We start from the raw sequence: 143,136 nt of genomic DNA on the forward strand, positions 1-143,136 counted from the left end.
GCGTGGCTTTTGTGGGGGAAGGGGCAGAGGGCGGGGTGGGGGCTGTGTTAAGATGGGAAGAAGGGCCATACTGGGTCAGAGCAGAGGTCCCTCTAGCCCAGTATCCTGTCTTCCGACAGTGGCCGGTACCAGATGCCCCAGAGGGAGCCAAGAGACGGGAATCAAGTGAGCCCTCTCCTGTCGTCGGTTTCCGGGCTGCGACCGACTGAGTGACAGAGCGGAGGCTAGGGACGCTGCTGATGGACCTGACCTCAGTGAATGTATCTCGTTCTCTTTTTGAGCCCTATTAGAGTCCTGGTCTTCTCGGCCTCCTGTGGCAAGGAGTTCCGCGGGCTGACTGCGCTCTGTGTGAAGGAAAAACTTCCTCTTGGAGTTAAACCTGCTACCTGTTAATTTCATTTGGTGACCCTTAATTTTGAGGGGAACAAGTAAATCACTTTTTTCCTTATTCACCTTTTCCACCCCAGTCACGATTTTGTAGGCTTCTCTCGTGTCGCCCCGGAGTCTCCTCTTTTTTTCCTAAGCGGAAAAGTCCCAGTCGTCTTAATCTCTCTTCAGGGGGGACCCGCTCCAAACCCCTCATCGTTTCTGCTGCCCTTTTCTGAAGCTCTTTCAATGCCTTTGTAGAGAGGCCATGCGAGACTCTCTGTCGTCGTCTTCTCTAATCCATTTTGAAAGGATTCCTGACGTCGTGTGCGCTTTTTTAGCTGCTGCTGCTGCTGCTCCTCCACATTGAGGGGATGTTCTCAGAGAACTCTCCCAGATTTCTCTGCTGAGTGGTTAGAGCTAAATTAGTCCCCATCACTTGGTATGTAGAGTCGGGGATGATTTTTTCCCCCCCGTGCACGTTACTTCCCGTTCCTCGACGACATTAACTTCCGTTTGCCATTTTGTTGCCAACTGACTTAGTTTTGTGAGATCTTTGAAGCTCTTCATGGTCTGCTTTGTTCTTAACTATCTCGAGCAGTTGAGCATCACCTGCAAATTTTGCCACCTGGCTGTTTACCCCTTTCTGTAGATGATTTATCAGTAGGCTGAATAGGATGGGACCCGTGGGGGTGAGGATGGGGAGGGGCACCCCTCTCCAGTTTGAAAACTGACCATTTATTCCTACCCTTTGTTTCGTGTCGGTCTCTTTTTTTTTTTTTTTTTTTTTTTCAACCAGTTATCCGTCCACGGGAGGACCTTCTCTCTTATCCCATGACAACGTACTTGACGTGAGAGCCTTTGGTGAGGGATCTGGTCAAAGGCTTTCTGGAAATCTAAGTCCACTATAGCCACGGGCTTCCCCCCCTTGGCCACATGTCTGTTGACCCACTTCCCCCACCCTCCCTCAAAGAACTCGCTAGTAGTAAGACATGACTTCCCTTTACAGAAGCCATCCTGGCTTCGCCCGCACCCTTTGCGGGCGCCCCCCTCCCCTCTCCGAAATTAGGTTCCTCTCTGTGTCTGACTCTTTTATGCTTGACCGTAGTTCCAAGTAACTTGCCCGGTACCGACGTTAGACTTCCCGGTACGTAATTGCCAGGATGGCCTTTTAAAAATATTGGCGTGCCTTTAGCTGTCTTTCTGCTCATTAGCAACGGAAGCTTGATTTAAAGGCTAGGTTACAAAGCCCAGTTAATAGTTGGGCAGTTTCACGTTTGACTTCTTTCAGAACTCTTGGACGGTGAATGGCGTCGGGTGCCACTGACTTGTTACTGTGAAGTTTGATCACTTTGCTCTGAAAGCTCCTCTAGTGACACCTCAGTCTTGGACAATTCCTCAGATTTGTCAGCTGCAAAGAATTGCTCGGGTTTGGGGATCTCCCTGACGACATCGTCAGCTGTGAAGAAGAAAGCAAGGAATTGATTTGGTTTCTGCAAGGACCGAATCGTCTTGGAGTGCTCCTTTAGCATTTCGAAGATCAAGTGGCCCTGCTGGTTGGTTGGCAGGCTTCCCGCTTCTGATGTATTTGGCCAAATGGCTTTTTATTACTTTTTTGACAGGCTAGCTGTTCTCCAGACTCCTTTTGGCTTTTTTTTTCTGCTTCTGCTGCTTCTCTTTTTACACTGAATTGGGCCATTTATGCTCCTTTCTGTTTTCCTCACTAGGATTTTTACCTTCCATTTCTCTTTCACTCGCTGCTTCTGGTGCTTGGTAGTTCTCTTACTGTGTGTGTTAATTTGGGGTATACATTTAAGTTGGGCCTGCCTTAGGGTGTCTTGGAAAAGTGTCCATGCAACTTGCGGGGATTTTCCTTTTTGTCACTGTACCTTTTTCATTTCCGCTTAACCAGCCTCCTCATTTTTGTGTCGTTCCCCTTTCTGAAATTCAGTGCCACAGTGTTGGGCTGCTGAGGTGGGTGGCTTTTTTTCCCCCTCCCCGCCCCCACAGGGATGTTCAATTTTCTGACCCTATGATCACCATTTCCCAGCTTTCCAGTTGTACTTCCCTCTCCGCCCACCAGATCCTGTGCTCCGCTTAGGAGTAAGTGAAGAATTGCCTCTCCCCTTGCGGGTTCCAGAACCGCTTGCTCCAGGAAGCAATCACTGGAAGGTATCAAGAAATGTTACCTGTGCATCCTGTCCTGAGGTGAGGTGTTACCCAGTCAGTATGGGGATAGCCGAAGTCCCCCACTATTATGGCCTCGCTAATCTCCCTTAGCCTTTCCTAGTCGCTATCGCTATCGCTATCCTGGTCAGGGGGTCGGTAATCGTGCCCTAGGCTATCTTCTTAGAGCATGGAATTACTACCCCCTTCTGAGATTCCGTGGAACCTTTTGGTTCATTTCGGATTTTTACTTCACTTGATTCTGCATTTTCTTTCGCGGCTAGTGCCGCTCCCCCCACCAGCACGACCTGTTCTGTCCTTCCGATACGTACCCCGGTGTGACGCTGTTCCATTGATTGTCCTCATTGCAGCAAGTTTCTGCTGTACCCATTGTATCGCTAGCCTCCTTGGATGCGAGGCGCTCTGGTTCACCCGCTTAATATTTAGAGGTCTAGCGTTTGCGCAGAAGCCCTTGAAAAATGTCACTCTTTATCTGTCTGCCATTTCCAGACACGTTAGACCCTTTTTCTTGTGATTGTTTATCATCTGCTCTTACCCAGCCTCTGCTCCTTACTAGAATGTAGACACGCTCCATTCTTAGCGATGTCTCCGTCAGGTGCAGGTGCTTCTCCGCACCTGTGGGCTTTGCCTTAGCCCTTAGTTTAAAAACTGCTTTCCGTCCTTTTTAACGCTGTGTGTCGGCAGTCGGCTTCCCTTTTTGGTGTAGGTGGAGCCCATCCTTCCCGTACAGGCTCCCCCTTTCCTCAAAGTTTCCCCCAGTGCTGGAGAAAGCTCAATCCCGTCTCTCTTCACCATCGTCTCATCGAGACTCTGAAGTGCTGCCTGCCTTCCTGGCCCTGCGCGTGGAACTGGAAGCGTTGCAGTTATCCTGGGAAACGTCGGAGAGGCGCTCTCGGGTAGGGTAAGTGTGGCTTTTTGTGTTGGTGAGGGAGACGGGCCGGTGCTGTGGGCTGGTGGTCTGAGTATCCAAGTGTGTCTGTCTGTCGGATGGTTTGTCTGACTGGTGCTAGTTGCGGAGACTGAGACCCCATGTGTTTGGCCGTGGAGAGGGCTTTGTTGCAGGTGGGGGCCTTGAGGGGCTGATGGGGTTGTAGGCGAGGCGCTTGGAGCCCAGCAGCCTTATCCCAGAGGCAGCCAGAGCGACGGGAGTGAGCAGCCAAGTGGGGAGTTTCCCTGGGAAAGGTCCAAGTGGAGCTCTGGTAAGCGTGGCTTTTGTGGGGGAAGGGGCAGAGGGCGGGGTGGGGGCTGTGTTAAGATGGGAAGAAGGGCCATACTGGGTCAGAGCAGAGGTCCCTCTAGCCCAGTATCCTGTCTTCCGACAGTGGCCGGTACCAGATGCCCCAGAGGGAGCCAAGAGACGGGAATCAAGTGAGCCCTCTCCTGTCGTCGGTTTCCGGGCTGCGACCGACTGAGTGACAGAGCGGAGGCTAGGGACGCTGCTGATGGACCTGACCTCAGTGAATGTATCTCGTTCTCTTTTTGAGCCCTATTAGAGTCCTGGTCTTCTCGGCCTCCTGTGGCAAGGAGTTCCGCGGGCTGACTGCGCTCTGTGTGAAGGAAAAACTTCCTCTTGGAGTTAAACCTGCTACCTGTTAATTTCATTTGGTGACCCTTAATTTTGAGGGGAACAAGTAAATCACTTTTTTCCTTATTCACCTTTTCCACCCCAGTCACGATTTTGTAGGCTTCTCTCGTGTCGCCCCGGAGTCTCCTCTTTTTTTCCTAAGCGGAAAAGTCCCAGTCGTCTTAATCTCTCTTCAGGGGGGACCCGCTCCAAACCCCTCATCGTTTCTGCTGCCCTTTTCTGAAGCTCTTTCAATGCCTTTGTAGAGAGGCCATGCGAGACTCTCTGTCGTCGTCTTCTCTAATCCATTTTGAAAGGATTCCTGACGTCGTGTGCGCTTTTTTAGCTGCTGCTGCTGCTGCTCCTCCACATTGAGGGGATGTTCTCAGAGAACTCTCCCAGATTTCTCTGCTGAGTGGTTAGAGCTAAATTAGTCCCCATCACTTGGTATGTAGAGTCGGGGATGATTTTTTCCCCCCCGTGCACGTTACTTCCCGTTCCTCGACGACATTAACTTCCGTTTGCCATTTTGTTGCCAACTGACTTAGTTTTGTGAGATCTTTGAAGCTCTTCATGGTCTGCTTTGTTCTTAACTATCTCGAGCAGTTGAGCATCACCTGCAAATTTTGCCACCTGGCTGTTTACCCCTTTCTGTAGATGATTTATCAGTAGGCTGAATAGGATGGGACCCGTGGGGGTGAGGATGGGGAGGGGCACCCCTCTCCAGTTTGAAAACTGACCATTTATTCCTACCCTTTGTTTCGTGTCGGTCTCTTTTTTTTTTTTTTTTTTTTTTTCAACCAGTTATCCGTCCACGGGAGGACCTTCTCTCTTATCCCATGACAACGTACTTGACGTGAGAGCCTTTGGTGAGGGATCTGGTCAAAGGCTTTCTGGAAATCTAAGTCCACTATAGCCACGGGCTTCCCCCCCTTGGCCACATGTCTGTTGACCCACTTCCCCCACCCTCCCTCAAAGAACTCGCTAGTAGTAAGACATGACTTCCCTTTACAGAAGCCATCCTGGCTTCCCCCGCACCCTTTGCGGGCGCCCCCCTCCCCTCTCCGAAATTAGGTTCCTCTCTGTGTCTGACTCTTTTATGCTTGACCGTAGTTCCAAGTAACTTGCCCGGTACCGACGTTAGACTTCCCGGTACGTAATTGCCAGGATGGCCTTTTAAAAATATTGGCGTGCCTTTAGCTGTCTTTCTGCTCATTAGCAACGGAAGCTTGATTTAAAGGCTAGGTTACAAAGCCCAGTTAATAGTTGGGCAGTTTCACGTTTGACTTCTTTCAGAACTCTTGGACGGTGAATGGCGTCGGGTGCCACTGACTTGTTACTGTGAAGTTTGATCACTTTGCTCTGAAAGCTCCTCTAGTGACACCTCAGTCTTGGACAATTCCTCAGATTTGTCAGCTGCAAAGAATTGCTCGGGTTTGGGGATCTCCCTGACGACATCGTCAGCTGTGAAGAAGAAAGCAAGGAATTGATTTGGTTTCTGCAAGGACGGAATCGTCTTGGAGTGCTCCTTTAGCATTTCGAAGATCAAGTGGCCTTGCTGGTTGGTTGGCAGGCTTCCCGCTTCTGATGTATTTGGCCAAATGGCTTTTTATTACTTTTTTGACTGGCTAGCTGTTCTCCAGACTCCTTTTGGCTTTTTTTTCTGCTTCTGCTGCTTCTCTTTTTACACTGAATTGGGCCATTTATGCTCCTTTCTGTTTTCCTCACTAGGATTTTTACCTTCCATTTCTCTTTCACTCACTGCTTCTGGTACTTGGTAGTTCTCTTACTGTGTGTGTTAATTTGGGGTATACATTTAAGTTGGGCCTGCCTTAGGGTGTCTTGGAAAAGTGTCCATGCAACTTGCGGGGATTTTCCTTTTTGTCACTGTACCTTTTTCATTTCCGCTTAACCAGCCTCCTCATTTTTGTGTCGTTCCCCTTTCTGAAATTCAGTGCCACAGTGTTGGGCTGCTGAGGTGGGTGGCTTTTTTCCCCCTCCCCCCACAGGGATGTTCAATTTTCTGACCCTATGATCACCATTTCCCAGCTTTCCAGTTGTACTTCCCTCTCCGCCCACCAGATCCTGTGCTCCGCTTAGGAGTAAGTGAAGAATTGCCTCTCCCCTTGCGGGTTCCAGAACCGCTTGCTCCAAGAAGCAATCACTGGAAGGTATCAAGAAATGTTACCTGTGCATCCTGTCCTGAGGTGAGGTGTTACCCAGTCAGTATGGGGATAGCCGAAGTCCCCCACTATTATGGCCTCGCTAATCTCCCTTAGCCTTTCCTAGTCGCTATCGCTATCGCTATCCTGGTCAGGGGGTCGGTAATCGTGCCCTACGGCTATATTCTTAGAGCATGGAATTACTACCCCCTTCTGAGATTCCGTGGAACCTTTTGGTTCATTTCGGATTTTTACTTCACTTGATTCTGCATTTTCTTTCGCGGCTAGTGCCGCTCCCCCCACCAGCACGACCTGTTCTGTCCTTCCGATACGTACCCCGGTGTGACGCTGTCCCATTGATTGTCCTCATTGCAGCAAGTTTGTGCTGTACCCATTGTATCGCTAGCCTCCTTGGATACGAGGCGCTCTGGTTCACCCGCTTAATATTTAGAGGTCTAGCGTTTGCGCAGAAGCCCTTGAAAAATGTCACTCTTTATCTGTCTGCCATTTCCAGACACGTTAGACCCTTTTTCTTGTGATTGTTTATCATCTGCTCTTACCCAGCCTCTGCTCCTTACTAGAATGTAGACACGCTCCATTCTTAGCGATGTCTCCGTCAGGTGCAGGTGCTTCTCCGCACCTGTGGGCTTTGCCTTAGCCCTTAGTTTAAAAACTGCTTTCCGTCCTTTTTAACGCTGTGTGTCGGCAGTCGGCTTCCCTTTTTGGTGTAGGTGGAGCCCATCCTTCCCGTACAGGCTCCCCCTTTCCTCAAAGTTTCCCCCAGTGCTGGAGAAAGCTCAATCCCGTCTCTCTTCACCATCGTCTCATCGAGACTCTGAAGTGCTGCCTGCCTTCCTGGCCCTGCGCGTGGAACTGGAAGCGTTTCAGTTATCCTGGGAAACGTCGGAGAGGCGCTCTCGGGTAGGGTAAGTGTGGCTTTTTGTGTTGGTGAGGGAGACGGGCCGGTGCTGTGGGCTGGTGGTCTGAGTATCCAAGTGTGTCTGTCTGTCGGATGGTTTGTCTGACTGGTGCTAGTTGCGGAGGCTGAGACCCCATGTGTTTGGCCGTGGAGAGGGCTTTGTTGCAGGTGGGGGCCTTGAGGGGCTGATGGGGTTGTAGGCGAGGCGCTTGGAGCCCAGCAGCCTTATCCCAGAGGCAGCCAGAGCGACGGGAGTGAGCAGCCAAGTGGGGAGTTTCCCTGGGAAAGGTCCAAGTGGAGCTCTGGTAAGCGTGGCTTTTGTGGGGGAAGGGGCAGAGGGCGGGGTGGGGGCTGTGTTAAGATGGGAAGAAGGGCCATACTGGGTCAGAGCAGAGGTCCCTCTAGCCCAGTATCCTGTCTTCCGACAGTGGCCGGTACCAGATGCCCCAGAGGGAGCCAAGAGACGGGAATCAAGTGAGCCCTCTCCTGTCGTCGGTTTCCGGGCTGCGACCGACTGAGTGACAGAGCGGAGGCTAGGGACGCTGCTGATGGACCTGACCTCAGTGAATGTATCTCGTTCTCTTTTTGAGCCCTATTAGAGTCCTGGTCTTCTCGGCCTCCTGTGGCAAGGAGTTCCGCGGGCTGACTGCGCTCTGTGTGAAGGAAAAACTTCCTCTTGGAGTTAAACCTGCTACCTGTTAATTTCATTTGGTGACCCTTAATTTTGAGGGGAACAAGTAAATCACTTTTTTCCTTATTCACCTTTTCCACCCCAGTCACGATTTTGTAGGCTTCTCTCGTGTCGCCCCGGAGTCTCCTCTTTTTTTCCTAAGCGGAAAAGTCCCAGTCGTCTTAATCTCTCTTCAGGGGGGACCCGCTCCAAACCCCTCATCGTTTCTGCTGCCCTTTTCTGAAGCTCTTTCAATGCCTTTGTAGAGAGGCCATGCGAGACTCTCTGTCGTCGTCTTCTCTAATCCATTTTGAAAGGATTCCTGACGTCGTGTGCGCTTTTTTAGCTGCTGCTGCTGCTGCTCCTCCACATTGAGGGGATGTTCTCAGAGAACTCTCCCAGATTTCTCTGCTGAGTGGTTAGAGCTAAATTAGTCCCCATCACTTGGTATGTAGAGTCGGGGATGATTTTTTCCCCCCCGTGCACGTTACTTCCCGTTCCTCGACGACATTAACTTCCGTTTGCCATTTTGTTGCCAACTGACTTAGTTTTGTGAGATCTTTGAAGCTCTTCATGGTCTGCTTTGTTCTTAACTATCTCGAGCAGTTGAGCATCACCTGCAAATTTTGCCACCTGGCTGTTTACCCCTTTCTGTAGATGATTTATCAGTAGGCTGAATAGGATGGGACCCGTGGGGGTGAGGATGGGGAGGGGCACCCCTCTCCAGTTTGAAAACTGACCATTTATTCCTACCCTTTGTTTCGTGTCCGTCTCTTTTTTTTTTTTTTTTTCCAACCAGTTATCCGTCCACGGGAGGACCTTCTCTCTTATCCCATGACAACGTACTAGACGTGAGAGCCTTTGGTGAGGGATCTGGTCAAAGGCTTTCTGGAAATCTAAGTCCACTATAGCCACGGGCTTCCCCCCTTGGCCACATGTCTGTTGACCCACTTCCCCCACCCTCCCTCAAAGAACTCGCTAGTAGTAAGACATGACTTCCCTTTACAGAAGCCATCCTGGCTTCGCCCGCACCCTTTGCGGGCGCCCCCCTCCCCTCTCCGAAATTAGGTTCCTCTCTGTGTCTGACTCTTTTATGCTTGACCGTAGTTCCAAGTAACTTGCCCGGTACCGACGTAAGACTTCCCGGTACGTAATTGCCAGGATGGCCTTTTAAAAATATTGGCGTGCCTTTAGCTGTCTTTCTGCTCATTAGCAACGGAAGCTTGATTTAAAGGCTAGGTTACAAAGCCCAGTTAATAGTTGGGCAGTTTCACGTTTGACTTCTTTCAGAACTCTTGGACGGTGAATGGCGTCGGGTGCCACTGACTTGTTACTGTGAAGTTTGATCACTTTGCTCTGAAAGCTCCTCTAGTGACACCTCAGTCTTGGACAATTCCTCAGATTTGTCAGCTGCAAAGAATTGCTCGGGTTTGGGGATCTCCCTGACGACATCGTCAGCTGTGAAGAAGAAAGCAAGGAATTGATTTGGTTTCTGCAAGGACCGAATCGTCTTGGAGTGCTCCTTTAGCATTTCGAAGATCAAGTGGCCCTGCTGGTTGGTTGGCAGGCTTCCCGCTTCTGATGTATTTGGCCAAATGGCTTTTTATTACTTTTTTGACAGGCTAGCTGTTCTCCAGACTCCTTTTGGCTTTTTTTTTCTGCTTCTGCTGCTTCTCTTTTTACACTGAATTGGGCCATTTATGCTCCTTTCTGTTTTCCTCACTAGGATTTTTACCTTCCATTTCTCTTTCACTCGCTGCTTCTGGTGCTTGGTAGTTCTCTTACTGTGTGTGTTAATTTGGGGTATACATTTAAGTTGGGCCTGCCTTAGGGTGTCTTGGAAAAGTGTCCATGCAACTTGCGGGGATTTTCCTTTTTGTCACTGTACCTTTTTCATTTCCGCTTAACCAGCCTCCTCATTTTTGTGTCGTTCCCCTTTCTGAAATTCAGTGCCACAGTGTTGGGCTGCTGAGGTGGGTGGCTTTTTTTCCCCCTCCCCGCCCCCACAGGGATGTTCAATTTTCTGACCCTATGATCACCATTTCCCAGCGTTCCAGTTGTACTTCCCTCTCCGCCCACCAGATCCTGTGCTCCGCTTAGGAGTAAGTGAAGAATTGCCTCTCCCCTTGCGGGTTCCAGAACCGCTTGCTCCAAGAAGCAATCACTGGAAGGTATCAAGAAATGTTACCTGTGCATCCTGTCCTGAGGTGAGGTGTTACCCAGTCAGTATGGGGATAGCCGAAGTCCCCCACTATTATGGCCTCGCTAATCTCCCTTAGCCTTTCCTAGTCGCTATCGCTATCGCTATCCTGGTCAGGGGGTCGGTAATCGTGCCCTAGGCTATCTTCTTAGAGCATGGAATTACTACCCCCTTCTGAGATTCCGTGGAACCTTTTGGTTCATTTCGGATTTTTACTTCACTTGATTCTGCATTTTCTTTCGTGGCTAGTGCCGCTCCCCCCACCAGCACGACCTGTTCTGTCCTTCCGATACGTACCCCGGTGTGACGCTGTTCCATTGATTGTCCTCATTGCAGCAAGTTTCTGCTGTACCCATTGTATCGCTAGCCTCCTTGGATGCGAGGCGCTCTGGTTCACCCGCTTAATATTTAGAGGTCTAGCGTTTGCGCAGAAGCCCTTGAAAAATGTCACTCTTTATCTGTCTGCCATTTCCAGACACGTTAGACCCTTTTTCTTGTGATTGTTTATCATCTGCTCTTACCCAGCCTCTGCTCCTTACTAGAATGTAGACACGCTCCATTCTTAGCGATGTCTCCGTCAGGTGCAGGTGCTTCTCCGCACCTGTGGGCTTTGCCTTAGCCCTTAGTTTAAAAACTGCTTTCCGTCCTTTTTAACGCTGTGTGTCGGCAGTCGGCTTCCCTTTTTGGTGTAGGTGGAGCCCATCCTTCCCGTACAGGCTCCCCCTTTCCTCAAAGTTTCCCCCAGTGCTGGAGAAAGCTCAATCCCGTCTCTCTTCACCATCGTCTCATCGAGACTCTGAAGTGCTGCCTGCCTTCCTGGCCCTGCGCGTGGAACTGGAAGCGTTTCAGTTATCCTGGGAAACGTCGGAGAGGCGCTCTCGGGTAGGGTAAGTGTGGCTTTTTGTGTTGGTGAGGGAGACGGGCCGGTGCTGTGGGCTGGTGGTCTGAGTATCCAAGTGTGTCTGTCTGTCGGATGGTTTGTCTGACTGGTGCTAGTTGCAGAGGCTGAGACCCCATGTGTTTGGCCGTGGAGAGGGCTTTGTTGCAGGTGGGGGCCTTGAGGGGCTGATGGGGTTGTAGGCGAGGCGCTTGGAGCCCAGCAGCCTTATCCCAGAGGCAGCCAGAGCGACGAGAGTGAGCAGCCAAGTGGGGAGTTTCCCTGGGAAAGGTCCAAGTGGAGCTCTGGTAAGCGTGGCTTTTGTGGGGGAAGGGGCAGAGGGCGGGGTGGGGGCTGTGTTAAGATGGGAAGAAGGGCCATACTGGGTCAGAGCAGAGGTCCCTCTAGCCCAGTATCCTGTCTTCCGACAGTGGCCGGTACCAGATGCCCCAGAGGGAGCCAAGAGACGGGAATCAAGTGAGCCCTCTCCTGTCGTCGGTTTCCGGGCTGCGACCGACTGAGTGACAGAGCGGAGGCTAGGGACGCTGCTGATGGACCTGACCTCAGTGAATGTATCTCGTTCTCTTTTTGAGCCCTATTAGAGTCCTGGTCTTCTCGGCCTCCTGTGGCAAGGAGTTCCGCGGGCTGACTGCGCTCTGTGTGAAGGAAAAACTTCCTCTTGGAGTTAAACCTGCTACCTGTTAATTTCATTTGGTGACCCTTAATTTTGAGGGGAACAAGTAAATCACTTTTTTCCTTATTCACCTTTTCCACCCCAGTCACGATTTTGTAGGCTTCTCTCGTGTCGCCCCGGAGTCTCCTCTTTTTTTCCTAAGCGGAAAAGTCCCAGTCGTCTTAATCTCTCTTCAGGGGGGACCCGCTCCAAACCCCTCATCGTTTCTGCTGCCCTTTTCTGAAGCTCTTTCAATGCCTTTGTAGAGAGGCCATGCGAGACTCTCTGTCGTCGTCTTCTCTAATCCATTTTGAAAGGATTCCTGACGTCGTGTGCGCTTTTTTAGCTGCTGCTGCTGCTGCTCCTCCACATTGAGGGGATGTTCTCAGAGAACTCTCCCAGATTTCTCTGCTGAGTGGTTAGAGCTAAATTAGTCCCCATCACTTGGTATGTAGAGTCGGGGATGATTTTTTCCCCCCCGTGCACGTTACTTCCCGTTCCTCGACGACATTAACTTCCGTTTGCCATTTTGTTGCCAACTGACTTAGTTTTGTGAGATCTTTGAAGCTCTTCATGGTCTGCTTTGTTCTTAACTATCTCGAGCAGTTGAGCATCACCTGCAAATTTTGCCACCTGGCTGTTTACCCCTTTCTGTAGATGATTTATCAGTAGGCTGAATAGGATGGGACCCGTGGGGGTGAGGATGGGGAGGGGCACCCCTCTCCAGTTTGAAAACTGACCATTTATTCCTACCCTTTGTTTCGTGTCCGTCTCTTTTTTTTTTTTTTTTTCCAACCAGTTATCCGTCCACGGGAGGACCTTCTCTCTTATCCCATGACAACGTACTAGACGTGAGAGCCTTTGGTGAGGGATCTGGTCAAAGGCTTTCTGGAAATCTAAGTCCACTATAGCCACGGGCTTCCCCCCTTGGCCACATGTCTGTTGACCCACTTCCCCCACCCTCCCTCAAAGAACTCGCTAGTAGTAAGACATGACTTCCCTTTACAGAAGCCATCCTGGCTTCGCCCGCACCCTTTGCGGGCGCCCCCCTCCCCTCTCCGAAATTAGGTTCCTCTCTGTGTCTGACTCTTTTATGCTTGACCGTAGTTCCAAGTAACTTGCCCGGTACCGACGTAAGACTTCCCGGTACGTAATTGCCAGGATGGCCTTTTAAAAATATTGGCGTGCCTTTAGCTGTCTTTCTGCTCATTAGCAACGGAAGCTTGATTTAAAGGCTAGGTTACAAAGCCCAGTTAATAGTTGGGCAGTTTCACGTTTGACTTCTTTCAGAACTCTTGGACGGTGAATGGCGTCGGGTGCCACTGACTTGTTACTGTGAAGTTTGATCACTTTGCTCTGAAAGCTCCTCTAGTGACACCTCAGTCTTGGACAATTCCTCAGATTTGTCAGCTGCAAAGAATTGCTCGGGTTTGGGGATCTCCCTGACGACATCGTCAGCTGTGAAGAAGAAAGCAAGGAATTGATTTGGTTTCTGCAAGGACGGAATCGTCTTGGAGTGCTCCTTTAGCATTTCGAAGATCAAGTGGCCCTGCTGGTTGGTTGGCAGGCTTCCCGCTTCTGATGTATTTGGCCAAATGGCTTTTTATTACTTTTTTGACTGGCTAGCTGTTCTCCAGACTCCTTTTGGCTTTTTTTTTCCTGCTTCTGCTGCTTCTCTTTTTACACTGAATTGGGCCATTTATGCTCCTTTCTGTTTTCCTCACTAGGATTTTTACCTTCCATTTCTCTTTCACTCGCTGCTTCTGGTGCTTGGTAGTTCTCTTACTGTGTGTGTTAATTTGGGGTATACATTTAAGTTGGGCCTGCCTTAGGGTGTCTTGGAAAAGTGTCCATGCAACTTGCGGGGATTTTCCTTTTTGTCACTGTACCTTTTTCATTTCCGCTTAACCAGCCTCCTCATTTTTGTGTCGTTCCCCTTTCTGAAATTCAGTGCCACAGTGTTGGGCTGCTGAGGTGGGTGGCTTTTTTCCCCCTCCCCCCACAGGGATGTTCAATTTTCTGACCCTATGATCACCATTTCCCAGCTTTCCAGTTGTACTTCCCTCTCCGCCCACCAGATCCTGTGCTCCGCTTAGGAGTAAGTGAAGAATTGCCTCTCCCCTTGCGGGTTCCAGAACCGCTTGCTCCAAGAAGCAATCACTGGAAGGTATCAAGAAATGTTACCTGTGCATCCTGTCCTGAGGTGAGGTGTTACCCAGTCAGTATGGGGATAGCCGAAGTCCCCCACTATTATGGCCTCGCTAATCTCCCTTAGCCTTTCCTAGTCGCTATCGCTATCGCTATCCTGGTCAGGGGGTCAGTAATCGTGCCCTAGGCTATATTCTTAGAGCATGGAATTACTACCCCCTTCTGAGATTCCGTGGAACCTTTTGGTTCATTTCGGATTTTTACTTCACTTGATTCTGCATTTTCTTTCGCGGCTAGTGCCGCTCCCCCCACCAGCACGACCTGTTCTGTCCTTCCGATACGTACCCCGGTGTGACGCTGTTCCATTGATTGTCCTCATTGCAGCAAGTTTCTGCTGTACCCATTGTATCGCTAGCCTCCTTGGATGCGAGGCGCTCTGGTTCACCCGCTTAATATTTAGAGGTCTAGCGTTTGCGCAGAAGCCCTTGAAAAATGTCACTCTTTATCTGTCTGCCATTTCCAGACACGTTAGACCCTTTTTCTTGTGATTGTTTATCATCTGCTCTTACCCAGCCTCTGCTCCTTACTAGAATGTAGACACGCTCCATTCTTAGCGATGTCTCCGTCAGGTGCAGGTGCTTCTCCGCACCTGTGGGCTTTGCCTTAGCCCTTAGTTTAAAAACTGCTTTCCGTCCTTTTTAACGCTGTGTGTCGGCAGTCGGCTTCCCTTTTTGGTGTAGGTGGAGCCCATCCTTCCCGTACAGGCTCCCCCTTTCCTCAAAGTTTCCCCCAGTGCTGGAGAAAGCTCAATCCCGTGTCTCTTCACCATCGTCTCATCGAGACTCTGAAGTGCTGCCTGCCTTCCTGGCCCTGCGCGTGGAACTGGAAGCGTTTCAGTTATCCTGGGAAACGTCGGAGAGGCGCTCTCGGGTAGGGTAAGTGTGGCTTTTTGTGTTGGTGAGGGAGACGGGCCGGTGCTGTGGGCTGGTGGTCTGAGTATCCAAGTGTGTCTGTCTGTCGGATGGTTTGTCTGACTGGTGCTAGTTGCGGAGGCTGAGACCCCATGTGTTTGGCCGTGGAGAGGGCTTTGTTGCAGGTGGGGGCCTTGAGGGGCTGATGGGGTTGTAGGCGAGGCGCTTGGAGCCCAGCAGCCTTATCCCAGAGGCAGCCAGAGCGACGGGAGTGAGCAGCCAAGTGGGGAGTTTCCCTGGGAAAGGTCCAAGTGGAGCTCTGGTAAGCGTGGCTTTTGTGGGGGAAGGGGCAGAGGGCGGGGTGGGGGCTGTGTTAAGATGGGAAGAAGGGCCATACTGGGTCAGAGCAGAGGTCCCTCTAGCCCAGTATCCTGTCTTCCGACAGTGGCCGGTACCAGATGCCCCAGAGGGAGCCAAGAGACGGGAATCAAGTGAGCCCTCTCCTGTCGTCGGTTTCCGGGCTGCGACCGACTGAGTGACAGAGCGGAGGCTAGGGACGCTGCTGATGGACCTGACCTCAGTGAATGTATCTCGTTCTCTTTTTGAGCCCTATTAGAGTCCTGGTCTTCTCGGCCTCCTGTGGCAAGGAGTTCCGCGGGCTGACTGCGCTCTGTGTGAAGGAAAAACTTCCTCTTGGAGTTAAACCTGCTACCTGTTAATTTCATTTGGTGACCCTTAATTTTGAGGGGAACAAGTAAATCACTTTTTTCCTTATTCACCTTTTCCACCCCAGTCACGATTTTGTAGGCTTCTCTCGTGTCGCCCCGGAGTCTCCTCTTTTTTTCCTAAGCGGAAAAGTCCCAGTCGTCTTAATCTCTCTTCAGGGGGGACCCGCTCCAAACCCCTCATCGTTTCTGCTGCCCTTTTCTGAAGCTCTTTCAATGCCTTTGTAGAGAGGCCATGCGAGACTCTCTGTCGTCGTCTTCTCTAATCCATTTTGAAAGGATTCCTGACGTCGTGTGCGCTTTTTTAGCTGCTGCTGCTGCTGCTCCTCCACATTGAGGGGATGTTCTCAGAGAACTCTCCCAGATTTCTCTGCTGAGTGGTTAGAGCTAAATTAGTCCCCATCACTTGGTATGTAGAGTCGGGGATGATTTTTTCCCCCCCGTGCACGTTACTTCCCGTTCCTCGACGACATTAACTTCCGTTTGCCATTTTGTTGCCAACTGACTTAGTTTTGTGAGATCTTTGAAGCTCTTCATGGTCTGCTTTGTTCTTAACTATCTCGAGCAGTTGAGCATCACCTGCAAATTTTGCCACCTGGCTGTTTACCCCTTTCTGTAGATGATTTATCAGTAGGCTGAATAGGATGGGACCCGTGGGGGTGAGGATGGGGAGGGGCACCCCTCTCCAGTTTGAAAACTGACCATTTATTCCTACCCTTTGTTTCGTGTCGGTCTCTTTTTTTTTTTTTTTTTTTTTTCAACCAGTTATCCGTCCACGGGAGGACCTTCTCTCTTATCCCATGACAACGTACTTGACGTGAGAGCCTTTGGTGAGGGATCTGGTCAAAGGCTTTCTGGAAATCTAAGTCCACTATAGCCACGGGCTTCCCCCCCTTGGCCACATGTCTGTTGACCCACTTCCCCCACCCTCCCTCAAAGAACTCGCTAGTAGTAAGACATGACTTCCCTTTACAGAAGCCATCCTGGCTTCCCCCGCACCCTTTGCGGGCGCCCCCCTCCCCTCTCCGAAATTAGGTTCCTCTCTGTGTCTGACTCTTTTACGCTTGACCGTAGTTCCAAGTAACTTGCCCGGTACCGACGTTAGACTTCCCGGTACGTAATTGCCAGGATGGCCTTTTAAAAATATTGGCGTGCCTTTAGCTGTCTTTCTGCTCATTAGCAACGGAAGCTTGATTTAAAGGCTAGGTTACAAAGCCCAGTTAATAGTTGGGCAGTTTCACGTTTGACTTCTTTCAGAACTCTTGGACGGTGAATGGCGTCGGGTGCCACTGACTTGTTACTGTGAAGTTTGATCACTTTGCTCTGAAAGCTCCTCTAGTGACACCTCAGTCTTGGACAATTCCTCAGATTTGTCAGCTGCAAAGAATTGCTCGGGTTTGGGGATCTCCCTGACGACATCGTCAGCTGTGAAGAAGAAAGCAAGGAATTGATTTGGTTTCTGCAAGGACGGAATCGTCTTGGAGTGCTCCTTTAGCATTTCGAAGATCAAGTGGCCTTGCTGGTTGGTTGGCAGGCTTCCCGCTTCTGATGTATTTGGCCAAATGGCTTTTTATTACTTTTTTGACTGGCTAGCTGTTCTCCAGACTCCTTTTGGCTTTTTTTTCTGCTTCTGCTGCTTCTCTTTTTACACTGAATTGGGCCATTTATGCTCCTTTCTGTTTTCCTCACTAGGATTTTTACCTTCCATTTCTCTTTCACTCACTGCTTCTGGTACTTGGTAGTTCTCTTACTGTGTGTGTTAATTTGGGGTATACATTTAAGTTGGGCCTGCCTTAGGGTGTCTTGGAAAAGTGTCCATGCAACTTGCGGGGATTTTCCTTTTTGTCACTGTACCTTTTTCATTTCCGCTTAACCAGCCTCCTCATTTTTGTGTCGTTCCCCTTTCTGAAATTCAGTGCCACAGTGTTGGGCTGCTGAGGTGGGTGGCTTTTTTCCCCCTCCCCCCACAGGGATGTTCAATTTTCTGACCCTATGATCACCATTTCCCAGCTTTCCAGTTGTACTTCCCTCTCCGCCCACCAGATCCTGTGCTCCGCTTAGGAGTAAGTGAAGAATTGCCTCTCCCCTTGCGGGTTCCAGAACCGCTTGCTCCAAGAAGCAATCACTGGAAGGTATCAAGAAATGTTACCTGTGCATCCTGTCCTGAGGTGAGGTGTTACCCAGTCAGTATGGGGATAGCCGAAGTCCCCCACTATTATGGCCTCGCTAATCTCCCTTAGCCTTTCCTAGTCGCTATCGCTATCGCTATCCTGGTCAGGGGGTCGGTAATCGTGCCCTACGGCTATATTCTTAGAGCATGGAATTACTACCCCCTTCTGAGATTCCGTGGAACCTTTTGGTTCATTTCGGATTTTTACTTCACTTGATTCTGCATTTTCTTTCGCGGCTAGTGCCGCTCCCCCCACCAGCACGACCTGTTCTGTCCTTCCGATACGTACCCCGGTGTGACGCTGTCCCATTGATTGTCCTCATTGCAGCAAGTTTCTGCTGTACCCATTGTATCGCTAGCCTCCTTGGATACGAGGCGCTCTGGTTCACCCGCTTAATATTTAGAGGTCTAGCGTTTGCGCAGAAGCCCTTGAAAAATGTCACTCTTTATCTGTCTGCCATTTCCAGACACGTTAGACCCTTTTTCTTGTGATTGTTTATCATCTGCTCTTACCCAGCCTCTGCTCCTTACTAGAATGTAGACACGCTCCATTCTTAGCGATGTCTCCGTCAGGTGCAGGTGCTTCTCCGCACCTGTGGGCTTTGCCTTAGCCCTTAGTTTAAAAACTGCTTTCCGTCCTTTTTAACGCTGTGTGTCGGCAGTCGGCTTCCCTTTTTGGTGTAGGTGGAGCCCATCCTTCCCGTACAGGCTCCCCCTTTCCTCAAAGTTTCCCCCAGTGCTGGAGAAAGCTCAATCCCGTCTCTCTTCACCATCGTCTCATCGAGACTCTGAAGTGCTGCCTGCCTTCCTGGCCCTGCGCGTGGAACTGGAAGCGTTTCAGTTATCCTGGGAAACGTCGGAGAGGCGCTCTCGGGTAGGGTAAGTGTGGCTTTTTGTGTTGGTGAGGGAGACGGGCCGGTGCTGTGGGCTGGTGGTCTGAGTATCCAAGTGTGTCTGTCTGTCGGATGGTTTGTCTGACTGGTGCTAGTTGCGGAGGCTGAGACCCCATGTGTTTGGCCGTGGAGAGGGCTTTGTTGCAGGTGGGGGCCTTGAGGGGCTGATGGGGTTGTAGGCGAGGCGCTTGGAGCCCAGCAGCCTTATCCCAGAGGCAGCCAGAGCGACGGGAGTGAGCAGCCAAGTGGGGAGTTTCCCTGGGAAAGGTCCAAGTGGAGCTCTGGTAAGCGTGGCTTTTGTGGGGGAAGGGGCAGAGGGCGGGGTGGGGGCTGTGTTAAGATGGGAAGAAGGGCCATACTGGGTCAGAGCAGAGGTCCCTCTAGCCCAGTATCCTGTCTTCCGACAGTGGCCGGTACCAGATGCCCCAGAGGGAGCCAAGAGACGGGAATCAAGTGAGCCCTCTCCTGTCGTCGGTTTCCGGGCTGCGACCGACTGAGTGACAGAGCGGAGGCTAGGGACGCTGCTGATGGACCTGACCTCAGTGAATGTATCTCGTTCTCTTTTTGAGCCCTATTAGAGTCCTGGTCTTCTCGGCCTCCTGTGGCAAGGAGTTCCGCGGGCTGACTGCGCTCTGTGTGAAGGAAAAACTTCCTCTTGGAGTTAAACCTGCTACCTGTTAATTTCATTTGGTGACCCTTAATTTTGAGGGGAACAAGTAAATCACTTTTTTCCTTATTCACCTTTTCCACCCCAGTCACGATTTTGTAGGCTTCTCTCGTGTCGCCCCGGAGTCTCCTCTTTTTTTCCTAAGCGGAAAAGTCCCAGTCGTCTTAATCTCTCTTCAGGGGGGACCCGCTCCAAACCCCTCATCGTTTCTGCTGCCCTTTTCTGAAGCTCTTTCAATGCCTTTGTAGAGAGGCCATGCGAGACTCTCTGTCGTCGTCTTCTCTAATCCATTTTGAAAGGATTCCTGACGTCGTGTGCGCTTTTTTAGCTGCTGCTGCTGCTGCTCCTCCACATTGAGGGGATGTTCTCAGAGAACTCTCCCAGATTTCTCTGCTGAGTGGTTAGAGCTAAATTAGTCCCCATCACTTGGTATGTAGAGTCGGGGATGATTTTTTCCCCCCCGTGCACGTTACTTCCCGTTCCTCGACGACATTAACTTCCGTTTGCCATTTTGTTGCCAACTGACTTAGTTTTGTGAGATCTTTGAAGCTCTTCATGGTCTGCTTTGTTCTTAACTATCTCGAGCAGTTGAGCATCACCTGCAAATTTTGCCACCTGGCTGTTTACCCCTTTCTGTAGATGATTTATCAGTAGGCTGAATAGGATGGGACCCGTGGGGGTGAGGATGGGGAGGGGCACCCCTCTCCAGTTTGAAAACTGACCATTTATTCCTACCCTTTGTTTCGTGTCGGTCTCTTTTTTTTTTTTTTTTTTTTTTTCAACCAGTTATCCGTCCACGGGAGGACCTTCTCTCTTATCCCATGACAACGTACTTGACGTGAGAGCCTTTGGTGAGGGATCTGGTCAAAGGCTTTCTGGAAATCTAAGTCCACTATAGCCACGGGCTTCCCCCCCTTGGCCACATGTCTGTTGACCCACTTCCCCCACCCTCCCTCAAAGAACTCGCTAGTAGTAAGACATGACTTCCCTTTACAGAAGCCATCCTGGCTTCCCCCGCACCCTTTGCGGGCGCCCCCCTCCCCTCTCCGAAATTAGGTTCCTCTCTGTGTCTGACTCTTTTATGCTTGACCGTAGTTCCAAGTAACTTGCCCGGTACCGACGTTAGACTTCCCGGTACGTAATTGCCAGGATGGCCTTTTAAAAATATTGGCGTGCCTTTAGCTGTCTTTCTGCTCATTAGCAACGGAAGCTTGATTTAAAGGCTAGGTTACAAAGCCCAGTTAATAGTTGGGCAGTTTCACGTTTGACTTCTTTCAGAACTCTTGGACGGTGAATGGCGTCGGGTGCCACTGACTTGTTACTGTGAAGTTTGATCACTTTGCTCTGAAAGCTCCTCTAGTGACACCTCAGTCTTGGACAATTCCTCAGATTTGTCAGCTGCAAAGAATTGCTCGGGTTTGGGGATCTCCCTGACGACATCGTCAGCTGTGAAGAAGAAAGCAAGGAATTGATTTGGTTTCTGCAAGGACGGAATCGTCTTGGAGTGCTCCTTTAGCATTTCGAAGATCAAGTGGCCTTGCTGGTTGGTTGGCAGGCTTCCCGCTTCTGATGTATTTGGCCAAATGGCTTTTTATTACTTTTTTGACTGGCTAGCTGTTCTCCAGACTCCTTTTGGCTTTTTTTTCTGCTTCTGCTGCTTCTCTTTTTACACTGAATTGGGCCATTTATGCTCCTTTCTGTTTTCCTCACTAGGATTTTTACCTTCCATTTCTCTTTCACTCACTGCTTCTGGTACTTGGTAGTTCTCTTACTGTGTGTGTTAATTTGGGGTATACATTTAAGTTGGGCCTGCCTTAGGGTGTCTTGGAAAAGTGTCCATGCAACTTGCGGGGATTTTCCTTTTTGTCACTGTACCTTTTTCATTTCCGCTTAACCAGCCTCCTCATTTTTGTGTCGTTCCCCTTTCTGAAATTCAGTGCCACAGTGTTGGGCTGCTGAGGTGGGTGGCTTTTTTCCCCCTCCCCCCACAGGGATGTTCAATTTTCTGACCCTATGATCACCATTTCCCAGCTTTCCAGTTGTACTTCCCTCTCCGCCCACCAGATCCTGTGCTCCGCTTAGGAGTAAGTGAAGAATTGCCTCTCCCCTTGCGGGTTCCAGAACCGCTTGCTCCAAGAAGCAATCACTGGAAGGTATCAAGAAATGTTACCTGTGCATCCTGTCCTGAGGTGAGGTGTTACCCAGTCAGTATGGGGATAGCCGAAGTCCCCCACTATTATGGCCTCGCTAATCTCCCTTAGCCTTTCCTAGTCGCTATCGCTATCGCTATCCTGGTCAGGGGGTCGGTAATCGTGCCCTACGGCTATATTCTTAGAGCATGGAATTACTACCCCCTTCTGAGATTCCGTGGAACCTTTTGGTTCATTTCGGATTTTTACTTCACTTGATTCTGCATTTTCTTTCGCGGCTAGTGCCGCTCCCCCCACCAGCACGACCTGTTCTGTCCTTCCGATACGTACCCCGGTGTGACGCTGTCCCATTGATTGTCCTCATTGCAGCAAGTTTGTGCTGTACCCATTGTATCGCTAGCCTCCTTGGATACGAGGCGCTCTGGTTCACCCGCTTAATATTTAGAGGTCTAGCGTTTGCGCAGAAGCCCTTGAAAAATGTCACTCTTTATCTGTCTGCCATTTCCAGACACGTTAGACCCTTTTTCTTGTGATTGTTTATCATCTGCTCTTACCCAGCCTCTGCTCCTTACTAGAATGTAGACACGCTCCATTCTTAGCGATGTCTCCGTCAGGTGCAGGTGCTTCTCCGCACCTGTGGGCTTTGCCTTAGCCCTTAGTTTAAAAACTGCTTTCCGTCCTTTTTAACGCTGTGTGTCGGCAGTCGGCTTCCCTTTTTGGTGTAGGTGGAGCCCATCCTTCCCGTACAGGCTCCCCCTTTCCTCAAAGTTTCCCCCAGTGCTGGAGAAAGCTCAATCCCGTCTCTCTTCACCATCGTCTCATCGAGACTCTGAAGTGCTGCCTGCCTTCCTGGCCCTGCGCGTGGAACTGGAAGCGTTTCAGTTATCCTGGGAAACGTCGGAGAGGCGCTCTCGGGTAGGGTAAGTGTGGCTTTTTGTGTTGGTGAGGGAGACGGGCCGGTGCTGTGGGCTGGTGGTCTGAGTATCCAAGTGTGTCTGTCTGTCGGATGGTTTGTCTGACTGGTGCTAGTTGCGGAGGCTGAGACCCCATGTGTTTGGCCGTGGAGAGGGCTTTGTTGCAGGTGGGGGCCTTGAGGGGCTGATGGGGTTGTAGGCGAGGCGCTTGGAGCCCAGCAGCCTTATCCCAGAGGCAGCCAGAGCGACGGGAGTGAGCAGCCAAGTGGGGAGTTTCCCTGGGAAAGGTCCAAGTGGAGCTCTGGTAAGCGTGGCTTTTGTGGGGGAAGGGGCAGAGGGCGGGGTGGGGGCTGTGTTAAGATGGGAAGAAGGGCCATACTGGGTCAGAGCAGAGGTCCCTCTAGCCCAGTATCCTGTCTTCCGACAGTGGCCGGTACCAGATGCCCCAGAGGGAGCCAAGAGACGGGAATCAAGTGAGCCCTCTCCTGTCGTCGGTTTCCGGGCTGCGACCGACTGAGTGACAGAGCGGAGGCTAGGGACGCTGCTGATGGACCTGACCTCAGTGAATGTATCTCGTTCTCTTTTTGAGCCCTATTAGAGTCCTGGTCTTCTCGGCCTCCTGTGGCAAGGAGTTCCGCGGGCTGACTGCGCTCTGTGTGAAGGAAAAACTTCCTCTTGGAGTTAAACCTGCTACCTGTTAATTTCATTTGGTGACCCTTAATTTTGAGGGGAACAAGTAAATCACTTTTTTCCTTATTCACCTTTTCCACCCCAGTCACGATTTTGTAGGCTTCTCTCGTGTCGCCCCGGAGTCTCCTCTTTTTTTCCTAAGCGGAAAAGTCCCAGTCGTCTTAATCTCTCTTCAGGGGGGACCCGCTCCAAACCCCTCATCGTTTCTGCTGCCCTTTTCTGAAGCTCTTTCAATGCCTTTGTAGAGAGGCCATGCGAGACTCTCTGTCGTCGTCTTCTCTAATCCATTTTGAAAGGATTCCTGACGTCGTGTGCGCTTTTTTAGCTGCTGCTGCTGCTGCTCCTCCACATTGAGGGGATGTTCTCAGAGAACTCTCCCAGATTTCTCTGCTGAGTGGTTAGAGCTAAATTAGTCCCCATCACTTGGTATGTAGAGTCGGGGATGATTTTTTCCCCCCCGTGCACGTTACTTCCCGTTCCTCGACGACATTAACTTCCGTTTGCCATTTTGTTGCCAACTGACTTAGTTTTGTGAGATCTTTGAAGCTCTTCATGGTCTGCTTTGTTCTTAACTATCTCGAGCAGTTGAGCATCACCTGCAAATTTTGCCACCTGGCTGTTTACCCCTTTCTGTAGATGATTTATCAGTAGGCTGAATAGGATGGGACCCGTGGGGGTGAGGATGGGGAGGGGCACCCCTCTCCAGTTTGAAAACTGACCATTTATTCCTACCCTTTGTTTCGTGTCGGTCTCTTTTTTTTTTTTTTTTTTTTTTTCAACCAGTTATCCGTCCACGGGAGGACCTTCTCTCTTATCCCATGACAACGTACTTGACGTGAGAGCCTTTGGTGAGGGATCTGGTCAAAGGCTTTCTGGAAATCTAAGTCCACTATAGCCACGGGCTTCCCCCCCTTGGCCACATGTCTGTTGACCCACTTCCCCCACCCTCCCTCAAAGAACTCGCTAGTAGTAAGACATGACTTCCCTTTACAGAAGCCATCCTGGCTTCGCCCGCACCCTTTGCGGGCGCCCCCCTCCCCTCTCCGAAATTAGGTTCCTCTCTGTGTCTGACTCTTTTATGCTTGACCGTAGTTCCAAGTAACTTGCCCGGTACCGACGTTAGACTTCCCGGTACGTAATTGCCAGGATGGCCTTTTAAAAATATTGGCGTGCCTTTAGCTGTCTTTCTGCTCATTAGCAACGGAAGCTTGATTTAAAGGCTAGGTTACAAAGCCCAGTTAATAGTTGGGCAGTTTCACGTTTGACTTCTTTCAGAACTCTTGGACGGTGAATGGCGTCGGGTGCCACTGACTTGTTACTGTGAAGTTTGATCACTTTGCTCTGAAAGCTCCTCTAGTGACACCTCAGTCTTGGACAATTCCTCAGATTTGTCAGCTGCAAAGAATTGCTCGGGTTTGGGGATCTCCCTGACGACATCGTCAGCTGTGAAGAAGAAAGCAAGGAATTGATTTGGTTTCTGCAAGGACGGAATCGTCTTGGAGTGCTCCTTTAGCATTTCGAAGATCAAGTGGCCTTGCTGGTTGGTTGGCAGGCTTCCCGCTTCTGATGTATTTGGCCAAATGGCTTTTTATTACTTTTTTGACTGGCTAGCTGTTCTCCAGACTCCTTTTGGCTTTTTTTTCTGCTTCTGCTGCTTCTCTTTTTACACTGAATTGGGCCATTTATGCTCCTTTCTGTTTTCCTCACTAGGATTTTTACCTTCCATTTCTCTTTCACTCACTGCTTCTGGTACTTGGTAGTTCTCTTACTGTGTGTGTTAATTTGGGGTATACATTTAAGTTGGGCCTGCCTTAGGGTGTCTTGGAAAAGTGTCCATGCAACTTGCGGGGATTTTCCTTTTTGTCACTGTACCTTTTTCATTTCCGCTTAACCAGCCTCCTCATTTTTGTGTCGTTCCCCTTTCTGAAATTCAGTGCCACAGTGTTGGGCTGCTGAGGTGGGTGGCTTTTTTCCCCCTCCCCCCACAGGGATGTTCAATTTTCTGACCCTATGATCACCATTTCCCAGCTTTCCAGTTGTACTTCCCTCTCCGCCCACCAGATCCTGTGCTCCGCTTAGGAGTAAGTGAAGAATTGCCTCTCCCCTTGCGGGTTCCAGAACCGCTTGCTCCAAGAAGCAATCACTGGAAGGTATCAAGAAATGTTACCTGTGCATCCTGTCCTGAGGTGAGGTGTTACCCAGTCAGTATGGGGATAGCCGAAGTCCCCCACTATTATGGCCTCGCTAATCTCCCTTAGCCTTTCCTAGTTGCTATCGCTATCCTGGTCGGGGTCGGTAATCGTGCCCTAGGCTATATTCTTAGAGCATGGAATTACTACCCCCTTCTGAGATTCCGTGGAACCTTTTGGTTCATTTCGGATTTTTACTTCACTTGATTCTGCATTTTCTTTCGCGGCTAGTGCCGCTCCCCCCACCAGCACGTCCTGTTCTGTCCTTCCGATACGTACCCCGGTGTGACGCTGTTCCATTGATTGTCCTCATTGCAGCAAGTTTCTGCTGTACCCATTGTATCGCTAGCCTCCTTGGATACGAGGCGCTCTGGTTCACCCGCTTAATATTTAGAGGTCTAGCGTTTGCGCAGAAGCCCTTGAAAAATGTCACTCTTTATCTGTCTGCCATTTCCGGACACGTTAGACCCTTTTTCTTGTGATTGTTTATCATCTGCTCTTACCCAGCCTCTGCTCCTTACTAGAATGTAGACACGCTCCATTCTTAGCGATGTCTCCGTCAGGTGCAGGTGCTTCTCCGCACCTGTGGGCTTTGCCTTAGCCCTTAGTTTAAAAACTGCTTTCCGTCCTTTTTAACGCTGTGTGTCGGCAGTCGGCTTCCCTTTTTGGTGTAGGTGGAGCCCATCCTTCCCGTACAGGCTCCCCCTTTCCTCAAAGTTTCCCCCAGTGCTGGAGAAAGCTCAATCCCGTCTCTCTTCACCATCGTCTCATCGAGACTCTGAAGTGCTGCCTGCCTTCCTGGCCCTGCGCGTGGAACTGGAAGCGTTTCAGTTATCCTGGGAAACGTCGGAGAGGCGCTCTCGGGTAGGGTAAGTGTGGCTTTTTGTGTTGGTGAGGGAGACGGGCCGGTGCTGTGGGCTGGTGGTCTGAGTATCCAAGTGTGTCTGTCTGTCGGATGGTTTGTCTGACTGGTGCTAGTTGCGGAGACTGAGACCCCATGTGTTTGGCCGTGGAGAGGGCTTTGTTGCAGGTGGGGGCCTTGAGGGGCTGATGGGGTTGTAGGCGAGGCGCTTGGAGCCCAGCAGCCTTATCCCAGAGGCAGCCAGAGCGACGGGAGTGAGCAGCCAAGTGGGGAGTTTCCCTGGGAAAGGTCCAAGTGGAGCTCTGGTAAGCGTGGCTTTTGTGGGGGAAGGGGCAGAGGGCGGGGTGGGGGCTGTGTTAAGATGGGAAGAAGGGCCATACTGGGTCAGAGCAGAGGTCCCTCTAGCCCAGTATCCTGTCTTCCGACAGTGGCCGGTACCAGATGCCCCAGAGGGAGCCAAGAGACGGGAATCAAGTGAGCCCTCTCCTGTCGTCGGTTTCCGGGCTGCGACCGACTGAGTGACAGAGCGGAGGCTAGGGACGCTGCTGATGGACCTGACCTCAGTGAATGTATCTCGTTCTCTTTTTGAGCCCTATTAGAGTCCTGGTCTTCTCGGCCTCCTGTGGCAAGGAGTTCCGCGGGCTGACTGCGCTCTGTGTGAAGGAAAAACTTCCTCTTGGAGTTAAACCTGCTACCTGTTAATTTCATTTGGTGACCCTTAATTTTGAGGGGAACAAGTAAATCACTTTTTTCCTTATTCACCTTTTCCACCCCAGTCACGATTTTGTAGGCTTCTCTCGTGTCGCCCCGGAGTCTCCTCTTTTTTTCCTAAGCGGAAAAGTCCCAGTCGTCTTAATCTCTCTTCAGGGGGGACCCGCTCCAAACCCCTCATCGTTTCTGCTGCCCTTTTCTGAAGCTCTTTCAATGCCTTTGTAGAGAGGCCATGCGAGACTCTCTGTCGTCGTCTTCTCTAATCCATTTTGAAAGGATTCCTGACGTCGTGTGCGCTTTTTTAGCTGCTGCTGCTGCTGCTCCTCCACATTGAGGGGATGTTCTCAGAGAACTCTCCCAGATTTCTCTGCTGAGTGGTTAGAGCTAAATTAGTCCCCATCACTTGGTATGTAGAGTCGGGGATGATTTTTTCCCCCCCGTGCACGTTACTTCCCGTTCCTCGACGACATTAACTTCCGTTTGCCATTTTGTTGCCAACTGACTTAGTTTTGTGAGATCTTTGAAGCTCTTCATGGTCTGCTTTGTTCTTAACTATCTCGAGCAGTTGAGCATCACCTGCAAATTTTGCCACCTGGCTGTTTACCCCTTTCTGTAGATGATTTATCAGTAGGCTGAATAGGATGGGACCCGTGGGGGTGAGGATGGGGAGGGGCACCCCTCTCCAGTTTGAAAACTGACCATTTATTCCTACCCTTTGTTTCGTGTCGGTCTCTTTTTTTTTTTTTTTTTTTTTTTCAACCAGTTATCCGTCCACGGGAGGACCTTCTCTCTTATCCCATGACAACGTACTTGACGTGAGAGCCTTTGGTGAGGGATCTGGTCAAAGGCTTTCTGGAAATCTAAGTCCACTATAGCCACGGGCTTCCCCCCCTTGGCCACATGTCTGTTGACCCACTTCCCCCACCCTCCCTCAAAGAACTCGCTAGTAGTAAGACATGACTTCCCTTTACAGAAGCCATCCTGGCTTCGCCCGCACCCTTTGCGGGCGCCCCCCTCCCCTCTCCGAAATTAGGTTCCTCTCTGTGTCTGACTCTTTTATGCTTGACCGTAGTTCCAAGTAACTTGCCCGGTACCGACGTTAGACTTCCCGGTACGTAATTGCCAGGATGGCCTTTTAAAAATATTGGCGTGCCTTTAGCTGTCTTTCTGCTCATTAGCAACGGAAGCTTGATTTAAAGGCTAGGTTACAAAGCCCAGTTAATAGTTGGGCAGTTTCACGTTTGACTTCTTTCAGAACTCTTGGACGGTGAATGGCGTCGGGTGCCACTGACTTGTTACTGTGAAGTTTGATCACTTTGCTCTGAAAGCTCCTCTAGTGACACCTCAGTCTTGGACAATTCCTCAGATTTGTCAGCTGCAAAGAATTGCTCGGGTTTGGGGATCTCCCTGACGACATCGTCAGCTGTGAAGAAGAAAGCAAGGAATTGATTTGGTTTCTGCAAGGACGGAATCGTCTTGGAGTGCTCCTTTAGCATTTCGAAGATCAAGTGGCCTTGCTGGTTGGTTGGCAGGCTTCCCGCTTCTGATGTATTTGGCCAAATGGCTTTTTATTACTTTTTTGACTGGCTAGCTGTTCTCCAGACTCCTTTTGGCTTTTTTTTCTGCTTCTGCTGCTTCTCTTTTTACACTGAATTGGGCCATTTATGCTCCTTTCTGTTTTCCTCACTAGGATTTTTACCTTCCATTTCTCTTTCACTCACTGCTTCTGGTACTTGGTAGTTCTCTTACTGTGTGTGTTAATTTGGGGTATACATTTAAGTTGGGCCTGCCTTAGGGTGTCTTGGAAAAGTGTCCATGCAACTTGCGGGGATTTTCCTTTTTGTCACTGTACCTTTTTCATTTCCGCTTAACCAGCCTCCTCATTTTTGTGTCGTTCCCCTTTCTGAAATTCAGTGCCACAGTGTTGGGCTGCTGAGGTGGGTGGCTTTTTTCCCCCTCCCCCCACAGGGATGTTCAATTTTCTGACCCTATGATCACCATTTCCCAGCTTTCCAGTTGTACTTCCCTCTCCGCCCACCAGATCCTGTGCTCCGCTTAGGAGTAAGTGAAGAATTGCCTCTCCCCTTGCGGGTTCCAGAACCGCTTGCTCCAAGAAGCAATCACTGGAAGGTATCAAGAAATGTTACCTGTGCATCCTGTCCTGAGGTGAGGTGTTACCCAGTCAGTATGGGGATAGCCGAAGTCCCCCACTATTATGGCCTCGCTAATCTCCCTTAGCCTTTCCTAGTTGCTATCGCTATCCTGGTCGGGGTCGGTAATCGTGCCCTAGGCTATATTCTTAGAGCATGGAATTACTACCCCCTTCTGAGATTCCGTGGAACCTTTTGGTTCATTTCGGATTTTTACTTCACTTGATTCTGCATTTTCTTTCGCGGCTAGTGCCGCTCCCCCCACCAGCACGTCCTGTTCTGTCCTTCCGATACGTACCCCGGTGTGACGCTGTTCCATTGATTGTCCTCATTGCAGCAAGTTTCTGCTGTACCCATTGTATCGCTAGCCTCCTTGGATACGAGGCGCTCTGGTTCACCCGCTTAATATTTAGAGGTCTAGCGTTTGCGCAGAAGCCCTTGAAAAATGTCACTCTTTATCTGTCTGCCATTTCCGGACACGTTAGACCCTTTTTCTTGTGATTGTTTATCATCTGCTCTTACCCAGCCTCTGCTCCTTACTAGAATGTAGACACGCTCCATTCTTAGCGATGTCTCCGTCAGGTGCAGGTGCTTCTCCGCACCTGTGGGCTTTGCCTTAGCCCTTAGTTTAAAAACTGCTTTCCGTCCTTTTTAACGCTGTGTGTCGGCAGTCGGCTTCCCTTTTTGGTGTAGGTGGAGCCCATCCTTCCCGTACAGGCTCCCCCTTTCCTCAAAGTTTCCCCCAGTGCTGGAGAAAGCTCAATCCCGTCTCTCTTCACCATCGTCTCATCGAGACTCTGAAGTGCTGCCTGCCTTCCTGGCCCTGCGCGTGGAACTGGAAGCGTTTCAGTTATCCTGGGAAACGTCGGAGAGGCGCTCTCGGGTAGGGTAAGTGTGGCTTTTTGTGTTGGTGAGGGAGACGGGCCGGTGCTGTGGGCTGGTGGTCTGAGTATCCAAGTGTGTCTGTCTGTCGGATGGTTTGTCTGACTGGTGCTAGTTGCGGAGACTGAGACCCCATGTGTTTGGCCGTGGAGAGGGCTTTGTTGCAGGTGGGGGCCTTGAGGGGCTGATGGGGTTGTAGGCGAGGCGCTTGGAGCCCAGCAGCCTTATCCCAGAGGCAGCCAGAGCGACGGGAGTGAGCAGCCAAGTGGGGAGTTTCCCTGGGAAAGGTCCAAGTGGAGCTCTGGTAAGCGTGGCTTTTGTGGGGGAAGGGGCAGAGGGCGGGGTGGGGGCTGTGTTAAGATGGGAAGAAGGGCCATACTGGGTCAGAGCAGAGGTCCCTCTAGCCCAGTATCCTGTCTTCCGACAGTGGCCGGTACCAGATGCCCCAGAGGGAGCCAAGAGACGGGAATCAAGTGAGCCCTCTCCTGTCGTCGGTTTCCGGGCTGCGACCGACTGAGTGACAGAGCGGAGGCTAGGGACGCTGCTGATGGACCTGACCTCAGTGAATGTATCTCGTTCTCTTTTTGAGCCCTATTAGAGTCCTGGTCTTCTCGGCCTCCTGTGGCAAGGAGTTCCGCGGGCTGACTGCGCTCTGTGTGAAGGAAAAACTTCCTCTTGGAGTTAAACCTGCTACCTGTTAATTTCATTTGGTGACCCTTAATTTTGAGGGGAACAAGTAAATCACTTTTTTCCTTATTCACCTTTTCCACCCCAGTCACGATTTTGTAGGCTTCTCTCGTGTCGCCCCGGAGTCTCCTCTTTTTTTCCTAAGCGGAAAAGTCCCAGTTGTCTTAATCTCTCTTCAGGGGGGACCCGCTCCAAACCCCTCATCGTTTCTGCTGCCCTTTTCTGAAGCTCTTTCAATGCCTTTGTAGAGAGGCCATGCGAGACTCTCTGTCGTCGTCTTCTCTAATCCATTTTGAAAGGATTCCTGACGTCGTGTGCGCTTTTTTAGCTGCTGCTGCTGCTGCTCCTCCACATTGAGGGGATGTTCTCAGAGAACTCTCCCAGATTTCTCTGCTGAGTGGTTAGAGCTAAATTAGTCCCCATCACTTGGTATGTAGAGTCGGGGATGATTTTTTCCCCCCGTGCACGTTACTTCCCGTTCCTCGACGACATTAACTTCCGTTTGCCATTTTGTTGCCAACTGACTTAGTTTTGTGAGATCTTTGAAGCTCTTCATGGTCTGCTTTGTTCTTAACTATCTCGAGCAGTTGAGCATCACCTGCAAATTTTGCCACCTGGCTGTTTACCCCTTTCTGTAGATGCTTTATCAGTAGGCTGAATAGGATGGGACCCGTGGGGGTGAGGATGGGGAGGGGCACCCCTCTCCAGTTTGAAAACTGACCATTTATTCCTACCCTTTGTTTCGTGTCGGTCTCTTTTTTTTTTTTTTTTTTTTTTCAACCAGTTATCCGTCCACGGGAGGACCTTCCCTCTTATCGCATGACAGCGTCCTTTGGGGACTTCCATGGCCTGCTCAGCTCTGAGCCCGCCCTGCTCTGCTTCCTACTATCCCTGGTATGAGAGCTGCCACCTGGTCTGGGGCTCGTTGGCTGTAGCATCTGCTGAGCATCTCCAGCCTGAGCTCCTGCCCTGCTGGTAGTCCGCCCAGACTGCGCTGCTCTCCTGGCTTTTATGGAGCTCCCGCAGTTGATTCATGCCCAGTCTTTGAAGAAGGGCGGGACTTTCTTTGCCCACAGAGACCTAGTCCCCTCCTTTTCAGTGCGGGGTTTATCCACCCCATCACACCCTCACTTTATGTGCATGTCATTTACCAATACTAATAGGAAAAAAACTACACAAGCAGAAATTAGCATAAGTTGGCAACCCTGCTTGGGGGAAGGGTAAACAAAATGTCTCATGGGCCCCAGACAGAACCCGGATGGGTTGCATGTGGCCCACAGACCACAGATTGTCCACCACTGCCCTAACAGGTATGTTTAAACATAAAAGTGAGGAAATTGGAGGGTATTGATCAAAAAGCACAACAATGGAAAAAATCCATCTTGTAGCACCTTGGGGTATGTCTACAGTACAAAGTTAGTTCGAACTAACGGACGTTATTTCAAACTAACTTTCGTAGGCGCTACACTAGCGCTCCATTAGTTCTAATTTAATTCGAACTAACGGAGCACTTAATTTGAACTAGGTAATCCTCATTCCACGAGGATTAAGCCTAGTTCGAACTTACTACAGGCAGTCCCCGACTTACGTGGATCCGACTTACGTTGGATCCCTAGATACGAACGGGGTGAGGCAACTCCCGCACATGCGCAGCAGCATTCCCGGGGCTCGCTCACCTGGGTCCTAGGATCCTCCTCCTCCTCGGGCCGGCTCCGACTGGGGTCCCGCAGAGCTGCCGGGCAGAGGAAAGTGCCTCCCCACGCCCGCTGCCCCCCCCGCGGCCTTGCTGCCTGCACGCCCCCCTACCCCTCTGCCAGCAACAGGCTGCCGAATAGCAGACAAAAGCAGCCTCTCTGCCCCTCCTCCCCTCTATACAGGCCGGGCTCCTGGAGCGCAGCAGCATCCCCGGGGCTTGCTCACCCAGGTCCTAGAATCCACCTCCTCCTCCTCTTCGGGCCGGCTCCAACTGGCCTCTGCCTGCAGCAGCAGCTGGCCACAGGGACAGGGATCCCGCAGAGCTGCTGGGCAGAGGAAAGTGCCTCCCCCCACCCGCTTGCCCCCCCCCCCCCCCCCGCGGCCTCGCAGCCTGCATGCGCCCCCCCCCCCCCCCCCCCCCCCGCCAGCAACAGGCTGCCGAACAGCAGACAAAAGCAGCCTCTCCGCCCCTCCTCCCCCTGTACATGCTGGGCTCCCTGGGCAAACAAAGACTCCACCAAAACAAACAAAGTGCTGGCCTCATTGTGTTAGCAAAAAAAGGACCCTCCTCCTAGAACCCTGGGTGGTGTGTGGAAATAAAGCTATTAGCTCAAAGCATGGTGCAGAGCTGTTTGGTATTTGATGAGTTACTCCTTTAGTCCTGAGTTTGTCACAGGGACAGAAATAGATGTGAAATCTTCTGAACAGGGGAACAGACAGCAAAACAAACATTAGAGGGGAGTTAACCTTTCCCTATGCTATCCAAAACTAAAAAAAATGTTTGGCTAGAGTTTCCCCTACAATATGTACCAGTTCCGACTTACATACAAATTCATCTTAAGAACAAACCTACAGTCCCTATCTTGTACGTAACCCGGGGACTGCCTGTAGTTCGAATTATGGGGTGTGAAGCCCCTTAATTTGAACTAGTGGGAGGCTAGCCCTCCCCAGGTTTCCCTGGTGGAACTCTATTGCCCCCCTCCCGGCCCTGGACCCCTTAAAGGGGCACGGGCTGGTTACGGTGCCCGTGCCAGCTGCAAGCCTGCCAGCACCCAGCCAGCAGACCCTGCACCTGGCATGGATCGAGCCACCCACCCGATGCCCCCCAGCCCTCCCCCTCTTTCTGGGACCAGGCTGGCGGCTCCCGGGAGTTTGCCCGGGACCGCAATAGGTGGGCACCCGCCTGGGCTAGTGCGGACATCGTGGACCTTGTCCTCGACCTCCGCACTAGGCACAGGAAAGTGGCTGTCTAGGGCAGGAGAGCTGCCAGTCTGGCCACCCAGGAGCAGGTGTGCATGAAAATCAAGGTGGTCCACTAAGACCCCCGACCGTGAGCCCTGAGCTTACAATGGCCGTACTGGGTCAGACCAAAGGTCCATCTAGCCCAGTAGCCTGTCTGCCGACAGCGGCCAACCCTAGGGACCCTGGAGGGGATGGACCGAAGACAGTGACCAAGCCATTTGTCTCGTGCCATCCCTCTCCAGCCTTCCACAAACCTTGGGCAGGGACACCACTCCTACCCCCTGGCTAATACCACTCCATGGACCTAACCTCCATGACTTGATCTCACTTTCCTTTAAACTCTGTTCTAGTTCTAGCCTTCACAGCCTCCTGCAGCAAGGAGTTCCACAGGTTGACTCTTTGCTTTGTGAAGAATAACTTTCTGTTACTAGTCTGAAGCCTGCTACCCATTCCTTTCCTTTGGTGTCCTCTAGTCCTTCTTTATGGGAACTAATGAAGAACTTTTTCTTTATGCACCGTCTCCACCCAACTCCTGCTTTTATAGACCTCTATCCTGTCCCCCCTCAGTCTCCTCTTTTCTGAGCTGAAAAGTCCCAGTCTCTTTAGCCTCTTTTCATATGGGACCTGTTCCCAATCCCTGATCATTTTAGTTGCCTTCCCCTCTCCCACCTCCTTTTCCCAGTCTCCCCCAGTTTTGTTCAATAAAGACAGATTCAATTTTTGAACACAATTGTCCTTTATTTTGTACATCAAGAAGAGGGGCTAGGGAAGGGTAAGTGGAAGGAGGTGAGGGAGGAATGGGGTATGTGCCCCCGATGGGGAGGACTGGGCTGGCTCTATGGGCTTCTGGGGGTGGAAGCTCTCCTGCAGCCCTCCAATTGCCCCCTCTCCCCAGATGGCAGCGTGCTGTGATGTGCCCAGTGTGGGTACTCCAGGCAATCCAAGCCAGGACTGCTTTGCAAGCGGGGCACCCCTGAGAACTGTCTGTCTGGGGTGGAGGTCGGGACCCTTTAAGCACAGCCCTCGGCTAGCCTGACACAGCATCTCCACGCTCCAAGTCCTCCTCTGATGCCCTGCCGGCACTGCTTCCGGCCATCCTTAAGCCTGGTTCAGGGTCCACTTAATGTGGACATTCTAGTTTGAATTAGCAAAACGCTAATTCGAACTAGTTTTTTAGTCAGGATCCGTTAGTTCGAATTAGCTTAGTTCGAATTAACGTTGTAGTGTAGATGTACCCTTAGAGACTAATTAAATACATAGAGAGAGTATCATGAGCTTTCGTGGGCAAAACCCACTTCAGCATATGAGAGATGACTCATCTTAGGAAATGGGTTTTACCCACAAATGAGAGAGCTGAAATTAATCCATGGGGAAGAAAATGAATACCCTCAGTGCTACTGCAATCTACTGCTTATCATGGGCATGTCTTAAAGTACCCCTTGATTTTGGCCCTCTCTGTGCCACCATAATAGTGCTGCTAATGCCCGTGTCATATATGGTCCCTTATTTTGCTTGATCCAACTGTATCCAACATACTAATCATAGAACACTAGAACTGGAAGGGAGCTTGACAGGTTATCGAGTCCAGTCCCCTACCCTCTTAGCAGGACCCAGTACTTTCTAGAGTAGACTCTAATCCAGCACTAGAAAGCCAGGTCTTTCCATGAGCCACTCAGGGAGTAGGGTGCACAGCAGGTTGATATTTCCATTGTTGTTTTTTATTCCCCAAAATAATTCTGTGTGATGAGAGGTGCTGAGACCAAGGCATAGCTCCTTGCAGTTGAAGTAGTATCAAATGCAGATGAAAGAGGGGACCCTTATTTAAGGGTACAGAGGGTGTGTGTGTGGGGGGGGTGTCTTTGCTTCAATAGTGAATGCGCCAACCATTTAAGGCCAATGTTCCAGGGTGGACAGCTCTTTTTAGAGGTGGCAAGCTCTGGTCTGCCCACCATGAGCTATTTTAAGAAGGTACCTGACTGTAATTTACCACCTATGACTGTTGGACAGTGTTGATAAACTATAGTTGATTGCTTGGCTATGCTTTGATTTGTTATAACATGTAGGGAGCAGCCCAAATAACCAATATGAGTCAGGTTTATTGTTGGAAGTCCATAATAGCATAGTACAGGAAGAAGAAAGTTCAGCAAGATACCATGACCGAATGCACCCCTGTATTCACATACCCTGTATTTGATTCTTGTAAAAATCTTTGTACAAAATATGCCTTTTGAGGCACTGTTTGAAAACTAACATTTTCTAGCCAATAATGTCATGATAAAATGTATTGTAGCGGGTTCACTCGCTTTTTCTGCATGGCTTCTTCCTTCCGGGTGGCTTTTGGGGGAAGTAGCTGGCTGTTCTTCCACCAATGCACCCCCTTTGGGTGTGGTGTTGGTCTTTGGGGCACTGCCCTCTGGCAGTGACCACTCCATTCTTAGTCCATTCCCCCCTTCCGGGGGAGAGGGGGCAGAGTGGAGTCATTGCTGTTCTTTAGTCCAGGGTCCTCCCTACTCCCTAGGACCCCAGTTCTTCTGCCCTGGAGGGAACACCCAGTTTCTTCCATGCCATCCGGGCCTCAGTGGCCCAGTGCTAGTCCCTTAATAGCCCCTCTGGGCAAACCACAGTATCTCCAGGCCCCTCATCCTGGGCCATAGGCATGCCTCTGCCTGCCCAGTTTTCTCTTGCAACACTGCCTCCTGGTCTTATGGCCTAGGGCTTCCCTGGCTCAAGCTCCCCCTGTCTACTGCAGCTGCCTGCATGCTAGCCATGGCTGCCTCTTTTGCAGCCCGGCCTTTTAGGGCTGCCTCCATGCTAGCCCCGGCCCTTCGCGGACTGCCCCCTTGCAGCGCTGGGCCTCAGGCTGAGTAGCCTGGGTTCATCCTGTCATAGCCTCCCCAGTCCTGCCCTCTTCCAGGGAGCCTCTTGCTTCCCTGGCAGTTAGGTCTCCATTGCTCTTCCTCCAGAGCAGCAAGCAGGTAGATCTCCCTCTTCTCCTCCTAGGAGCTGTTCTTATTGCCTCCAGCTGGGCTGCCCTCATTTGCAGCAGCTGGGCTTCCACTGACTCCCTACTCTCACCCCTTAAAGGGCCAGGGCAGAGCAATGCCCTTCCACAGTATATTCTAACATTATATGAAAGTTAAGAAGATTGAAAGACAAGTTTACCTACTCCCTAGACATTGCTGGTAAACACACAGTATCAAACACAACACAAGACAAGTTGACACCGCAGAGATCATTGCTTAAGTGGCTGTTCTTTGGCACAAAGCAGGGCAGGGACACACACATCTGATCCTGGCAGAGGACAGCATGAAACCTCTTCCCCACCAGATTTCCATGTCTCCTTGCTCTCAGTTGGAAATAACTTTTAACTAGGGGTTGCACTCAGGTACATGGTTTTGAAAGAGCGAATGATCTGTAAAAGAGGGGCAAAAAAAAATCCCAGTTTTTCTCTCTTCTTGTCCATTTCTCTCGCTCTCATCTAACAGGACAAAAGAAAACACCCTGGGTGCATCTACACTGTGGAGCTATTTCAGTATACCAGAAATATCCTGACAAAGCTATACCAGGTCTATTGAAGCAGCCCGTTATTTTGAAATAGATTTTGAAATAATGGGAGGCTTATTCCTATGTCCAGGTAACGCTTGTTTCACAAGGGTTAAGGGACATTTTGGAATAGCCAGTTATTTTGAAATTTGGTGCTGTGTAGACGGTGCCAAATTACAAAATAAGATATTTTAAAATATACTTGAAATAAGCTACGCAGAGTGGAAACGGCCTAGCTTATTTCAAGCTATGGGAGCTGTGTAGACGTATCCCCATAGAGCCCGGGAAGCAGATCCTGCTCTAAAACTTGGTCAACGATGCTACTGAAAACCTGTGATAAGAATTTCACCTTGGACCATGTGTTGTATAAATTGAACACAAGATAGTGTTTTATGTTTGTCTCGTAACCATTTCTGACTATAACTTGTACTTAAAATCCTCTTTAAAATCTCTTTAAAGAACAAAAGTTTATTTAATTACAATCAAAATGCATCCAGTATAGTGAATCATGTGGGTAACTCCCTTTAAGGCGGTATATGTTGATGCCCTCAAAGGGCAAGGGACCTAATATAGCTGGATAGTGGAGAACAGACACTTCTGTGAGAAAATCAGGACTGGGAGCATGTAGAGCATCGGTTCCCAACTGGGGGGGGGGGGGGGGGGCACAAGGAGACCCAGACCTCCCCCTTCCCCCATCAAATTTTGCTGCTCCTGTGAGTCCCTTTTTTCCCCTCAAGTTTTGCTGCTATTTTTGAGGGGGTGGCAGTGTGAGGGTTTTTCTAATCAAAAAGGGAGCATGATGCCAAAAAATTTGGGAACCACTGATGTAGAGGTCACTGTGCACATAGTAATGAAGACTCCTGGAAGCCAGAGAGTGGCTGGTATTCACTAACAGGCCATTGGGGTCAGAATTGCTGGGCCAGGGCTGTGGCCTGCAAGTTATTGGCTGTTTGTAAGTGGCCCAGCTCAGAAGCCACAATAGCAAGGCATTGTGAGGAGCCACACTTTGTAGGGGAGGTTGTGACAGAGCAGTATTTCTAGAACAATTTTACAAGTTATAAAATGCCTCACTGACCACTAACATCCAGTTCATCAGTTTGTCCCAATTCTTCCACTTTTTCTTTAACTTTTATGCTTTTTGTTTCAAGTACTAGCATTCCAGGTACTGGCCCCAGATGGTATCTCCATCACTTGTACTGGGGCCAAATCTAAATGTATTTGGATTTTGGACAAGTTACCCATCTACTTATGGCAAAGACCAAGTGGTACTATCACAACTTATTGTAGGCAATAGTTTGGCTTAGCATTGCCGCTGCCTGGGCACTCAAATCAGCCTGCTTTCTGATAGCTCTGTGTTATCTGCGACCAAGGGGTTTCTTGTTTGGTGGCTTAACAAAGGACTTAAGGGGTAGTCCCATGTTCCTGCGTGGACTTATTGTCAGTGCTCTGGTCTGTGACAAGAATATTTTTGTGGCAACATGCAAGGAGGCTCAGAGGGATTACAGAAATTCTCTGTCCCCTATGAACATTCTGGTTTTCCCAAACAATCTCAGATAGTCTCACATGAAAGTCAGGGACACGGGTCATTGATAGTTATGAAATGGTGAACAGACACTACATAAAGAGTTATGTACATATACTGCAAAGGTGTTTACACTTTGAAATGCTGAGATTGTAAATTTAGCATTGTGAAATAATATAACGCATGCCTGGTTACACACAGTCAATTATTAATAAAGCAATGTGAAGCCAACAGAAAAGGAGTGCACAGGTGAAAACAAGCCACGGGGGACTATCCTGCCTCGGAAGTAAAGACAATGAATGGCAGGGGCTGTATTTAGAAGACACCCCTTCACCCTGCATCTAAGAAGCAAATGGACAGTATGGTTTACAGGCAGCTTCAGTTCAAAATGCTGCAGAGGACTGTGGTTGAGAGAGAGGTCTTCAGACAGGAGGTTAATCTGTCAGTGTGGTGATTTTGGTGGCACTGCTCATGACTTGTTTCCATTCCTACTACACTGTTCTTTAGTAATAAATTTGTTCTTGTTAGCACTGATCTCAGTGCTGTTACACCAAGTGGTGGTCCTGAGTTGAGTCTTACAAGTAGGTGTCCCTGTTTGTTTGGAAAAGCATTCAGTGGCACAGGCTAGGCCCTGCTGTGTGTGTAGCTACCTCATGCTAAAAGTAGGCCTGTCTCAGTTCCTGGAGGAGTACAATGAATCCTGCACTGGATGTGTAACAGAGTCCCTTGCGTGATCCTTATAACCAAGAGGTGATGTCTCTCTCCCCCCCCCCCCCCTCCACATTGTGGAGGCACAAAGAGATAGCAGAGTTCTGCATTCTCTCTCTCACTCAACGTGTTCTTTGTATAAACCCAGTGCTGAGATTGCGGTAATAAATCTAACATATGACAGAGGTGGGGGAGGGGTGCCTGAGGCTGCATGCTGTCTTTTTGCTTATTTCTGTCGTTTTCGTCTATCTGTGCAGTGCTGGGCTTGGGTGAATGTTGTGACCATTATTGGCTTGCTAGTCTAATACGGTACATTAACGACCATGCTAATGCAGTCTGTGCCAGGCTCGTAGGGTGAAAGCAGTTCCCTGACACTGCCCCAGGTTCTGAAGGTAGGGAGCTCGGCTGGTGCTGTTATGCAGGGAGCAGGCCAAAGTGGGGAGTTGCTCTACGCATGCTGGGGAAAGGCCCCCAGCTTCACTGATCCCTATCAGTCCCTGGCTGGTGGTTTATGTGCCCCATGCATAATAGCATCTGCCCCAGAACAGCAGCTGTTCCAGCATCCAGAATGGGCGTAGCTGGAGCAGCATCAGCGCATCTCCCTGCTCGGCCTCCTAGCTTCAGGGGGCAGCCAGGCTGCAGCGCTGTACCTGGGCACCTGCTGTGGACCTGGCCTGTGGCACAGCCAGGATGGGGTGGGGGTGCTGGGGCTGCCAGAATAAGAAATGGCTTTCAATAGGCATTTATAGGTGGTTAAAAGGGACAAATTAGGGGTTAGGGGTGGTGTGTGTCACAGCTGGAAGCAGGGTTAGGAGAGGGGCTGCCTGTTTGCAATAGGGCAGGCTGGAACTCAGGGGAAGTCCTTCATCAGGGCATGTGTTTTACAGTTCACTGATGGAGGTGAGGTCAGAAGGCGGGGGCAGGGAGGGAGAGAAGAAGGGCTTGGAATTGGTGTCATATGAAAAGACTGGTACTTTTCAATCTTAAAATTAGAGGAGACTCGGGTGAGAGAATATGATAGAGCACTATAGGCACTGACTATAATTCCTGCCAAAGCTAATTAGTTGAAACTATAGTAAAGAATAGAATTATCAGACACCTAGATGAATATAATTGGTTGAGGAGAACGTCAACTTCCTTTCAGTAAAAGGGAAAATGTGGATAAGAGAGGAGTAGAGTGGCAGTAGAACAGGGGTTGGAAACCTTTTCAACTAAAAGAACCAAACTACATAAAAATTCAGAACAAATGGTCAACAAAGAATGCCCATTTGCATGAGTGAAAATAAACAATTTAATATTAATGATCATGTCAATCATCAGTAATAGCATAAATGAAACATGGCACTCAGCAGACTTTATGGGACTCCTGCTGCTTCATCTTTTTGCACATTTCTTTGAAGTTTACATCATAACTGGTCAAATCTAGATTCAGGCAGGTATTCAAGCTGTGGCCAGAGGAGGGAGGGGGCGTGTTGGCCAGGCTTTGTTTTTGGATGAACTAAAATATGTCCTACACAAGGTTTCAACATTGTCTTTATTTATGGTAGAGGTGGGGAGTCTTTTTTGGGGGGGGAGGGGATTACTGACCTACAGAGAAAAAAATCAGTTGAGGACCACCCAGTGAGATGGGCAAAAAAAAAAACCAAAACGCAGCCTAGTAAGCCGTAGGTTGCTGAGGCCTGCTCCAGAAGGCTCTTAAGTAACAAGGAAGTGATATTAATAGGTAGCAGGTTTAAAAAGAACTCCTCACTAGATGCTATTGTGAAGACTAGGGCTGTTCATGGATGATAGGCCCATCACTATGCCAGCCAGAGGCTGGTGTTGGGATCAGGCTTGTGATGACCTGGTCTGCTCTTATCAAGTCCCGTCCTGCTAACCTGAAGCATAGAATGCTAGGGCTGGAAGAGACCTCAGGAGGTCATCAAGTTCAGCCCCCTGCCCAAGGCAGGATCAATCCCAACTAAATCAACCCAGCCAGGGCTGTCAAGCTGAGACTTAAAAACCTCTAGGAATAGATATTCCACCACCTCCCTAAGTAGCCCATTCCACTGCTTCACCACCCTCCTAGTGAAATAGTTTTTCTTAATTGTAACTGTGACGTAGTGGGGGTAATTGCTGGGCTGTGGTGACCCCTGCTGTCTGGAGCAAGACCCAGCAGGGAAAACCTCGCTAGGCAGAGGTAATGCCAAACTGGTTGAACCAGTGGCCAGACACCCCCCATGGAGAGGAACAAAGGAAGGTGGAATGCGGCCCTGACTGCGGGGGCAGGGCTGGAAGGGAATTTAGTTAGTTACTGTGGGAGAGCATGGAGGAGAGCCCAGGAGAAGGGGCTGGAGTTTAGGGGCCCAGTCTCCCCCATCTCAAGGGGGCCTGAGGCATCCTAGCCCAGCTCTGTGGCCAGACTACATCTGTGCTGGGCTGTATCCTGGAGAGGCAATAAACTTCCTCTATTCCACCGGCTGGTGCAGTCTGTTTGTGCCATTTCGGGGTGCAGGAGACGGGGAACCCCCAACGCGCCGTCACAGTAACCCTTCTGCCAGGCTGAGTAAATAGCAGCAAGGGCCGGGTTCAGTATCTAGGGGTCTCTTCCCAACAAGGTAATACAACAGCTGCTCGAGCCCCTATCCAGTGATCTGGGAAATCTTACATACACCTCTGGCTGCCTCAAAGAGGCAATACTTCCCCTCTTGCAAGCACAGAGCCTTGGCATAACAGCAAACCTTTAATAACATGAGGTAACCGACATAAGCATTAAATTGGGAAAACACCACAGCTCGGATTTACAGACCAAACATGAGCAAAGGCCCTCCCCCAGCCACAAATCCCCAAAAGTCCAATACTCCAAGAGTCTCTTAAGTCCAGCAACCCAAAAGTCTCTGCCCCCGGTCAGTGCCGCCCCAGGGTTCAAAAGTTCACCCGGCAGGGTTTTACCATCCCAACCTGGAAGGGCAGGGATTGATACCCCTTATGTGGTCCGCCGATGGCTCCGCCTCTCCATAGGGTTCTGCCGCCGCTGTCAACATGAGTCCCTCCGCAGCACTCCACTTGTCGTCTAGTGAGCTGCCTCAGCTGCCCCACATACTGTCCAGCTCCGCCAGCCATCTCTGTCCATGCCCCTGGCCACCAGCTGGTCGCTCCTGCTGCTGCTCCACTGGCTGTCTGCTGCCACTCCTACCAGCTGCAGGTCATCCCTGCCAGCTGCTCTGCTGTCCGCCTGCACCCACTGGTGGTCCTGGAAAACGGCTCTGCTGTCCGCCTGCGCTTGCTGGTTGTCCCTTGCAAGCTGCTCTGCTAGTAGCTCAGCAGCTTAGCACCAGGCACCCCTCAGCAACAGTGATTGCAGCTCTTCAGCAAGTTCAGCTCATAACAGAGGAGCCTCAGTGCTAGTGCTCCACTGGCCCACAGGGAAGTTAACTCCACAGCTCACAACTAGACTCCAAATTAGTTATAATATTGCACAGTGGAGAGAGGAGGAGGTGTAATCAGTGCTGTTGAGGCCCTCAGACATGACCACCCCCCACATACAAGGACCTGTCCCCAGCCTCTCTCAATTTGACTGGGTTTGGAACCCATGCCCCTTGTCTAGCGAGTGCTACTTAGTTTATGGTGAATCCCTTTGTCATAAACAGTTCCACCATTCCATTGTCCTTGATTTGCATAATCAGGGTAACAACACATTTATCCCTCCTGCCTCAATAACAGAGAGACTGGGGATCCCACAGTGGCCAAAGTGATCATTTTTGGCTGCTGTGAGCACATACTAGACCAGGTGGGTGTGTCTATGCAAATTGGTATCCACCCCTGAAGTCTCTTTGCACCACTTGCCACAGTTCACCACCAGATGTCAGGGTAGAGTTTACCCTGACCCCCACTTACACTAATATCCAACCTAGATCTCTCCCACTTGAGGCCATTGGGCCTTGTTGTGCCATCTCTGACTACTGAGAACAGCCTCTCTTCTTCCTCTTTGGAACTTCCCTTCAGGAAGTTGAAGGCTGCTATCAAATCCCCCCTCACTCTTTTCTGCTGCAGACTAAACAAACCCAAATCCCTCGGTCTCTCCTCCTAGGGCATGCGCTCCAGTCCCCTAATCATTTTGGCCATCTTCCTCTGGACCCTCTCCAATTCTTTCTATTAGTGGGGGCCCAGAACCGGACCCAATACTCCAGATGTGCCTGCACCAAAGCCGAATAAAGGGGATTAATCACTTCTCTGGATCTGCTGGCAATGCTCCTCCTAATGCACCCTGATATGCCAATAGCACTCTTGGCTAAAAGGGGACACGGTTGACTCCTGTCCAGCTTCTCATCCACTGTAATCCCCAGGTCTTTTGCTGCAGAACTGCTACTTAGCCATTTGGTCCCCAGCTTGTGACAATGCTTGGGATTCTTCCGTCTCAAGTGCAGGACTCTACACTTGTCCTTTTTGAATGTCATCAGAGTTCATTTGGGCCAACCCTCTAATCCAGTGTTTCCCAATTGCTGCTCCGCGGAACCCTGGGGTTCCGCAGAGCAAAACAAGGTGTTCCGCGAGGAGCTGGCACTCCCACGCCCCCTCTGAAAAAGAGAGAGCTAGCCAGCAGAGGCATGGGCAGAGAGTTGTGTGGGCTCGTGGTGCCCATGCTCCAGCAATATTTGGAGTTCAAGTGGGTCCCGACCCCTCCCCCCCGCACGTCCTCCCACCCTGGCCCGAGAGTGTCTCCCTTGTCCCGGTCCCGTCCTTGTCCCTGCCATGCACAACTTTCTCTGAGCTTGTAATGTCATGGCCCCGGATTTTAAATCTGCTGGGTGCTGTGTTGCGCATTCAGAGTCTGGGGACAGAACACAGACTCCAGCCCCACAAAGTGGAAGGCAGAAGGTACGGGAGAGGGAGGGAAGGGGCTTGTGCAGAGGGGAAGGGCTGGGAGAGGAAGATGCTTGTGCCGAGGCTGAGGGGAAGGGGAAGGCACCAAAGGAACGGGTGGAGGAGAGACAAATGGCAGTGGGTCAAGTGCAGACAATGAGGAAAAGGGCAGCAGGAGAGAGGTGTCAGTGGGAGGGGGACAGGGTGATGGTGGGAGGGGAGAGGGTAAGGGCATTGGGGGCTAGAGGGGTGAGGGGAGGTGCTGGGAGAAGGCTTGAAAGAAGGGGTGGGCATGAGGAAGGCTGGGATGGAGCAAGTCATGTGAGAGGGGAATGGGGGCCGAGGGTGGTGAGGGGTGGGCATCAGGGAAAATGGGAGCAAAGGGGGCAGGAGAAGTGAGGGAAGGGGGAGGCATCAGGAGGGTGCAGAGGTAAGAGAAGGTGCAGGTGCCAAGGGATTCTAGGGGTGAAGCAGAAGGGCAGACACCTACAGTGGAGGGACCACCATCAGAGGAGAGATGCAGGGCAAGTTTGTACAGGGAGGTGTTAGAAGAGGAGATGAGGAGGGGTAGCTCATATGATCACAGTGGGGCTACTGGAGAAGTGGGCACAGGGAGGAGAGAAGGGCTGGTAGGGGGGCAGGAGGGCTGAGGACAGTGAGAAGAGCAGGAGTCAGGACAGCAGAGGAGTGGGGGAGGCAGCAGGCACCAGGGAGCTGATGGAGCAAGGGGAGGAGACATGGCAGCAGAGGGAAAAGGTAGAGGTTTAAAAATATTTATTATTAAACTTGGGTGGCACATCCAAACAAGCCACATGAACTCAGTGCTGGTGCACAACACAAAATTCATTTTGCTCATGTGAGGGAACTCTTAGGCTATGTCTACACTGGTTGTTTCTTGCACAAGAGTTCTTGTGCAAGAACACATTCACACTGCCATGTGCGAATTGTGCTTTTGCACAAGAGCATCTCCGGCAGTGTGGACGCTCTCTTGCCCAAGAAAGTGCCGATGGCCATTTTAGCCCTAGGGCTTTCTTGCGCAAGAAATTCATATTGCCTGTCTACACTGGCCTTTTGCGTAAGAATAGTTGCGCAAAAGGGCTTATTCCTGAATGGGAGCATCATAGTTCTTGCACAAGAAGCCCTGATTTCATACATGAAAACGTCAGTGTACTTGTGCAAGAACACACGGCCAGCGTAGACAGGCAGCAAATTTTTGCACAAGAGCGGCTGCTTTGGTGCAAGATGATGCTAGTGTAGACACAGCCAAGGGGAGGGAGAGAGGGAGGCAGAGGCAGGGAATCAGCACTGGCTCAGCATGTCTGCATGGTTTGGGGGAAGGTGCAGGGCAATTGAGCTCAGCTAGGTTGCAGAGTGGGGAGGTCTAGGGAGCTGGGTGGTGGGGTGGGGTGTGTGTTTGGAGCTCAGAGCTCACTTTGGCTGCAGGAGGTGCTGGGAACCGGGGCTAGACTCAAGGGGAGGGAGGGGCAGGGAATTGGCTCTTGGTTCAGCAGTTTTGTGGGGGTTGGGGGAGGTGCAGGGAAATGGGGCTCAGCTGTGCTGTGGGGGAGCTGGGCTGAGGTGGATGGAGGAGGGCATACAGAACAGATGGACAGCTCAGCTCGGCTGTGAAATGACCTCCCCTTGTCCAAAAATTCCTCACCTGGGACCAGTCAGGTCCAGAGGGTGCCAGATCACGGAGGTCCAACTCCTACCCAAGTCCCCTACTTGCACCCTCCCTCGTAGCTAGACACCCCACCCCTAATCTGCTCCTGCTCCCTCCCCCTGGCCAGACACCCTACATCCAGCCTGCTTTTGCACCCTACCTACCACCCAGACCTTGACCCCTTCCATCTCCCACCTCCTTCCCAGATCCTGCACCCATCCCTATCCTGCTCCTTGGCAGCCCTGCCATCCACCCAAGCACCGCTCTGGCCCCAGCACCTTGCCTCACCCCCGTACTCAGCACCACCCTGGCTCTGGCCCCAGCACCCTGCCATCCACGCTAGCACCCAGCAGCACCCTGCCCGTCACCCTAGTGCCCAGCAGGACCATGTCCATGACCCCAGCACCCCGCCGCCTGAGCCAGCATTCTTCCTTCCAGCAGCACCCTCTCCCCAGCCCCAGCACCCACTAGCACTCTGTCCCCTACCCCCACCAGCACATTTGGAACCACATTAGTGAGGCTTGGGGGGTTTTGGAGGAGGTTTTTTTTTGTTGTTGTTTTTTGCATCTCGTGTGGCACCAACTGACTTTTCTGTGGGTCAGTGACCTTTGACTCAAAACAGGTTCCTCACTCCTCTCGTATATAAAGACAATGCTAAAACCTTTTGAGTATGACATATTTTATTTAAAAATGAAGCCAGGCCAACAAGCCCCCAATTGGGACCAAACCCCCATTTCACTGCAGCATCATAACACTCCTGCACCACCTGACCCCAAATCTGAGCCTATCATACACTGGAACCCCCTGTCCTGAGCCTCTTACATCCCCAAACTCCTGCATCCCCACATCCTCAGTCTTCTGCCACAACATTCCTCCACCATCCACACATCACAAATCTGTGTCCTGAACCCATCATACTCACAACCTTTTTGCCCTGAGTCCCTCACATATCCAGCCCAAACTCCTGCACCCTCACATCCACAAGCCCATGGCTTGCTCAGCACCCCAACCTTCCACCTGAACCCAATACTCCCCAGCCAACGGCCCCTTCTCCTGCATCCAAATTCCCGCCCGGAGCTTGTACTTCTCACCCCTTCCCACACCCAAATCCCTCATTCCCACCTCACACCTCCTGTCTCAACCTAGTGAGAGTGTATAAGGGCTGGGGATAGCAAGTGATGGAGAGGAGGGGAACAGAGCGGATGAGGCCTCACGGAAGGGAGGTGGAAGTTTTGGGGAAGGAAAGTGATTTTCATGAATTGGTGGGTCCCCTCTCTCCTCCTGCTCCCTTCCCCCCCCCTTTTTTTTGTTTGACAAACCTTGGGGTTCCTTAAAAAGCTGAAAAGGGTTCCTCGGCCAAATAAAATTGGGAAACACTGCTCTAATCTGTCCAGGTCACTCTGGACCGTATCCCTGCCCTCCAGTGTATCTACCTCTCCCCCAGCTTAGTGTCATCTGCGAACTTGCTGAGGGTGCAATCCATCCCCTCATCCAGGTCATTAAGATGTTGAACAAACTAGTCCTAGAACAGATCCTTGGGACACTCCGCTAGAAACCGACCGCCAACCTGACATTGGGCCGTTGGGCCCGACAGTCTAGCCATCTGTCTATCCATCTTACAGTCAATTTATGCAATCCATATTCCCTTAACTTGCTGGCAAGAATATTATGGGAGACCGTATCAAAAGCTTTGCTAAACTCAAGGTATATCTCATCCACCGACTTTTCCGTATCCACAGAGCCAGTTACCTCATCATAGAAGCTAATCAGATTGGTCAGGCACGACTTGCTCTTTGTGAATCCATGCTGACTCTTCCTGATCACTTTCCCCTCTTCCAAGTGCTTCAAAATGGATTCCTTGAGGATCCCCTCCATGACTTTTCCAGAATCTGAGGTAAGGCTGACTGGTCTGTAGTTCCCTGGATTGTCGTCCTTCCCTTTTTAAAATATGGGCACTACATTTGTCTTTTTCCAGTCATCTAGGAACTCTTCCGCTCGCCACGAATTTTTCAAAGATAATGGCCAAAGGCTCCGCAATGACATTTGCCAAATCCCTCACTACCCTTGGACGCATTAAATCTGGGCCCATGGATTTGTGTGTTAGCTTTTCTAAATAGTTCCTAACGTGTTCTTTCCCCGCCAAGGGCTTCCCATACACTAGACAATGCAGTATTTGTCTGGGAGCTGACCTTGTCTGTGAAGACAGAGGCAAAGCAAGCATTGCATGCTTCAGCTTTTCCCACATCATCCGTCACTAGGTTACCTCTTTCATCCAGTAAGTGCCCCACACCCTCTCTGACCACCCTCTTATTGCTAACCTGCCTGTAGACACCGTTGTTATCCTTCACATCACTTGCTAGCTCCAATTCCAATTGCGTTTTTGCCTTCCTGATAACTCCCTTGAATTCTCAAGCAATATATTTATACTCCTCCCTAGTCATCCGTCCAAGTTTCCACTTCTTGTAAGCCAATCTGGTCGCCTACCATATTTGCCTTTTTTGCTATACAGCGGGATGGTTTCTTCCTAGGCCTTTAATAAGGCTTCTTTAATATACTGTCAGCTCTCCTGGACTCCTTTCCCCTTCATGTAAGCATCCCAGAGAATCCTGCCCATCAGTTCTCTGAGAGAGTCAAAGTCTGCTTTTCTGAAGTTCAGGGGGGGGTGGTTTGCTACTCTTCTTTCTTCCTTTGGTCAGGATCCTGAAATCTACCCTCTCATGATCACTGCTTTCCCGGTTGTAACCCAGTTTTACTTCCCCTACTAGTTCCTCCCTGTTTGTGAGCAGTAGGTCAAGCTGGGCATGGCCCCTGGTTGGTTCCTTCAGCACTTATACCAAGAAGTGATCTCCAATATTCTCCAACAACTTCCTGGATTGTCTGTGTATTGCTGTATTGGTCTTCCGTCAGGGTGATTAAAGTCCTCCATGAGAACCTGGGCCTGCGATCTGGAAGCTTCTCTCAGTTGTCTGAAGAAAACCTCGTCTACCTCATCCACCTGATCCGGTGGTCTACAGCAGACGCCAACCACAACATCCCCCCTGTTGCTTCCACCTCTAAACTTAACACATAGACTCTTAACAGTCTTTTCGCCCTCTAAAAACTGGAGCTCTAAGCAATCATACTGCTCTCTTACATATAATGCAACTCCTCCTCCTTTTCTCCCCCACCAGTTCTTCCTGAACAGTTTATACCCTGCTCTTGTCTAATAAGCACATGGTGTGGCAGCCCCCTGCCGTGTGCCCACGCCCCTAAATAAAGGCACAAAACCAAACAGTAGGATTCTTGGACATAATTTCCTACAAAATAGTAGGTTGTGCTATGCTATTTTTCAAAGACTGTGAATTTATTTTACCTACAAAATATTTGGGTGTTACTTTCTTGATGGAGTCAGGAAGTGGTGGGAACATAGTTATCAAATGGCCTCAGTCTTAGAAGACCCAATTCATGAAGGGGGTGGAGTGATTTGGCTATGCCATTGCTCCTCTTCTCCTCCCCCGCCCTCCCACCAAACTTCACTATGGCTGATACAGCCTTGGTCAAGTTTGGTTCTTAATTGTTGTTGCTGTTCTCTGGATCCTCTCCAATTTCACCACATTTTTCTTGAAGACACAATAGTCCAATTGAGGCCTACTCAGGTGACTTGCTCACAACACTCTTAAAGATCATTCTGACCTATCTGCAAACTGAACCCATCTACCGCGTTCCTGTTATCCTATCAGACTGGATTTGTAAAGGACAAACCGTGTCAAACCATACTGGTTGTCCTTTTCCAGGAATCACTAGGAAAGGCATTGGTAATAAGACAAAATATTATATTGCCACTATATAAAGCGATGGTATGCCCACACTTTGAATTTTTGGAAATTTCAGCTTGCAAAAGAAATGACTAATGGTGTGGGGAAAAAAAGAATTTATTTATTCCCTCACTATGCCGGATTTGAAGGGCTCGTCCCTTCTGAGCACCTACCTGTCCCCACCCCAGAGCTGAGACAGAACCTGTTATATTCCTTTCTGTCTCTGCACAACATGCACAGGTTGCCGTACGCACACCCCCCTCCGACAGCACAGAAACATAATTTAAGATACACTCTTAATTGCGTAGCTGGAGTCTATGCAGGTAAGGCCTCTCTGTATCTTCCTGAACTTTAAATCCTGGTTGGAGGATTGCTTTCTTGTAAAAGGTGTGTCAGTTATTAAAGCTGATGCTCTTTTGCAAATTATGCTTTATCAAATCAAAGAGTCCATCACTCTTGCTATGCTTATAATCCTTAATAGCAAAGAAATCACAGAAGAGTCGATACGGGATGAAATACCATTGCTCTGAAGCTTAAAAGAGAAGGATGCTGCGAATACTGAAACGCAAAACAAAACAGTTAGTTACTTAAACAATATTGTACCAATGAAATGACTCCACTAACTCGTACATCTCACCTCTTTCCTGAGCATAACAATTCAAACCCTTCACTGATTTTTTCAAATGGTAAAGTGTGGGTTATTAGCACATCTGGATTAAACTTCTTCTCCATGTAACCAGACACTAACTTGGGGATAGAATCCTTAGTCTTCCAACCTGAAAACCAAAACAGTACTGCTTTCTTTCTGGAACTATATTATTTTAAAAAAGCATAAACAGGTTTTGTAAACTCTGCCCGGGTGGCAGTGATTTCCCTACCTCCAATAAAACTCCCTTTCCAGGTACGTCCAGTAAACAGCAACATAGGGTCAAAGGATATCCGTGATCCTGCAGGAGGTGTTCCAACCATTACACAGGTGCCAGAACCCATGTGGCAGGATTCCAGGGCAGCTGTCTGAGTAAAAAGTAAAATAAGACAACAACATCACCTAGAAATAGAGTAAAACTTATTTGTGAGCAAAGAGAACATACGCACACCTCACATACCATAGTATCTACACGTCCAATGACTTCAAAGGAATAGTCCACACCATGGTCAGTCATCTCAACCAGCACCTCCTGAACAGGTTTCTTCAAGTCCTGAGGGTCTATGCATTCTGTGGCACCTAACTCTTTAGCCTTCACAAATTTATTTTTGTTGATGTCTATCCCAATGATCCTGGCAGCACCGGCTGATTTACAGCCCATGACGACAGAGAGGCCAACTCCTCCCAATCCAAAGACAGCACAAGTAGAACCAGGTTTAACCTGCATAACAATAAAACATAATATGACTATAAGATGCTAAGGAAGTCATTGTGCCATTTTCTCTTGAGAAATGTGTGCAAGTGCACATGCATTTACCTTGGCAGTATTAATGGCAGCACCATAACCAGTGGAAAATCCACAGCCAAACAGACAGACTTTATCCAGAGGAGCATCATCATCAATTTTTGCAATGGCAGAATCAGGCATTACTGTGTACTCTGAGAAAGTGCTGATCCACAGGAAATGGTAAATCCGTTGCCCTTTGCATGTGAATCGGCTGGTGTTGTCCGGCATGAGGTTCTGTGATTCATAGAGGCTAGTAAGAGACATCTGGATTTGTCAGTAACACAAAGTATGATGATAAATATTATCAGAATAACTAAGGGTGAGATTCATGTAACAGAGACGTTGTCACAAACTTACTGTGTCTTCAGGCAACAGTTGGTGTCAGGATTCAAACAGGAACTGCATTCCCCACACTGGGGAAGACACAGAGGGATGACTTTGTCTCCTGCAATGGTGGAGGAGGGGATATGTCTCATGTCTATTATAGCTTTCCAGTCATTCACAGAAAATTCTCATCCTCTGGTATTATCAATACATTATTTATACAGTTCCATACTGATAGTGTTCCCCCCTTCTGTCCCTCCTCCCGAGTGAACATGCACACTGATAAAGCACTACATCATTTAAATATACCTGGTTTCACACAAGTCACTCCTTCTCCAATACTCTCCACAATCCCAGCACCTTCATGGCCAGGAATAACTGGGTAATTTATATTTGGTAAAGAACCTTTGAGAACATGGTCATCCGTGCGACATATTCCTGTGGCTACTATCTGTATGGAAATGAAAGGACAAATCATCAACACTGGAGAACAGTTCTGTAACAGGGCCTCTTCTGTCCATGTTTAAAACATACATTGATAATCATATTGAGAATTTTCTTTCATTCAGAATATATTAGCACAAGGAACCCTAGGAGATCTTTCAGATCACTAATTGAGTTCTCATTCCAGAACTGTATGTGGTATAGTTAAAACTGCAAACACTCTTTTAGTGTCAACACAGTAATTCTAGTTCAGGAACCAATATCAACTACATTGCTATAAAGCAACTCTATATGGGTATAATTCTAATGGTAAAACAACCTCAAACCCTGCTTCTTCTCTATGATCACGCCCCTAATTTACATAGCTAGACTAGCATAACATTTCTAGACTAGGTTCCACAGTAAAATCTAACCTGCACTCAAGAAAAGGGAAGTATCCATAAATTCTTAGATAACATCATCCCAATTTTTGGTCTCTTGTCCAACAATGACAGTTGCTAGCCAGACACCTGACAATAACAAGAGGAGGAACATCAAGAAAGAATCTCAAAAATGAAGCTAGTTGAGATATTTTCCCCATTTTTCAAACAGCTATGAAGCCAGATGATTGAGCAAAAAAGGTGTGAAATTTTGTTCCCTTAAAGTTCCAGCAAAAAGTTCAAAAACAATCAACTAGTACACTGTGAAAGAGAGGGTAGTACCTTAACACGAACTTCACGTGCTTTTGGAGGTGCAACCTCTACCTCCTCAACAGAAACTGGTTTATTGGCTTCCCAGGCAATAGCAGCCTTGCATTTTATAACCTGTGAAAAATACAAAGTGAATACACTGAAAATCCCTACTATAATACCGACATACATAGAAGTACATTTTATAACAAAAGACATTTTATGAACATCAACGGCCAATGCAGTCAAATCCCTTTAGAAACAGCTAATATTATTTAGGGAATTCTTCCTCCTATATTCAATTAGACAAATACCAGGCTGAAGGCTCAAGGCCTTATTTTCAGAGATGTAGAATATCTACAGCTCCCACAGACTGCCCTTCTAGAAATCCAGAGTGTGGGGAGTCCCCAGGCCCTGTACCCCTAGCTACAGCCAGATGTGACTCTCGGCCAGCAGGTAGAACAGAAGGTTTATTACTTCACAGGGATACAGTGTAGAACAGACTTGCTAGCACAGAAACCAGCAGGAGCCAGTGCAATCTATCTTGGGAGAATGGGGCCCAGTCAGGGCCAGCTTTAGCAAGCGCGGAGCCCGAGTCCGGAGGGGGGCCACACATGCACAGGGTCCCGGAGTCGTACGGCGCATACGCCTTGCGCCCAGGAAAGCATGGCACATGCGCCTGGGGCACTGCGCATGCCCTGTGCGCCCAGGACGGTACTGCGCGTGCACCGTGCGCCTGGGGCCCCGTGCATGCGTCGTGCACCCGGGACAGCACTGTGCATGGGCGATGCGCCCAGGGCATCACATACCTGGGGCAGCACTGCACATGCGCTGCGCACCCAGGAGCAGGGCCCCCATTCCAGGGAATCGGCCGAATCAGCCTAAAGCTGGCCCTGGGCCTAGTGTCAGGGCCTTGGGCTTCCTCCCTGTATCCTAAGCCAGCAGAGACAAACTCAGTCCCAGCCCTGTAGGCAGCCCCACCTCCTCCTTTATCCAGCTTCCCTGGGGGAAAAGGTGTCACCTGGTTGCACCCCCTTCCTTGGCTATATGTGTTGGGCTGGGGCTCTCCCTCAGTGAGTCACACCCAAAATTCCCATCCCTTTCTGGGCACTGGTGCAGTGCCCAAGGAAACTAAGGTGCACACACACACAGGCTGTGTCTAGACTGGCAATTTTTTCCGCAAAAGCAGGAAACCAGGTGTCTACACTGGCTGCTTGAATTTCCGCAAGAACACTGACTTCCTACCGTCTGAAATCAGTGCTTCTTGCGGAAATACCATGCTGCTCCCATTCGGGCAAAAGTCCTTTTGCGCAAAGCTTTTGCGCAAAAGGGCCAGTGTAGACAGCTCAGATTTGTTTTGCGCAAAAAAGCCTGGATCGTGAATGGCGATCAGGGCTTTTTTGAGGAAAAGCTTGTCTAGATTGGCACAGACACTTTTCCGCAAAAAGTGCTTTTGCAGAAAAGCGTCCGTGCTAATCTAGATGCTCTTTTCCGCAAATGCTTTTAATGGAAAACTTTTCCGTTAAAAGTATTTGCTGAATGAAAATCATGCCAGTCTAGACGTAGCCACACAGTTACTACAGAAAAGTACAGTACAGTAGAAATACTTTTTTTCTGTAACACCAGGGTTTGTTTTCTGGCTTATCAGACTCCCATTTACTCATGTTGGAATGTGCATTCCTGACCCCCCTCCCTCCCTCCCTCGCCCAAGCCAGAAGTTGGGTATTTCTACCCACTGCTTTTAAGGGTACTCAAAAGTTTCTGAGCAATCAAGCTCCTGCCAGAAACCGCCCTTCAAAGTTCAAGTTTCTCGCCTCTGCCCAGCTGTTCCTTGGGCCCGAGCAGCGGACGGGATGGCAACACGGACTGTAGCCAGCTAGTGGTACGGCGATTTATTAAACTGTTCCCGAGGAAGCCTCACTTAGCAATGTCTGGGGGGAGGGATTTAGGCCCAGAAATCCTGCTTGGCCGTCGGACCAAAGCCGCGGACGGCGGCTTGTGCACAAGGGGATCCAGGAGACGAGCTAGGACTGACGTGGGGCTTTTACAGCGCTGATGCTCCCACTGAACCCAGGGGCCCTTCCGAGCCCCCGGGGAAGGGGCAGCGTGTTGCCCTGCGCGGGGCTCTCACCTTGCCCGCGGTGCCCATCTTGAGTGCGGCCGGCTGCACCGGCTGCTGACGCGGAGCCGGCTCCGGTGCCTTTCGATAGCGGACAAGAGGCTCGTCGCTCCGGCCAGGCGCAGCCCCGCAGTCAGCGCAGCCCAGGGGGAGGCAGAGACCCCGGCGGCCGCAGGCGGGGAGATGTGGCCTACCTGCCTCTTGGGCAAACGCTGCAGCGCGTCCCAGCCAACCGGGGGGACGGGCCGCAGCCCCGACCAACCAGCGCCTGGCGGCGACCCTGTGGGGCGAGGAAAGAGCCGCCCCCCGCCCAGGTTACCGGGTGCACCACGCGCCGCTGAGTTGTTCCCTGAGTGGGGCGGGGTCGGGGGTTGCAAAGTTACCGCATTTCCTGGGGGGGGCGAGCGCCCAGTGGCCCCGATTCCGCGGGCGTGTTGCCCTGCCTCCCTCCCCCTGCTCCGGCCGGGGCTGATTCCCCCCGCTTGTCCCGGGGCGAGCTGTGCCCGGTGGGCAGGCGGGTGCGGAGCTAGGAGCGAGCACGCAGCGCTGCTGCCCCGCGCTAGGGGCACTTCGGTAGCGCCGCTCCCCTCCCCCCGCGCCCGGGTCATCCCGGGCTTTGCTCCGCACGGGAGCGCGGCGCTTTTCTGCGGGCGCCCCCTGGGCTCGAGCCTGCAGCCCTCGTGGGTCGCGCATCCCGGAGTGACAGCGGCGGGAGATGGCTCAGGCTCAGGCCCAGGCCCGCCGCTTGGAGTAGAACCCGCAGCTGTTCAGGGGGACCCTGAGCGCGTCCCGGGAGAAAAGGGGCAGCCCGGGGCTGCTGCCAGGTGTGGGGACAGCAGGGCCACCGCTGCTGCAGGGAGGATCCTTCCTCTCACAGCTGGAGTCTGCCACCGATGCAGGGAGATGTGAGAACGGGGAGCCCGGAGCAGCGGTGAAAGTAACTTGCAGTTTCTTACAGGAACTGGCCTATTGCCCTCCATGCTCCCAGCAGGTAATTTCTAGAAAACCTTTCACTGTACACGATAAGTATGTCACCAATCACGGTTTCCACTCAAATTTGTCATTAACCTCTCTTATGCACATTCATTGCAGGACTATTTTGAATTCCCCCTCCCCTGCTGCCCCAAAAAAGGATACAAAAAAATAACAATTGTATTAATTTTATTCAGTACACGTGGGCTGCATCTAGACTGGGATGATTTTCCGCAAATGATTTTAATGGAAAAGGTTTCCGTTAAAAGTATTTGTGGAAAAGAGCGTCTAGATTGGCGTGGACACTTTTCCGCAAAAGCACTTTTCACGATCAGGGCTTTTTTGCGCAAAACAAATCTGAGCTGTCTACACTGGCCCTTTTGCCCGAACGGGGAGCAGCATAGTATTTCTGCACGAAGCACTGATTTCAGACAGTAGGAAGTCAGTGTTCTTGCGGAAATTCAAGCGGCCAGTGTAGACTGCTAGCAAGTTTTTCCACAAAAGCAGCTGCTTTTGCGGAAAAACTTGCCAGTCTTGACACAGCCATGTTGTTAATTGCACATATATTGAGATTGCAAATAGATGACAGTAAAGATATAAATTAAATAATATTTTAACTTTCTAATTTTTAATTTTGCACCCCTAAATGTACTGCGCCTGGGGCTAGTGACCCACTTGCCCCACCCTTGTTACGGCTCTGGTTGAGACTCCTCTAGTCAGTTAACTGGTTAAATGCTAATTAATCAGTTAACTGATTAATCGGGCTGTTACATCCCTAGTGATGATGGGACTTTATTCCTCTTCCTTGCAAACTCTCAGCTCTAGTATTTTTCCTCAGCAGCAGATCTGTTCCTACTCTGCTACAAATGCCTGTCCTACTTTGCCAGAGAACAGCGCCCTTCCGGCTGGCCTTCATTGCAGGATTAACTCAAAGTAAAACTTGAATGTTGCCCCTACCCAGACACCCTTCCCCACACAAAAATCTCTTACTTGAGTTAAATGCAAGCTAGCTGGGCCACTGATTGGAGCGCAAGTGTTTCTTACACTAGCTTATAACATGGTATAGACCTGTAAACAGGAATTTCTATGGGTGTGTGTGTGCTTTTTTTTGTAAATGTGGACTGCATGGGTGCAAGTAAGCATGCTCCAGCTGGCCAGGGGAAGGCAGGATTGGCATGCGGCCTGAGCCTCCCTCCCCCATGCTCTGCCCGCCCGCCCAGGGGAAGGCGGGCTGATTCCCCCTCCTTTCCCAGGAACAAGACTGGGGCTGGGTTTTGCTCCTAAAGGGTGGGGGAAATCAGCCCCCAACCTTCCCTTGTCTGGCTGGAGCATGGGGGAGGGAAGCTTGGGCAGTGCACCACTCCTGCTTTCCCCAAGCTGGCCAGAGTACATTTGCCTGGGGTACCACAAGGGGGGAGTGTGCATTCACACCCTTCGCACCTGCCTGCGTGTGGGCCTGCATTTTTTGCACCTGCCTGCGCGTGGGTCTCCATATTCATCTTTTCATCCACTGAAATCCCCAGGTGCTTTTCTGTAGAAGTGCTGCTTAGCCAGGCAGTCCCCAGCCTGTGACAGTGCACGTGATTCTTCTGTCCGAAGTGTAGGACTCTGCGCTTGCTGTTGCTAGGCAAGATTTCTTTTGGCCCAATCCTCCAATTGATGTAGGTCACTTTTGACTCTATTCCTATTCTCCAGCATCTCTACCTCTGCCCCGGCTTAGTGCCATGTGTGAACTTGCTGGGGGTGTAATCCATCTCCTCATCCCAATCACTCATGAAGATGTTGAATAAAACCACCCCCAAGACAATCCCAGGGGCACTCCATTAACATTGGGTGCCAACTAGACAGCTAACCATTCATCACTACCTTTTCAGCCCAATGGTTTAGCCAACTTCCTATCCACCTTCTAGTCCATTCATCCAAGCCATACTTCTTTAACTTCCTATCAAGAATACTGTGGGAGACTATAGCAAAAGCTTTGCTAAAGTCAAGGTGTATCACATCCATTGCTTTCCTGACATCCCCATTGCCAGTTCTCAAAATAAGAGGCAATTAGTGTGGTCAAGCATGACTTGCCCTTGGTGAAACCACGTTGACTGTTCCTGACCACTTGCCTCTCCTCCAAGCAGAATGGATTCTTTGAGGACCTGCTCCCTGCTTTTTCTAGGAACTAAGGTGAGGCTGACTGGTCTATAGTTCCATGGATTCAACATCTTCCCTTTGAAACAATAAGGGGAGGTCCTGGACAACTGGGAAAAGGCAAATGTGGTGCCCATCTTTTACAAAGATAACAGTCAGTGGCTCTGCCATCGCATCATCCAACTCTCTCAGTACCCACAGATGCTTTAGATCCAGCCTCATGGACTTGTGCATGTCCAGCTTTTCTAAACAATCCTCTCGGTCACAAATTCTGACACGCGGTTTCTTCTGTTGCTACACGGGGGGGGGGGGGGGGAGAGGCTGACACCCCCCTTCACGTTTGGGAGACCATGGAGGACCTTGGGTAGGGTTACCAGATGATTTCAAAAAAATACTGGACACACTTTATCTTAGATGTGGGGAGGGGGGAAAGCGGGGCTGGTCAGGGGAGATCGGGGAAAGGAACAGGCCGGCGGGAAGTAGGGCTGGCTGGGAGGGAGTTGGGGAGAGGGGGCTGGCCGGGGGGGAATCGGCTGGCAGAGAGCAGGGCTGGCCATGAGGGGGTCAAGGAGAGCGGGAACTGGCAGGCAGGGAGCAGGGCTGGCTGGGAGAGGGTTAGAGGGAGTGGGGCTGGCTGGGGAAGGGGGGGAACCAGCAGGCAAGGAGCGGGGCTGGCACAGGCACATGCAGATCTCGGGGTGCTGCCTGTCTCGCGCACAGTCCAGGCGGTGCGCACGGGCAAGTCCAGCCCTGCGGATTCCATCTGGCTCCGCCCCCACCCCCACCCTCTCTACTGCGTAGCTGCATACTGCCTGGCTGGCAGACACGCTCATGCAGTGTGAGAGTGTGTACCAGCCAGGCAGTTTGCAACTACGTACTGATCCTCCTGATAATAATAAAACATAATTAATTAGAAAATACCAGACAGTTATATGTTCAGTATTTTCTCAATTTGTTTCCCAGACAGAAAGCTCAAATACCAGACAGTCCGGTTCAAAACTGGATACCAGGCAACCCTAACTTCGCACCTTTCACACTCCCCCTGCGTATGGGCCTGCTGTGGGGCTACATCTGGCACAAAGTTACCACAGCTCAGCAACGGTTAATCCAATGGCTGGATTAATTTACTTTTCAGTGGGCTGCTTGGACTTGAGCTAGGCTAGCCCCGTAAGGCGGCAGAGTTAGGTTTCTGTCTCTAGAGTGGGGCTAAGGAGGAGTAATTTGGGGTATGGGAGAGGCTCAGGGCTGTGGCAGAGGGTTGGGTGAAGACTGTGCTCACAAGAGTATGTCTACACCTCAGCTGGGAGTGCACTTCCCTAGTTCTCCTGTGCTGTTAGCATGATAAAAGTAACAGGGTGGCTCTGCAGCAGTGTGGGTGGTGGGTCAGATAGCTACCTGAGTACATACCCAGAGGCTCAGGTGTGATTGCACTCAGGCATCTGCCATGCTGGTGCCCATGCCAACATTGCTAGAGACTGCTGTTTTTAGCACACTAGCTCTAACTAGCTACTTTCTGTGCTGAGCTCACAAAAAATGCAAGAGCTGGCACTAGTACTATTAAACCTGTTGTGCAACTCTTGGAAATAGCCTTTTGGAATGCGTGCAATTTGTGATATAGGGATGGAATGCTGTAATTGTTTACAGACCAATCCAAACAATTCCAGTTCTTGTTTAAATATTTTCTTTTAATGAGAAACATAACAGAGAAGCCAGTTCAATGTGTCCCTTGAATCTGGTTTCTTTCTGCTGTAAAATCTGTTACAATTCAGACTTTAGGCTACGTCTAGACTGGCATGATTTTCCGGAAATGCTTTTAATGGAAGTTTTCCGTTAAAAGCATTTTCAGAAAAGAGCGTCTAGATTGGCACGGATGCTTTTCCGCAAAAGCACTTTTTGCGGAAAAGCGTCCGTGACAAATCTAGAAGCGCTTTTGCCCAAAAAAGCCCCGATCACCATTTTCACGATTGGGGCTTTTTTGCGCAAAACAAATCTCAGCTGTCTACACTGACCCTTTTGCGCAAAACTTTTGCGCAAAAGGGACTTTTGCCCAAACGGGAGCAGCATAGTATTTCCGCAAAAAGCACTGATTTCTTACAGTAGGAAGTCAGTGCTTTTGCGGAAATTCAAATGGCCAGTGTAGACAGCTGGCAAGTTTTTCCAGAAAAGCGGCTGATTTTCCAGAAAAACTGGCCAGTCTAGACACAGCCTTATTGTTTCATCACTTTTAAAATACTAAAAATATGGTCGGTGGTTGAAACCATTAAAAAAAAAATCACAAGCTCTGCTTAGGAGAGCTCATCCTAATTTTAGTCATACTAATGATGTATCCATTATTGCAAGCTTCACAATTTTCATTATATTTGGTGTTTCTTAAAGCCCTAATTCACAAAATCAATGTATTTGTGGAAAAACCTCAGCTTTCATTTAAAAAGAAATAGAAAGCACATTTCTAGCTCTAACGACGTGGAGAAAAGCTTGAAAACTTGATCAAATGTGCTCTAAAGATTCAGAAGCAAATACAAAGCACCCAGAATGTAGTATGTAAAAAAATTCTCATATTAGGCCTGATTCATTAATTTTTGAATGCTCAACTTTGACAATACTGTATTTCAAGTGGGGGACAACAAAGCGCGAAGGACATGGACAGCTGCATCAAGTTCATGTGATGATTCACTTTAGATAGGGGCCTAGAAGTGGTCGTGGCTACATTAGGAAAAGTTACATCTTTAACTCTGTTAACTCAGCTAGTAGAGGTGAACCTGAAAGGGGCTAAAGGGTTCATCTTGACTAGCTAAATCAAAGAAAACTATAACTTGGTATGTACATAGCCTAGGTGGCTCACTTAAAAAGGCTTTAATTATTACTATAGTGTTTCTGACAAGTCTTCTGGCCAGTGCAGAGAATTTGCCTTAAAGGATTTGAACAATGATCAGTTAGTAACTTGGCAGACTAGAACAAAAAAAAGTTCTACACGCAAGGTGTGCGTGGAGAGTTCAGGGGCAAGACTGATCATAGCAGGTTACGTAATGCCTTGAGAATAAAGATTACCTAAATTTTGAATGGGATCACCACCCTACCCAGCCTTTGTGAAAGGATTACCATATTCTCCATGCAATGGCTCTGATGTAACTGTGGAGCGTCAGAAATCTCGAAGCTTCTTGGAGACATTACATTCCGTCCCCACCTACCTCTGTGCATTCATTCTCTTCTCCCTGACCCCCTAAACTAAATTGAAATAGGCCTTTCTTGCGTTTATGGGTGAAAAGAGTAGCAGCTAGTTAGCTCTTTTACATAGGTTGGAAAGAGTTTAATGACCCATAGAATAATTATGTACATTTCCCGAGCAAAGTGCCTAGTAAGCCTGAGTAGCAACATGATAGTAAACAAAGTCTAATTCTGTAACCTTGGAATAAACTGTTTTAAATAAACTGTTACTGTTTAAATTGTGAAATGTGTGTATATATTAACTTACCCACAAAAAATCATTAACTGAGAGCCATGGTTGCTCAAGGGCATTTCTTATTGACAGAATCAATAAAGATAAAGGATCAAGCAGAAGTACAAGATGGCTATAAATGGTCTCAATTTTTTATTAACATACAGTGATTTCAGAGCAATGAAAGTTGAAACTGCAAAAATGGGCAACACATCCAATAGCATGACACTCCCATGTATTTTGATTTGTGACTTGGTTACATATCTACTGGAGTTAACAATTCAGACATTTTTGACTGTGGTTACTCAGGGAGCAAGGTTTGTAGTGCGTGAGAAAGCTAACAGACACGAGAAGAGAACTGGAAGTTCAGAGAAAGAAAAATGGAGAAATTAAAACACTCATACTTGAATAAAGGTTTTAGGATTCTGCCTTACAGAAGCAGTTGAGGGTTCTTGCAGGTTCAAGAGAATTGAAAACTGCTAACAACAGACTATAATGAGGAGTAAAATATTATATATGAGAAACAGAACTAGTAAATACACAAGTTCTATAATACTCAGCTAATTAATGCCATATATTGCAATTTCTTTCACTGCATCATTGAATATTATATACTATATTGAAAGATTTAATCACTAGAGTGAGGGGTTGTACACACCATTGTACTGCAACCCCCTTTTGATAACAAAAATTATTACACAATATCCCAAGCGGGGGTTGGGTGGAAGCAGGGCTGGCCTTAGGCTGATTCCGCCGATTCCCCTGAATTGGGCCCCACGCCCTAAAGCCGCGGTCCCTAACAGGTCGATTGCGATTGACTGGTCGATCGCAAGGCCTCGACCAGTGGATCGTGAGATGTTCGGGCCCCCCCCATTCTCCCCCCACTCCCGAGAAGCCCCACTACCGACCTCCAGCGTAGTGGCGACTTCCCCGGGGTGGGCGGAAGTCCTGCCTGCAGTTTCGCGCCACTTCCGGGGATCCGGAAGTGCGCTGGCTGCTCTTCCCCACCACAGCTCTGTGGCGTGTCGGGCACGTGGCAGGGGGTGTTGGCCCCGGAGAAGGAGCGCGGCGCCGGCGGCTTCCATGCAGCACCGTGACCGCAGGACTCAGGAAGGGTGAGTCAAGCGCAGGGATTTTGTCTTCTCTGCAGGAGGGGAGTTTGGCCCCATCGCGGGAAGGGGGGTTTGGCCCCAGCCCCCGGGACAGGCACTGCACTGCGAGAGAGGTTTTGGATGTTTTGGGGGGTTTGACCGGCTTCCCTCTGGAGGGGGGATCCTGAGAGGAGGCGCATGCAGGGGACTCTCTGCCCCCTCTCGCCTCCTGTTCCCTCTCCCCAGCCGCAGAAACCTGTCCCCACTGGCCCCCTGTTCCCTCTTCCCTCCTGGCAAGGAAGATAAAGTTTTAAAAACATAGGTGAGGTGTACAATAATTAAGAGGGACTTCCCTCTTAACTTGATATTTATAATATATGACGCAATATACCGAAACTTTTGTGTGTGGTGGTTGGTTTGTTTTTGTTTTGTTTTTTGGCTCAACAAAAAATCCTGGGTGCTGGGGCCCCATGAAAACTGTTTGAATTGGGCCCTGCACTTCCTAAAGCCGGCCCTGGGTGGGAGTGGTAAAAATTGACGCCTCCTGAGCCCCACTGCCCTGGACAGTTAGGCCTGAGCCACACTGTCCCAGTTGGAAGAGGACAACAGAGAAGCACAAGGACTCCAACCCATGTGGGGAGAGGGCTGTAATCTGGGCCCCACCAGCTTGAGCGTCAACCTAAGGGAGTGGGGCCCCCATTAAAAGATTTTGAGAACTGCTGTACTGGAGTTACCTTTTCCTTGAGGGTGTTTTTTTCTTCCCCAAAGAAAACAGAAAACCAAATTATTTTATAATGGATAAGGGATCAAAACTGAAGACATTTTTTTACCTCCCAGGATGCTAGACAAAGACCTAAAGACACATTTCTCTCTCATCTCATATATAGCCAGGTAGTGAAATAACTGGGGAAAAAAGAATCAAGGCATTGTACAACATACTCGTGTTTGAGATGGCAAGTACTGTAGGTTTCAAATGCTTATAATTGTACTAATTAAACCATGAGTAATCAGTGTAGAACGCATCTAAAGTGTAAAAGATTCAAATAAAATCATCAATGGAGAAGGGCCTTTATATAGGCTACGCTGGTAGGAAGCAGATTCATTTCCTTCGCATAAGCCTTTCTGTATTTAAAAGATATCTAGACAACCATCCTGTAAATCAAATCCTGTGCTTAGAAAGATGCTGCCATATGAATCAAAATCCATGCAGCTAACTCCAGCTTTAATTTAGTTGATTTTACTCAGCTGGTAGTAGCAAAGAATCATCCAAGAGTTTCCACACTTTGTTTTGTGATCACATGATATTGTGGGCAGGAAATTTTGAATGAGGTTGTAATGATGTTGATAATCTCCATGCCTCCTAGCATTCAGGGATTCTAAAAGATCAGGACTGTCCTTATACTGAAACAGAAAAAGTGACAGGTTAGTGATTGGTAAGCTGTGTTTCAAACATTAATATGCAACTGCTAATATTGCACCAGATTCAGAACAACTTCATCTGTCAACACACTATTGGCTGAAGTATAAGAGAACTGATTCCAAATTCAACTGAACAGAAATCCATAGGGAAACGCTCCTATCTCATGTAATGTCTTTGTCTTCTGGATGTTTTTGTGTCATATAGTTCACTCATGACCCTACTTGAGCTTTGTCCATTACTTGCGGAATTTAGAGATGAAAATGTAGAACCGCATGAGATCACGTCCCTTTCCAGTTCATGGCTGTTCTCAAGAGTAAATTTCCTAACGCTGTAGCCCTTATGCATTCTTTCTTCTGAGTGCATGGCTTCCTTTAATAAGAACTGATTTGTCCTAGACAGTATATGGTCTAGACAGTATTTGGTCCTGCCATGAGGGCAGGGGACTGGACTCGATGACCTCTCGAGATCCCTTCCAGTCCTAGTATTATATGAAAGACCTCACTAACCAAATCCTGAGATGCAATCCTTTTGCTTTCTTGTCAGGAATATATTTTATCTTACACTTTAAACATTCAACTTATACTGTTGTAAGTTTCTCTTCCTTCCAGAGAAGTTAAGTTCTACTTGCTCTCTCACTCCTCAAAACTGAAATCCAGTTTCTGCTGACTCTGCACTACATGCTGTCTGTAAAGCAGGTTCTCCCAAGCTGTGGGCTACATCCCCCTGCGAGAAGCAAAGGAGTAGCCAGAAGGATGCAGACATGCTTCTAAATTGCTCTTCAGTCTCAGCTTTCACTTATAGGCTACATCTAGACTAAACTCTAAAATTGAAAAAAGATAACTCAATTTGCATACCTCAGACTGCATATCTTTTTTCTATTAAATTTGAAAGAGGCTATTTTGAAATTTGGCATGTCTACACGGCACCAAATTTTGAAATAAAGTGCCCTGTGGAGCCATCCCATATTCCTTGCAGAACAAGGTTTACAGGGATGGCGAAAGAGTGCGTCCGTTATTTTGAAAATTCCTTGGACATGGCATTGCTATTTTGGGATACTTCCAGTATCCTGAAATAGCAATGCAGTCTATATGCCCCCCCCGCCCTCAGCAGACCAGACGTTTGTTGTGGACCCTGGGGTAGAGCAGCTGGGGTGCTGCTGGGTTGGTCCTGCAGGGACCTACCTGGCAGCCCAGCTGTTCTGTCCCAGGCTCGAGATTCAGCCGCTGTTGAAACTGATCAGTGGCTGATTCCAGGAAGCTGGGGGCAGAGCAATTCTGCCTCCAGCTTCCTGTAGTCAGCCCTTGGTCAGTTTCAGCAGCAGCGGCTGAATCTGGAGCCAGTTCCAACTTACACACAAATTCAACTTAAGAACAAACCTATAGTCCCTATCTTGTACGTAACCCGGGAACTGCCTGTAAATGGACTTTGATTCTATTTCTGGCTCCCATTTAGGTTTTGTAAAAAAAAAAGTTTTTCATCGTAATCATTCCGCATCATTTTAATACCTATCAATTTTAGAACAATCTAATAGCTGCTCAGCTGAACCATGCTTCCTTCTGAAAATGCCTGGCAAAATGTAGTGAGCCTAACTTTATTATTAATGCAATACTCTTATTTCTCCCACCACACTAAGACTTAGAATTTGCAAACAAGCATTTACAAAATACATAAAATACACACAATGCAAACAATAAGAGCTGTGCAGCTAGAAGCTCCTTTAAACAAAGCTCAAGTGTGAATGGCAAAATTCTTCTGTTACACAGGTGTAAGTCCAGAGCAGGGTGACCAAATATCTCACTTTTATAGGGACTGTCCCAGTATTCAGGACTTTCTTTCATAGAAACGCCTATTAGCCCCAACTCCTGATTTTTCACACTTACTATTTGGTCACCCTAGTCCAGACTGCAACTCCACTCGCTTTGGTGGAACTAGAAAGGACCCGCATCATGAAAGAGCAGAATTTTGACTTAATTCTCAAAATGTACATGCTTTGCACACATTCCCTAATGCCTGAAAAGCGGGAAGCTCCAGTCATATTAAGATGTGGAAGTTACCAAGTTCATTTCTCTCCCCCACAAATGAGAACTTTCCAGTTATAGCCATGGTGCATGTGAGCAAAGCCAAAGTGATTCCGAGTGCATCTCCCCAGCAGAGAGTTTTTTTGTTTGCCACTTTGTATTGTTAAGGAACAATGGTGGAGCATGGCCCCCTTCTTTTGGAGAACATAAAATACTTCCTGGAACATAGTAAGTCACCTACCTAAAAAATTGAAGGGCTCCAATAGCTTGATTTAAAAACTGCCTTTGATCCCCATTTTTTGCCATGAATGGAAATGTACAGAATACAGAAAATAACTTCAAGTGCAGTTCCAGAATCAACAATCTAGGATTAACATTTTTGTTTTACTTTACAGTGCAGTAGAGCTAATCTCAATTTTTGGGGGTGCAGGAATGCAATGGGGCAGAGTGAAATTCTCAGTGTCCACTCTTGTCAGTTCTTGGCTGTTCAGTGCCTGATGTTAAAATGAAATTTTCAAGGAAACAGTATTTACAAGATTAAATAATGACTGACTCTCACCTCTTCCCTGTGCGCAGTAGTTCAAATCCTTCATTGATTTTATCGAAAGGCAAAGTGTGGGTTATTAATGCATCCAGGTTGATTTTTTTTCCCAAGTAGTCTGCAACTAGTTTAGGGACAGAATCTTTGCTTTTCCAGCCTAAAAGACAGAAGATAGATAATGTAGAATCACAAACAGCCATTGACACAATAATCGTGAAAAAATAATGAAGTGCTGGTGAATATTTCAGCCCTGATCACTTGAATTAATGGTCAGAGGTGTTTTGAAATCAAAATCAAAGTTACATATTGAGAATTGGAGTCAGGTGGTTCTCTCCCATACTTGTTGGTAAACAGACAATAAAGCTGGTAATTCAGGATTTGGGAGAGAGCAAATTATGAGCCTGGCAGAAACGCATCTCAAAAAGACAACTGGAGGTGTGTTCCAATGGATCACAACTAAACCAACTGTTTGGGTGAGTTCATTGTGATCTGATCACTCGGACTGAAATTGATTGAAATCAGTAACAAAATGCTTTGGGCAACTAAACTGATTTGTATTTCCTGACTCTCATCAGTGTCCGAGATCACTGGAAGCTAGAAATGCTGTTGTGCAAAGGCCTATATTCTAAGTTGTCCAACGTAACAGAAGCCCAAACTTCTAGGAGCTTTGCAGAGGCTTTACTGCAGGTTAACAGGTTTCAGAGGTAGACAGGTTAAGTCGGGCTGACATGCTAGCAAGCTGAGTGATTCTAAAAATGGGAGAAGTATGTTTATAGCTGACATTACCCACATATGTTTTGACAGATAATTTAAATAGGATGAGGTTGCAGACGTTTCTTAAACACTATTTGTCTCTAGGGCTGTGTCAAGACTGCAGGGTTTTTTCGAAAAAAGTAGCCTTTCAAAATTAAATCGAAAGAACGCAGCTTTTCTTTCGACGGTGGTACTCCTCATTTCACGAGGAAGAACGCCTTTTTTCGCAAGTGCTCTTTCGAAAAAAGGCGTTCTTGAATGCAAACAGGGCTTTTTCGAAAGAGAGCATCCAGACTGCCTGGGTGCTCTCTTTCGAAAAAGCGGCTCAGTTTTTCGAAAGAAGAGATTTCAGTCTAGATGCTCTTTTTCGAAAGAAGCTTTTTCGAACGTATCTTTCGGAAAAGCCTCTTTCGAAAGAGGCTTGCAGTCTAGACGTAGCCTAGGTGACCAATGCAAGCTATAGCATAATTGATGGAACTCCCACCCTCTCCTGAGGCTCTGGGATCTACTGTGATACTGGTGAGCCTTCATACCCTGATTTTAAAAAGTGTGCTGGCCAGGCCAGAGAGAAGGAACCAGATGACATTGCCACCTTCATAGACTTCCGCTAAACCTTAAATAACATCTGGAATGTGAGTCCGGGACTCCTGCTTTGTTCCCTTACTTGTTTTCAATCCCCATCTTATTTCTCCTCTTTCCTATATCTCTGCTTTTGTCTCCTGTCCCATAAGTCTGGCTTAGCTGCCACCTTCATGCTGCTGTAATCCTGTGACCAGAGGCAAGTAAAAGCCACACTTTTTAATATCCTGACACTGGTAAAACTTTGTCAGGCCTTAAGTGGCTCATAAATAATGTGTGTTGCACAATTTTTCTCCAGCAGAAAGACAGCATGTGAAAAACAGCATGAGGCACCAAAGCTGCATTAAAAACAAAACAAACTTTACTAGTCTTTTCTTTCCCCCATTTTGCATATGCGTAACTATGTGTGTGTTCCCTGTTTTGTCTTAAATAAAACAGGATCGGACTTCAATAATATCTGCTGATCATATAAATTATTCTCCACCCAGAAAAGGACAGTTAATGGCACCTTTAATGTTATCAAAAAGACTATTAAGCAGAGTGCCTCCTTATAAAAGACAGCTACAGGGAAAGAGAAGAAGGAATATTGTTCAAATGAAAGCTTTACCTAATATTTCACCTCTTAAAGGCTTTTAACAGTTCTTCCAGTCTATTCTGCATGGCTTTAATAAAAGTTTAGAAGATTTTTAACAGTGGCTCTTACAGTGGGAGTAAGCCAGTGATAAATTGACACCAAACTCTAGATCACACTTACATAACTAATTTTGTAACAATAAATAAGGGTTTTATTAACATCTTTATCCCATCTTGGGCCCAAGATCCTCCCCGATCAGCACAAGTGTGCTCAACATCTCTGAAAAGCCAGACTCTTTAGTGAGGAGTCCAAATATGGATCTAGGCACATAATTCTTGGACCCAAATTTGAAAAAAATTGGTCCAAGAGTCTGTGAATTGCAGAAACACACCGGTGCTTAGTAACTCTTCCTGATGTCCATACCTCCAAAAACAGATCCTTTCCAGGTGCGTCCACTGAAGAGCAGCATAGGATTGAAGGAGATCTGTGATGCTGAAGGTGGTACTCCCACAATCACACTCATCCCATAGTTCTTGTGGCAGGATGCCATGGCAGCTTTCTGATTTAAAGCAAAGAAACACCCTAGAGTCATACAAAGACCATGATCTACTAGTAACTGTATGAAATAATCTTTCACTCCAAGCAGTTAATTGGTTGCGTGACTGGAAATATTGTAAAGTTTTTTTGATAGCAATGAGAAATAAAGTAAATATTGTGCCAAATATCAGCCCGTCTGCCATCTTGGGTTGAGGCGGGACAAAAAGTCTGATGGTACCAAATACTGATACATAAGGGTCAGGGCCGGCTCGAGCCATTCCTGCGCCGCGGGCAGCGGGCGCGCGACGCATGCGCAGCCCCGCTCCCTCGCATGCTGCACACCTTACAGCTGCTATCAGGTATGTGGCACCTGATGGCAGCTCTAAGGGGCACCACATGGCCCCTGGCCCCAGGAGTGCGGTGCCTGATTGCAGCTCTAAGGGGCACCACGCAGCCGGGCGCACGGAGTCCCTTACAGCTGCCATCAGGCACCCCCTGTAGGTTGGCGCCCTGGGCAGCTGCCCAGCTAGCCCCCCCCCCCCAATCTGGCCCTGATAAGGGGAATCAAAGAGATTAGTGCTGCCTCTTTGACATAATTAATCACCATTACCCAGCCTGCAAAGGCCTCTCCACAAAGGAGCTGGTGGACTGAGATTCACGGCTAGATCAAAGAGCCTATCTGCTCGCTGAGACACTATCCCCTCTCTAAACTTCTTTGGGCCATGAGGGGTAAGTTAGTTAATGCTGAAGCAGTCCTGTTAGCGTTCTTTCACCTATTTCACCCATCTGTGTTCTTCCACTCCTCTTGTAAGGGGCTTTCTGGATAATCAGATTATTCTCTGACAACTTGGCTCTCAGCTGCCAGGTGCCACTACAGTGACACAGGGTTTTTGTGCAGATGATGTCATGCTTCTGCAGATTGGGACAGATTGCTGGATTGGGGGCAGGGGGTGAACCCCAATGCTGCTTCCTTGGTTGAGGGGGGGAACCACTGCCCTCCCCCAAACAAAGAAGAAAGCAAAGGAATTTCTATGAATGCAATCATACAGTAGATCCTGGGTATAACTGAATGGAGTTCCATACAGAAAGCAATGACATTAGTTGCCATAAAACTGGAGTAAAAAGGCCCTGAGTTTTCTGCCTTCTAACTAAACATGGACAGCCTAGGGGACAGTATATTTTCTTTTTCAAAGTTTCTACAGAGTTCCCTCTCCCCACCTCTCTCCTGCCACACAGAATATCCATGTCAAGAATGTGGATTCCATGATGTTCAATTTCCACTTAACAGCTTGTGGGAGTCACTCAGCACCTCTGGCTTGGTCTACACTACTAAGGTATTTCAAAATAAGTTATTTCAAAATAAGAGCATAACTATTTCAAAATAAGCTTATTCCTCTTCACAAGCAGGAGTTATTATTTCAAACTAGCAGGCTTGGTAGTGTGGATGTTTGCCTTGTTATTTGAAATAAGAGGAATTATTTCGAAATAACTCCCCCGTGTAGATATACCTTCAGACTGGACCTTCAATGGGTAAAAACACTAGATAAGCAGCTCTCAGATGATTAATTCTACACTAGCCTTACAAGTTGAAAAACATGATAATCTTAACATCTTTAGGTCACATACCATGGTATCGATGCGTCCAATGACTTCAAAGGAATAGTCTACACCATCACCACCAGTCAGCTCCATCAGCACGTCTTCAATGGGCTTTGTGAAGTCCTGAGGGTTGATGCATTCGGTGGCTCCTAACTCTTTAGCCTTGGCAAATTTGTCTTTGTTTATGTCAACCCCAATGATCCGGGAAGCACCAGCAGCTTTACAGCCCATGACAACAGAGAGGCCAACTCCTCCTAGGCCGAAGACGGCACAGGTAGAACCACCTTCTACCTACACAATCATAAACACATCAGAGTCTCTTAGAAACCAAGTCAACTGCATTAGTTATTTTGTAAATCATTTTAGGTACTGCTTGTACTGGATAACATACCATAAATTGGACAAAAGCATTTTTGCTATTCGAAGCAAAAGTTTTCAGTATTGGATTACAGTTGGAGCATGAGTCTGAGAATAGGTTTTTATTAAAGATTTTCCAAAATATGCTTTTAAATCCACATTTCTCTTGCTTCCCTTACCCCCGCATCCCACAACTAGAGGGCTACGTCTACATTGGCCCCTTTTCCGGAAGGGGCATGCTAATTTTTCAGATCGTAATAGGGAAATCCGCGGGGGATTTAAATATCCCCCGCGGCATTTAAATAAAAATGTCCGCCGCTTTTTTCCGGCTTTTAGAAAAGCCGGAAAAGAGCGTCTACACTGGCCCCGATCCGGCCCGATCCTCCGGAAAAAAGCCCTTTTCCGGAGGATCTCTTATTCCTACTTCAAAGGGCTTTTTTCCGGAGGATCGGGCCGGATCGGGGCCAGTGTAGACGCTCTTTTCCGGCTTTTCTAAAAGCCGGAAAAAAGCGGCGGACATTTTTATTTAAATGCCGCGGGGGATATTTAAATCCCCCGCGGATTTCCCTATTACGATCTGAAAAATTAGCATGCCCCTTCCGGAAAAGGGGCCAATGTAGACGTAGCCATGAAGAACTCCATGCTTACAAGGAAATAAGGATTTCCTAGAAGACCTTTGTATATTTAACATAAATTAAAGATGCTTTTTTTGTGATTTAGTAAGTGCAAGATTACTTTCTCCTAAAATGATCCAGGAGATAAATAGAAACCAATACAGAAAACCCTACATGTAATAATAACACTTAGCTTTTGTATATAAAAAGGAGTAGTCCTGTGGCACCTTAAAGACTAACAAAAATATACAGATAGTATCATGAGCATTCTAGGGCAAAACTCACTTCCTCAGATGAGCACTCTGCTCATTTGAAGCAGTGGGTTTGGCACACAAAAGCTAATGGAACTATCTATATATTTTTGTTAGTCTCTAGGATGCCACAGGACTACTCATTGTTTTTAAAGTTACAGACTTACACGGCTACCCCTCTGAGACTTTTGTATATAGGTTATCATCTGTAAAACTCAAAGCATCTTTCATATGGGGAAACTGAGGGAGGCACAAAGAGATTATATTTCTTAAACACGATCAAACATGTCAACAGTAGAGCCAGTTCTCCTGGCTCTCAGACTAATGCCTCATCAGCACTAGCCCAGTAACAGTTTGTCTCCTTAAAACATCCTCACCTTTGCAGTATTGATAGCAGCCCCATAACCAGTGGAAAATCCACAGCCAATTAGACACACTTTTTCTGGAGGAGCAAGTTCATCAATTTTGGCAACTGCCGTCTCGTGCACCACTGTATATTCAGTGAAGGTACTCGTACCAATAAAGTGATGAATGGATTTTCCTTTGCAGGTGAACCTACTGGTGCCATCGCACATTAATCCACGACTTGTAGTAAGGCTGTTCAAAAGATATGCGGAAATAAGGGCACAAAAGATTTTTTTATATGTGAGTTAGTTTTGCATGAACAATATTAGATTGCTTAGGGTAATAATCAATACAACTCACTCAGATTTAGTGCACAGATTGCCTTTGGGGCTTATGCAAGAACTACACTCTCCACATTGTGGAACAAAGAGCGGGATGACTTTGTCTCCTAGAAATAGAAGAATGCAGTTATGAAAATGTCAGTCAAGCAGTTAGACAACACTGAGGAGCACATAAGTGAAAGACTGTATCTGGCACAGTTATTACACAAATACATTTGCAGACTTCAGTTCTCACCATCACCATTTCAACCAGAAGAGCTAGTAAGTACCTAAATATTTTTGCTCACCAAGACTCAAAATTCACTGCAAAATATACTAGTACTGAGTTCTGACTGGAAATTCCAACACACATACACACACACACAGGAAATTCAAACAGATTGTATCTATCAGCTGCTGGGGTTGTGCTGGGCACATCCCAGGTGACAAAAGTGTGTTGCCTGTTCATAATTTGGGATGCTGTTTATGACAAATTTAATGAATCATCTACCCCATTTCCCATTTGTCAAAGGGGGAGGTGAAGTGTTGTTAGAGGGGAGCATGAATTTAAAACCTGGGTGTGTCAATAAAAGTTTTCATGGGGTCATAATGATCATCCTTCCTTTCGTTAGCACTAGACAGTAGAGTGACCATGAAACCCTAGTTTTTAAAGATTAGTTTTGAAAGGTGCCACAGCACTCCTCATTGTTTTTGTAGATACAGACTAACATGGCTGGCCCTCTGGTTTAGGCCTGAATAGGTGCTTCTGTAACTCTATACGAGACGTGCATTAATAGGAAATGAAGCATTCACTATCACCCTTGTGTCTTGGGTCTCTGTCCTAGGTCTAGTCCTGCTGCTGCAACATGGCAATGCACACAGGTCAGCAATTCCTCAGCAGGTCACCAAAGGAGAATTTGCAGGTGAGTGAGTTTATCAGCTCTTTGATTCTCCCTGACTTCTCCCATGCACAATTCCACAACATTCAAAACCCCTTCTCCATAACCCAATATGATTTCTTCCCTTCAGGCCCTGCTTCAAGCACATCTGACCTAAGCAACTAGTCTCTCCTCACTGAGGAATTAGCTAGCCAGATGTTGTAAACTCTCCATTTAAAAAAGAGTGACACTCACAAGAGATGTGCTGAACTTCAGTGCTCAAAACACATTGATTTCTGCCTCCATCCTCACCTCCTTTTTGCATTATTTCTTTCTGTAGAGGCTGTACATCCTTCAGGACAGGAACCTAGTGTTCACACCTATAGAATGTACAGAACCTAGCACGATGTTGATATTTTAGAAATATTATAAAAACATAAACTGCTCCACCATTCTTAGAGCCCCAGAATAGATTGAGGCAGGTGATATTTTAGACATTTTCTGAAGATCTGGGGCAGAAGGTAATCAGAGTAAGATGATACACATACACACACCAATGAGCTGCACACATGCAGAATGGGAATGACTGCTTAGGAAGAAGTACTGTGGAAAGGAATCTTGGGGGTCATAGTGGACCACAAGCTAAATATGAGTCAACAGTGTAGCACTGTTGAAAGAACGCAAATATCATTCTGAGATACATTAGCAAGACAAGATGCAATTCTTCCACTCTTTGCTGCACTGATATAGCCTCAACTTGAGCATTGTGTCCAATTCTGGGCACCACACAATTCAGGAAAGATGTGGAAAAATTGAAGAAAATCCAGAGAAATGCAATACATAAATTAAAGGTCTATAAAACATGCCCTATGAGGGAAAATTAAAACAATTATTTTGTTTAGTCTGAAAAAGAAGATACAGAGAGAGAGAATGTGGGAGAGGGAGCACATGATACCAGTTTTCAAGTACATATAAGTTTGTTATAAGGAGGAGGGAGAAAAATTGTTCTCAATCTCTAAGGATAGGAAAGAAGCAATGGTCTTAAATTGTATCAAAGATGGCTTCGATTGGACATTAGGAAAATGCTTCCTGTTAGGGTGGATAAATTACCTGGGGTGGTTCTGGAATCTCAGTCATTGGAATTTTTTAAAAGCAGATTGGACAAAGGCCTGTCAGGGATAGTTTAGCTAATATTTAATCCTGCTTTGATTGGAGGGGCATCTGAGCTAGCAAACCTCAAAGTTCCTTCCATTCCTATGATTCTATGATATTCCAAGCTGGAAGTCCTGCGATTTCCTCTTTATTAGGCCCTCCAAATGCAATGATAAATATCAGATTAATGGACTATTTACCCATCACTACCACCCAATGTTTAGGGAGCTGATGGAACCAAAATGAACATACCAGATCACTCCCTAAAACTAATTCTAATACAGTGTAAGTCTGTAACTTTGAAGAATCAATGAGTAGTCTGGTGGCACCGTAGAAACTAGCAAATATATATTTGCTAGTTTCTATCATCATGAGCGTTTGTGGGGCAAAACCCACTTTCTCTGCTCATCTGAGGAAGTGAGTTTTGCTCATGAAAGCTCATGATACTATATATGTTAGTCTTGAAGGTACTAAAAGACTGTTAATTTATTTACAGTATACACACGCGCACACACAGGCAATAAAACTGACATATTCTGTTTTAAGTCAAAAGTTCTGGGGAAAATGCCAAGAAAGAATATCTTGGCAGAAAAACCCTTCTAGACAATATTGGCTGCCTTTCCAGTAAGTCAGGAGGAAAGGCACCATTTTTCTAAGAGCCAGTTGTTAATCAGCTGCTAGAGGCAGCAAATATTCCATTATCAAGCTACTTTTGTCAGAAGGAAGCCTTTGAAATGCATCAGCCATATATGTAACAGTGTCTGTTTGAAACATTTGCCTACCCAAGACCAATGTTCTCTCTATTTTTTTCCATCCATGTTCAGAATAAATGTTGTTGTGTACACCAAGGCATGTGCTGATAGTCCATTAATTTGAGTAGAAACACATGCTGCCAGCTGTGGGCAGCATTTGAATTTCTCCTAGGTGGCCACCCAAGCACACAGTTTTACAGGGAATACTGCCCAAGACCATGAAATGCATGGGTAGATGTGTGGCAAGTTTTATTGCCATACTTCCTCATCTAAGCATTAGCACTAAATGTACTTTTACATCTTTAAAAGTGCAATACAAATGTTAACTAGTCTTTGTGAGCAGTTGTCCATCAATTGCCAGAGACGAATTTTTAGCAACTATAGAGGTATGAAATTAAAATATTTTTCATATTTCTAATCAAGAGCTTCATTTGAAGATTCAAAACCAGGAATGCCCATTACTTGCTTTGCAAGGATGTCTGCAGACCCATTCTAGAGTACCTTAATAGGGGACTAATCTACAAGTGTGTTTAATTATTGTTGCTACTGGAATTTTTAACATCTAAAAACTTATATTTTAAATTTCCCAAATTTCCCTAAAATTTGGGAAATATGTAGCAAAGGCATTTTTAAAAAGGCTACTTTTACTATTATCAAATGTTACCTATCTTTTCTAATGTCTCCACTTTTGCCAACTTTAACTCTGACTTGTTGTTGATCTATCTCTGCATAAAGGTAATAATGTATATTACCTTTAATAATTGATAAAAGTGGCATTTCTACAGGCTATTAAGTACCCAGTTTTTAAATTCCACTGAAAGGGAACAGACTGTATTAAAGTCTGATTTGCCAAAACAAGAAAATTCAGCTGACTTACACAATTTGTAGTTATGCAATACGCTTACAAAGGGAACAACCCCCCCAGCACAAACACAGAAGGCAAACAGACCACTATAGATAATGAGGACACTACACTCCCAGAAAGAAATGCTCAAACACACACACTAACATTTTATAACAAATTTCCCAGAACTTCAGATTCAACAAGCAAGATAAAACAAAGATAAGCCATTTTTCATTTTACTGAAAGGTATTCAAGAACAGAAGATCATCACAAATTGATCCCTGTCAAAATTTTGTTTCTCGGTGTCACCTTTTCCATGTTACCATAACACCATCATAAGGGTAGTTAGTTATATGTGGATTAAAACTCTGAATTTCTTATTTTTCCATTTTAGGGAACTATCTCTTATGGTTCAGGAATATTGGATGATGCATTTGTGTTTCTGACCAAATTAAAATTCAGCAAAACTGACACACAAAACTGACACACCAATCTGCTTTTAATACTTAAAAATTCTCAGCAGTTCTTTAGCTAGGTTGGGTGTTCACGGTCTTAGTCAACAATCATGGTAGTTAATTACACGAAGGTCTGAACTCTTTGTCTTCTTTTTCCCAGCACAAAAAATGGTCCGTCGAACAACAGCGATATTTGATGAAATGGTCTCTGTGTCTTGTCATTAACATTCAACAGCTTCACTGGCGCACACATTTGCCTTTGTTATGGAAGCAATTATATGTGCAAGTTTGGGTTTTAGCTGTAATCATTCCTTCATATTAAAGAACTGTGAGACGCTACTCAGAATAAAACATTAAGTTCTTAATGCAACTATCTCTATGATATAACTACCACAGTACTATAATCCTGGCAAAATCAAATCAGAACCTGTAGCTGAATTGCTGACATGTGGTGGCATGGTAATTCTTAAAAAGTCTATTTTTTAACAAGGTAACACAAATCTAGCTCAACAGTGGAGAAATTCACAGTGGAACCCTAGCAAATAATATTAGGCTTAGACGCCGTTTTAATGCAGCGTCTGAGAAAAGAATCAAACTTTCCCACAAAATGATGGATTTGGGAAGATTATGGCTACCTTTCCTAACCCAGTCTCAATGGGCAAACATCAAAAGATATCAGAGGATTATTTGGATAAAACAATGGCACTTTAATGGCTAAGTTGGAAGCTGTTGGGGTGTCTAAGGCCAGATAGTCTAGGGAAATAAACCACAGGAATTAGAAGATGGAGAAGGGGGAAAGCAACCAATTGTAAATAATTTAAAATTCCAGTAGCAACAATAATTTACAATAATTTGCTAATATAAAAGACTGCTGAAAGCAACTTTCCAGTTTTAGTTCTTAAAACCTCACTGAATAGGACTTTGACAGATCTCATTGCCAACTGCCCTCTGGACTGCAGTTAGCACAGACTTTCTTCCTTCAGCTCACAGTCCACACCACAGGTCAGTTGCCCAAAGCAACAGTAGAATTCCAAAGTAAAAGTTGCTCTCATGATTTGCCCAAAGTACAGCAAGACCCCAGTGAAATTCCATGGTAGTTAGCATTAAAAGTACTATGTTTATATTAATTTATCTGGGACAAATGATCATCACACACACTATGCCAGACTCAAAAGAAAGGAGAAAAGGTGCTTCTTTGCTGACAAAACATGTAAAAAAAGTGAATATATGAAGCTTATTCAGAGTGATTTGATTTGGAAATCTAATAGGATTTCCAGTTCTTTCTAATTCCAACAAGAATAGAAAGGATGCTTTTACATTACTGAAGCTCTTATATTGCCAGTATAGCCAGGAGGTACTGAGACCTGGAAAAATAAAAATAAAAGTAACTAAATGTTTTAAATTTTAAAACATAATTTGGATTCAGTCCAACACTTAACCAGTGCATTGATTCATTTAATATTGTATCTTAACCACTCTTTTCAGCCCTACTCGTACATTTCAGAGTTAACGGGAAAAGCATATAGGCACTGGTGTCCGGTCTTGCAGAGTGCAGAAGAAGATGAACACCTCCTCCCTGGGTTTTATGTTTACCAGCTCTGTGGCACAGAGAATATCATGAAAGGAACAATGGAACAATGTCCTTTCACTGAAAGAACAGGTAAAGGAACAAAAATGGAAGACGAATTAAGACATTTGCTGTGTTAGTGTCACTCCAATGCTCAGACTGAAGTGTGAACTTCAGTACCATCAAACCTGGGCCCTGAGGGTATGTCACAAGGGTATTTCAAAATAAGTTATTTCAGAATAATAACTCCCAAAATAACTATTTTGAAATAGCACGTCCACACTACAGGGAAGCCTCGAAATTAATCTGAGGCAGGTTCCTTTAATGTGGACGCACTATCTTGATTTAGAACACCAGGAAGCACGGGGGAGTAATTTGAATAATCCTGGAGAAAAGCTATTTTGAAATTGCAGGAGTGGAGCATCCGCACCATCACTATTTCTAAACAGCAATTTCAAAATAAGTGTTATTCCTTATGAAATGAGGGTTTATTATTCCTAATGAGGATCGGAGTTCAAAATGGTAGCTCACATTTGATTCCCTTAAGTGAAATACAATTAAGCACCTATTTTGAATGCTGCGGGAGGAGAAGCATTTCAGAGTCACATTAAGGGATTTGGGTACCTCTGAAAAAACTAGGAGTGAACAGGAAAAACATCTGAGATAAAAAAGTTCACGTGGGAGTGCAGCAAGACATACAAACCACAGATTTCTCCTACAAATTATCCTTAGCAAGGCCCTGTGAAGGGTGAAAAGTTTCCTTTGCACTAAGGGAGTTCATACATGTTAGCGTCTCTGATCTTGGAGCAGGGTGTATGAATGCTGTGTGACAACTACCAGACTATTTGTTGGTTTTTTAAGTTTTTACTTCTCATTGATTAGCACTTGAGGCTCTCTTATACCTGGTTTCACAGAAGTCACGCCTTCTCCAACACTCTCTACAACACCAGCTGATTCATGGCCAAGAATAATTGGAAAAGGCTGGGCTAGTGCACCACTCATAACATGTTCATCTGAGCGACAGATTCCTGTGGCCAAAATCTGTAGGGAAAGCAAAGAATATTTCAATATATATATGAGGAACCCATTTTTCATATTTCCTATGTGATATGAGATAGAAACGAAAATGTCAATTAAAGCTAAATGAGGCTAACAGAGGGGGCTCAAAAGCTAAGTATCTGGCACTTACCACTCACTATTAGCTTCATTTATCACAGACACTTTAATTGACAGGTTCCCCCCCCCCCCCATCTCACATTCTTTTCTGCTTTATATTTGAACCTCTGTGCCTCTTGCTCCATATTTGTCATCTGAAGAAGTGCACTATGCCCACAAAAACTCATGATACTCTCTGTATATTTCTGGTTAGTCTCTAAGGTTCAACAGGATCATAGCTGTTTTTTTAAGTTTTCATAATAAATCTAAGATATGATCCCAAAGACTGCTTTTAATTTATCACACCCATGATTTCATGACACAGGCCACAACTTTTAGTATATTAGCACAACCAGTTATGGCCTTTGTCATCTACCATGCAAGACTCTTCCATGAATGTTTACTCTTCTTCCAGTCTGTGTATCTTGAAAGCTTGGTTTTTCACCAACAGAAGTTGGTGCAGTAATAAATAAATAAATAAATAAAATGGCCTCACCCAAGCTTGTGTGTCTAATATTCTGGAACCAACACCCCAGTTTTAAATAGCCTGTGTAATTCAATATGAGTTTGTCCGATAGTAAGCACTCTGGTGGTAATATTTGGAAGATTGAGCCCTACATTTCTATAGCACCAATTTAACTGACAGATATATTACAGTTATTAATATAAGGTACATAGATGAACTTTCTAAAACTTTCTCCTACCTTAATGCGAACTTCATGTGCCTTTGGCGGGGCAACTTCCACCTCCTCAATGGAAAGTGATTTCTTAAGTTCCCAAGCAATAGCTGCTTTGCATTTAATGATCTATGAAAACAGTGAGGAAAACAAAATGGCATTTGTATATGTAGCACCTTCCCCAAGGTGTGGTTCAAGCCCCCTCCCTGACGGTTTGTACTTAAGAGATGTTTCTACCTTCTACTCACCAGGATTGGGTCTTGGGTTCTTTTTCTGAAACCTGGTGCCACCATCCAAGGTGACGCCTCCCCTTGTCCCTTGTGGGCATGAATAACTCTAACACTGCTGGTAGGTAGCGTAAAACCCATGTATCTCCCTCAGGTTCAGAGAGCATGACTGCTTTATAATCTTGCCCTGAGGCAAAGGAACTGCTGGTTGTTCAACGGGGAGGGGGTTGAAAGAGAGGAAGACAGGGATATGTGGGTGTCTGTACTGCAAGTAGACTCTCACATAGTGAAGCAGATGAGAACCAGATTGTGAGAGACAGAGCAGCTGACTTGGAATGTTCCAGGATAGGAGCCAAGAGGAGAACCATGCCAGAAAGGAATCAGCTCAGGAGGACAAAGCAGAACTGACCTAAAATCATGGTCATCCACATGAGTGGTGAGTTAAGGCAGGGCAAGGGGAGGTAAGCCCCCAGCCCTGCCCCTTCTGCCCGGGACTTGCTCCCCCACAGGAGCCAAGCCCCGCCCCCCCGCACCCCATACACACAAGTAGGTGGAGAGCCCATGGCCCCAGCCTATCTAGCCCTGGAGCACGGGAAGCAGCAACACTCCATCCCCAGAATGCCTACTGTAGGTGTTCTGGTGATGGAGTGTAGGTGGGGCCAGGCTGGCCATTTGGGAAGGCAGTGGCTTCCCTTGCCTACCATACCAACTACCCATGGTCACCCAGAACTGTACAAGGCCTCAAGTACTGAGGCTTATGATTTTATACTGAGAAAAAGGAACAAGTTTATAGCCAGGTAAATGGGACGGTTGTCGTTCTGTGGAGAGAGGCAGAAGAGAGTTGGGGAAAGTTTACCAGCACTGAAGTTGACCAGGAGCATCAAAGATTTGCTGCTGGACTGAAACTCTGCCAAGTATTCCTGACTTCTCAATCTGGATGCCATGCTCTAGTCAGCCCTTTTAACTTTTTTTTATCTCACTATTTTTTATCTGAATCCTTCCCTATCTTTATTGTACCACTTTTGCATTCACGAGTAATTAAGCTATAGGTTTTTTCTTCCTGGTCCGGCACCCTCAGGACTTGACTTGTCCTGCGTGAAGGAATTTTCCAGAAGAGAGGAGATCAATGTTGGCCTCCAGGCTCTCCCAACCTCAGCCACCGGCCCCAGTCATGCTCCTGCCCCAGCTCCACTCCACTAAACGTAAATGGATTTTTAAGCCGGTCCACAATAACATGGTTGTGACGGGGAAGAAGCTCCCCGCACTGACAGCCCCGCCCGCAGGGAAACGCCGAGCGGCGCGGCGGGGCTGAGCCTGGGGAAAAGCGCCCCAGCGGACGAGCAGCGTTCGGGCGCCAGGGAGGAGGACGAGCGGGGGCGCGCGGCCGCAGGCGCGGCGGGCGGGAGACGCAAGGGGGAGCGGCACGTCCCTGGCATGCCGGCTCAAAAGGGGGAGGGGCGGAAGGGAAGGAGGCTGCCGGCATTTCCATTGACCCCGCAGGTAACCCGGGGAGCAGAGCAGGAGGCCCGGACCCCCGCAGCCCATACCCGGGGCGAGACCTCCCGGCCCGGGGTTCCGCGGACCGGGGCCGAAGCCGGACGGCTCCACCTCCTACAACCGAGGAGGACCGAAGGCCAGGCCCCCGCCGGAGGGCAAGCCCCCCGGGGCTGGTTTGTGAGCGGGACCGAGCGCGGGGGGCCCTCCAGCGCCCACGGGCTGAGCGTAAGCCCGGGCGCGGCGGGCGCAAACCCGGGGGCCCGGACAGCGGAGCCGGGACTCGGGGGCAGAGACTGTGGGTGAGAGACACAGGCGAGGGAGCGGCCCGGGGAACGGCGCGGGCCGGCCGGCCCAACCTCGCCACAATGGTGTTAAAACACTCAAGCACAACCTCAGTTAAAACACTCAACACCAATTTTCAGTTGTGGGTCCCACTGAGTCCTGAGCATACGTTGACCCATTTTATCACTGTAGGACCGTAAGAGCCTCCCTGTACTAGATGGGGTCATATAGTCAGATGCTTCAGAACATCTACTTTCTACAAGTCTTGGGGCTAAATATCTGTTGCAATGTAGTAACTCTTCTTTATACACAATCTGGCTGGACATACAAGTAACAACAAAATACAGTCTCAATGCATTTGTATGAAGTATATAAAAAAAAGAATGTTAAGTGGTTGTAAATGAAAATAATCGGGGTGCATCTACACAGCAACATTATTTCAAAAGAACTAGCATTGTTTTGAAATAACTTAATCTGCATCTATACAGTAGGCAGTTCTTTCAAAATAATGTCAAAATACCATCAAGCTGAAGGACTTCTTACTCCAATTCCTGTAACTCTCATTGTACAAGGACTAAGGGAAGTAAGAGGAAAAGTGCTCTCTTGAAATAAGTGCTGTGTAGATGCTAATTTTGAAATAAGCTACTCAATTGACATAGCTCAATTTGCGTAGCTTATTTCGAATTAAACCCTGCTGTGTAGATGCACCCTCAGATTAAAGTCACTAATTTAAAACAAACAAAATAATGCCAGCTCATTCTAATATAGCCAGTCCTCGTCAATTTATGACCGTTCATACTTATGACCAAATCTCCCATTAAGCGTGCGTAAAGGCGGTCCCCGAGCGCGGCTGCATGTAAATGAATGGGGTCCGACTTACGAACACTTCAAGTTACGACCAAGTGTTTGGTCCGTAACTTGTTCGTAAGTCGGGGACTGGCTGTATACTAAGAAACTTGTTACATGTGAATTCTTGCCCTGAACAGTTGTCCTTATTTCAAGTGCTTCTGGGGGTAGCTGAGTTAGTCTGTACAGAATAAACTAAAACAACAAATGGTCTGGTAGCACTTTATAGACTAACAAAACATATAGATGGTATCATGAGCTTTTGTGGGCAAAGCCCACTTCTTCAGATGACAGGAGTTTTGAGTTTAGGATGTGAAGATCTAAAATAAATAGAAGAGAAGGGGGCAAGGAGAGAAAAAGAAGGAGGGGGGCAGGAAACAAGGAACACAGGGTATGAAAATATCAAAGGGAAAAACAAGTAGGCAGAACTGACAATCTATAAATACCTGAAAATTGGATAGTTAAAAAGAAGCAGATAAGGATCAAAGGATAGCAACAGATTCTTTTATCCTTATCTGCTTCTTTTTAACTATCCAATCTTCAGGTATTTATAGATTTCCAGTTTTGCCTACCTGTTTTTCTCTTTGATAATTTCATATACCTCTGCTCCTTGTTTTCCGCCCCCCGTCCTTTTTTTTCTCTCCTCCCCCCCCCCATTTATTTTGGGTCTGCACATCCTAAAATCAAATCTCCGGTCATCTGAAGTAGTGGGCTGTGCCCACGAAAGCTCATGATACCATCTATATGTTTTGTTAGTCTATAAAGTGCTACCAGACCATTTCTTATTTCAGGTAATATGCTTCAGGCAGGAGTTAATCTTTACTCTGGCCTAAGTCCACAACTTTTTTCAGAGTTCTTTATTATCAGGTCCCCACCCACCTTGTTGGGTGGGCCAGGCAGTTTCAAAGACCAGCTGATGACAAGGGACTATTTGCTTTCCATTGCTTAAATAGACTTTCCCTTTGGTTGTGTGCACCCCTTTCCTTCCCCATGGAAAAATACAACGTTCAAGATGGATTCCAGTACCAGGTGGCATGGTCACATGTCTTTCAGGACCAAAAGTAGTTAGGGCAGATAGAACAAACACAACCATTCAGAGGTTAGTTCAAGTACCTGAAGAATCATTAATGGCCCTCATCAGTACATTTAGAATTACAAACAGATTCACATTTCATACTTCTAACTTCACGTACGAGAAAGATACATACACAAAAACAGGATATACAGATTCAGAAGATAGTACCTAGAAAACTGGTATGTGACATGACTTTTTTTGCATAAAGCATCTTCGAGTTATGCATATTCATATCCACAAGCCAATTTTCATAAAGTATGGGGTGGGGGCATGACAAGATATTTTAATGCCTTTTATTAAATGTAAGAAATAAAATCTTTAAAGGACATCAACCACAGCATGGAGACTACGAGAGCCAACATATAACTACTCATTTTTATTTAGTCTTTGGTAAAATTATAAGCTTTACAAAATTAATATAGACTAGGAAAGTGATTTTGATAAAGTATAAATATTTTCTAATGTAAGTTTCCCAAAGCAGCCATAATTCAGACCTATTATATGCTATATGTAGTAGTATATGTTGTTCATTACTGAATATAGAAGGTTTGCATTCAGTGAGATAAAGATACAAGTGCTGCATGAACTTTAATTCTGAATGTCCTGACTCAGGACTATATAAACTTTGTCTTTTATTATTTTTAATTTAATTTTTTTTAAAGGAAGATCAATAGAAAAACACCATTCACATGCTCACAGTTTAGAGCACTTTAGGATCTTTCAGGTACACTGTGTAGAACGACAGGCAGAACTGAACCTGGTACAGCTGCAGCTTAGTGCATAAACTTCTACAGCTTGAGCTATAAAACCAGCTGGCTCTCAGGTAAGGCTGTAGAATACACTTGTTCTCTCTCTTTGCATCAATGGGAGTGGGGGGGATGTAATTTTGATTTGCTGCTACGTCTTTGCTTCTAGGGCATGTTTAAAAAACAAAGTTATGTATTTAAACTTTGTTGCACATTCTCAGCACAGTGCTTATTTTCTTGGGCAGCACAGCAAACACTCCATATCATACTAATGGCAACCATTCTTTAAGATTTTTCTGAGTTATTAAAATCTTAAGAGTCCTACATTTAAAACCAAATACCGTCAACAAGAAGAACTTTCTAAAATGAACTGCTTGCTTACTTTGCCTGACGTGCTCATGCTGTCCGTCTCTTCCGTAGCTTACTAACTATTTCTTGCCCCAAATATTCAGTGGGCTGTGGAGGGTTCCTCTTGCTGATTGTCTGCTCTGCTGGAAAATAGATTAGAAGTTGTTCTTGCAATCTTCTGCTATGAATACAAGACCTTTTAACCAAGCCTATTTGTTCCCTAACTCCACCCCTCAAATATCCAAAGCACTGATCAGAAAAACTAAACCCCTCCTCTAGTGAATCCCTATTCTTTGCTGAGCTTTTATAACATTAACAATTAGACTTGGGCTGATCCGGAAGTCTATTGTACTATTACAGTGTGTTTATACAGTGCCAGAAACACACATGGCATTCCAAGAAAGAGGAATGTGCTTGTCCTTACGAGTGGGAGGCAGATGCAAGTCCAAAGAAGAACCAGATATGCAGCCACATGGGGAAATCAGAATTCACGTTTCTAATACGGTACGGTACCTAGCAAAGGCTAGCAAAGGCTTTGAAGGTGCCAAGGAAGCAACACATTTAGAGATGCCGTGAACTGGGAAAAGGAAAGCAGGCACTGCTCTCAGGCAGCCTTGTCTAACTTGGATCCTCCCGCCTCCTTTTCAGCCAGAGGGGGACACACCAGTATTGAACGTGGCTAATAAAGAGGATCAGTTTGGGGAAGGCTTAGAATTCCTCCTCAACAACCTCAGAGAGGCACATATCCGTCGGACCAGGTGGTTTGTTTGCTCATTTTGTTTTGAAATGAGCTATTTTATTGTCGGGGTAAGAAGTCAGGACCTGAGTGACAACAGGAGGGGCCCAGGTGGAATTCCTCAGAGGAGGAGTTGTGTGCAGGCAGGAATATCTTGCTGATGCTTATTTGATGTTAATTAAGTTTAAAGGAATTCTTCCTGGAGACATTTGTGCAGGAGGCAGATTCTACCCTATCTAAATTGCTCCACTTAGGGCAATTATGTTGAGTCCATTTTCCTTTACAAGTTGCCTTGCCCGACTTGACCTGCAGCAATCAAGCTCCAAGGAGAAAAAGGATACCTACAAAACTCAACAATGGCTAAAGCAGCAGTCATAGTACTTCTGCTACCATTACGAATTTTAAATCTGATTGTTTCACTGTTATCTTGTTTTCCCTCTTGCTGTCTTACATCATGTGCAAATCCCATGAGATCTGTAGGGCAGTAACTGTCTTTATCACGTGTGTACAGTTCTTAACGCAATGGGGCCCTGATTGAGGCTGGTAGGCACCTTTGTGACACCACCAGTAATCTTCCTTTACTATAGAAATGGTGGACCCCCTACTGGAGTAGCTCTTTTAAATCATGTCAACCCTTGCAGTACAGCTACCTGCTTCCTGCATTGTAAACCACAGTCACTGCAGATGTCCAGTGGCAAAGAGTAGATTTCTTAAAAGCTATTGAATTACACAGGGTATCAAGTGTTCATAGTCATAAGACTTCTGGCCAATCCACTAAGATGTCAGTTAGTTGTAATGTAACATAGATTGCGGCTCCCTTATATGAAGAAAATGTTGTGTATAAAGGATATGGGGGCAGAGTTAAGGTTGTTTGGAAGGGAAACTCCTTAAAGCTGTAGGAATAATGAATTTTTTGTCACTAACAATTTGGGCAGGGAGAGGGACAAGAGAAATATTTGGAGTCAGATAAAAGGAAATTTCAAAACAAAAATATTATTTTAAGCCAAAATATTGAAATGTTTTATTTCAGCATTTTTGGATGTTTGGGATTTTTTACATGAAGAATTTAGTGAAACTGGTATTAATTTGTAAACTGTTTCAGTGTCACCAAATCTGCATGTTTTCCTGAAAAAATAATTCAGCCAAAAATTTCATCCAGCACTACTCCTTAACTCTGCATTGACTTTATCATATACAATAGCACCTATGTAACCAGTAACTTCTTTCCTGCTTTTGTGGATGTTCCCTTTGCATGAATATAATCCCTATGTCCCCAGTTTCCATTATCTCTCTTCTCTTATTTATTTTCTCCGTATTTCTCTCTCATTCTCTTTGAATTCCTCCCACCAAATACTTTCCATTTTCTTTCTTCTCCCACATTCATGGCTGATCTGAACTTCACAGGAACAGAGAAAAAGCTTTGGCTTTGAGAATACAGGCAGTCCCCAGGTTACGTACAAGATAGGGACTGTAGGTTTGTTCTTAAGTTGAATCTGTATGTAAGTCGGAACTGGCGTCCAGATTCAGCCGCTGCTGAAACTGATCAGTTTCAACAGCGGCTGAATCTGGACGCCAGTTCTGACTTACATATAGATTCAACTTAAGAACGTCAGGCATCCCCAAGTCAGCTGCTGCTGAAACTGATCAGCGGCTGATTCCAGGAAGCCCGGGGCAGAGGCTTCCTGTACTCAGCCACTGGTCAGTTTCAGCAGTGGCTGACTTGGGGACGCCTGGGGCAGAGCAGCTGGGGTGCTGCTGGGTTGGTTCAGTAGCGCCGCCGCTCCTCAGCGCTACTGGACCAACCCAGCAGCACCCCAGCTGCTCTGCCCCAGGTGTCCTGATTCAGCGGCTGCTGAAACTGATCAGCAGCGGCTGAATCAGGACTGTTGGGGCAGAGCAGCTGGGGTGCTGCCGGGTTGGTCCAGCAGCGCCAAGGAGCAGTGCTGCGGGACCAACCGGCAGCGCCCCACCTGCTCTACCACAGGCCTGGGTCTTTGCTCCACGTCTCCCTGGTCTGCTGGGGGGGGGCACTAGCTGCGCCCCCCCCCCCCCCAGCAGACCAGGGACACGGGGAGCAAAGCTTCAGAGGCGCGGGACCCCTCCGCCTCCCCGGCTTTACTCCGGGTGTCCCTGGTCTGCTGGAGACGGTCCCCAGCAGACCAGAGGCACTGTGAGTAAAGCGGCAGTGGCGGCGGGGTGCCGCACCTCTGAGGCTTTGCTCTGGCAAAGCCTCAGAGGCGCGGGACTCCGCTGCCGCTGCCGCTGCCGCTGCCGCTGCCGCTTTGCTTCCAGTGCCTCTGGTCTGCTGGGGACCGTCTCCAGCAGACCAGGGACACCGGGAGCAAAGCCGCAGTGCCGCTTTGCTCCCAGTGCCTCTTGTCTGCTGGACCAGCAGACCAGGGGCACCTGGAGCAGCTTTTCTCGCCCCAGAGGTCGAGGTGGCGGGACCGCTGCGCTCTGGGCGGTCCTGCTGCCTGCGAGCTCCGGGGAGAGAAAGCCCCGTTCGTAAGTGCGGATCCGACATAAGTCGGATCCGCGTAACTCGGGGACTGCCTGTATCCAAAAACAACAAGCAGGTCTGTGGCACCTTAGAATCTAACACACGTATTATATCATGAGCTTTCATGGATAAAACCTTTTTCATCAGATGAGTTTTTAAAGTTACAGACTAATAAGACCACCCCTGAGACTAAATTTCCAAAAGTAATTCATGAAGCTCAATAACTCTGTTCAGTAATCCCAGAGTTTCTAGCTTCACATTTCAAAAACAACATTGTGGTATGAGTGAACAAGCTGGAATGTAGGAGAAAAAGGTGGCTAATTATTTTTTTAAAATATAAAGTATTCACACTCCAATGAGTTTGTGACAGAAGTGGAGCTGCTTGGTAATACCTAAGAAGAATGAGATGCAATAATTTTATCAACAATGCAACCTGATCAGTGAAGGAATGTTATTGTCCAATTTTGGTGGTTTATTAGCATTCCCTATACGACGACATCAGCCTAACTTAACGGGGGGAGGGTGGTAAAAGCAAACAAGAAAGCAACACAGTAGATTTAGATAAGAAGCCTCAGTTTAATGGTATAGTTTAGATATTAGTTAAGTATTTGGGTCCATCATTCATGGGAAGATTTATAGAGAAAGTTATTCATGAAGATCAGGTATGTTAATGAGTGGAAAATATTCCTCAGTATGTCAGTACAGGTTGAGCCTTTCTGGTCTGGCACCCTTGGTACCTGACTGGTGCTGAATCAGAGAATTTGCCAAAGGTCAATATTATCTAGCAGCGTCACCCATGCTTCCTCTGCTTACTGGGCTCTTAGAAGACATTTGTGGCACTGATGAGGTAAAGGGGATTTGCGTGAGCCCCTTGATAACAGCTGGCATTTGGACTGGTAAAAAAGAATCTTACTGTAAGGGGGTTATTTAAATGAACACACTTAACACTGTTCCTTGCACAGTACTTCAAAACTGTTAACTGATACAAAATCAGTTCTTAAGACTGGGGGAAAAAAAAGCCTGCACAGCATGTCCGCTGCAGGAGGCTGGAGTTCTGAACATTGTTATATAAGCCAGTATAGTTTGTGACGCACCCCACCAATTATGCCCTTAGCCCTTCCTACTGTCCTTTGGCAAGACACAGACAGGTGAGACTCAGAGACAGAAACTGGTTACATTTGGGTGCAAGTGATAAAATGAGGGTTTTGGAACCCACTCCCCACTTCTGAGCATCTTTGCTTGTTAAAATGTTCAGTTCTTCTTCGGGTAGTCCCCGTGGGTGCTCCACGTCTGGTGTCGGGCTGGTCCCGGCGCCGCGAATCGGAGCTTGCCATAGCTGTAATCGACCGGGTCGCGCATGCGCAAGTAGCGTTCGCGCCTTTGATCAGCCGCGCGCGACCCGGTCCCCGCCAGTTCCTCTCATCCGCCCCTGGTCGCGGACGGAGTCCTTCTTCCCTCTCTACCTCAGAGAAAATTTAAACAAATATTACTATTTAACACTGCCATTTAAACAAAATGTGAAGACTGGGTAATTAATCTTAAAACCGGCGGTTCAAACCGCAGCTCCGGTCTTTTTCGACACAGCCTTAATCCACCGGCTTATTAAAAAAAAAAAAAAAGGAAAGAAAGTGAGGACTCTAATAATAAACAAATACAATAAATATACAAAATATTCAGAGAAATTAAAACAGACAACTATCACTCGCAGACAGGGGCGCAGGACAAGCCCCCTCAGTACTTCAAAATGCCGGGCTCTCCCAGCTTCAAGAAATGTTCTGTCTGCAGGGACTCTATGCCGCTCTCGGACGGCCGCTCTGCCTGCGTCCGCTGCCTTGGGGAGGCACATATTCCCCAAAAGTGTGGGCACTGTGCCAAACTGACAGCCAGAGCTCGTAAGGAGCGAGAAAGGCGGCTGAAAGAAATCCTATTTGATAAGGCATTGATGCCTTCTACCTCGGCAGGATCCTCTGCCTCGGACCCTACCCTGGAAAAGCGGAGGGCTCCTTCCCCAAAGGCACCTTCTCCGAGCAGGAAGAGAGCCTCTCCTGCAAAGTCCCTGCCAATACCCCCACAGCCATGGGGCACGGCAGGAGGAAAGCTGGGTGCCTCTGGTTCCAGGGCAGCCCGTGCTCCGGCAGGGAAAAAGCCGCCTGGCAAGTCAAAGCCGCGGCCACAGCCGGCACCGCAGGAGTCCCTTAAAGGGCCAGCTCCGTCGGCACCCACGCTCTTGGTGCCGACCACTCCAGCCTCCTCACGTAATTCCCCTCGCAGGAAGCTGCCCTCAGCACCGTGCGCACCGGGAGAGCAGACTGCAGACCAAGTGCCTGCCTCTTCACATTCTTTTGAGTCTACAACCCTGCAACCTTCCTCTCAGGAACAGCTCCCACCTCAGGCTTCTAGGGCACCATCCACCTCAGATGCTCGGGTGCTCTCTCTCTCACCCTCTCCGGAGGCATCTTCTAGCGCTTTGAGCCGTAGGAAGAGTTGTAATCGCAGGGTGTCTTCCCATCATCACCATTATAGGGAACGTAGTTGTTCGCATCACAGGCGTTCTAGGTCTCGATCTCCTTCCAGACATTCTACGTACTCATCTCACCAGGATAGGCATGGCAGTGCTAGGGCATCTAAGCACTCATCGCCTGCTCACTCTGCCCACCACGGCTCACATTATCATGACCGTTACTATGACGAATTTTCGCGCTATAGTCGGTCACGATCTCGTTGCAGGTCACCATGCTCTTGTCGCTCAGTAAGCCCAGGTTCCATACATTCTGGACGGCAGAGACACTCTTCCCGGAGACCCGTGCCGTCCCCACGATCCCCGACTCCTAGGTCACAGCAATCAGACCTGGAGGAGGGACAACTTTCTGAGTCAGAACCGGACAAGTCTCCTAATGCCAATTCTTCAGTTTCCTCGGCTGTCAAAGCTATAACTCCGAGCGAGTCGTCACTCCCCGATGATCTGAAAGAATTCCAGGATCTGTTTCGTCGTGTAGCACAATCGCAAGAGGTGCAGATTACTGAGACCCAAGGAAAACAACATAAGTTGTTCAAAAATTTGCATCCGAAGCAACAAAAAAGGGTCGCACTACCGATAGATGAAGCCATTTTGGAGGTGGCCGAGAATATCTGGCAAATGCCAACCTCAGTGCCACCTACTAACAAAAGAGTGGACAAAAAGTATTTCGTACCATCAAAAGGCCTGGATTTTCTTTTTAATCACCCCCAGCCTAATTCGTTGATCGTCGATGCAGCCCGCCATAAGGCTAAGACTTCGCACTTTAAGAATTCCCTTCCGGACAAGGATTCAAAAAAGATGGATTCATTCAGCCGTAAGGTCTATTCCTCCTCAACCTTACTCCTCCGCATCGCTAACTATGCGGCGCTCCTATCAAATCATAATTTTGACAACTATTCCAAGCTTCCTGAACTAATGCAATATCTTCCCGACAGTAAGAAACATCTCCTGAAGGCTGTAGTTCAAGAGGGATTTGCGGCATGCAGAACATCCCTACAAATCGCTGCTGATATGGCGGACACCGCGGCGCGAGCCATGGCTTCGGGCATCGCTATGCGTAGGGCCTCATGACTGTTGTCAGCGGGAGCTCCTAAGGAGTTACAAACCAAGGTTGAGGACCTGCCCTTCGATAAGCAAAAGCTGTTTGCCTCCTCAACCGATGAAATTCTACATTCGGGGAAGGATTCACGTACTACCCTCAGAACTCTGGGTATGTACACACCACCTTTCAGACAAAGGAGATACTATCCGTTCCAAAGGAGGTATGACTATTCCTCGTATAGGCAACACCAGCACGCACCTGAACAACCAAAATTTCGGCAGCGCCCGCAGCGCAAACGCCAACAACAGCAAAATCGTCCACCAACCAGACCGGCCCCTAGGCAGCAGGTTTGACTCACATGCAAAGGACGCGAACATGCCTCCAGTGGCCAGTATACAGAAGCGCGTTTCCAACACATTCAACCACTGGCTGAAGCCTTACATTCATCAATGGGCCAGCATTACATCGGACCGATGGGTCCTAGAATTAATAACATCAGGCCTCTCGATTCCATTCATTTCAGTTCCCCCCACTACCCTCCCTACCTTGCCTCTGGTTGTGAACCCGTCCCACGAGAATGTTCTTCGAGAAGAAATCCTCCACCTCTTAGACATAGGTGCCATAGAACGGGTTCCGAAGGAGTTTCACGGGAAAGGGTTCTACTCCAGGTACTTCCTGGTTCCCAAGAAGTCAGGGGGATGGAGGCCAATCCTCGACCTAAGAGGTCTAAATCGCTTCATCCGCAAACAGCGCTTCAAAATGACCACGCTGGTCAAGATCATGCCAGCACTAAACAAGGGAGACTGGTTCGCAGTCCTAGATCTGCAGGACGCTTATTTCCACATTTCAATTCACGTGGCACACAGGCGATTTCTATGGTTTGTGGTAGGAAACGACCACTTCCAGTTCAAGGTACTCCCGTTCGGCCTTATATCAGCACCGAGGGTGTTCTACAAAACACTAGCAGTGGTAGCGGCTCATCTATGCAGGATAGGAGTCGCAATTTTTCCTTACCTGGACAATTGTCTGATCAAGGGCCGCACATGCGCGGAGACCTCCCACATGGTGAAGGTCACTCTAGCTCTATTCCAGTCTCTCGGCCTTGTTGTAAACACGGAAAAATTCCGACTGCAACCAGCGCAGATCCTCACTTTCATAGGAGCGCGACTAAACTCTCTCGAAGAACGAGTGCATTTACCGGTAGAGCGTTTCCAGGTCATAAAGGACCTGGTGATACGATTTTGCAGTCTCCTATGCTACCAGTCCGCGTATACCTGCAGCTCCTGGGTCACATGGCAGCTACTACGATTATTGTACGGCACGCAAGACTAAATTTAAGGTGCCTACAACATTGGCTGGCCACCGTGTACAATCCCGTCAGGCACAGCGTCCGCAAGACGGTGGTGATACCCATGCAGGTCAAACAGTCCCTCCACTGGTGGACCGACCCCACCAACATGTTAGTAGGGGTTCCGTTTCACGCTCCACAACCAGCAAGAGAGATAACCACGGACGCGTCTCTCACGGGTTGGGGTGCTCACATGGGTACCGAGAAGGCACAAGGCCGATGGTCCCCAGCGGAGATGTTGTTGCACATCAACCTCCTCGAGCTGCGGGCAATATTTCACGCATGCAGATGGTTCAAACAGCACATAAGAGGCACAACTACAAGGATTCTAACAGACAACATCGTAGCGATGTATTATGTGAACAGACAAGGCGGTGCTCGATCCAGATCCCTTTGTGCAGAGGCAGTTCGACTGTGGAACTGGTGCACTCGAAACGACATTTCTCTCATCGCTGCATACTTACCCGGTGCAGAAAACACTATCGCAGATGCCCTAAGCAGACATTTTTACCAGGACCACGAGTGGGAAATCCGTGCGGACGTCCTCAGACCCCTTTTTCACCGTTGGGGTCAACCAGACATAGACCTCTTTGCCACAAGGACCAACGCGAAATGCAGAGCTTATTGCTCCAGAGCGGGAGTGGGCATGCACTCTCTGGGAGATGCGTTTCTTCTTCACTGGGGAACATCACAGTTATATGCTTTCCCCCCTGTTGTGCTCATTCCCAGGGTGCTAGAGAAGGTTGTCATGGACAGGGCACGAGTGCTGATCATAGCCCCGGCTTGGCCCAGACAGCCGTGGTATTCGACCCTCCTGCAACTCTCGACTCGGAAGCCGTACCGATTCCCTCTTCTACCGGACTTACTGTCGCAACGGGGGGGCTCTCTTCTCCATCCTAGGCTGGACACCCTCCACTTAACAGCCTGGATGATAGATGGTTCAGCACGTCCGAGATGCTTTGTTCGGACCAGGTAAAACGCATCTTGCTCCATAGTAGGAAAGAGTCGACCAGAAAGACCTATCTCTCAAAATGGTCGAGATTAACTCGTTGGTGCTCTCCTAAAGACATTGACCCCTTTCTGTCACCACTTAATGTCATATTGGACTATATTCTCCAGCTGCAGACGGATGGGCTGTCCATATCATCACTTAGAGTTCATGCAGCGGCAATTGCGGCCTTCCACATGCCCATCGAGGGGAAGTCAGTTTTTTCCCATCCTATAGTGGCAAGATTCTTTAAAGGCCTCGTTAACCTTAATCCACCAGTTAGGCCCCCGCTACCTGCGTGGAGTCTTGACTTGGTCCTCGACGTTTTAACCAAAACCCCGTTTGAACCTATAGCAACCGCTCCGTTACCTCACCTCACAATGAAAGTACTTTTTCTCCTCGCTATAACGTCGGCACGTAGGGTGAGTGAGCTCGCAGCACTGATGTCATCACCCCCATATACAGTGTTTTCTAAGGAGGCTGTAACATTGAGATCACATCCAGCCTTCCTGCCGAAGGTCTGTACTGATTTTCACATCAATGAGCCGATTGTTCTCACATGTTTTTACCCAAAACCTCACACGTCAAGTCGGGACGCTATTTTGCACACTCTAGATGTCCGCAGAGCTCTAGCCTTCTACATAGATAGAACCCGTGCCTTTCGGAAAACGGACCGTCTGATTGTTTCCGCCCTGGGACACTCTAAAGGTCAAGCCTTATCTGCCCAACGTATCTCCAAGATCATCGTCTCGTGTATTACCACCTGCTACAGCATGGCCAAGAAACCGCTTCTATCACACCCTAGAGCCCATTCGACACGAGCGATGGCTACGTCGACGGCCTTTGTCAGAGGAGTGCCTTTACGCGACATATGCCGTGCTGCTACATGGTCGTCCAACACGACGTTCGCAAGACATTACGCAATAGTGCAGCGCTTGGCTTCTGATTCGGCCCTAGCCTCAGCGGTGTTGCCAAGCCACAATACTAGTGATTCCGTAGCCCACGTTTAGTGGATTACTGCTCCGGAGTCATCAGACGTGGAGCACCCACGGGGACTACCCGAAGAAGAAGAAGAAGAGGTTACTCACCTTCGGTGCAGTAACGATGGTTCTTCGAGGTGTGTCCCCGTGGGTGCTCCACGACCCGCCCTCCTCCCCGCTACGGAATCTTTTTTATTATCTTTTTCAGATGGCGGTGAGAGGAAATGGCGGGGACCGGGTCGCGCGCGGCTGATCAAAGGCGCGAACGCTACTCGCTCATGCGTGACCCGGTCGATTACAGCTATGGCAAGCTCCGATTCGCGGCGCCGGGACCAGCCCGACACCAGACGTGGAGCACCCACGGGGACACACCTCGAAGAACCATCATTACTGCACCGAAGGTGAGTAACCTCTTCTTCCTGTCACATTACTGAATTTGAGGGAAGCAGCCAGATCACTGCTGCACCCATAGGTGGGGGTGTTGGCCCCAAAAATGGTATAAAAGGAGGCCATGTGGGGTGTTGCATAGAAGCTTACTGTCTGCTAATCCTATGTACGCTAGTCATGTGGTTGTATAATGTCTGTGTGTGTAGTTAGGAATCTGTAAGGATACTGAATATTTCTCTTCATGTGGTTGAGCATTGGGCAGAGCCCGGCCTATAGACATGCTAATTAGTGAGGCCCTGTGGGACAATGGCACTTGATGGGTCAAGGACACACCTAAAGACTGAGGGCTGACACCTAAGGGCTGCCAGCAAGGAACACAGGGATAGGCTGCTGGCCAGGTGACCTGCTGCAGCCAAGAAGAGACCAGGAAGGATGTATAAAGAGGCCATGTGGCGGACTCCATCTTGGGACTCAGCTCAGCACTTCATCCCAGAGGCAGCAGTGCAGGGATAAAAGAGCTGGAAAGAACTGATCCTAGGATGCGCAACAAGGACTTTTAAGCCAGCAGCTGTAACATCTCTGCTAGAGCCTGCATTGAGAACTGGGAGATTTGATGCATGTAATGTATGATACTTTAGCAACCTCACCTTCATGCTTTTCTTTCTTGTGATATAAACCTTTAGATGATAGGATTATAGGATGATAGGATTAAAGGATTGGCTCAGCGTGATTTGTGGGTAAGGTCGAGGGTAAATTGACCAGGGATTTGTGGCTGGTTTCTTGGAACCAGACAGAACTCGTTCGGGGTAGGTGGGATTGGGTGCTAAGACCCCTCACCTGTGCATGAGGCCCGGGGCCATCTGGGGCATGGATGTTGCTGGGGTGTCAGAGGGGTTTTGCTCGTGAGGCTTCAGGCAGGCTGCTGAAGCGCTCTGTGAGACTGGTTTGTGGCCTGTTTGGGAAGATCACCAGTCTGGGGGCTGTAAGGAGCCCCGAATTTGAGCAATTTGCCCTGAGCGGATGCCCTTAGCTGTGCCCAGACACGGCCTGGTCTGACTCAGCTCCCTCTGCAGACACCTGCTACAAGAGGGAGCACATGTGAGTGTCCACGGCAAACACTCCACATCTTCCCCACGGTTCTCATCAGCTGTCCAGCATCTCACCAGGAGAAGACAGGAAGAATCTGCTGCTCTCTCTAGCTAAGTTGGAGCCCTGGAGCCGCTATAACCCAACCCTCCACCAGCAGCCTTTCTTCTCAGACCCAGCATGGAATCTCAAGTCAGATCTTGAGAGGAAGCCTCCCCGCATGGCCCAGTCTGAAGACACTCAAACCCATATCCTGTACACACCAAGTAAGGGAGAGCTCCTGCAGTCATGGTTTTGAAATGTTTCAGCTAACACTAAATTGTTAGTTAAAAATGCAAAAAATCAAATTTGGTTTTCAAGTGCAAGCCTCTAGACAATTTATATTAGTAGCAGCGCCTGGATGATGTTTTCAATGACAGAATCAAACTTTATTCAAAAGAAAAATGACTAAAGCAAACAGGCTGAAATGGTAATTTGCACAGGCACTACGATAGTATTCGCTGTCAAAGACAGAATGGTGTATCAATGGCTCATTAGTCCTCTGACAACAGAATACCCTGCAACTTAGTAGAACCTTGCTGCTGTTAATTGGAATGCTCTGCAATTTTAAAGGCTACTTCTTTTAACATGAACTAGCACATGGACCTTGCGTTGCTTGGATCCTCAAAGAGGGGCTCAGGACAGGTGGCTGGGTGCTAGCCGCAGATGTGCTGCCCAGCTCGCCAGGGCTGAGCTCCCCAACCACTGGCTCACCAGCATGGGAACCTTACCTCTGTATGGCAGCTGTCAACATTGAGAGCCTAGCCTCCGGCCAGCCACTCTCTTACTGGAGTGCCCATCTCCCTGTGGTCATTCTGCAGTGTAACTGTGCCTGCTAGCAGACTACTCTCTTTGTGTTTTATGAGAAACAATTATATTCCAGGCAAATCCCATTGTCCTGGGACAATCAAATCCTTGCTTAAGGTATGATAATAGGAAGCTGCATACCAAATTTGGTTGTTCTAACTCTTACTGTTTGGGAGAAGTACTTGAAAAACAGAATCACAGATGGACAGACAAACACACAATCTCTCAAATATATAATAGTTTAATTAACATTAAATCCTGCCCATTACCATAACACATTTCTGCCACCTCTTCAGCCTATTTAAATAGATATCTGCACCAATGTCTTTCCCATGAGATCCATATCAATAGCATTTTAATAAAACATTCAAAATTCTAAAAAAAAAGCCCTAATTAAAGACAATTAAATAAAAAATAGCTGCAACACCCTTGTTAACATCAGCTTTTCTATTGGAATGTCTCCACCATCTCTACTTTTACTCGTGCTAAGAAACTCCTCTATACTTAGCCTATAAACCTAATTTCTACTTAATTCTTAACCTTTTTTTTTCGCTATACAGGTGAGACTGCCCATCTCAAGAGCCAAAGGGAAATATAACAGATGCTCCAGCCTACCACCAGATGGGAACCTGTTTCTCGTGTGACCAGCTTTCCTATGGCTAGCAGTGGCAGGACATCCTGCCTGCCAGTGAAACGAGGGATGCAGAGATAAGGAGCTGGAGTGTGGAAGAAGTAGGGGTAATCAAATGAAATGTATAGGCAGCAGGTTTCAAACAAACAAAAGACAGAATTTTGTCACACAACAGTGAACCTGAGGAACTCCTTGCCAGAGGAGGTTGTGAAGGCTAAGGCTATATCAAGGTTAAAAAAAAAGCAGCTAGATATTTTCATGGAGGTTGGGTCCATCAAAGATTATCAGCAAGAATGGGCAGGGATGGTGCCCTAGCCTCTGTTTGCTAGAAGCTGGGAATGGATGACAAGGAATGGATTACTTGATAATTCCCTGTTCTGTTCATTCTCACTAAGGGCTCATGGCAATAGTAACTGTGGGAAGACAGGATACTGGACTAGATGGACCTTTGGTCAGACCAAGTAGGGCTGCTCTTATATCTACAAGGACTAACAAGTTTGGAAGAGACCATGGCAAGGAACTGGTGCATTCCGATGAAGTAAAGGTGTATGCGTATGGTCAAATGATATAGAACACTTAGAGAGTGGTCCTTGTTAAAATACTGGCAGCATGTCACAGAACGCGATAGCACACATCATTTAAATTTAAAAAAGTCTTAATGACTAAGAACTCACACAAAGAAATCCCCCTCCCCAAAATTATCTCCATTCAAAATCATGACATTCAACAAGGAACTTTCCTCTAAAAGTCTGAAAAAAAATCGTCACTGAGAAGATTGTGAGAAGTTGCCTTGAATCCCGTTAAAGCTTTTGAAAAACCTAACCAGGCATCATAACGAGGGGTTTGTGATTTCTGGCAAGCCCTGCAAGATGGAGCGCTTCTTGTTCTTCAGCAGCCTCCTTAATGACACCTTTGTCTCCTTTCCTTTTCCTTCTTTCCCCCAACTTCTATATCTCTTCCTCCACACTTCCTTCTTCCTCAGCCCTCTGTTTTTCCAAACAGGTTTTTCCAGACCATCTATCTGTCTTAGTGCAAAGACACCTACATTCACAGTATGATTTTGCAAGATTGAAAGTGTTTCCTTGCAGTAACTGGTCCCTGGGCTCTAAGTTAATTAAGGCTGATGCCTCCAACTGGGAATCATATGTGAGAAATGAAACCTACAACTAGTGCAGAACCCTGAACAGTTTAGCAGGTAGATTGCTTCTTTCTTAAGAAACAGTCTATTTAGGAAGAAGGAGGGAAAGATAAATTAGTCTAAATCCTGCACAACCAATGAAACAAATCAATGATGCAAAAAAAATAACAGTTACTCAGTGAGCCTTCTGCCCAGTGTAGGAGAAAGTAAGTGCCTGAAGCATGGGTCTGCTATAAGGCCGGAACAAAACTGAGCAGGAGTTATACTATGAATAACAGACAGGTCCCTTCAAAAGCCCACTTGCCTGCAAATTAGAGTCTAGGGCATGAACTCCTCATCAGTATTGCTAGCACTGCTAAAACACACGGAACATGTAACTACATTCCACCAGCACAGTACAAGGACATCCCAACCAAGCACACAATAAAATCGTTTGACAAAAATGATGGATAGTGATATTTTGTCAAATATCAGGAGTGTAAGCACAATAACAGGTGGTGAATAGGGATGGGTTGTCTGAAATATCAAGAGGAGAATACCAGAGGAGGGTACTGACATGTCATGAAGTGCATAAGATGATTCATGTGGAGTGTATCACAGATTGTTTGTCGCAGTCTATAAATGTTGGGCTACCTCACTGTAACTCTTTGTCTAGTCAAGGGGGCAGTCTTAAGACCCACCACTGACTGAGCTGAGTCCAATGGCTACGTGTGGAGAGCCAGCCTGACATACAAGGGGAGCACATGCACACAGCCAAACAATCATCATAGGACAGAGCAAGATACCTGTCAGGACACTTCTGACCAGACACGCAGCTCCTTTAAATAATGCTAAGTGGAGTCAGCAGGGCTAGGTGTGGGCCAGGGAAACCTAGTCATGGAGATCTGGGCACAATCCAGCTCAGGTCCCCCTAACAGCAATCTGCCTCCATGTCGTACAGTTAGAAGGTGGATGTCAAGAGGTGGCCTCACCCCCTTTTCTTGGCAATAGTCTTTCCTAACAGGGATACACAAAGGAAGCTCCGTATAGATAGGTCTGCCTTGCAATTAAAAAGTTGAGGCTGGTCCATTGCATGGGTGAAGGGGCTGTTTGACTGTAGCGCAGATGTTGGCACACCAGCTGCAGCCCAAGTTTTGGGACGGTCCTGCCCAAGCCTAAACATCTAGACCACAGTTAACCAGCCCCTTAACTCAAGCCCAGATTAGCTGGCATGGGCCAGACATGGATTTCTAATTGCAGTGTAGACACACTGTAAGAATCTCCACAGCAGTCAGGCACCATCTAGAGACCAGAGAAAACCTGTTCTTTTATGGCCTCTTCTCCCAACTGTGCCACACCATTACAGTTTTGTAACTTACAAAAGCATATTTTGTCTTTGGTTGATGCTTCCATTTAAAATCAAGACGACATATAATAGACATCCTCTCCACATAACCACCCCACCAACTTCCTGGGTTTATATTTACTACATTTACATAATCATTCCAAAGACAGAAATAGTTGTGGCTTGCGCAGTGGCTCAAAAAAAGAGTTGCTTCTTACTAAAAGCTTTGGGGATTTTTTTTTTCAAAATCTGAGGTGCAAAGACCTTACACTACAAGGCAAGGACAGGAATCCTCATGGAATCACAAAAGGGATTAGCCATAATTTGGAAATATGACCTCTGTTCTGAAAGTCAGGAGCTAACTCTCAATTATCATCTTCTCCTAAAATCTACTTGGATCATGTGCACGTGGCAACATGTTTGCTTATTAAAATGAAGCTCAGGGAAGATATGAAGTCAAAAGTAGGCTTTAGGGCTTAAATTAAAGCCAAGTAAAATCTAAGCTGCGGTTCAAAATGGGACAGGCTGGGTACGATGGATTATGCAAGTTTTGACAAGACTGAGCTGAAATAAGCATTGAATAGTGAGCATTTATTTTGGGAGCATGTAAAAGAAAACAGTACACAATGTCTTAAAAAAGCCCAACTATAACCCTTTATGCATGCAGGAAGTTTGTGAAGGGAGCATTTTACTACTTGTGAACCCAAAAGAATCCATTTTGTATTTTCCGAGTGAATTATTTTATTTTAATAGGTAAGATAATCTGAGGCAGGATCAAAGCAGATTGTATAGAAATAGCCTCTGACAATTTATATATTAAAAAATTTGAAGTTATCTGGATGGCGTTGGCAGGACAAACCACAGAAGAGAAAAAGAATCTAGAGAGAGAAAGTAGTGCTGAATGAATCATGAAAGCATTTAATGCTAATGTAATGTTTTAAAAAGAATATTGGTATGATGCTGGCAGGCCATTAGAGACATGAATAGTTAATTAGTTAACCAGTGGGAGCTGGAGTAGCTCCTCACCTGCTGCGGGCAGGGAGACCACTCCAGCACAGCAGCAGGTAGGGAGTCTGAGCAGCCGTCTCCTGGCTGCCACCCCATTTAATCGGTTCACCAACATTTTTACCTGGTTAACTAATTAAACAGGGTTTCACATCCCTATAGGCTGTGCGAGGGCCCGTATGTCCAATGGACACTAACAGATACTGCATGTAGCCGGACTCTGTTTGGGTCACTTGGTGGTCAATATTCATAAAATAGGTATTAGAGTTCTAAGAAAGTGTTGCAAGTGTAGAGCAGTGGAGCAAATGTAATTCATCTCTTGTCCATCTCTTGGAGTGGAGAGGCAGAAGTTAATTGGGTCTAAGTGACCGCCTCATGTGACCCTCAATGTAATTCTGTCCTACCTCCAAACCCAGGGCTCCCATGCTCTCCTCATCCCTACCCATGATCTACCCCTTTTTACCTGGGGAGGGGAAGGGCTCCATCGTTCTCCTGCTGCACTGGAGGCTTTGGGACTGCAGCGGTGAAAGGAGAGAGGGGCTCCAGCTGTCCCACCCTAGCCCTTCCATGCAGGGTCTCTGCTGTCTGTAAAGCAGCCCTGCTGGAGAACAGGGCTGGGAGCTGCCAGAACTACAGGTGGGAAAGCAGCAATATGTGGGGACCACCTGGAGGCCCAAGTCAGCAGCTCCTCCAGTGCCCATGTACTGCTCCCAGCCCTGGCCTTCAGAGGGGCTGCCATACAGACAGCGGAGACCCTGCATGGAAGGGCGGGGGGCAATACAGCCACATCAAAGGGGCTGCCTAGTGGACCTATGTTCTGTTCCTCCTGTATGTTCCCAGTACATGTCTACAAATGTTCAGACCTATGTTCTGTTCCTCCTGTATGTTCCCAGTACATGGCTACAAATATTTTACTGGTATGCTGTACTGGACCAGAGTGTCCTACTGGTTTAGCATCTGCTTAATGCTTGTGAGTTGCTACATGCATTATTTACGCTTGTAAAATCTGTGTTCCACATTGCAATGTAAATATTTGCGTGGTTGTACAGGGAGTCGCTGTGACTGTGACCTGACATCCAGATGAGGGACATAATTGTGAAGAGCTGCTCTTTTACAGAAATTGTTACGCCCCTCCCAAAAGAGAGGAGACATGGATATTATACATGGAAATGTCCTACATCTGCACTGAGAAGCTGTCAACACAAAGGACTAAAGACAAACTCCTATTGTTCTACTCTCCTCCTTGAAGATGAGTCATGCCCCATGGACTTCTGCCCATCAGCTGAGTTTACAGCTCACAGAATATGGAGCAGAGGGGAGATGAGGAATAAATAACCCAAAACAAAGGAACTAAGGATCATTTTCTGCTTGGATTCAGGAGGGAAAGGCAGAAAGATGTTTCACGACATAAGCAAGAGATCCTCCACTGCTTAGCCTGGGTTAGCCCCATAGGACATACAGTTTGCTGATTGTATAAGCCTATTTTACCTGTTGAAACCTAAGACAAACTTATTCATGTGCCTATGTTTGCTTGCTTAACTCTTATAAATAATGCTCTAATTCCCTTTGCCTATTTAACAAATCTTCATATAGCTTACTATATACAGTGTGGAACCTAACGCACAATTGACCTGGGGTAAGTAACTCATTCTTTATTAGGAGTAGCCTGAATATTTCTGTGATTCTTGATCCAAGGGGACATAGCAGAGATATGCCCATCTGGGTGGTAAAAGAGATTGAAGTACCCAAAGGACCTGTCTGTGACTCTGTGTCAAGGCTGTTAAAGTATCTAAGACAGTGGTCACCAGCCAGTTGATCGGGATCTACTTGGAGCCTTCAGCTGCCATGCCCCCCACTGCTGCTTATCTCCTGCCCTTTGCCTTGTAGCTGTCCCCTCAGGAGATCCTGCTTGCTGGGCAGGGCAGGGGAGGGAGAAGACGGGCACTGGTGTCAGGGTGCCCCCTCTCCCACTCTGTATCCTTTCTCCACAAAGTGGAGTGGAGGGCACAACAGGACTTGGAAGGGAGTTTGCTGGCTGCTTTTGGGAATGGTGCTGGGCCAGGGCAGGGGTGAGCCTGACTTAGCGCCACTGCACCCCCACCCAGGAACCACCTGAGATAGCAGTGTCCAGCTGGAGCCCACGTCCCGAAACCCTACCCCAGTCATGAACCCCAAGCCCCCCTGCATCCAAATGCTCTTACAGAGTGCTCAGCTCAGAGCCCTCCCTAACACTCCAAATCCCTTAATCCAAGACCAGAGCCTGAACCCCAACCCTCTGCCCAGCCTGGTGAAATCGAGAGAGGAGTGGGGAGGGAGGATGGAGTGAGCAGGGGGGCCTCAGAGAAGGGGTACAAAGAAGGCGGGGTTAGGGTATTTGGATGAGAGGCAGATCTTGGGCTGCACTTGTATTCAAAAAGTGATCTCATGATTGAAAAACTTAGAGACTGCTGACCTAAGGAATTTGTACTTGGTTGGCAAAATCTAAGTTTCAAATTCGCAACCGATTTGGGGTTTGTGTCCTTGTTTATAATAATTATTGGGACTTCCTCCAAGACCTTGTTCAATTCTGCTGCCCAAGAACTGAGTTTGACTTTAGCCTTCCCTTACTTTGGTATTTTTAAAAGCTTCAGAGGGGTAGCCAAGTTAATCTGTAACAGGAAAAACTTAAACCACCACCAATAGTCAATAGCACCTTTAAAGTCTAACAAAACATGTAGATGGTATCATGAGCTTTTGTGGGCACAACCCACTTCTTCAGATAACCATTTGAAGAAGTGGGTTGTGCCCACAAAAGCTCATGATACCATCTACATATTTTGTTAGTCTTTAAAGTGCTACCAGACTATTTGGTGGGTTTTTTTTTTTTTTTTGGATTTTTGTTTGGCATGCTACTCTGAATTCATCTTGAAATGCAGGGAGAATAAATACAGGATATATCACAGCTCCAAAGTTACACAGAATCTCTCTTTCTTTATACACATAACACATCCCATTGCATACTCAATGCATTGCACTCAACGCATTGCACCTTTTGATTGGTTTGGTTACTTTGCAGGAACCAATTCCTGCACAGCATGCACTGTCCATAGTTCAACTTCCTCGCTACATTCCTAACTTTTTGTGATCCTTAGCACCTAGTTCAGCAGTTTTTAATCTGTGGTCTGCACATCATGCCTAAGATTTCCAATAGATCCTGCACCTCTGTTCAAAAGATTTTAAAAGAAAGGTTGAAATGAGAAAGGTTGAGAACCACTGGTCTAGTTCATAGTAAATAGTTCTTGGGTGTTCGCCCTCTTATCTTAGTTTGTTGATTTGCCTCTAGCTTACTGACTTATTCACTTATCTTATTCAGCTCAAACTTTCCATTTATCTCAATAATTATACCTTCCAAGAAATGAGGCCTCCTGCCATGTGTTAATTACTCACAACAGGCCATACCTCCACAACAACAATCTTCTCTGAGGTTGACGTTCATACTCTTGCATCACCATCGTTGGCAGCATCATAATTGTATTTTAAAATTTTACTTTTAGGACTTGTAGGGCACGTCTTACATAGCAGTTTTATTTCAAAATAACAGAATGTGAATCTACACAGCAAGCCCGTTATTTCTATATAATTTCAAAGTAGCAGGCGTTTTACTCTGAATTCTGTAACCACCATTTCACGAGGGGTAAGGGATGTCGAAGGAAGAGTGTTCTTCCTTCAACTTCTTGCAGCATAGACAGCGCCGAAAGCTGAGTTAAGGTACTTCGATTTCAGCTATGCAATTAACGCAGCAGGAGTTGTATATCTTAATTCGACTTTAGCCTTCAGTGTATACATACGCTTAGAAACTTTCTGTCTCAGCCACAACTTACATAAGGAAGAACAAAAATCTAACTTACATTCTTCGAGATGAGAAGACTGACACCCTGCACCCCAAAGTGACACTGCACCCCATATTTACCATGCTGATATAATTATGATATGCTTTGCACAAAGTATGCTTTGTACAAAGTAAGCTTTGTGAGGTATCACTGTAAAAGTCTTAACACGAATACCATGCTAAGCATTCATTGTATTTGCTAAGTATGTACCACTGAAACATGTGATGTCAAGAACACCCACAAGAAGTTTTTCAGGAACAGGAATAAAAAGGCCAAACAACATTGATGGCTCATTGGGGAAATATAAGTACAATAATTATCCCAGGAACTATGCACAATGGAAACCTCTCAGCGATAGCACATACCCAGTGGAGACCAGGGGCGGACTGGCATGGCGGGATACTGGGAATTTCCCGCTGGGCTGTCAGCTGAAGGGCTGGCTGGAGGCTGCTGAGGGGGGGGGGGGGGGGGGGGGCAACCTGGCAAGCCGCTCCTGGGATCAGCTGCCGGAGTTCTAGCCCTTCCCCCCTCACCGCTCCCCATTCCAGAGGCATAGTGAAGGAGGGGCAGTTGCCCCTTCCCCCAGGTGCCATGCTGGAGAGGGCGCTGGCCTGGGGTGGATCTGGGAGCTGGGGTCCGATCTCACTCAGTCTGCCTTAGAAGCGGGGCAGACACTGGCCAGGGGGTGGAGGAGAGAAGGGATTCCTCCTCTCTGAACTCTGCCCCTTAGAACAGAGATGTGGAATCGCCTGGCTCCGGGGCGGGGGGGGGTTGCTCAGACAAGCAGCCCGGTCTCGTTCCCCTCGCTGTGAGGCAGCAACCACAGAGCCCTTGCTGGGCGCTGGCTGCAGAGTGTAGCGCTGCCTTTCTCCAGCCCTCTGGCCCACCCACACCCCTAGGAACCTTCCTCGCGTGCCTGTGTCCCCCCTGCCTCCCAGGCTGTTTCCAGCAGCAGGCACACCCATAGAAACCATCCACCTGGAGAGGAAAATGGGGGAGCCCAGGACATTTCCAGACACGTACCATGAGCCAGTCGGCGCCAAGACTTCCGCAGCAGGGATGTGGGGTTGGCAGCGGGGTGAGGGGTAAACCAGAGACTCGTGCAGGATCTGGACTTCTGGGGCCCAATCACAGACTCCAGCCCTGCAAACTAGAAGGCAGAAGGTGGGGGAGGGGAAGGGAGAAAAATAGGGGGAAGGGGGTGGGAGAGGAAGGAGCTTCTGCTGAGGAAAGGGTGGGCATCAGGGAAAAAGTGAGGGAAGGGGGACACCTGGGAGTAAGGGAGGGTGCAGGGGTAAGGGACACCTTCCCTTACCCCTGCACCCCCGCTGCGGAAGTCTTGGCGCCGACTGGTGCAGGGAAGGTGCAGGTGCCAGGGGATTCTGGGGGTGAAGCAGAAGGGCAGACACCTGCAGGGGAGGGACCAGCACCAGAGGAGAGAGGAAGGGCAGGTGTGTAGAGGGAGGTGTTAGGAGAGGGGACGAGGAGGGGTAGCTCACATGATCAGAGTGGGGCTACTGGAGGAGTGGGCCCAGTGGGGAGAGAAGGGCTGGTGGAGGGAGGCAGGTCTCAGGAGGGCTGAGGGAAGTGAGAAGGGCAGAAGTCCAAGTCAGGACAACACAGGAGGGTGAAGGGTTGGGGGGGGGCAGCAGGCACCAGGGGTGCTGATGGAGCAAGGGGAGGAGACCTGGCAGCAGAGGGAAAACGTAGAGCAGGTTTATAAGATATTTATTAATAACTTGGGTGCCACAATGGCATCTCCAAACAAGCCACATGAACTCAGTACTGGTGCACAACACAAAATTCATTCTGTTCATGGGAGGAAACGCTTAGAGGAAACCCTTCCCCCAAACTCTCTTCCCCCCTCAAGTTAATATGACACACATTGGGTTAATGCAGTTGTAGGATAGTTGCATGAGGGTGGTTTGGTGGGGGCCAAACTAGTCCCTATTGGATGGTGGGAAAACTCCTTAGAGAGGGGTCACATGACATCTTTTATTTCTGGTCATGTGTCCATCTTGCCCTGAGAGTGTTACCTCCAGAGGTGTGGCTAATGGGAGTCGGGGGGTGTGGCTAATGGGGGGGGTCAGGGGCATGGTTAACAGGGGTCAGGGGTGTGGCTAATGGGGTCAAAGAGTAAATTTTAAGAAAATTCTTTGATGTGAAAAAGTGGGCCATTCTCAACCCATTTCCCTGGCCTATTTTGATTGCTAGTCCGCCCCCTGCTGGAGACTGACTCATGTAACAGCAAAAGATCTTCCCAGCTAGCTGGAAGAAGATCTAAAAAGGGACATGACAATGATATCACTTGACCTCACTCCTCTTGCAATGTTGGACACGCCTAAAGAACAAAGATTGCATGAGGAAAGTGGGTCACAGGCAAGGACAGGACAATTCCTGCCTGTGTACGCAAAGTTGTAACCTGCTTTTACTAGCTTACGGGGTAAGACATTGCTTATAAAGCTTAGATTGTATGTGTTCTATTTTCTTCTTTAAGGTGTATGCTATTACATAGTCACTTTACATTCATATTTCTATAGGCAATAAATTCTGTTTTACCTAAAGTGGCATGTTTTGCTAGACATTCTTGGGGAATCTACTCAGGAAACTCTTGTATTGTCCCAGCACATAAGAATGGCCATACTGGGTTAGACCAAAGGTCCATCTAGCCCTGTATCCTGTCCCCTAACAAGGGCCAATTCCAGATGCCCCAGGGAAGTGAACAGAACAGGTAATCATCAAGTGATGCCTCTCCTATCTCCAGCCTCTGACAAACAGAGTCTAGGGACAACATTCCTACACATCCTGGCTAATAGCTGTTGATGAAACTAACCTCCATGAATTTACTTTTTTTTAATCCTGTTAAAGCCCTGGACTTCGCAACATCTTCTGGCAAGGAGCTCTAAAGGTTGACTATGTGTTCGCTGCATGAAGAAAAACATCCACTTCCTTTTGAAGGAGGGACAAATTGGATAATAAACGTGTAATAGCCAGGATTTTGACCAGGGCAAGATGGTACAGACCGGAGATCTTAGATTGTGGAACTGGGGAGAAAGACTTCATGTAACTGCAGTTGGATGTGTGTGTCTGCCTGTATGAATGTTTGTGGAAGTGCATGACTGGGCGCAGTCTGCTGCTTAGCACAGCATCACAATGGCTAAGGGAGCCCAAGCTGTGATGCCAGAGGGTTCAGCAATACCCCAGTTTCAGGTTGTACTCCAGGGAAACACATCACAAAGATGATGGGAACAGATAAATGTATGAATTGGCATTTTATGTTTCTAGTAATGCCCACAATGTGATAGCTAGGTGCTGTGCTTTCAGAAGTTTAATTTTGCAATCAACTAGCTTCTCAGCAGAGTGAGAGTGAGTTTTTATGCAAGTTAATCTCTACAATCCAATAAGCATATAGTCCCCTTCAAAACACATGTATGTATTTATTGCAACTTGTCTAACAATTCTCCTGTGAGCATAAGCTGAGAGTTTCTGGTAATACAAGCCAAAATCAACAAACTGAACAATACAATGGGATTTTTAGTAAGATTACTTCATGAGTTGCAGATTGGAGCTATAGCAAATTCCCCACAAAGCTTTGGTTCTCAAGAACTTCAACAATAAGAAACTTTTATCAGACACAAAATATATTAAGAGGATGTTAGAATGTTATGGACACTACCCACAAATATTATAAACTTTGCAAATTACAAGTTTAGGCTTCAATGTCCAAATATGGAAAAGCGCCTTTAAAGGTCACCGAAAGCATCCTAACTCATCTATGGAGCACAAATCCAAGAACAGACCAGAACTTCTGAGACAGACAACCCTACACATGCCATCCTACAGGTTTCTCTCTATATTAGAAAAATGAGACTATTTCAGCACTCAACTAATGGTATGTATGATACACCCATTGCAAAATCATTATGTGTACAAACATCCACCTAAAGGTATCTGAGAGCACCTACCTTTAAGTGATTGCTACCTGATATTCCTCAAAACCAGTGAAAGCCATATCTGTTTATTAAGTACTGCAGGAGAGGTGTTGGTCATAAACGAAAGTGGTTTCAAAGAAGTGACAGTGTCAATAAGCATTAGGAAAATATTTGAAAAAAGCCAACCTTTTAAAATCCAGTATCGAAGTTTTAGCAAAATGCTGCACAAATTTTCCAGAAAAAAAAAAAAGGCTATACTGGAAAGCTATGGCTAGGGCAATTGGAGGGTGGTTGGTGTTTCGAGGAGTCAAAAAAACAAAAGGCTGAAAAAGTTTATAATACAGAGCTAGTTTCAGTCTCAAATTGGATCCCTGTGTGATCCTTCCACCACTAAATCGCCCAAGGAATGTGTTAGTCTTCTACTCAATTAGAATAACAGATGCTCAGCATCTGTCAGGGTCAGGCAAAGTTTTTCTTGTTTCTCAGCTTATAAACTGAAGGGCAAATTTTATGTCTTTTATTTTTCATGTACAGCACAGAGCATATGGTCAGTGTGATGGCGCGTTGGGGGTTCCCCGTCTCCTGCACCCCGAAATGGCACAAACAGACTGCACCAGTCAGTGGAATTGAGGGTGGTTTATTGCTCCTCCAGCACAGCGCAGCACAGATGTAATCTGGTTACAGGAACTGGGGCTAAGAGGCCTCAGTGCCCCCCCTTGAGATAGGGGAGTCCCAGCCCCCTCCCCAGCTCCTTCTTCCCTGACTTCCAGCCAGGAACTAACTAACCCTCTTCCAGCCCTGCCCCCCAGCCAGGGCAGCATTCCACCTTCCTTTGTTCCTCTCCATGGGGGGTGTCTGGCCACTGGTTCAACAAGTTTGGCATTACCTTTGCATAGTGAGGCTTTCCCTGCTGGGTCTTGCTCCAGACAGCAGGGGACACCACAGCCCAGCAAGTACCCCCACTACGTCACAGTCAGCATTCAGCAACTATATACATAAAAGTCCTATCCTGCACTGGGAACTCCTTCCAACCCATTGATTGATTAACCCTTTAAAGCTGTAATCCTGAAGAGATTCTGTTATTTTGGCTACATCAGCCCCAACACTTACAAGATACAGCTGAACTTAAAGGGGGAAGGGGAATTTGAGGCTCCATTCTGCAGTCAGTAGGAATGTATATTCTTAGTAATTATTAATGTGAGCATCTAGAGATTCTCAAATAAAACCCAACTATACCACAGAAAAATAACTATATAACAAAACATATGTCATGACATTGTCTTTAAAAAAGGTGGTATATGGGGGATTTGCCATTAGGGCTGCGATCTCTCCAACCCTTCTGGCTGAGGTAATAGCTATGAGGAAAACAGTTTTCGTGGACAAATGTAATAATGAGGTGGTCTCGTTAGAGCATTCAATACTAAATGCAGGACCCTTCTATACCCAGAAATGATGGCTTGAGAAGGTCAAGATTCCAAAGTAGAGGGGAGGAAAGGAGAGTTGTGGAGCACCCACGGAGACACTCATCTCAAATGTCAGTTACTCTCGAGGTGAGTAACCTCGTCCTCTTCTTCTTTGAGCGAGATGTCCCCATAGGTGCCCCACATTAGGTTGCGTTGGAGGATTGATATCTGGATAAAATGCTTGCAAGCACTTTAAGAACCTCTTGGTGAGTGGATGAGCAAATATGGACAAGTTGTCTATCTTGGAGTGAAACGTAGTAATGGTCACAAAGTGAACTTTAATGGATCACTTGTTCAAGGTGCAGAAGATAGTCGAGGATAATAGGCAAAGGGGATGTAGAAGGAACCAGCTGGTGACAAACTTACCATGTCGAAAATCTTGTCCATTTCTGAAGGTAAGTCTTGCAGGTGCTCTGCGCCCTACTGTGTAGCAGGACCGTTTGTACTTGTTGTGAGCAGGTCAATTCTAGGTCAGAGCCACCTCTTCAGGTTCAGATTGCTGTCGTGGGAGCCCGGATGAAGGAGATCCCTGATGCAAGGTAGAGTGGATCAGTGGGGCGTAGGACATCGCCGCTAGAAAGGGAAACCATGGCTGGCGGCCATGCCTGTACTATAAGTATGAGAGGGGCCCCGTCCCTCCTTATCTTGTGAGCTACTCTATTCAATGGCATATAGGAGGAAACGTGTAGAATAGGTGGGATGTCCATGCAATGAGGAAGCCATCACCCATTGATGTTTTGCCTATTGCCGCCCAGGAAGAGACTAGGGGGCATTGACTGCTGGACTGCATGGAAGAAGATGTCCCGCCAATATGTGCGGGTTCATTTGCCACTCATGTTCAGTCAGAAGGGCTCTGCTGAATGCATCTGCCGTTGTATTCAGGTCGCCTGGAAGATGCACTGCAATGATAATTGTGTTGTCGTTCAGGCACCAGTTCTAAAGTGCTATGGTCTCTGTGCAAAGTGCTCAAGATGGGGGCTCCATCCTGATGATTTACATAAAACATTGCTGCGACATTGACTATGTACCGTCTGCCACGGCTGTTGGTGATGAATGGGAGTAATTTGATGACTGCACGAGTTCTAGGACGTTTATGTGCAAGTTCATGTCAGTGCTGGACCACAAGCCCTAGCAGGTATGATGTTGTAAGTGGGTGCCCCATCCTGTACGAGATGCATCTGTCGTCATGGAGACGGATGGTTCTGGTGCGTGGAAAAGCACTCCAGAATCAAGGTTCCGTGGGCTCAGCCACAAGTGTAAGGATTCATTTACTATCCCTGGAAGGGGTAGAGATTTGGCTAGCCGATGGACATTTGTAGAGAATCAACAAGTATAGTGCTTTGGCCGCGTGACAGCGCATCCCAAGGACAAAACCAAGAAAAGGTGCAGACCTTAGAGGACAAGCCGAGAGTCAGCGGGAGCGCACGTAATCAAGAGTCCCGAGCCAACAATAACAACATCTCCCGCGTCAACGACCTTCGAGAATGCTGTGTTGGGGCTGTGAAGAAGCACAGTTTGTGAAAAGCAGGATGTGGACTTTTGGGAAGTTGTACTCTTGCAATGAAATGATTTCGGAGTCTGTGCCTTCATACACCACACATGGCGCCCGATACAGGGCTTGAAGTGAATGAGTGGTTCGAACCGGTGGGGTATCCGCAGCTGGACGGAGGATAAGCTTTTTGAGAGGAGCGCCCGAATTTACTGACATCACCATTCGCAGGACGATCGGGTGAGCAGCCGCGGACAGAATAACAGTAGGGGGCAGTCTGCCACGAAAGAGCAAAAACTGCAGCTTGAGATCTTGCAGCGCATTGTGAAGGAACAGGGGTTTAAGGTTCCCCTGTTCAGCTGTTGGTTTGGATACGAGACCATTGCCCGTGGTTCCCGGAAGGGTGTGCTTATGATTTGACCTTCTTGGAGAAGGTGAGCAAGGAATTGAGAACCTCTGAACATCTTCCATTATCCCTCCCAAAAGAGCTCGTAGTAATGTGGCGAACTGTTTATACAGCCATACGGGCATTGCATCCCGCCGAGCGGGTCCTGAAGGAAGCATCGGCAACATTTGATCCCAGGCCGTATCAGAACCCAGAGGATCCCTCGTCCCCTCCCCTGAAACCACGGATATGCTGGCTCGTCTAATCTCTCGGGGTCGTGTCCGTTGCCAACAACTCACCGGAGCGGATCCTTCTGTCCTTCATAGTCCTGTGACATGAGCTGATTTTGATTTTTGGCTGTCTCAAAGCCTTAGTTTACAGATTGCACTGGCCGATTACTTGGGGCGGATCGAGTACACCTTGCCATGCCATCGGCTATTACAATCTTTGCCACAACTGCCTCTCCAGCCCCGGACCATGCTTTCTTACACCCGGTCTCTGGCACACGCACTGTATTTGTTGATGGCTCAGGGAACACTGGCAAGGCCGTAGTTGTGTGGCGGGACGGCGATGATGCCTCCTGGAACTTGGACGTTTTCCATGTGCAAGGCTCAACCCAAATTGTTGAGCTCGCCGCGGCTGTGCATGCTTTTGAACTCTTTTCGGAGGAACAGTTAACTCTTGTTGTAGACTTGGCATATGTGTCTGGAGCGTTTGGAGCGCTCCTTTCTCAAGGAGGTCAATAATCGCCTCCTCTTTCAGCTCCTTTTGCAATTGTCACGCCTTTTACTGGCTCGGACACACCTGTACTTTGTGGTCCATATTCGCTCACATACCACTTTACCGGGGCCCATCACGGAGGGTAATGCTGTGGCTGATGCCCTGACTATGCCAGTTGTCCGGCCCAATGTGTTACAACGAGCACGACTTTCACATGATTTTTTTTTTCACCAGAATGCTAGATCATTAGCTCAGTAATTTTTCCCTTACTAAACAGCAGGCGCAAGATATAGTTCGCGCCTGTCCGGATTGCCAGCGTCTATCCGCCATACCAGTACCTAGCGGTGTTAACCCGCGAGGCCTACGGACCAATGAACTTTGACAGTCTGATGTGACCCATTTTTCCGAATTTGGCAGATTGCGCTAGGTACATGTTACTGTTGATACCTTTTCCCACCTTATTGTTGCTACTGCCTCTGCGGGAGAAAAGGCTCGTGATGTTGTTCGGCATTGGTTACATAGTTTTGCTGTTATGGGTGTTCCAGTTTCTGTTAAAACTGATAATGGTCCCGCTTATATCTCCCACAAAGTTCAGTCCTTTTTGCAGGATTGGGGTGTAAGCCACACCACAGGCATTCCACACTCCCCCACGGGCCGGCCAAGCGATTGTTGAACGCACGCACCGCACTCTCAAGACCCTTCTTGATAAACAGGACCCCACAGGAGCGTTTGGACACAGCTATGTATGTGTTAAACGTTTTAAATCTTTCTGATTTGTCTTTCATGGCAGCACAGCGCCACTTTGGGCGATACTCTGCATGGCCGGAGCGGCCACAGGCTTACTACCGACCCCTGGAATCCGGACAGTGGCAAGGTCCCGTTCCATTAATCATGTGGGGACGTGGGTATGCCTGTGTTTCTCTTCCCTCAGGTCCCTATTGGCTTCCTGTGCGATTTGTTGAGCCAGCCAGGATTGGTATGCCATTGGCGCAAGAGATTCTACTCGAGAACGAAGGGACCGTTGCCGATCCGTAGCGACAAATCCATGTCGGTCACCGCTGCATTTTTGCGGTTCCTGTGGAGCGGTTTCTGTGTGCATCCTGCGACAGCACATTTGTATTGGGCGCACATCATTGATCCCCCCCCCCCCCATATTCAGGCCTGCGACGTGGTGGGATCCCTCACCGCCCATCAGTACCAATGGTACCGATTGGGTGGGAGGGGTGTGGATACCCCCTACAGCAGAACAGGAAACCGAGGTCGTTAATGTTACCAATGTCACCTTTGTCACTGACCTCCCAGCGCTTTGCTTTTCTACCCTTTATGACTGGAATGGTTTTGTTCGCTGCAAGTAAAAGGAAAGATTCTGCACGGGTTAAGGGCATGCATTTTCATTTCAAAAGAGTTGGCGTGTGGTTTGGGGAAGAAGGAGAGAAGGTGTCTCTTCTGGTTGAGGTGGAGGGATGAGTGTATTTTGGGAAGGAATTAGGGATGTGTACGTTACGTGACCTTGTCTTTAAAAAAGGTGGTATATGGGGGATTTGCCATTAGGGCTGCGATCTCTCCAACCCGTCTGGCTGAGGTAATAGCTATGAGGAAAACCGTTTTCGTGGACAAATGTAATAATGAGGTGGTCTCGTTAGAGCATTCAATACTAAATGCAGGACCCTTCTATACCCAGAAATGATGGCTTGAGAAGGTCAAGATTCCAAAGTAGAGGGGAGGAAAGGGGAGTTGTGGAGCACCCACGGAGACACTCATCTCAAATGTCAGTTACTCTCGCGGTGAGTAACCTCGTCCTCTTCTTCTTTGAGCGAGATGTCCCCATAGGTGCCCCACATTAGGTTGCGTTGGAGGATTGATATCTGGATAAAATGCTTGCAAGCCCTTTAAGAACCTCTTGGTGAGTGGATGAGCAAATATGGACAAGTTGTCTATCTTGGAGTGAAACGTAGCAATGGTCACAAAGTGAACTTTAATGGATCACTTGTTCAAGGTGCAGAAGATAGTCGAGGATAATAGGCAAAGGGGATGTAGAAGGAACCAGCTGGTGACAAACTTACCATGTCGAAAATCTTGTCCATTTCTGAAGGTAAGTCTTGCAGGTGCTCTGCGCCCTACTGTGTAGCAGGACCGTTTGTACTTGTTGTGAGCAGGTCAATTCTAGGTCAGAGCCACCTCTTCAGGTTCAGATTGCTGTCGTGGGAGCCCGGATGAAGGAGATCCCTGATGCAAGGTAGAGTGGATCAGTGGGGCGTAGGACATCGCCGCTAGAAAGGGAAACCATGGCTGGCGTGGCCATGCCTGTACTATAAGTATGAGAGGGGCCCCGTCCCTCCTTATCTTGTGAGCTACTCTATTCAATGGCATATAGGAGGAAACGTGTAGAATAGGTGGGATGTCCATGCAATGAGGAAGCCATCACCCATTGATGTTTTGCCTATTGCCGCCCAGGAAGAGACTAGGGGGCATTGACTGCTGGACTGCATGGAAGAAGATGTCCCGCCAATATGTGCGGGTTCATTTGCCACTCATGTTCAGTCAGAAGGGCTCTGCTGAATGCATCTGCCGTTGTATTCAGGTCGCCTGGAAGATGCACTGCAATGATAATTGTGTTGTCGTTCAGGCACCAGTTCTAAAGTGCTATGGTCTCTGTGCAAAGTGCTCAAGATGGGGGCTCCATCCTGATGATTTACGTAAAACATTGCTGCGACATTGACTATGTACCGTCTGCCACGGCTGTTGGTGATGAATGGGAGTAATTTGATGACTGCACGAGTTCTAGGACGTTTATGTGCAAGTTCATGTCAGTGCTGGACCACAAGCCCTAGCAGGTATGATGTTGTAAGTGGGTGCCCCATCCTGTACGAGATGCATCTGTCGTCATGGAGACGGATGGTTCTGGTGCGTGGAAAAGCACTCCAGAATCAAGGTTCCGTGGGCTCAGCCACAAGTGTAAGGATTCATTTACTATCCCTGGAAGGGGTAGAGATTTGGCTAGCCGATGGACATTTGTAGAGAATCAACAAGTATAGTGCTTTGGCCGCGTGACAGCGCATCCCAAGGACAAAACCAAGAAAAGGTGCAGACCTTAGAGGACAAGCCGAGAGTCAGCGGGAGCGCACGTAATCAAGAGTCCCGAGCCAACAATAACAACATCTCCCGCGTCAACGACCTTCGAGAATGCTGTGTTGGGGCTGTGAAGAAGCACAGTTTGTGAAAAGCAGGATGTGGACTTTTGGGAAGTTGTACTCTTGCAATGAAATGATTTCGGAGTCTGTGCCTTCATACACCACACATGGCGCCCGATACAGGGCTTGAAGTGAATGAGTGGTTCGAACCGGTGGGGTATCCGCAGCTGGACGGAGGATAAGCTTTTTGAGAGGAGCGCCCGAATTTACTGACATCACCATTCGCAGGACGATCGGGTGAGCAGCCGCGGACAGAATAACAGTAGGGGGCAGTCTGCCACGAAAGAGCAAAAACTGCAGCTTGAGATCTTGCAGCGCATTGTGAAGGAACAGGGGTTTAAGGTTCCCCTGTTCAGCTGTTGGTTTGGATACGAGACCATTGCCCGTGGTTCCCGGAAGGGTGTGCTTATGATTTGACCTTCTTGGAGAAGGTGAGCAAGGAATTGAGAACCTCTGAACATCTTCCATTATCCCTCCCAAAAGAGCTCGTAGTAATGTGGCGAACTGTTTATACAGCCATACGGGCATTGCATCCCGCCGAGCGGGTCCTGAAGGAAGCATCGGCAACATTTGATCCCAGGCCGTATCAGAACCCAGAGGATCCCTCGTCCCCTCCCCTGAAACCACGGATATGCTGGCTCGTCTAATCTCTCGGGGTCGTGTCCGTTGCCAACAACTCACCGGAGCGGATCCTTCTGTCCTTCATAGTCCTGTGACATGAGCTGATTTTGATTTTTGGCTGTCTCAAAGCCTTAGTTTACAGATTGCACTGGCCGATTACTTGGGGCGGATCGAGTACACCTTGCCATGCCATCGGCTATTACAATCTTTGCCACAACTGCCTCTCCAGCCCCGGACCATGCTTTCTTACACCCGGTCTCTGGCACACGCACTGTATTTGTTGATGGCTCAGGGAACACTGGCAAGGCCGTAGTTGTGTGGCGGGACGGCGATGATGCCTCCTGGAACTTGGACGTTTTCCATGTGCAAGGCTCAACCCAAATTGTTGAGCTCGCCGCGGCTGTGCATGCTTTTGAACTCTTTTCGGAGGAACAGTTAACTCTTGTTGTAGACTTGGCATATGTGTCTGGAGCGTTTGGAGCGCTCCTTTCTCAAGGAGGTCAATAATCGCCTCCTCTTTCAGCTCCTTTTGCAATTGTCACGCCTTTTACTGGCTCGGACACACCTGTACTTTGTGGTCCATATTCGCTCACATACCACTTTACCGGGGCCCATCACGGAGGGTAATGCTGTGGCTGATGCCCTGACTATGCCAGTTGTCCGGCCCAATGTGTTACAACGAGCACGACTTTCACATGATTTTTTTTTTCACCAGAATGCTAGATCATTAGCTCAGTAATTTTTCCCTTACTAAACAGCAGGCGCAAGATATAGTTCGCGCCTGTCCGGATTGCCAGCGTCTATCCGCCATACCAGTACCTAGCGGTGTTAACCCGCGAGGCCTACGGACCAATGAACTTTGACAGTCTGATGTGACCCATTTTTCCGAATTTGGCAGATTGCGCTAGGTACATGTTACTGTTGATACCTTTTCCCACCTTATTGTTGCTACTGCCTCTGCGGGAGAAAAGGCTCGTGATGTTGTTCGGCATTGGTTACATAGTTTTGCTGTTATGGGTGTTCCAGTTTCTGTTAAAACTGATAATGGTCCCGCTTATATCTCCCACAAAGTTCAGTCCTTTTTGCAGGATTGGGGTGTAAGCCACACCACAGGCATTCCACACTCCCCCACGGGCCGGCCAAGCGATTGTTGAACGCACGCACCGCACTCTCAAGACCCTTCTTGATAAACAGGACCCCACAGGAGCGTTTGGACACAGCTATGTATGTGTTAAACGTTTTAAATCTTTCTGATTTGTCTTTCATGGCAGCACAGCGCCACTTTGGGCGATACTCTGCATGGCCGGAGCGGCCACAGGCTTACTACCGACCCCTGGAATCCGGACAGTGGCAAGGTCCCGTTCCATTAATCATGTGGGGACGTGGGTATGCCTGTGTTTCTCTTCCCTCAGGTCCCTATTGGCTTCCTGTGCGATTTGTTGAGCCAGCCAGGATTGGTATGCCATTGGCGCAAGAGATTCTACTCGAGAACGAAGGGACCGTTGCCGATCCGTAGCGACAAATCCATGTCGGTCACCGCTGCATTTTTGCGGTTCCTGTGGAGCGGTTTCTGTGTGCATCCTGCGACAGCACATTTGTATTGGGCGCACATCATTGATCCCCCCCCCCCCCATATTCAGGCCTGCGACGTGGTGGGATCCCTCACCGCCCATCAGTACCAATGGTACCGATTGGGTGGGAGGGGTGTGGATACCCCCTACAGCAGAACAGGAAACCGAGGTCGTTAATGTTACCAATGTCACCTTTGTCACTGACCTCCCAGCGCTTTGCTTTTCTACCCTTTATGACTGGAATGGTTTTGTTCGCTGCAAGTAAAAGGAAAGATTCTGCACGGGTTAAGGGCATGCATTTTCATTTCAAAAGAGTTGGCGTGTGGTTTGGGGAAGAAGGAGAGAAGGTGTCTCTTCTGGTTGAGGTGGAGGGATGAGTGTATTTTGGGAAGGAATTAGGGATGTGTACGTTACGTGACCTTGTCTTTAAAAAAGGTGGTATATGGGGGATTTGCCATTAGGGCTGCGATCTCTCCAACCCGTCTGGCTGAGGTAATAGCTATGAGGAAAACCGTTTTCGTGGACAAATGTAATAATGAGGTGGTCTCGTTAGAGCATTCAATACTAAATGCAGGACCCTTCTATACCCAGAAATGATGGCTTGAGAAGGTCAAGATTCCAAAGTAGAGGGGAGGAAAGGGGAGTTGTGGAGCACCCACGGAGACACTCATCTCAAATGTCAGTTACTCTCGCGGTGAGTAACCTCGTCCTCTTCTTCTTTGAGCGAGATGTCCCCATAGGTGCCCCACATTAGGTTGCGTTGGAGGATTGATATCTGGATAAAATGCTTGCAAGCCCTTTAAGAACCTCTTGGTGAGTGGATGAGCAAATATGGACAAGTTGTCTATCTTGGAGTGAAACGTAGCAATGGTCACAAAGTGAACTTTAATGGATCACTTGTTCAAGGTGCAGAAGATAGTCGAGGATAATAGGCAAAGGGGATGTAGAAGGAACCAGCTGGTGACAAACTTACCATGTCGAAAATCTTGTCCATTTCTGAAGGTAAGTCTTGCAGGTGCTCTGCGCCCTACTGTGTAGCAGGACCGTTTGTACTTGTTGTGAGCAGGTCAATTCTAGGTCAGAGCCACCTCTTCAGGTTCAGATTGCTGTCGTGGGAGCCCGGATGAAGGAGATCCCTGATGCAAGGTAGAGTGGATCAGTGGGGCGTAGGACATCGCCGCTAGAAAGGGAAACCATGGCTGGCGTGGCCATGCCTGTACTATAAGTATGAGAGGGGCCCCGTCCCTCCTTATCTTGTGAGCTACTCTATTCAATGGCATATAGGAGGAAACGTGTAGAATAGGTGGGATGTCCATGCAATGAGGAAGCCATCACCCATTGATGTTTTGCCTATTGCCGCCCAGGAAGAGACTAGGGGGCATTGACTGCTGGACTGCATGGAAGAAGATGTCCCGCCAATATGTGCGGGTTCATTTGCCACTCATGTTCAGTCAGAAGGGCTCTGCTGAATGCATCTGCCGTTGTATTCAGGTCGCCTGGAAGATGCACTGCAATGATAATTGTGTTGTCGTTCAGGCACCAGTTCTAAAGTGCTATGGTCTCTGTGCAAAGTGCTCAAGATGGGGGCTCCATCCTGATGATTTACGTAAAACATTGCTGCGACATTGACTATGTACCGTCTGCCACGGCTGTTGGTGATGAATGGGAGTAATTTGATGACTGCACGAGTTCTAGGACGTTTATGTGCAAGTTCATGTCAGTGCTGGACCACAAGCCCTAGCAGGTATGATGTTGTAAGTGGGTGCCCCATCCTGTACGAGATGCATCTGTCGTCATGGAGACGGATGGTTCTGGTGCGTGGAAAAGCACTCCAGAATCAAGGTTCCGTGGGCTCAGCCACAAGTGTAAGGATTCATTTACTATCCCTGGAAGGGGTAGAGATTTGGCTAGCCGATGGACATTTGTAGAGAATCAACAAGTATAGTGCTTTGGCCGCGTGACAGCGCATCCCAAGGACAAAACCAAGAAAAGGTGCAGACCTTAGAGGACAAGCCGAGAGTCAGCGGGAGCGCACGTAATCAAGAGTCCCGAGCCAACAATAACAACATCTCCCGCGTCAACGACCTTCGAGAATGCTGTGTTGGGGCTGTGAAGAAGCACAGTTTGTGAAAAGCAGGATGTGGACTTTTGGGAAGTTGTACTCTTGCAATGAAATGATTTCGGAGTCTGTGCCTTCATACACCACACATGGCGCCCGATACAGGGCTTGAAGTGAATGAGTGGTTCGAACCGGTGGGGTATCCGCAGCTGGACGGAGGATAAGCTTTTTGAGAGGAGCGCCCGAATTTACTGACATCACCATTCGCAGGACGATCGGGTGAGCAGCCGCGGACAGAATAACAGTAGGGGGCAGTCTGCCACGAAAGAGCAAAAACTGCAGCTTGAGATCTTGCAGCGCATTGTGAAGGAACAGGGGTTTAAGGTTCCCCTGTTCAGCTGTTGGTTTGGATACGAGACCATTGCCCGTGGTTCCCGGAAGGGTGTGCTTATGATTTGACCTTCTTGGAGAAGGTGAGCAAGGAATTGAGAACCTCTGAACATCTTCCATTATCCCTCCCAAAAGAGCTCGTAGTAATGTGGCGAACTGTTTATACAGCCATACGGGCATTGCATCCCGCCGAGCGGGTCCTGAAGGAAGCATCGGCAACATTTGATCCCAGGCCGTATCAGAACCCAGAGGATCCCTCGTCCCCTCCCCTGAAACCACGGATATGCTGGCTCGTCTAATCTCTCGGGGTCGTGTCCGTTGCCAACAACTCACCGGAGCGGATCCTTCTGTCCTTCATAGTCCTGTGACATGAGCTGATTTTGATTTTTGGCTGTCTCAAAGCCTTAGTTTACAGATTGCACTGGCCGATTACTTGGGGCGGATCGAGTACACCTTGCCATGCCATCGGCTATTACAATCTTTGCCACAACTGCCTCTCCAGCCCCGGACCATGCTTTCTTACACCCGGTCTCTGGCACACGCACTGTATTTGTTGATGGCTCAGGGAACACTGGCAAGGCCGTAGTTGTGTGGCGGGACGGCGATGATGCCTCCTGGAACTTGGACGTTTTCCATGTGCAAGGCTCAACCCAAATTGTTGAGCTCGCCGCGGCTGTGCATGCTTTTGAACTCTTTTCGGAGGAACAGTTAACTCTTGTTGTAGACTTGGCATATGTGTCTGGAGCGTTTGGAGCGCTCCTTTCTCAAGGAGGTCAATAATCGCCTCCTCTTTCAGCTCCTTTTGCAATTGTCACGCCTTTTACTGGCTCGGACACACCTGTACTTTGTGGTCCATATTCGCTCACATACCACTTTACCGGGGCCCATCACGGAGGGTAATGCTGTGGCTGATGCCCTGACTATGCCAGTTGTCCGGCCCAATGTGTTACAACGAGCACGACTTTCACATGATTTTTTTTTTCACCAGAATGCTAGATCATTAGCTCAGTAATTTTTCCCTTACTAAACAGCAGGCGCAAGATATAGTTCGCGCCTGTCCGGATTGCCAGCGTCTATCCGCCATACCAGTACCTAGCGGTGTTAACCCGCGAGGCCTACGGACCAATGAACTTTGACAGTCTGATGTGACCCATTTTTCCGAATTTGGCAGATTGCGCTAGGTACATGTTACTGTTGATACCTTTTCCCACCTTATTGTTGCTACTGCCTCTGCGGGAGAAAAGGCTCGTGATGTTGTTCGGCATTGGTTACATAGTTTTGCTGTTATGGGTGTTCCAGTTTCTGTTAAAACTGATAATGGTCCCGCTTATATCTCCCACAAAGTTCAGTCCTTTTTGCAGGATTGGGGTGTAAGCCACACCACAGGCATTCCACACTCCCCCACGGGCCGGCCAAGCGATTGTTGAACGCACGCACCGCACTCTCAAGACCCTTCTTGATAAACAGGACCCCACAGGAGCGTTTGGACACAGCTATGTATGTGTTAAACGTTTTAAATCTTTCTGATTTGTCTTTCATGGCAGCACAGCGCCACTTTGGGCGATACTCTGCATGGCCGGAGCGGCCACAGGCTTACTACCGACCCCTGGAATCCGGACAGTGGCAAGGTCCCGTTCCATTAATCATGTGGGGACGTGGGTATGCCTGTGTTTCTCTTCCCTCAGGTCCCTATTGGCTTCCTGTGCGATTTGTTGAGCCAGCCAGGATTGGTATGCCATTGGCGCAAGAGATTCTACTCGAGAACGAAGGGACCGTTGCCGATCCGTAGCGACAAATCCATGTCGGTCACCGCTGCATTTTTGCGGTTCCTGTGGAGCGGTTTCTGTGTGCATCCTGCGACAGCACATTTGTATTGGGCGCACATCATTGATCCCCCCCCCCCCATATTCAGGCCTGCGACGTGGTGGGATCCCTCACCGCCCATCAGTACCAATGGTACCGATTGGGTGGGAGGGGTGTGGATACCCCCTACAGCAGAACAGGAAACCGAGGTCGTTAATGTTACCAATGTCACCTTTGTCACTGACCTCCCAGCGCTTTGCTTTTCTACCCTTTATGACTGGAATGGTTTTGTTCGCTGCAAGTAAAAGGAAAGATTCTGCACGGGTTAAGGGCATGCATTTTCATTTCAAAAGAGTTGGCGTGTGGTTTGGGGAAGAAGGAGAGAAGGTGTCTCTTCTGGTTGAGGTGGAGGGATGAGTGTATTTTGGGAAGGAATTAGGGATGTGTACGTTACGTGACCTTGTCTTTAAAAAAGGTGGTATATGGGGGATTTGCCATTAGGGCTGCGATCTCTCCAACCCGTCTGGCTGAGGTAATAGCTATGAGGAAAACCGTTTTCGTGGACAAATGTAATAATGAGGTGGTCTCGTTAGAGCATTCAATACTAAATGCAGGACCCTTCTATACCCAGAAATGATGGCTTGAGAAGGTCAAGATTCCAAAGTAGAGGGGAGGAAAGGGGAGTTGTGGAGCACCCACGGAGACACTCATCTCAAATGTCAGTTACTCTCGCGGTGAGTAACCTCGTCCTCTTCTTCTTTGAGCGAGATGTCCCCATAGGTGCCCCACATTAGGTTGCGTTGGAGGATTGATATCTGGATAAAATGCTTGCAAGCCCTTTAAGAACCTCTTGGTGAGTGGATGAGCAAATATGGACAAGTTGTCTATCTTGGAGTGAAACGTAGCAATGGTCACAAAGTGAACTTTAATGGATCACTTGTTCAAGGTGCAGAAGATAGTCGAGGATAATAGGCAAAGGGGATGTAGAAGGAACCAGCTGGTGACAAACTTACCATGTCGAAAATCTTGTCCATTTCTGAAGGTAAGTCTTGCAGGTGCTCTGCGCCCTACTGTGTAGCAGGACCGTTTGTACTTGTTGTGAGCAGGTCAATTCTAGGTCAGAGCCACCTCTTCAGGTTCAGATTGCTGTCGTGGGAGCCCGGATGAAGGAGATCCCTGATGCAAGGTAGAGTGGATCAGTGGGGCGTAGGACATCGCCGCTAGAAAGGGAAACCATGGCTGGCGTGGCCATGCCTGTACTATAAGTATGAGAGGGGCCCCGTCCCTCCTTATCTTGTGAGCTACTCTATTCAATGGCATATAGGAGGAAACGTGTAGAATAGGTGGGATGTCCATGCAATGAGGAAGCCATCACCCATTGATGTTTTGCCTATTGCCGCCCAGGAAGAGACTAGGGGGCATTGACTGCTGGACTGCATGGAAGAAGATGTCCCGCCAATATGTGCGGGTTCATTTGCCACTCATGTTCAGTCAGAAGGGCTCTGCTGAATGCATCTGCCGTTGTATTCAGGTCGCCTGGAAGATGCACTGCAATGATAATTGTGTTGTCGTTCAGGCACCAGTTCTAAAGTGCTATGGTCTCTGTGCAAAGTGCTCAAGATGGGGGCTCCATCCTGATGATTTACGTAAAACATTGCTGCGACATTGACTATGTACCGTCTGCCACGGCTGTTGGTGATGAATGGGAGTAATTTGATGACTGCACGAGTTCTAGGACGTTTATGTGCAAGTTCATGTCAGTGCTGGACCACAAGCCCTAGCAGGTATGATGTTGTAAGTGGGTGCCCCATCCTGTACGAGATGCATCTGTCGTCATGGAGACGGATGGTTCTGGTGCGTGGAAAAGCACTCCAGAATCAAGGTTCCGTGGGCTCAGCCACAAGTGTAAGGATTCATTTACTATCCCTGGAAGGGGTAGAGATTTGGCTAGCCGATGGACATTTGTAGAGAATCAACAAGTATAGTGCTTTGGCCGCGTGACAGCGCATCCCAAGGACAAAACCAAGAAAAGGTGCAGACCTTAGAGGACAAGCCGAGAGTCAGCGGGAGCGCACGTAATCAAGAGTCCCGAGCCAACAATAACAACATCTCCCGCGTCAACGACCTTCGAGAATGCTGTGTTGGGGCTGTGAAGAAGCACAGTTTGTGAAAAGCAGGATGTGGACTTTTGGGAAGTTGTACTCTTGCAATGAAATGATTTCGGAGTCTGTGCCTTCATACACCACACATGGCGCCCGATACAGGGCTTGAAGTGAATGAGTGGTTCGAACCGGTGGGGTATCCGCAGCTGGACGGAGGATAAGCTTTTTGAGAGGAGCGCCCGAATTTACTGACATCACCATTCGCAGGACGATCGGGTGAGCAGCCGCGGACAGAATAACAGTAGGGGGCAGTCTGCCACGAAAGAGCAAAAACTGCAGCTTGAGATCTTGCAGCGCATTGTGAAGGAACAGGGGTTTAAGGTTCCCCTGTTCAGCTGTTGGTTTGGATACGAGACCATTGCCCGTGGTTCCCGGAAGGGTGTGCTTATGATTTGACCTTCTTGGAGAAGGTGAGCAAGGAATTGAGAACCTCTGAACATCTTCCATTATCCCTCCCAAAAGAGCTCGTAGTAATGTGGCGAACTGTTTATACAGCCATACGGGCATTGCATCCCGCCGAGCGGGTCCTGAAGGAAGCATCGGCAACATTTGATCCCAGGCCGTATCAGAACCCAGAGGATCCCTCGTCCCCTCCCCTGAAACCACGGATATGCTGGCTCGTCTAATCTCTCGGGGTCGTGTCCGTTGCCAACAACTCACCAGAGCGGATCCTTCTGTCCTTCATAGTCCTGTGACATGAGCTGATTTTGATTTTTGGCTGTCTCAAAGCCTTAGTTTACAGATTGCACTGGCCGATTACTTGGGGCGGATCGAGTACACCTTGCCATGCCATCGGCTATTACAATCTTTGCCACAACTGCCTCTCCAGCCCCGGACCATGCTTTCTTACACCCGGTCTCTGGCACACGCACTGTATTTGTTGATGGCTCAGGGAACACTGGCAAGGCCGTAGTTGTGTGGCGGGACGGCGATGATGCCTCCTGGAACTTGGACGTTTTCCATGTGCAAGGCTCAACCCAAATTGTTGAGCTCGCCGCGGCTGTGCATGCTTTTGAACTCTTTTCGGAGGAACAGTTAACTCTTGTTGTAGACTTGGCATATGTGTCTGGAGCGTTTGGAGCGCTCCTTTCTCAAGGAGGTCAATAATCGCCTCCTCTTTCAGCTCCTTTTGCAATTGTCACGCCTTTTACTGGCTCGGACACACCTGTACTTTGTGGTCCATATTCGCTCACATACCACTTTACCGGGGCCCATCACGGAGGGTAATGCTGTGGCTGATGCCCTGACTATGCCAGTTGTCCGGCCCAATGTGTTACAACGAGCACGACTTTCACATGATTTTTTTTTTCACCAGAATGCTAGATCATTAGCTCAGTAATTTTTCCCTTACTAAACAGCAGGCGCAAGATATAGTTCGCGCCTGTCCGGATTGCCAGCGTCTATCCGCCATACCAGTACCTAGCGGTGTTAACCCGCGAGGCCTACGGACCAATGAACTTTGACAGTCTGATGTGACCCATTTTTCCGAATTTGGCAGATTGCGCTAGGTACATGTTACTGTTGATACCTTTTCCCACCTTATTGTTGCTACTGCCTCTGCGGGAGAAAAGGCTCGTGATGTTGTTCGGCATTGGTTACATAGTTTTGCTGTTATGGGTGTTCCAGTTTCTGTTAAAACTGATAATGGTCCCGCTTATATCTCCCACAAAGTTCAGTCCTTTTTGCAGGATTGGGGTGTAAGCCACACCACAGGCATTCCACACTCCCCCACGGGCCGGCCAAGCGATTGTTGAACGCACGCACCGCACTCTCAAGACCCTTCTTGATAAACAGGACCCCACAGGAGCGTTTGGACACAGCTATGTATGTGTTAAACGTTTTAAATCTTTCTGATTTGTCTTTCATGGCAGCACAGCGCCACTTTGGGCGATACTCTGCATGGCCGGAGCGGCCACAGGCTTACTACCGACCCCTGGAATCCGGACAGTGGCAAGGTCCCGTTCCATTAATCATGTGGGGACGTGGGTATGCCTGTGTTTCTCTTCCCTCAGGTCCCTATTGGCTTCCTGTGCGATTTGTTGAGCCAGCCAGGATTGGTATGCCATTGGCGCAAGAGATTCTACTCGAGAACGAAGGGACCGTTGCCGATCCGTAGCGACAAATCCATGTCGGTCACCGCTGCATTTTTGCGGTTCCTGTGGAGCGGTTTCTGTGTGCATCCTGCGACAGCACATTTGTATTGGGCGCACATCATTGATCCCCCCCCCCCCATATTCAGGCCTGCGACGTGGTGGGATCCCTCACCGCCCATCAGTACCAATGGTACCGATTGGGTGGGAGGGGTGTGGATACCCCCTACAGCAGAACAGGAAACCGAGGTCGTTAATGTTACCAATGTCACCTTTGTCACTGACCTCCCAGCGCTTTGCTTTTCTACCCTTTATGACTGGAATGGTTTTGTTCGCTGCAAGTAAAAGGAAAGATTCTGCACGGGTAAAGGGCATGCATTTTCATTTCAAAAGAGTTGGCGTGTGGTTTGGGGAAGAAGGAGAGAAGGTGTCTCTTCTGGTTGAGGTGGAGGGATGAGTGTATTTTGGGAAGGAATTAGGGATGTGTACGTTACGTGACCTTGTCTTTAAAAAAGGTGGTATATGGGGGATTTGCCATTAGGGCTGCGATCTCTCCAACCCGTCTGGCTGAGGTAATAGCTATGAGGAAAACCGTTTTCGTGGACAAATGTAATAATGAGGTGGTCTCGTTAGAGCATTCAATACTAAATGCAGGACCCTTCTATACCCAGAAATGATGGCTTGAGAAGGTCAAGATTCCAAAGTAGAGGGGAGGAAAGGGGAGTTGTGGAGCACCCACGGAGACACTCATCTCAAATGTCAGTTACTCTCGCGGTGAGTAACCTCGTCCTCTTCTTCTTTGAGCGAGATGTCCCCATAGGTGCCCCACATTAGGTTGCGTTGGAGGATTGATATCTGGATAAAATGCTTGCAAGCCCTTTAAGAACCTCTTGGTGAGTGGATGAGCAAATATGGACAAGTTGTCTATCTTGGAGTGAAACGTAGCAATGGTCACAAAGTGAACTTTAATGGATCACTTGTTCAAGGTGCAGAAGATAGTCGAGGATAATAGGCAAAGGGGATGTAGAAGGAACCAGCTGGTGACAAACTTACCATGTCGAAAATCTTGTCCATTTCTGAAGGTAAGTCTTGCAGGTGCTCTGCGCCCTACTGTGTAGCAGGACCGTTTGTACTTGTTGTGAGCAGGTCAATTCTAGGTCAGAGCCACCTCTTCAGGTTCAGATTGCTGTCGTGGGAGCCCGGATGAAGGAGATCCCTGATGCAAGGTAGAGTGGATCAGTGGGGCGTAGGACATCGCCGCTAGAAAGGGAAACCATGGCTGGCGTGGCCATGCCTGTACTATAAGTATGAGAGGGGCCCCGTCCCTCCTTATCTTGTGAGCTACTCTATTCAATGGCATATAGGAGGAAACGTGTAGAATAGGTGGGATGTCCATGCAATGAGGAAGCCATCACCCATTGATGTTTTGCCTATTGCCGCCCAGGAAGAGACTAGGGGGCATTGACTGCTGGACTGCATGGAAGAAGATGTCCCGCCAATATGTGCGGGTTCATTTGCCACTCATGTTCAGTCAGAAGGGCTCTGCTGAATGCATCTGCCGTTGTATTCAGGTCGCCTGGAAGATGCACTGCAATGATAATTGTGTTGTCGTTCAGGCACCAGTTCTAAAGTGCTATGGTCTCTGTGCAAAGTGCTCAAGATGGGGGCTCCATCCTGATGATTTACGTAAAACATTGCTGCGACATTGACTATGTACCGTCTGCCACGGCTGTTGGTGATGAATGGGAGTAATTTGATGACTGCACGAGTTCTAGGACGTTTATGTGCAAGTTCATGTCAGTGCTGGACCACAAGCCCTAGCAGGTATGATGTTGTAAGTGGGTGCCCCATCCTGTACGAGATGCATCTGTCGTCATGGAGACGGATGGTTCTGGTGCGTGGAAAAGCACTCCAGAATCAAGGTTCCGTGGGCTCAGCCACAAGTGTAAGGATTCATTTACTATCCCTGGAAGGGGTAGAGATTTGGCTAGCCGATGGACATTTGTAGAGAATCAACAAGTATAGTGCTTTGGCCGCGTGACAGCGCATCCCAAGGACAAAACCAAGAAAAGGTGCAGACCTTAGAGGACAAGCCGAGAGTCAGCGGGAGCGCACGTAATCAAGAGTCCCGAGCCAACAATAACAACATCTCCCGCGTAAACGACCTTCGAGAATGCTGTGTTGGGGCTGTGAAGAAGCACAGTTTGTGAAAAGCAGGATGTGGACTTTTGGGAAGTTGTACTCTTGCAATGAAATGATTTCGGAGTCTGTGCCTTCATACACCACACATGGCGCCCGATACAGGGCTTGAAGTGAATGAGTGGTTCGAACCGGTGGGGTATCCGCAGCTGGACGGAGGATAAGCTTTTTGAGAGGAGCGCCCGAATTTACTGACATCACCATTCGCAGGACGATCGGGTGAGCAGCCGCGGACAGAATAACAGTAGGGGGCAGTCTGCCACGAAAGAGCAAAAACTGCAGCTTGAGATCTTGCAGCGCATTGTGAAGGAACAGGGGTTTAAGGTTCCCCTGTTCAGCTGTTGGTTTGGATACGAGACCATTGCCCGTGGTTCCCGGAAGGGTGTGCTTATGATTTGACCTTCTTGGAGAAGGTGAGCAAGGAATTGAGAACCTCTGAACATCTTCCATTATCCCTCCCAAAAGAGCTCGTAGTAATGTGGCGAACTGTTTATACAGCCATACGGGCATTGCATCCCGCCGAGCGGGTCCTGAAGGAAGCATCGGCAACATTTGATCCCAGGCCGTATCAGAACCCAGAGGATCCCTCGTCCCCTCCCCTGAAACCACGGATATGCTGGCTCGTCTAATCTCTCGGGGTCGTGTCCGTTGCCAACAACTCACCAGAGCGGATCCTTCTGTCCTTCATAGTCCTGTGACATGAGCTGATTTTGATTTTTGGCTGTCTCAAAGCCTTAGTTTACAGATTGCACTGGCCGATTACTTGGGGCGGATCGAGTACACCTTGCCATGCCATCGGCTATTACAATCTTTGCCACAACTGCCTCTCCAGCCCCGGACCATGCTTTCTTACACCCGGTCTCTGGCACACGCACTGTATTTGTTGATGGCTCAGGGAACACTGGCAAGGCCGTAGTTGTGTGGCGGGACGGCGATGATGCCTCCTGGAACTTGGACGTTTTCCATGTGCAAGGCTCAACCCAAATTGTTGAGCTCGCCGCGGCTGTGCATGCTTTTGAACTCTTTTCGGAGGAACAGTTAACTCTTGTTGTAGACTTGGCATATGTGTCTGGAGCGTTTGGAGCGCTCCTTTCTCAAGGAGGTCAATAATCGCCTCCTCTTTCAGCTCCTTTTGCAATTGTCACGCCTTTTACTGGCTCGGACACACCTGTACTTTGTGGTCCATATTCGCTCACATACCACTTTACCGGGGCCCATCACGGAGGGTAATGCTGTGGCTGATGCCCTGACTATGCCAGTTGTCCGGCCCAATGTGTTACAACGAGCACGACTTTCACATGATTTTTTTTTTCACCAGAATGCTAGATCATTAGCTCAGTAATTTTTCCCTTACTAAACAGCAGGCGCAAGATATAGTTCGCGCCTGTCCGGATTGCCAGCGTCTATCCGCCATACCAGTACCTAGCGGTGTTAACCCGCGAGGCCTACGGACCAATGAACTTTGACAGTCTGATGTGACCCATTTTTCCGAATTTGGCAGATTGCGCTAGGTACATGTTACTGTTGATACCTTTTCCCACCTTATTGTTGCTACTGCCTCTGCGGGAGAAAAGGCTCGTGATGTTGTTCGGCATTGGTTACATAGTTTTGCTGTTATGGGTGTTCCAGTTTCTGTTAAAACTGATAATGGTCCCGCTTATATCTCCCACAAAGTTCAGTCCTTTTTGCAGGATTGGGGTGTAAGCCACACCACAGGCATTCCACACTCCCCCACGGGCCGGCCAAGCGATTGTTGAACGCACGCACCGCACTCTCAAGACCCTTCTTGATAAACAGGACCCCGCAGGAGCGTTTGGACACAGCTATGTATGTGTTAAACGTTTTAAATCTTTCTGATTTGTCTTTCATGGCAGCACAGCGCCACTTTGGGCGATACTCTGCATGGCCGGAGCGGCCACAGGCTTACTACAGACCCCTGGAATCCGGACAGTGGCAAGGTCCCGTTCCATTAATCATGTGGGGACGTGGGTATGCCTGTGTTTCTCTTCCCTCAGGTCCCTATTGGCTTCCTGTGCGATTTGTTGAGCCAGCCAGGATTGGTATGCCATTGGCGCAAGAGATTCTACTCGAGAACGAAGGGACCGTTGCCGATCCGTAGCGACAAATCCATGTCGGTCACCGCTGCATTTTTGCGGTTCCTGTGGAGCGGTTTCTGTGTGCATCCTGCGACAGCACATTTGTATTGGGCGCACATCATTGATCCCCCCCCCCCCCGTATTCAGGCCTGCGACGTGGTGGGATCCCTCACCGCCCATCAGTACCAATGGTACCGATTGGGTGGGAGGGGTGTGGATACCCCCTACAGCAGAACAGGAAACCGAGGTCGTTAATGTTACCAATGTCACCTTTGTCACTGACCTCCCAGCGCTTTGCTTTTCTACCCTTTATGACTGGAATGGTTTTGTTCGCTGCAAGTAAAAGGAAAGATTCTGCACGGGTTAAGGGCATGCATTTTCATTTCAAAAGAGTTGGCGTGTGGTTTGGGGAAGAAGGAGAGAAGGTGTCTCTTCTGGTTGAGGTGGAGGGATGAGTGTATTTTGGGAAGGAATTAGGAATGTGTACGTTACGTGACCTTGTCTTTAAAAAAGGTGGTATATGGGGGATTTGCCATTAGGGCTGCGATCTCTCCAACCCGTCTGGCTGAGGTAATAGCTATGAGGAAAACCGTTTTCGTGGACAAATGTAATAATGAGGTGGTCTCGTTAGAGCATTCAATACTAAATGCAGGACCCTTCTATACCCAGAAATGATGGCTTGAGAAGGTCAAGATTCCAAAGTAGAGGGGAGGAAAGGAGAGTTGTGGAGCACCCACGGAGACACTCATCTCAAATGTCAGTTACTCTCGCGGTGAGTAACCTCGTCCTCTTCTTCTTTGAGCGAGATGTCCCCATAGGTGCCCCACATTAGATTGCGTTGGAGGATTGATATCTGGATAAAATGCTTGCAAGCCCTTTAAGAACCTCTTGGTGAGTGGATGAGCAAATATGGACAAGTTGTCTATCTTGGAGTGAAACGTAGCAATGGTCACAAAGTGAACTTTAATGGATCACTTGTTCAAGGTGCAGAAGATAGTCGAGGATAATAGGCAAAGGGGATGTAGAAGGAACCAGCTGGTGACAAACTTACCATGTCGAAAATCTTGTCCATTTCTGAAGGTAAGTCTTGCAGGTGCTCTGCGCCCTACTGTGTAGCAGGACCGTTTGTACTTGTTGTGAGCAGGTCAATTCTAGGTCAGAGCCACCTCTTCAGGTTCAGATTGCTGTCGTGGGAGCCCGGATGAAGGAGATCCCTGATGCAAGGTAGAGTGGATCAGTGGGGCGTAGGACATCGCCGCTAGAAAGGGAAACCATGGCTGGCGTGGCCATGCCTGTACTATAAGTATGAGAGGGGCCCCGTCCCTCCTTATCTTGTGAGCTACTCTATTCAATGGCATATAGGAGGAAACGTGTAGAATAGGTTTGAACATGAACATGCAATGAGGAAGCCATCACCCATTGATGTTTTGCCTATTGCCGCCCAGGAAGAGACTAGGGGGCATTGACTGCTGGACTGCATGGAAGAAGATGTCCCGCCAATATGTGCGGGTTCATTTGCCACTCATGTTCAGTCAGAAGGGCTCTGCTGAATGCATCTGCCGTTGTATTCAGGTCGCCTGGAAGATGCACTGCAATGATAATTGTGTTGTCGTTCAGGCACCAGTTCTAAAGTGCTATGGTCTCTGTGCAAAGTGCTCAAGATGGGGGGGCTCCATCCTGATGATTTACGTAAAACATTGCTGCGACATTGACTATGTACCGTCTGCCACGGCTGTTGGTGATGAATGGGAGTAATTTGATGCATTCATTGCTGAGTGCATGAGTTCTAGTACGTTTATATGCAAGTTCATGTCAGTGCTGGACCACAAGCCCTAGCAGGTATGATGTTGTAAGTGGGTGCCCCATCCTGTACGAGATGCATCTGTCGTCATGGAGACGGATGGTTCTGGTGCGTGGAAAAGCGCTCCAGAATCAAGGTTCCGTGGGCTCAGCCACAAGTGTAAGGATTCATTTACTATCCCTGGAAGGGGTAGAGATTTGGCTAGCCGATGGACATTTGTAGAGAATCAACAAGTATAGTGCTTTGGCCGCGTGACAGCGCATCCCAAGGACAAAACCAAGAAAAGGTGCAGACCTTAGAGGACAAGCCGAGAGTCAGCGGGAGCGCACGTAATCAAGAGTCCCGAGCCAACAATAACAACATCTCCCGCGTCAACGACCTTCGAGAATGCTGTGTTGGGGCTGTGAAGAAGCACAGTTTGTGAAAAGCAGGATGTGGACTTTTGGGAAGTTGTACTCTTGCAATGAAATGATTTCGGAGTCTGTGCCTTCATACACCACACATGGCGCCCGATACAGGGCTTGAAGTGAATGAGTGGTTCGAACCGGTGGGGTATCCGCAGCTGGACGGAGGATAAGCTTTTTGAGAGGAGCGCCCGAATTTACTGACATCACCATTCGCAGGACGATCGGGTGAGCAGCCGCGGACAGAATAACAGTAGGGGGCAGTCTGCCACGAAAGAGCAAAAACTGCAGCTTGAGATCTTGCAGCGCATTGTGAAGGAACAGGGGTTTAAGGTTCCCCTGTTCAGCTGTTGGTTTGGATACGAGACCATTGCCCGTGGTTCCCGGAAGGGTGTGCTTATGATTTGACCTTCTTGGAGAAGGTGAGCAAGGAATTGAGAACCTCTGAACATCTTCCATTATCCCTCCCAAAAGAGCTCGTAGTAATGTGGCGAACTGTTTATACAGCCATACGGGCATTGCATCCCGCCGAGCGGGTCCTGAAGGAAGCATCGGCAACATTTGATCCCAGGCCGTATCAGAACCCAGAGGATCCCTCGTCCCCTCCCCTGAAACCACGGATATGCTGGCTCGTCTAATCTCTCGGGGTCGTGTCCGTTGCCAACAACTCACCGGAGCGGATCCTTCTGTCCTTCATAGTCCTGTGACATGAGCTGATTTTGATTTTTGGCTGTCTCAAAGCCTTAGTTTACAGATTGCACTGGCCGATTACTTGGGGCGGATCGAGTACACCTTGCCATGCCATCGGCTATTACAATCTTTGCCACAACTGCCTCTCCAGCCCCGGACCATGCTTTCTTACACCCGGTCTCTGGCACACGCACTGTATTTGTTGATGGCTCAGGGAACACTGGCAAGGCCGTAGTTGTGTGGCGGGACGGCGATGATGCCTCCTGGAACTTGGACGTTTTCCATGTGCAAGGCTCAACCCAAATTGTTGAGCTCGCCGCGGCTGTGCATGCTTTTGAACTCTTTTCGGAGGAACAGTTAACTCTTGTTGTAGACTTGGCATATGTGTCTGGAGCGTTTGGAGCGCTCCTTTCTCAAGGAGGTCAATAATCGCCTCCTCTTTCAGCTCCTTTTGCAATTGTCACGCCTTTTACTGGCTCGGACACACCTGTACTTTGTGGTCCATATTCGCTCACATACCACTTTACCGGGGCCCATCACGGAGGGTAATGCTGTGGCTGATGCCCTGACTATGCCAGTTGTCCGGCCCAATGTGTTACAACGAGCACGACTTTCACATAATTTTTTTTTTCACCAGAATGCTAGATCATTAGCTCAGTAATTTTTCCCTTACTAAACAGCAGGCGCAAGATATAGTTCGCGCCTGTCCGGATTGCCAGCGTCTATCCGCCATACCAGTACCTAGCGGTGTTAACCCGCGAGGCCTACGGACCAATGAACTTTGACAGTCTGATGTGACCCATTTTTCCGAATTTGGCAGATTGCGCTAGGTACATGTTACTGTTGATACCTTTTCCCACCTTATTGTTGCTACTGCCTCTGCGGGAGAAAAGGCTCGTGATGTTGTTCGGCATTGGTTACATAGTTTTGCTGTTATGGGTGTTCCAGTTTCTGTTAAAACTGATAATGGTCCCGCTTATATCTCCCACAAAGTTCAGTCCTTTTTGCAGGATTGGGGTGTAAGCCACACCACAGGCATTCCACACTCCCCCACGGGCCGGCCAAGCGATTGTTGAACGCACGCACCGCACTCTCAAGACCCTTCTTGATAAACAGGACCCCGCAGGAGCGTTTGGACACAGCTATGTATGTGTTAAACGTTTTAAATCTTTCTGATTTGTCTTTCATGGCAGCACAGCGCCACTTTGGGCGATACTCTGCATGGCCGGAGCGGCCACAGGCTTACTACAGACCCCTGGAATCCGGACAGTGGCAAGGTCCCGTTCCATTAATCATGTGGGGACGTGGGTATGCCTGTGTTTCTCTTCCCTCAGGTCCCTATTGGCTTCCTGTGCGATTTGTTGAGCCAGCCAGGATTGGTATGCCATTGGCGCAAGAGATTCTACTCGAGAACGAAGGGACCGTTGCCGATCCGTAGCGACAAATCCATGTCGGTCACCGCTGCATTTTTGCGGTTCCTGTGGAGCGGTTTCTGTGTGCATCCTGCGACAGCACATTTGTATTGGGCGCACATCATTGATCCCCCCCCCCCCCCGTATTCAGGCCTGCGACGTGGTGGGATCCCTCACCGCCCATCAGTACCAATGGTACCGATTGGGTGGGAGGGGTGTGGATACCCCCTACAGCAGAACAGGAAACCGAGGTCGTTAATGTTACCAATGTCACCTTTGTCACTGACCTCCCAGCGCTTTGCTTTTCTACCCTTTATGACTGGAATGGTTTTGTTCGCTGCAAGTAAAAGGAAAGATTCTGCACGGGTTAAGGGCATGCATTTTCATTTCAAAAGAGTTGGCGTGTGGTTTGGGGAAGAAGGAGAGAAGGTGTCTCTTCTGGTTGAGGTGGAGGGATGAGTGTATTTTGGGAAGGAATTAGGGATGTGTACGTTACGTGACCTTGTCTTTAAAAAAGGTGGTATATGGGGGATTTGCCATTAGGGCTGCGATCTCTCCAACCCGTCTGGCTGAGGTAATAGCTATGAGGAAAACCGTTTTCGTGGACAAATGTAATAATGAGGTGGTCTCGTTAGAGCATTCAATACTAAATGCAGGACCCTTCTATACCCAGAAATGATGGCTTGAGAAGGTCAAGATTCCAAAGTAGAGGGGAGGAAAGGGGAGTTGTGGAGCACCCACGGAGACACTCATCTCAAATGTCAGTTACTCTCGCGGTGAGTAACCTCGTCCTCTTCTTCTTTGAGCGAGATGTCCCCATAGGTGCCCCACATTAGGTTGCGTTGGAGGATTGATATCTGGATAAAATGCTTGCAAGCCCTTTAAGAACCTCTTGGTGAGTGGATGAGCAAATATGGACAAGTTGTCTATCTTGGAGTGAAACGTAGCAATGGTCACAAAGTGAACTTTAATGGATCACTTGTTCAAGGTGCAGAAGATAGTCGAGGATAATAGGCAAAGGGGATGTAGAAGGAACCAGCTGGTGACAAACTTACCATGTCGAAAATCTTGTCCATTTCTGAAGGTAAGTCTTGCAGGTGCTCTGCGCCCTACTGTGTAGCAGGACCGTTTGTACTTGTTGTGAGCAGGTCAATTCTAGGTCAGAGCCACCTCTTCAGGTTCAGATTGCTGTCGTGGGAGCCCGGATGAAGGAGATCCCTGATGCAAGGTAGAGTGGATCAGTGGGGCGTAGGACATCGCCGCTAGAAAGGGAAACCATGGCTGGCGTGGCCATGCCTGTACTATAAGTATGAGAGGGGCCCCGTCCCTCCTTATCTTGTGAGCTACTCTATTCAATGGCATATAGGAGGAAACGTGTAGAATAGGTGGGATGTCCATGCAATGAGGAAGCCATCACCCATTGATGTTTTGCCTATTGCCGCCCAGGAAGAGACTAGGGGGCATTGACTGCTGGACTGCATGGAAGAAGATGTCCCGCCAATATGTGCGGGTTCATTTGCCACTCATGTTCAGTCAGAAGGGCTCTGCTGAATGCATCTGCCGTTGTATTCAGGTCGCCTGGAAGATGCACTGCAATGATAATTGTGTTGTCGTTCAGGCACCAGTTCTAAAGTGCTATGGTCTCTGTGCAAAGTGCTCAAGATGGGGGCTCCATCCTGATGATTTACGTAAAACATTGCTGCGACATTGACTATGTACCGTCTGCCACGGCTGTTGGTGATGAATGGGAGTAATTTGATGACTGCACGAGTTCTAGGACGTTTATGTGCAAGTTCATGTCAGTGCTGGACCACAAGCCCTAGCAGGTATGATGTTGTAAGTGGGTGCCCCATCCTGTACGAGATGCATCTGTCGTCATGGAGACGGATGGTTCTGGTGCGTGGAAAAGCACTCCAGAATCAAGGTTCCGTGGGCTCAGCCACAAGTGTAAGGATTCATTTACTATCCCTGGAAGGGGTAGAGATTTGGCTAGCCGATGGACATTTGTAGAGAATCAACAAGTATAGTGCTTTGGCCGCGTGACAGCGCATCCCAAGGACAAAACCAAGAAAAGGTGCAGACCTTAGAGGACAAGCCGAGAGTCAGCGGGAGCGCACGTAATCAAGAGTCCCGAGCCAACAATAACAACATCTCCCGCGTCAACGACCTTCGAGAATGCTGTGTTGGGGCTGTGAAGAAGCACAGTTTGTGAAAAGCAGGATGTGGACTTTTGGGAAGTTGTACTCTTGCAATGAAATGATTTCGGAGTCTGTGCCTTCATACACCACACATGGCGCCCGATACAGGGCTTGAAGTGAATGAGTGGTTCGAACCGGTGGGGTATCCGCAGCTGGACGGAGGATAAGCTTTTTGAGAGGAGCGCCCGAATTTACTGACATCACCATTCGCAGGACGATCGGGTGAGCAGCCGCGGACAGAATAACAGTAGGGGGCAGTCTGCCACGAAAGAGCAAAAACTGCAGCTTGAGATCTTGCAGCGCATTGTGAAGGAACAGGGGTTTAAGGTTCCCCTGTTCAGCTGTTGGTTTGGATACGAGACCATTGCCCGTGGTTCCCGGAAGGGTGTGCTTATGATTTGACCTTCTTGGAGAAGGTGAGCAAGGAATTGAGAACCTCTGAACATCTTCCATTATCCCTCCCAAAAGAGCTCGTAGTAATGTGGCGAACTGTTTATACAGCCATACGGGCATTGCATCCCGCCGAGCGGGTCCTGAAGGAAGCATCGGCAACATTTGATCCCAGGCCGTATCAGAACCCAGAGGATCCCTCGTCCCCTCCCCTGAAACCACGGATATGCTGGCTCGTCTAATCTCTCGGGGTCGTGTCCGTTGCCAACAACTCACCGGAGCGGATCCTTCTGTCCTTCATAGTCCTGTGACATGAGCTGATTTTGATTTTTGGCTGTCTCAAAGCCTTAGTTTACAGATTGCACTGGCCGATTACTTGGGGCGGATCGAGTACACCTTGCCATGCCATCGGCTATTACAATCTTTGCCACAACTGCCTCTCCAGCCCCGGACCATGCTTTCTTACACCCGGTCTCTGGCACACGCACTGTATTTGTTGATGGCTCAGGGAACACTGGCAAGGCCGTAGTTGTGTGGCGGGACGGCGATGATGCCTCCTGGAACTTGGACGTTTTCCATGTGCAAGGCTCAACCCAAATTGTTGAGCTCGCCGCGGCTGTGCATGCTTTTGAACTCTTTTCGGAGGAACAGTTAACTCTTGTTGTAGACTTGGCATATGTGTCTGGAGCGTTTGGAGCGCTCCTTTCTCAAGGAGGTCAATAATCGCCTCCTCTTTCAGCTCCTTTTGCAATTGTCACGCCTTTTACTGGCTCGGACACACCTGTACTTTGTGGTCCATATTCGCTCACATACCACTTTACCGGGGCCCATCACGGAGGGTAATGCTGTGGCTGATGCCCTGACTATGCCAGTTGTCCGGCCCAATGTGTTACAACGAGCACGACTTTCACATGATTTTTTTTTTCACCAGAATGCTAGATCATTAGCTCAGTAATTTTTCCCTTACTAAACAGCAGGCGCAAGATATAGTTCGCGCCTGTCCGGATTGCCAGCGTCTATCCGCCATACCAGTACCTAGCGGTGTTAACCCGCGAGGCCTACGGACCAATGAACTTTGACAGTCTGATGTGACCCATTTTTCCGAATTTGGCAGATTGCGCTAGGTACATGTTACTGTTGATACCTTTTCCCACCTTATTGTTGCTACTGCCTCTGCGGGAGAAAAGGCTCGTGATGTTGTTCGGCATTGGTTACATAGTTTTGCTGTTATGGGTGTTCCAGTTTCTGTTAAAACTGATAATGGTCCCGCTTATATCTCCCACAAAGTTCAGTCCTTTTTGCAGGATTGGGGTGTAAGCCACACCACAGGCATTCCACACTCCCCCACGGGCCAAGCGATTGTTGAACGCACGCACCGCACTCTCAAGACCCTTCTTGATAAACAGGACCCCGCAGGAGCGTTTGGACACAGCTATGTATGTGTTAAACGTTTTAAATCTTTCTGATTTGTCTTTCATGGCAGCACAGCGCCACTTTGGGCGATACTCTGCATGGCCGGAGCGGCCACAGGCTTACTACAGACCCCTGGAATCCGGACAGTGGCAAGGTCCCGTTCCATTAATCATGTGGGGACGTGGGTATGCCTGTGTTTCTCTTCCCTCAGGTCCCTATTGGCTTCCTGTGCGATTTGTTGAGCCAGCCAGGATTGGTATGCCATTGGCGCAAGAGATTCTACTCGAGAACGAAGGGACCGTTGCCGATCCGTAGCGACAAATCCATGTCGGTCACCGCTGCATTTTTGCGGTTCCTGTGGAGCGGTTTCTGTGTGCATCCTGCGACAGCACATTTGTATTGGGCGCACATCATTGATCCCCCCCCCCCCCGTATTCAGGCCTGCGACGTGGTGGGATCCCTCACCGCCCATCAGTACCAATGGTACCGATTGGGTGGGAGGGGTGTGGATACCCCCTACAGCAGAACAGGAAACCGAGGTCGTTAATGTTACCAATGTCACCTTTGTCACTGACCTCCCAGCGCTTTGCTTTTCTACCCTTTATGACTGGAATGGTTTTGTTCGCTGCAAGTAAAAGGAAAGATTCTGCACGGGTTAAGGGCATGCATTTTCATTTCAAAAGAGTTGGCGTGTGGTTTGGGGAAGAAGGAGAGAAGGTGTCTCTTCTGGTTGAGGTGGAGGGATGAGTGTATTTTGGGAAGGAATTAGGAATGTGTACGTTACGTGACCTTGTCTTTAAAAAAGGTGGTATATGGGGGATTTGCCATTGGGGCTGCGATCTCTCCAACCCGTCTGGCTGAGGTAATAGCTATGAGGAAAACCGTTTTCGTGGACAAATGTAATAATGAGGTGGTCTCGTTAGAGCATTCAATACTAAATGCAGGACCCTTCTATACCCAGAAATGATGGCTTGAGAAGGTCAAGATTCCAAAGTAGAGGGGAGGAAAGGAGAGTTGTGGAGCACCCACGGAGACACTCATCTCAAATGTCAGTTACTCTCGCGGTGAGTAACCTCGTCCTCTTCTTCTTTGAGCGAGATGTCCCCATAGGTGCCCCACATTAGATTGCGTTGGAGGATTGATATCTGGATAAAATGCTTGCAAGCCCTTTAAGAACCTCTTGGTGAGTGGATGAGCAAATATGGACAAGTTGTCTATCTTGGAGTGAAACGTAGCAATGGTCACAAAGTGAACTTTAATGGATCACTTGTTCAAGGTGCAGAAGATAGTCGAGGATAATAGGCAAAGGGGATGTAGAAGGAACCAGCTGGTGACAAACTTACCATGTCGAAAATCTTGTCCATTTCTGAAGGTAAGTCTTGCAGGTGCTCTGCGCCCTACTGTGTAGCAGGACCGTTTGTACTTGTTGTGAGCAGGTCAATTCTAGGTCAGAGCCACCTCTTCAGGTTCAGATTGCTGTCGTGGGAGCCCGGATGAAGGAGATCCCTGATGCAAGGTAGAGTGGATCAGTGGGGCGTAGGACATCGCCGCTAGAAAGGGAAACCATGGCTGGCGTGGCCATGCCTGTACTATAAGTATGAGAGGGGCCCCGTCCCTCCTTATCTTGTGAGCTACTCTATTCAATGGCATATAGGAGGAAACGTGTAGAATAGGTTTGAACATGAACATGCAATGAGGAAGCCATCACCCATTGATGTTTTGCCTATTGCCGCCCAGGAAGAGACTAGGGGGCATTGACTGCTGGACTGCATGGAAGAAGATGTCCCGCCAATATGTGCGGGTTCATTTGCCACTCATGTTCAGTCAGAAGGGCTCTGCTGAATGCATCTGCCGTTGTATTCAGGTCGCCTGGAAGATGCACTGCAATGATAATTGTGTTGTCGTTCAGGCACCAGTTCTAAAGTGCTATGGTCTCTGTGCAAAGTGCTCAAGATGGGGGGGCTCCATCCTGATGATTTACGTAAAACATTGCTGCGACATTGACTATGTACCGTCTGCCACGGCTGTTGGTGATGAATGGGAGTAATTTGATGCATTCATTGCTGAGTGCATGAGTTCTAGTACGTTTATATGCAAGTTCATGTCAGTGCTGGACCACAAGCCCTAGCAGGTATGATGTTGTAAGTGGGTGCCCCATCCTGTACGAGATGCATCTGTCGTCATGGAGACGGATGGTTCTGGTGCGTGGAAAAGCACTCCAGAATCAAGGTTCCGTGGGCTCAGCCACAAGTGTAAGGATTCATTTACTATCCCTGGAAGGGGTAGAGATTTGGCTAGCCGATGGACATTTGTAGAGAATCAACAAGTATAGTGCTTTGGCCGCGTGACAGCGCATCCCAAGGACAAAACCAAGAAAAGGTGCAGACCTTAGAGGACAAGCCGAGAGTCAGCGGGAGCGCACGTAATCAAGAGTCCCGAGCCAACAATAACAACATCTCCCGCGTCAACGACCTTCGAGAATGCTGTGTTGGGGCTGTGAAGAAGCACAGTTTGTGAAAAGCAGGATGTGGACTTTTGGGAAGTTGTACTCTTGCAATGAAATGATTTCGGAGTCTGTGCCTTCATACACCACACATGGCGCCCGATACAGGGCTTGAAGTGAATGAGTGGTTCGAACCGGTGGGGTATCCGCAGCTGGACGGAGGATAAGCTTTTTGAGAGGAGCGCCCGAATTTACTGACATCACCATTCGCAGGACGATCGGGTGAGCAGCCGCGGACAGAATAACAGTAGGGGGCAGTCTGCCACGAAAGAGCAAAAACTGCAGCTTGAGATCTTGCAGCGCATTGTGAAGGAACAGGGGTTTAAGGTTCCCCTGTTCAGCTGTTGGTTTGGATACGAGACCATTGCCCGTGGTTCCCGGAAGGGTGTGCTTATGATTTGACCTTCTTGGAGAAGGTGAGCAAGGAATTGAGAACCTCTGAACATCTTCCATTATCCCTCCCAAAAGAGCTCGTAGTAATGTGGCGAACTGTTTATACAGCCATACGGGCATTGCATCCCGCCGAGCGGGTCCTGAAGGAAGCATCGGCAACATTTGATCCCAGGCCGTATCAGAACCCAGAGGATCCCTCGTCCCCTCCCCTGAAACCACGGATATGCTGGCTCGTCTAATCTCTCGGGGTCGTGTCCGTTGCCAACAACTCACCGGAGCGGATCCTTCTGTCCTTCATAGTCCTGTGACATGAGCTGATTTTGATTTTTGGCTGTCTCAAAGCCTTAGTTTACAGATTGCACTGGCCGATTACTTGGGGCGGATCGAGTACACCTTGCCATGCCATCGGCTATTACAATCTTTGCCACAACTGCCTCTCCAGCCCCGGACCATGCTTTCTTACACCCGGTCTCTGGCACACGCACTGTATTTGTTGATGGCTCAGGGAACACTGGCAAGGCCGTAGTTGTGTGGCGGGACGGCGATGATGCCTCCTGGAACTTGGACGTTTTCCATGTGCAAGGCTCAACCCAAATTGTTGAGCTCGCCGCGGCTGTGCATGCTTTTGAACTCTTTTCGGAGGAACAGTTAACTCTTGTTGTAGACTTGGCATATGTGTCTGGAGCGTTTGGAGCGCTCCTTTCTCAAGGAGGTCAATAATCGCCTCCTCTTTCAGCTCCTTTTGCAATTGTCACGCCTTTTACTGGCTCGGACACACCTGTACTTTGTGGTCCATATTCGCTCACATACCACTTTACCGGGGCCCATCACGGAGGGTAATGCTGTGGCTGATGCCCTGACTATGCCAGTTGTCCGGCCCAATGTGTTACAACGAGCACGACTTTCACATGATTTTTTTTTTTCACCAGAATGCTAGATCATTAGCTCAGTA

General features: G+C 48.2%; 2 protein-coding genes and 1 long non-coding RNA gene across 4 annotated transcripts; 1 reads left to right on the plus strand and 2 right to left on the minus strand.

The window, feature by feature from the left end:
• Positions 1-49,475: 49,475 nt before the first annotated feature.
• LOC102451983 (alcohol dehydrogenase 1) lies at positions 49,476-54,767 on the minus strand. The gene is made up of 10 exons (XM_075929650.1): positions 54,748-54,767; positions 54,377-54,644; positions 52,279-52,380; positions 51,443-51,584; positions 51,167-51,254; positions 50,840-51,059; positions 50,483-50,743; positions 50,255-50,390; positions 50,014-50,152; positions 49,476-49,934 (listed from the first exon to the last, which is right to left on the minus strand). Exons 1-10 carry the CDS (start codon positions 54,750-54,752, stop codon positions 49,910-49,912), a joined length of 1,386 nt encoding a protein of 461 aa, XP_075785765.1. The 5' UTR covers positions 54,753-54,767; the 3' UTR covers positions 49,476-49,909.
• Positions 54,768-61,041: 6,274 nt separating this feature from the next.
• LOC102452388 (alcohol dehydrogenase 1) lies at positions 61,042-84,605 on the minus strand. The gene is made up of 9 exons (XM_006123880.4): positions 84,446-84,605; positions 79,418-79,519; positions 78,461-78,599; positions 71,951-72,038; positions 71,623-71,842; positions 70,051-70,314; positions 68,311-68,446; positions 66,000-66,138; positions 61,042-63,403 (listed from the first exon to the last, which is right to left on the minus strand). The coding sequence occupies exons 1-9, from the start codon at positions 84,461-84,463 to the stop codon at positions 63,379-63,381; spliced, it is 1,131 nt and encodes a 376-aa protein (XP_006123942.2). The 5' UTR covers positions 84,464-84,605; the 3' UTR covers positions 61,042-63,378.
• LOC142829544 (uncharacterized) lies at positions 68,441-103,640 on the plus strand. 2 transcript variants are annotated; one of them, XR_012904041.1, is made up of 4 exons: positions 68,441-69,758; positions 72,756-72,833; positions 76,152-77,651; positions 97,403-103,640. It is a non-coding gene; the product is annotated as an uncharacterized LOC142829544 (long non-coding RNA). The 2 variants fall into 2 exon arrangements; XR_012904040.1 differs by lacking the exon at positions 97,403-103,640 and having other exon boundaries at positions 76,152-78,466.
• The last annotated feature ends 39,496 nt before the right edge of the window (positions 103,641-143,136 follow it).

This window comes from Pelodiscus sinensis, chromosome 5 (genome assembly GCF_049634645.1).
Source record: "Pelodiscus sinensis isolate JC-2024 chromosome 5, ASM4963464v1, whole genome shotgun sequence".
Lineage (NCBI taxonomy): Eukaryota > Metazoa > Chordata > Testudines > Trionychidae > Pelodiscus > Pelodiscus sinensis.

Excerpts from the sequence above, each read along its gene's own strand:
- LOC102451983 (XM_075929650.1), bottom strand. Across the intron at positions 51,585-52,278 it reads CACGTGAAGTTCGTGTTAAG|ATAGTAGCCACAGGAATATG; the intron begins GTACTACCCTCT and ends ATTTCCATACAG. Across the intron at positions 51,060-51,166 it reads AACTGTTGCCTGAAGACACA|CCTCTATGAATCACAGAACC; the intron begins GTAAGTTTGTGA and ends GTCTCTTACTAG.
- LOC102452388 (XM_006123880.4), bottom strand. Across the intron at positions 72,039-78,460 it reads CGTGACTTCTGTGAAACCAG|GAGACAAAGTCATCCCGCTC; the intron begins GTATAAGAGAGC and ends TTCTATTTCTAG. Across the intron at positions 63,404-65,999 it reads CTACTGCGCACAGGGAAGAG|TATAAGGACAGTCCTGATCT; the intron begins GTGAGAGTCAGT and ends TTTCTGTTTCAG.